Source organism: Cygnus olor, chromosome 4 (assembly GCF_009769625.2).
Source record: "Cygnus olor isolate bCygOlo1 chromosome 4, bCygOlo1.pri.v2, whole genome shotgun sequence".
Lineage (NCBI taxonomy): Eukaryota > Metazoa > Chordata > Aves > Anseriformes > Anatidae > Cygnus > Cygnus olor.
Window position 1 is genome coordinate 29,412,904 of NC_049172.1, and position 144,179 is coordinate 29,557,082.

Below are 144,179 nucleotides of genomic sequence, written 5' to 3' on the forward strand. Positions count from 1 at the left end.
GGAAAGGGAAGCTGCATTATTCCTGAGTGCAACTGTTGCTTTCTTAGCCAAAATGGTTTGAAAGGATACTGGAAAGATTAAAGGTTAAGAAATGCAGACATGTCAAAGAAAGTTAGGTCTACTACAAAGTAGTGGCCATTACTGCTGTTTTCCAACATACGAAAACTAAACATTCTCATCTTTCTTGTATTATCATGATAATGAATAATCTAGACTGTGTTTTGTGTTGTGCTTTTCTCTTAAAAGTCTGTTGTTACTATAGGCATGTGTGTGCCCATACATGTGCACATATTCACACAGCTGCAATTTGTCATTGTTGAAATCCCATAAATTTGAAGAGTAAAATTTAAGGCACTGGCTTGAAGTCACAGTCTGCCAGTGCAGCTGATGAAACAGCAGCCTCTTGCAGTAACACAAAGGAGAAATGGGAGGTAAATCCTCGTGATGTGTGGCAAAGCCTTTTGTTTGCAGAGTAACACCAAACTTTCTGATCTTCTTGTAGCTCAGGTGCAACGATTATCAAACAAAGGCAAACACAGGTTGCCTAATAGTTTCCAAAGGGAGTAAGATTCATTTGCTCATAGACTGGGATGACCTTTTAATTCCCAAGTGTGAATGTTAATAGGCTTCCTCATTAATGAACCTCATTAATGTCAAAATCCCACTGAAAATCATTAACTATGATATGATAATGCTGAGGAGAAAAACTCATAGAGAAACAGTAAATTTATTTTGAATGTCCTCTTAATCATCTGAGATTAGCAAGTTGCCTCAAACCTCCAATGACAGCAATAACATATTCAATGCTCTACAAATAGAGTAGCATTAAAAAAAGAAAAGAACACTTTGATATGCCTTCCTTTTGCAGTGGTCTTTTTGGAGGATTCTTTCACTCCTGCTCACCTGGATTTTTTCACTATAGATTTTTAGGCATATTGTGGTTTTGTTTGCATCAGCTGTTTTACTAGTTTCATATATTGCAACAGGCAAGGTGTAACAGTGTGGTGATGCATTACAAAAATGTGTGACAAGAAGTCCAAGGTATAGAACACATAGAATAAGAGAAAAGTGAGAAAAAAGAAAACAAGGAATATTTGGCTTTGTTAAAGGCTGGCTACCAACTGAACCAATAAATTTATCATAGGTAAATTTGGTTTTGCTCTTTTATTCATCCTTTGAAATTGTTCTGATGTAAAGCTTTGTTACCTCCCTTTTCTTCTGGGTGTCCTACCTCTCCAGTTACTTGATTTCCTCAAAGGAAGGTCTTGAGTCCCATCAGGGTATACAGCTTCCCTCTGTGGCCCTGATTTAGGTAGTTCATTCATGCTACTCAGTTCTGTGGAATATGATAAGCCTTTGAATCAGGGAAACCTCTTTCCTAGAGAGAAGTGTGGACTTTGGAAGTGGCAATTGGTTGCCTGTGAGATCAGGCAAGGTGTTCCTTGTCATGAGTCATAGTACAGTGTCTGGGATGTATGGGCACGCAAAACATTCAGGTTTAGCATATCTTTCTCTACTCACGTGCAAATCCAGTCATACTGTGGTCTACACTCTGCATTACAAAAATCAACCTTAATTAAGATTAAATAATCTTTTATTGCAGCTAATGTTAATTCACTGCCCAGTGCAGATAGGAGATAAATCATGGCTGCAGTAGGCACATCAGTTGTACTAGTGGAGGTGGAACATGGGTTGTTAGCCAGGATGGTGCTCCACTTACCTGAAACAACAGACTTACTGCCAAGCAGAGAAAAAATGAATAAGCTTTACAGTGGAAGTTTCAGTACTTTTAAATAAACATGGCTCCCCCCACCCCCCAGTGGGAAGCAATGTATTTAAGAGCTCTGGCAAAAATGTCTGGTCATCTGTTTCTTTGGGACAGTTATAGGCTTTGTATCAGCACATGCTGGCTGACAAATCGCTACTGCCTGGATGAATGAAGGGAAAAAAATACCATACTCCTTTTCTGCTAAAGAAGACAGCATGATTTGGTGCCAGAATCTTACCATACTATTTTATATATAATCAGTTATCCTTTACACTGTACAACAGATGGAGAGAAAGTGTTTTGAGGTGGTGTGTTGGAAAAGACTCTGGCTACTTATGTGTACCGTTATATAAGATTTTCTGCAGACTGACTTTTCAGTGCAATGAGATCACTTATGTACTTAGGATTAAATTCTTGATTAAAGACCTTGTTGGATTGAGATGTTGGACCTTTCATTGAGGATAAGCAGTGGTTTCTTGCTTGCCACATAAAGAATTCTATTTCCCTACTGCTAAAATAATTATTAAAGAAAACTTGCTGTGACTGCTGTTATATTTTCTAATCCTGGTGGCTGCATTAGAAATTGACAACAGTAAGTCCTGCATTAGAAATGGTCCCCATACTGAGTTACCATGCTGCTCACTAAAATAGTTTAATCTTCTGCCACAGCAGTTTTTGTAAGAGTCTTATTGTGGCTTAGCTCATAAATTAGATGCAGAGTTCTCTTATACTTTTGTGGTTCATAATATGCCCCTCTCTGGGACATAATTGACATTGCTGTATTTTCAAACCAAGGAACAAAAAGCTTTTATTTGTTCCAAGTGGTTATTTCTCGAACTTTATTCAATCAACTCTTTAAAAAATATACAAACAATAAGGGAAACCAGGAAGCTTGTAACAACAATTTAAGTTCTATTCAAAAGAAACATTCTGTGCAGATAACTAAAGGGATAATAGGGCTCATTTTCTTTTGAGCCTGCCCAGAGAATCAAAGGGCCATTTATTCAGAAAACAGTCCTTCTGTAAGCTCATTTGAAATTGTCAGAAGACTCACAAGTCTATTACTGCTGCAAATGTAGTTCATGCATGTTCAGCTTGCTAACACAGATGAGAAAATTATTATAAAGATGCAAATCGAATGAAAATCAGGGAAGGGATCAGTTGATCAGAGCCACTTAAGAAAGCGACCATTACTCTGATAATACTCTTTTTTTTTTTTTTTTTTCAGAGATAATATAAACATCACAGAGGTTACGATGTCTGTATTTTCTGAAGAGGACTCTTTCTCTTCCAAGGCTTTTTTCATTTAATGGCAATGGGAGCTGAAAGTAAATGCTGTTGTCATTTACACTGTTGCAGTTGAACGTAGTATTTGGCCCACACAGAACTGAAATCTATCTTGTGCAATGTTATTGCATTTGGTCTTCAGATACAGGCTAATCTACAATAAGTCCTCAGATGTTTTTGGAGCTGTAAAACTCTTAGGGCAGTTGAATCCTAAACAAGCCACATCTCCTTCTCAAAAGGAATAAATAGCAGTTACTCAAAGTTCTCCTGCTGATTTCAAGACACCGCAGAAATATGAGAGAAGGAAGAATTTGGCCCATGGAAAGAGCTGTAGTATGGATGAATGCATTTAATACATTTTTCAAAGGTTTATCCTAGTGCAGTAGCATATCTTTAATATAACTCTTGAAATTTAAAGAGCAATTAAAACACAGAATAATCAAAGCTAGGGGGGGATGACTCCTATTAGATCACTGAGTTCATCTCCTGTCACTGCACAAGTGTTCTCTATTGTGCATCTTGTAATGTTTTGTCCAGAATTTTCTTAAATCATAAGCAACAGGGCTTCCACCACTTGAAAAGGATTAAGATTTTGTGGCTAATCTCCCTCAGGACATTTTTCAGATATAGTCTTTCTTTTTCTTTTATAATTTAACTCATGTTGTTCTGATCTTTTGAGGAAACAGTAGGAGGTGTAATAAATAACCTTTATTGCCTGCTTTCTACTGATAGTCCATGAGGAATTGGTAGCTATAAGCTCTGGAACAATGTAGTTTTTCCTAATCCAGCTGGGCTGCAGTGAAAATTCAGCCCCACCCTCAGAGACACTCAACACAATCTAGTCCAAATCTTTCCCAGCAGAGTCATACCCTCTGTTTTGCTTTCTGGTTGTACTGCTACCTCTAGAAGCTCTTTTAGCTTCTCTCTTTCTTTCACAGGCAGAAGCATTCATTTTCTTTCTTGCTTTTTTTGTGAAGATGTCAAACCAAATAGTGAAGAACTCTCTCTAGTATGTTCCATAGCCAGACATTCCTGAGCTTTTTGTTTCTTTGCTCCTTCTCACACAGATAAATTTCATTCGCTGTCACTTTTCTTTCCCCAAGAGTAAGGAATGCTATCTGGGTCTTACTTGGATAAGAGATAACCGTTGAGATACTGGATTAGAAGGTATCTGTTTAAATGAGTTGCTTTTTCTTTCAGACATTAGCATTGACATTGACGTTAGCGTTGACTAACTTGGGTGGTTGGTTCTTAATTGGTTTTGTAGTTTTTTTTTCAGATTTTTACACACTTCATAAATGGAATCCAGAAACTTAGCAATGGGTCTTGGGGATTACATTATGTTCTGGAGAGCAAGTCACTTAAAAATGAGTTCTGCCATATTTCTTACTGTGATATATAAATTAGTTGTAAATCTATACTTAGTTACTGCAAAGTTAACAGTGATAAAAATTCTGAGCAGAACAGATGGGGGCAAATCCTGTAACAAGGTGGGGAAAAAGAGTTCAGAAAGTTAATGGCTGGGACAAGAACCCAAAAGTTGTGGTACATAAAGACTGGAATATATTGATGCGTGGAGATGTCCAAAAATTGATTGGCTAAAGTTTGGAAGAATGCCTGAAATGGTGAATTTAAGAAAGTGTGTTTATTCTGACAAAAATATGTTGTGTGTCTTGGTCAATGAAGTCTTGATCTCTGAAGGTGTTGATGTTGAGTGATTTGTTCCAGTCTTCCCTATAGTACTTTGTTTCATATTTACTTGTCAGCCAAGTTCTGATATCAGAGACCATCATTTTTATGATATCTGTTCTTTCTGTATTTTCCAAAACTATGATTGTATTTTCCCAAACAAATTATGTTTTTCCAAAACAATGATTGTTATTTTAAATAAAAGGACTAAAAGGAGGGAAAGAAATGGTTAATTCATGTTTAACATATCAAGAAAAAGTACCCTTTTTTCTGAAGAATAAATAGAGGAATACTCCATTTTCTGTCATTATACTGTATTTCTTTGCATATAGTATGCTGCAGATTGTCATGTAGCTAAGTCTCAGAGTAAGACACAGATTTTGTTACCAGCTTTCTAAAAACTATTATTAGGTAAAATATAAACAAATGTAAATTTATGCTTTATAAATAAACATCCAAATATGCTGAAATGACCCCATAATCAGTTAGTGCAAGAATAAATACAGGTACAAAAGTTTGGCAACTGCAACGGACAACATGAAAAACACAGAGAAACTAATTACTTCCAACTTACATGACATAAGAAATGATTTTATCTGATCAGAGAATATGAATATACAAGCTGATAGACACTTCATTAGACATGCATTAGGCAAAACCTGGTTAAATCCGGAATAATTCTATTACTATGCAGCACTTGGCTCACAGGGTATCAGGGCTCCAAGGCACCCTCAAGCACTTATTGCCTCAGTGCACCCACGTATCCTCTGCCCTTTGGTTCAGGATCTTTCTTTAAGCTCAGGTCCTTGCCTGAGCTATGGAGTATGTAACCCTGTGCCCATCCCAGTCCTTTGCTAGCCCCCATGTTTTTGCTGGACTTGAAGGTTGACCTCAGCCCTGACTGTCTGTCACCTCACAACTTTCTGATGATCACTGGGCTGAACCTGTTAAATCACCAGTCCTGCTTGCTCTGCGGGGCTGCACCCTTGTTGGTAATGAACATCTTACAGTGAATTTGCTGGGTAGTCATATCTGGCATTTATAAGTTATTTCAACAGCTAGATCAGTAAATCTGGCAGATGCGAGTAGATAAAAGAAAGTTCTTTGTATTTTTTGCTTTATTTGATAGCACAACCAGATGCCCCACAGAGGTCAAGGAGGTTCTGACGAGTGGTTCTCTGAGGACCATACATAAATGTGAATGACTAACCATATCTCTGAAGATAGACTCCTGGCAAAGGTACTGTTTAAAATAATATTACATGAAGTATTAATTAAACACTAGAAAAAGGCAGACTGCCTAATCTCCTCCAAAGGATACATCTGAGAATAGTTTAGACCAGTGAATGTGGATGGCAGGTTGTACTCTGAGCTTTTAAGTCTATGTGGTTTTAGTTCATTACCTGTTGCCAGTTTGAATTCCGCTTGAATCCAGCCAGAAACATTGTTTCCAGAAATCTGAATTTTGTGTCTTGGATCAGGTTTCATTTGTTGAATGGACTTTAGATGGTTGGTAATCTCGTATGTGCCTTATCACATGAAACACATGGAAAAACAAAACTAATATGAACTTTTTGTTCTGTAGGTGACTCACTGATACTTTAAATTTTGGGGGGAAGAAAAAAAAAAGAAAAGGAAAAAAAATATATTTTTTTTCAAGTAAATAAATAAAAAAAGAATTAAAAGAGAAAACACATTTGAATAGCATCCAAATTCCTCCTTCCCTCCTATCATTTTCCTATTTTTGTTTTTCATCTGAAATGCTATGCATCCAATGAAATCAAATGCAGAGGGGAAAAAAGAATGCTGTTATTTTTGTTGCAGTTGTCTGTTCTTGTGTATGTGCAGACTCAGGATATGAAAAAGTGTTTCCTGCTCTGTTACCTTTCACAATTTGGTGTAGTTAAAAATATCCTGTTTACTTTCAGGAGAGGCATATATGTTATCTTTGTAGGTGTCATTTGTAGGAATGATTGGTGGGAGAACTGACCTGAAGCACAACTACATATCGAAGTGATTACAAATCAAGTAAAAGGAAAATTTAGCAGTCATGTAGACAATTAGATTAATTAGCCAGCCAAATAGTTGAGTCATTGCTGAGGAACCATTCTTCAAGGAATAGATGTGCATAAAGCAAGCTGCTTTTAAAAACAGAATGAGTTTTATTATTTTATCCATTTCATTTTATTTTAAAACCAGTTAAGCTACATGACTTTACTTTATCCATATATACAGAGTAATTTACTGTTTCATTTATCAGGTCATAAGGAGTTTGTGTGTGTGTGTTTCTTTTTTCAGAATTTAGACAGGCAGACAACAAAGGGTAGTTATAATTAAAGCCTGCAGAGTGCTATGGACATGCCCAAAGTGATAGAAATGTGAAAAAAAAGAGATATTAAGGTATTGATTGAGATGACTCAGGAGTTTTGATTAAAGCATCCATGTAAGTGCTTTTCTGGATGTGTGCCAGTGCACTTAGCTGTTCCTTTACTGAGAGCTCTCTAGTAAAGCGGATCTCTCAGACTACAGTTGACACAAATCCTTGCTATAGTTAATCCTGGCAACTAGAGCTGGGACTAAACCAAAGTTGTTGTTTCAAATATCAGTGAATCTGTGGAGAATTCAAAACTGGAGTAAAATTTGAACTTTGCTATTTAGCTCATCTCTAATCCTGAGAGAACTGCTGTGAGCCTCTGATGGATAGGTTCCAGGCAGTGCCTGTTGGCACCATCCAAATGGTGCAGAACAGCATGTGTTTCTTTGTCTTAGTGGAAGTGTAGAGTTTGGTTACATGCAAGGTCAAGGTCCTGCACCCAGACACAAATACAGATCTGGTGAAGAATGGATTGAGAGCAGCTCTGAGGAGAAGGACCTGGGGGTGTTGCTTGATGAGAAGCTCAATATGAGCCAGCAATCTATGCTTGCAGCACAGAAAGTCAATGGTATCCCAGGCTGCATCAAAAGCATGGCCAGCAGGTTGAAGGAGGTGATTCTCTCTCTCTACTCTGCTCTCATGAGAGCCCACCTGGAGTACTGCGTTCAGCTCTGGGGCCCCCAGCACAAGAAGGACATGGACCTGTTAGAACAAGTCCAGAGGAAGGGCGCAAAGATGATCAGGGGGCTGGAGCACCTCTCCTATGTAGAGAAGCTGAGGGAGTTGGGGTTGTTCAGCCTGGAGAAGAGAAGGCTCTAGGAAAACCATATAGCGGCCTTCCAGTACCTAAAAGGGGCCTACAAGAAAGCAAGAGGAGGACTTTTTGTCAGGGAGTGTAGTGATAGGAGAAGGAGGAATGGCTTTAAAGTAAAAGAAGGGAGATTTAGATTAGATATTAGGGCAAAATTCTTTATTCAGAGGGTGGTGAGGCACTGGAACATGTTGCCCAGAGAAGCTGTGGATGCCCCATCCCTGGCAGTATTCAAGTCCAGGTTGGATGGGGCCTTGGGCAACCTGGGTTGGTGGGAGGTGTCCTTGCCCATGGCAGGGGGGACGGGTGCTGAATGGAAGGGATCTTTAAGGTCCCTTCTAAACTAAGCTATTCTATGCTTCTATGATATTTCAATGATTTTTATTTTACTTATGGTAAAATGCTCACCTTTACCTATAATACTTTCCCATTTATTTACCTATCTATTTATTTATTTATTTTATGGCATGTAGATTTTCATTTAGGCAGTTAAGAAATTCATGAAAGTGTTAAAGTCTGTGTACTTCACTTTTGTTCAATTAAATGTGAAAAAGTAATAACAGTTTTTCATCAGAAACATTAAAAAAAGTTGCATTCAATATTATTTAAGGTAACAATGTTTTTTTCTTAAAGAAAGGTTCTTGAACTTAAACAACGGAGCTTGAGTAGAAGCTTTAAAGATTGAAGCTGTGAGAGCTTTCTAAGGAACTGAGAAAACTCTTAAACACTTGTTAAATGAAACAGACTACTCAACTGCAAGTATGACTGAAAGATTTTAGAGCTGATCTTTTCCTAAGATGAGAGTTGGGACTGTATATATGAGAATTATTTTGTTTTTCATCATCACCATCTAATCAGGAACCAGTAAGATATTTTCCATAACTGTGCAAGGTTAGATACATTATTTTCTACAAACTTAATAATGTATGCTTGTCTACTTTACTTTCACTTCATCTGTGTTACTTTTTCTGTGGTAGACTAAATTTAACATTCTTTATAAATTAGCAGATTACCAGAATTTTAATCATAGCCATAGAAATTCTATACAACATATCCGTAAGTGATTTAGAGAAAAATGCTACTTGAAGAAACAGAAACATTTTCAATATTGAGTACCAAAATTATATAAAACACTGGTTTTAAATGAAGCACACAGAAATGTGAATCATGGTAATAAATTATCTGTATTAGAAAACACAAGTTTTTTTTTAAATAGCTATAAAATTCTCTTGTTTCTATCAACAGTTTCTGTATGACCATGGAAAGAGGAAAAAATATATTTCTTATTAAGAATGTTTTTTGATTTAAAATATATTGTTATAACTTACACAATCAGTAACATTTTACTGAATTTAAATCTACTTGTTTTGTGGTAGGTTTTTTTGTTTGTTTTAGACAAGTCAGAAATTAGATCCATTGCTCCCGAATGTTGCAAAAACTTTTTTAACATATTGCATATATTAAATTTCCAAAGCATCTTTGAGTTGTATCATTTCCTAGGAAGTTATTCAATTAATCTGTATAGCTTATAGGTGAGATCACTGTTCCAGTATACCCAAGATAGTAGAAGCAATGAATCATTCATTCATTTTTAAATAATTTGCAAATTAGTATTGGAGAAGTGTAAAACCTTAACAAGATTTTTCCTTGTCTAAAGCTTGCTTCTTATTCTGAAAGACACTATTTTCTTTAGCTGATATACAGTATAATTATTGTTGGAATTAATACAATTTTAACAGGATATAATATTCCTAAACCATCTTGAAATAAATATGCATATTCTGGTCTAGCCTGAATGTTATGAAATATTCAAGATGTGACAGTAAATGCTTCAAAAGGTAGTTGTGTTCTGGCACTCTAGTAATTGGGTTCATGAATTGCTTCCAATAGAAATTTGAAAGTTGCTTTTCCTCTCCACAACTAATTTCACCAGTGCTCATGGAAAAAAATGATATCTTCTAAAGATTGTTTAGGAAAATTAATCTGCTCATACAGAAGTGAAATACTGAATTTTTGATGTTTTTTTCTTTTCAATGAATAAGACAGGTATCTAGTGACATATGTAATTTTGCAATATTAATCTAACAATATGTGCAGCATTTTAGAGCAAATGGGAATACTCAGAGATATAGTACCAGTATTTGTCAAGAGAACTCCCATAACTATGTCTTTCTTCATCTATGGTAAAAAGAACTTGAGAATTTCTTGTCGGAGAAGTGGAGAAGATGCACAGGGAATGATGCTGTCACTTGTTTTCTCCTGCAAATAAAATTGTCTTTGCGTAATTAGTGAGAACAATAGCACTATTTACTAGTGAATGACTATTAAATGCATCCTCTGGAAATATTCATGGTTTTGAGGAAAGTAATACTAATTTCTTAGATGTTAAAGATGAGATACTACTGGGGTGTGAAGTATCAAAACCAGTTCTGTTACCAAATTATGAATTAAACAGCAGAATTTTCCAAACACAATCCCAGAGATTCATTAAAATGAGCTTCAGTGTTAGAAAATATTTTACCTATTCTTGAAAGAGGGACATAGGAGATCCTAGAAATCACATATCTTCGGTACATAACTTGGTTGAAATAACAATTTAAAAGTCAAATTATGAAGTATGATATTACAAAGAGATTAGTTTCTATAAGGGAAAAAAATGTGCCTCTAATTTAATGTAGTAGGGTTCCCTGAAGATGTCAATAAAACAGAGTGAAGGAGATAGATAGACATGTCTAAGCTTTCAAAAACGCATTTTGCAAAGTCTTTCACGAGAAGTCATTGAAATGAACAGCTGTAAGTGGAGAGCTAAAATTCTGTCACAGGTCAGAAGTGGGATGAAACATGGAAAACAAAGAGCCTGAATAAGTCATCATCTTTGAAGAGGGTGAAATGTTAACAGTGGTATGTTTGAATATAGTAAGAGAACCACTCTGGTTTAATGTACTCTTAGCGTTAATGATCTGGAAGAGAGACAAAATGAGCAAACTACTGGCCATGGCAGAACAGTTCCCAGTGCTGGCAATATTCTAAATATTCTTAAATATCTTTGGATCTATAATTAAGATATCCCTTCACTAAAGAACTAAAGAAAACAAAACTCTCATGTGTTTCTCAGTATCAGCTAAAAAAATAAAAAAATGTAGCTGTGTTTCAGAATACAAATGCACTGTTCAAAGAGAGTACCATGAAGTTACTTTAGGCTGACTCCTAAATTTAATGGTAGGCTTTGCAGCTGATAAATATATACATGCAACATATATTAGTTGCAAAATTAGAGATCACCATGTCAGAAGCGTTTAGAAAACCGATTGACATTCATTAGTAACACACTAGTAATAATTTGAGTTAACAATTAGTTCTTACACATTATCAATCTTAATTATTGCTTATTTAAAGAAGTCAGTCCTCAACATTTCTGCCTTAAATTAGTATACAAACCACAAAGCTGATATTACATGGTTAGTGCAGATGGCAATGGCCATTGATGCTTATAGCCATCAATGTGGCCAGGCTTTAGAGCTCTTCTGTGAGTGTAGCTGGAACCAAACCAGGCATCTGCTTTTTCCTCCCCCAACACTTCGATCTTTTCCTTTTATAAGGCAACTGAATTCATAGAGAGTTTCCAGCTCTTGGGCTCAGTCCCTGGGTTACACATTTTTGGGGATGTTGCTTTGTCATGGCATGTTCTTTATTCTGTTGCTCAGCTGTTATTTCACATGTTGAGCTGCTGCAGCTTAAAGTAATATCTGTCCTGCCAGCTCTCAACATTGCACTTGAGGTTCAGAAAAAATTAATGATAAGCTCTTCTCAGCCTGCTTAGTGCATTTCCACTTCTATAGGAGAAACAGGCTTCTGCTTTAGCTGCATGGGATCCAGATTTGCTAAAGAACTTAGGTATTATTTTAAAGGTGAAGTCATACCCTAGGTCTGGGCTCAGGTTCCTGTTAGAAGAAGCAATTATGCATTTTTTGTGACAAGGCCATTAAGACAAATATATAAACCACTCTGACATTACAAACTATTAATAAATTAATGAAAAAAGTCTTACCTCGGGATGTATGGTGATTACAAAAGTGATAGGGACTAAGACCTACTGTGAAAGATGGAGCTTTCAGAAAGTTAATTTTTCTCCAAATCATCTGGTCCTGACTATAACATATTGAACTCTGATGTGACCGTTTCTATGTTCTTACAGAGGTCTGTTTCACAAATAGTTATTGATATCATTTTCTATGCTACTTTTCACTGCTTTCACTTTGCTGTCACATTCATTTTACCATTTAAATAAATTCAGACCACATCCTATCAATTAGAGTTTAAGCCTCTATTAAATACTAAACCTCTTTTGACAAATATGAATTTTGTCAGAAACACGGAAAAATTATTATAATTTTTGTTTATTTTATTTACATTTGTTATTTATTTACCATTTTATTTACTTATTTTAAAATGAATCATATTTATTACAAAATCTTAAATTTCTCCTGTAAAAATCACATAGGTATCTGTCTTGAAATCAATGGTCATTTGGTGAATTCAATTTTTAGTCTTCCTGTGAAGAATGTTTAACTTCATCTTTTTTGCGGGCAGGAAAAATGCACAACCAACACGAACATGTAAAAATAGGAGGAGGACAAGGCATGCAAAAATCTTTCAGTTCATGTGATTTCTGTATAGTGTCATAGGAACAATCTCAAGAAGAACACCCATGGAATAGTTGTTTCGAAAACTCACTGGAGTTTCAATTAAACTAATAAAAGTTATTTTCAGATTCCAAGTTAACTTTAAGCATATTTAAATGAAATATTACTAGATCTATAGCTGTATGGCATGGTGCGAGAAAATCATTCAGTGTATTAATGTAATCCAGGAACTAAATGCAATATAAACAAAGTAGCAAAGTATATTCAATATGCAAAGCTGAAAATTACTGTTTACGTAGTGCTGGATGCAAACCCACTTGCATTCAGTTAGCATCGTGTTTTGCAGATAGATCACTGAGTGATAGTTTGATACTAAACTCTATGAAAAACAGTGGACAGTCTCCTCAACATCTGTAATGTCATCTGGGGGGAAGGCTTACCTCCTTATTCACCTGTAGGCAGCAGAGATGCAGTGATGTCTGCAGAGATCCTGCCAGCAGGAGAAAAGAAAACAGCAACATCAGAATTTGTTTCTTCTGTTTGTAGGAAGAAAAAAATATATTTTTTTTCTTAAAAGTATTTTAGTTTCTCCAAACAGGACTTTTTGCAGTGAAGGATATAGGAGTTTAAACTTAATAGGTGAAATCCAACTCTTCTTTTTTTTCCCCCTGTTTAAATCTGTACTTTTAAAATGATTTCTGGTCTCTGTGTTTTTGTATCCATAAACATGTGTATGATAATCATAGAGATGTTATACACATTTATGTTTGCATGGAAAATCATAGTTATATTATTTTGTAATTAAATAAGATACATGTTTAATAGCTGTATAAAGTAAGCAACTTCATTGTGAATGCTTGGTATGTTTTAGCTGACAAGGAAAAGATGGAGGTCATATCTTTTAATCACTAAATCAAGATTATTTATTTATTTGTTTACTTTTGTAAACAGAGAAAGAGCTCTGCTGGTGTATATGATCAGCTTTCTCTCTTCTGGGCTCTTTCCTGTGCCCCAGATTCTCCTGCTGTTGGGACTACCTTCTCAGAGGTGGGTTTATTCCAGAAGTGGTATGTGCAGCTGATGAGCAGTACACAACAAAATACTGCAAATCATATCTTTCTGGGACAATGAAACCATACACTTGCCATCATGCACACAGATGAGTAAGAGCAGGTAAGAAATGCTGAAAAATTCTGGACTGGAAGTTGTGTTATTTTTAACTTGCCTTCAGGAAACTACAAGGGAGATTTTTTGTTTGTTTGTTTTTGTGGTTAAAGTGTTTTAACTCTTTTCCTCTAGTTTATTTTGACTTCAGCCTCTTGTGTTGCTCTGTGGTAACCTTGATGTTTCCTCTTATTTAAAATAAATGTATTCTATTTAAAGAGGGTATTTTTCTCATTTCTGAGAGTGGGGGCTTTTTCATTATTATTTATTGAGTAAACTGTTTACAGTAGTAGATACGGTATTTCTAAGAAGTGCAAGACATCTAACAAGTAACACTTCCATATTGACAGGTGTTGATCTCTGAATGCTGAAAAGACATGCTCTGCAGCTATTTCAGTGTACACATACAAGCATATTTATAAGGATTTAGCAATGTGTCATCACAATATCCTGAAACAGACAAAATTTTTCAGCCAGAAGATTAGTGTTTTGCCTCTAGCAAACACCAAAGTAAACAATATAGGTATAGACATAAAACTAATCAATAACTCCCACCCCTCTAGTTCCACAGCCAAAAGGAAAATAGAGAGGACATAATACGTAGTTTGCCTCTTTCTCTAGCATCTGTTTATGGTGACATTTTGACTAATGCCTAATGCATGAGTAATACTAAAGTTAGAGATCCAGCAGTTCACATCATTGGTGCAGCCAGTGTGCACAGGAACGAGAAAAGAGACACAAACAGAAAAAAATCCAAGTCAAGATAATTTGGATGTTATAACATTTCTCAGGCTGTTTCCAGGAACTCAGACATCTTAGGTGACATTTTGAGAACAGTCCCCAGTTTTTTCGAACTGAAAGGATTCTGACATTTTGTCTAACTGAAAGGAGGAGCAATTTTTTTTTTCTTAATTAAATTTTTGTTTCTGTTAAAGTGCAGCTTTGATTGAACTGATGTAAAAAGAAGAACCATAGTACCCTGCTTGCTCATGCTGAACTCAGCCATTTTAGAGCAGAGAAAGATTTAACGGAGGCCTAAATGCCTTCAAAATTATTAGAGCTGAAAGAAGGCTAGCATTTCTCTCAATTAAACTTTTTCTTTTATTAAACCCTGACACTTTGATCATTTTTTCTGTTCATTCGCAAAATAAGAAGAGCTCTTATTTTTTGGTTCTCCCTCAGGATCTGCCCTTTCCTCTCATGAAATAATGACAGAGCTGTTTCACCCCTTTCCACTTGTGAAATATTCCTAACAGGAGGATTTTTTAACAGAGATGTTTCTGCCTATTTGAAGAATAATTTAAAGACCAGAGAATTCTGTCATTTTTATCCCAACATCTGATGAGAAACATTTTCATGCTTGAAAGGAAAATAGTAATTCTATTTACAATATTTCTTCTAGTAACACTTCCAGCAAATAATAAGTTGTAACTCAGTAATTCTGATCAGCTGTTTTTAGAAGAGGTAGAGCTATCTATGTATTACCTCATAAGAAACAAAACTAAACAATTGCTTTTGGGAGTTTTTCTCTTTTTTTAAAAAATTTATTTTTTTATTTTATTCAAATGATTTTACCTTACCTTCCACAGTCTTTTCCTTTGCAAAGGACATTAACAGTAAAATTTAGCTGTGTGTCTCTTCTTCAGTATCTCTCTAATGAAGAAATATCATTGCAGTGAACTTCTTATCTGAAAGTAAAAAGCTTTATTGTCAGCTATGTACAACATTGTATGTACTAAATGACAGCTTTTCCTATGTTCTCCCCCTTCCTCTAGTTGTCCATTAGAACTGTTTGTACTGATATTTTAATACAATATTCTATTAAGATCTTCCTAGTTATGATGCCATGATTAGGCAATTCTATCTAGTTTTCCCTCAGGGACTTCAGTTAGTATCTCTCATACATTATAAATAGGGAATATTTTAGCAGATAGTTGTTACTTGTCCCCCACAGCAGATTATCATTTATTCTCTAAGATGATAAAAGACAAATTGCACTGCAATATAAAAGTTAATTAAAGCAAACATTTTGATAACTCTTACGCAAGTCATAATCACGTTACTGTTCCAAACCCACAAAACTGAGTTTGGTCTACCACATATGTAGTAGATAGAATGAGGAAAAATAATTAGTTTTATGGCATGTGCTTTCAAAAATGTACTTAGTATTAGAACTTTTCTTGTGCTCTTGTCTTCTAAATTGCAATAGTGAATTCCTGTGAGATTGACAATTTGCAGTGGTTAAAGCTAATAGAGCTATATCTCTATACACCCTTTCAGATATAATTCTGTGTGTTACATTCAGCCCGTATACTCATATGACAAACTGTTTCAATTTCTTAAAACCTTGGGATTTTCTTTATTTCAGTTCTCTTTAGCCTTCTGAATTGTTTTTTTCTTTTGTTAGTTCCACCCATTTCTTCAGTGGAGCAACTTCTGTCTTACTACTGTTGATTCCTTTGCGGGGACTTGAGAGTTAAGTTGTTTAATACCAGTGTAAGCATCTTCTCTTATCTGTGTTATGGGTCCCAACTGTTCTGCCCTGTCTACAGCTATGGAAGGAGTTAAATCTTCTCAGTGGGTACTGTCTCTGTACAGCAAGACTCTTCTAAACAGTAATAAAAGCTGATGTAGACCAACATTTATCATAACTAAATTTCTGTATGTTAAGAATCAGTCATGCAGTTCCCAGTCATACTAATCGTAACCATTGGGATCTTTTTTACTATACTTGCTTCATTTAATCATTTCTTGAAAAAAGCCTTTGCGGATGTGATAGATATCCTGTAGCATGTCATAGAAAATTGCATTACATCTCATGTAATACTCAAAAAGCTTCTAGAGTATGCTTTTTTTATACATCTTAGATTTTTGTACCTATTTCTATAGATTCATATTACAGACCTATGGCAAATAGTTTCAGTTGTACTAAATTTTAAGAGACCTTTTAACAAGGTGTGTTTAAAGGATTAGCATTGATATTATGTATTATCTAGTCTCTTGAGGTTTATAATAAGGGAGTATGGATTAGGAAATATTCCAGGAGTAAGTAAACTGTTCTGCACTAAGACTGTGCAAGCTCACTGTGCACTAGTTTCCCTCTATAAAAGGTGTCCAAGAGTGTGTTGCCCTCATCTGGAGCGTAGGTTTAAACCTGAAGGGCATTACTTTGAAGTATGTTATCATGCATCCATGTGATCCCTTCACTTTCTGAAACAGGAAGCAATCAACCAATTACATCAAAGTTATGAGCATTTATTATATGTCTGTCTTTCTCTGAAGTACTGATATGGTCTGTTTCATCGAAAAATGCACTCGTGATGCTTTAGTCAAGGCAGTGGCCAACCACCATGTTTTGTTTTGAGATATGCTTTCATACAATTTAAAGAGCAGTGGTAATTAAAGACACAACTCAATGAAGAAAGAAAAGCAATGCAGTCTATCTTCTTTAGCAGAACCAATTAAATTGGAGAAACTACATAGCTGTTTTGTCCAAGCTTTGGGGCATTTCTTCAAGGTTTATTGCACCAGCTTATGGTTCTTTCTGTGTAAGTTTTGTTCACCTCTCTAAATTACCTTTAAAAAAGGATTGAAGACTAATGTCTTCATCTTGCTCAAGCCTGAGGAGAGGTGGTGTAGGTACGTGTCACATATGATGAAGGATAAAAGTGGAAAAGAAGTAATGCCCTGAATAAGCTACATTTGCCCTGGGATTACAGTTTTACTAACTTAGCATTTCCAATCAATCATGAACAAAGAATTTAGGCAGTCCTCTGTTTCTTTCTGAGATGACCACTATAATTGCCTATAGTATCTAAAGTCCTGCTACCCTTGTTGGCATTAGTATTTGATGAGTGGTCTTGTTTATATGGACCATGATTACAAATGTTTTTGTCATTTTGAGTGTTATCTTGTTTTTCATGGCACATACCTGTTTTTGTTTGTTTCTTTGATTCAGAATAACACATTGAGTGCTGGCTGCCTGAGAAGTGAATGACTTTGCCAATTGATTCAAAAGTAAAGCTGACTGGCAGTGATTGTAATAGAATAAATTAGACAAATATATTATTGCTCTCCTTCCTCAGATTTTATTTTGTATTTATTTTTTAATGTTTTCCATGTGTTCAAGGTGTTCTAATCTATTTGGCCAGTAGTTTGACAGTGTATTTTTTATATGGCCAGACTTAATCCATTAGTTTTGCTTTTTGAGAGTGAAGCTCTGTTAAACTAGTATACTCAGTTGAGAGATTTCTTTTCACCCATGGTTATGGAAACATTTAAAATGGAATGCATTTTTGGATACTGCAATTCTCAGTCTGTATTCTTTATTTCTATAAGCACAGACTAAAATAAACAAACAAAAATTTAATTGATCTTTGCCAGAAAGAGGCATATTAAGGAGCCAGTGGGTATGTTTGAGAAGAGTCCCTATGTTTGAAATACATTGTGAAAATCTGATATTTAAATATGAACACAGACATCATTAATATGTGCTACATTTTTAGAGTATTTCTCATTTCTTTATACTTGCAGCTGAATAACAAAAATAGATCAACCTTCTGTTTCAGGGTGTGTTTCTCAGTGTTAGCGTTCTGTTATCACTGAGTTTCAGTGAAAAAGCTCTTCTAAAAACTTGAGGGGGTACAGCATGATCTAAAATAATGACATGACCAAATTACCAGAAAAACAGTGAACTATTTTGCTTTTATTCAGCTCCCTTTATGCTGCATTTGCCTTTATATGATGCTTTGTTCCAGAGTAAAATACAATGTGAGCTGCTGACATAGTGAATCCCAAAGTCAAGATCAAAGTCAACGTTTGCAACCAAGATGAACGTGTAAGTTTTACAATGCAGAGGTATGTCTTTTGGGCATTGTATTTCTGTAGCTTCATCAGAATGGAAACTCTGACAACGAGTAAAGGTAGAAGAGGCTTGGCTTCTGCACAGATGCGTTAAGCTGTGTAGTAAAAGTGTGCACTGTCTAAATGTAAGTGGGATATATAAGAATTCCCCTGCGTTTCAGTTTTCCAAAGAAAATGAGAAAAAAAGAGTAAAAAAGAGAGTAAAGCCCTCTCACATTATTATTCATGACTGTCTTCCAAACACCTGCCTTACACAAAATTAAATGGACACAGTTCCCGCTTCTTCCTTTGCTATAGTAAGTAGGTATCCAATTAAGAGCTCATGGAGTCAATTAAAAAAGATGAAGAACCCATTGTGAGAAAAATTGTATGAAATAAATATTTTTCTCTCCCTCAATTTAAAAAAATATATATTTATTAAAGTTATATTTATTATATATATAGGTTTTATGACAACTGCTTAAAAATATAAAAGCTCAAGATTTTTGGCTTAAAAATGTAGAAAAGTTTGTAAAAGAACAATTTTGACATGAGAATCTAAGAATTTTAAGAAAATAAATTTCAAATGTAAAGTTTGAAATATCTGTGTTTATAAATTTGCTTTTTTATGGCTGAGTGTTTTAGCTTACAGTTTTTGTCTATTAGTGTGCTTACAGTTAGATTATTTATGGTTTCTGTCTTCATTTTCTGAGATAATGATGTAGCATCTTGAGTTTTCAGATCTACTTAAAATGTTGTATAACTGACCATAATGGGGGATTATTAAGTTTCTTCAAGTGTAAGGGCACAGAAAGTCTGAATAGGGTCTTTATACTGATACAAAAGGGTACTTACCTAAGTGAAGAACATATCTAGGCTCCTATATACCAGTCTTTCACTTTAAGTTGGAACCATGTAAAATTAAAGCACTCAGAAATGGTGACCAGCTAAGATAGCTTTTGCTTGCAAGCCTACATGACTAAAACCAGTATTGTTATTATTCTTAATACCAGTAACTTTCAATTGAAACATTCTAAAAATTAATACCCACTTGTGTCCTTTCAGTCCCCAAATTGTGTTAAACAACAAGATCTTTAGATGTTTGATCTTAGTATTATGAGTGCATGTTTATGTACTTTCTTTCCATATTGTAAATGTGAACACATACAACCAGAAAACATTTCTAATAGTAATTACATTGTCATTATTATGTGGGGAAAATATAAAGGACTGATGGTGTTTTATAGGTTACTGAGGTAACTTTTATTTTTAAACATAAATAAAAAATGACCAATTTATGGCCAAATCTTTTCTGAAACCATTTTCTAGCATGAAGTGGCAATTTATTATTTTTTTAGTTTTTTTTAAATTTTTGTATTTGTTTGTATTTTTCCCATGTCTGAGAAAATTCTGTCCCTTTTTTATGGTTTTCCTCTTTCCCAGCACTTATAACTGCCCAATTAGAATAATGTTTTACATTCCCATAACGGCTGTGCAGAAGATCTGCATTCAATTCTGTGTTTCTCAAACACAATTAGCACTTGTCTTTAGTATTAAATATTCATAATTCTGACCTGAAACAACTGGTGGCTCTTAACTAGCAGAAAGATTGATAACAATCCTTACTTTAGTAAACTGTTTTCTGTATAGTGATATAGGTGCATCCAGCAACTTCAATGTACTGAAAAAATGTAAATCCAGTTCTTTTGTTTCTTGTTCAATTATCATTTTATTATACTGAAGTATTTTTTTCATAAAACAGAGAAAAGAAACATAACTTCCTATAAATATTTCTAATATATAAGCTTTCATAAGAGAGCAAAATTACTCTGAGTGATACATAATTGTATGGTTGGATAGCATAATTGGTTTTGGCCATTCTTTGCTAGAACAGTCCTTGCCATCAGAGTTACTTGATTACCATATATTAAAATGGCTACTGTTCAAATGTTAATTTCTCAGTCCTGAAGTCCTATTTTTTATTATAAAATGTAGTAAGTAGCAATAAATCTAGAGAATGTAGTGATCTTCACCAGTTTTTGAAAATGTACATGAGAGACTTAATTTTCTTTTAAAATCCACCTTATCTGTGCCAATCAGGAACTGTTAAGGGTTTGTGAACCAACTTCTTCTACTCATTCATATTAAAATGTGGTTACAGACATTGCTTTCCATGTGCTGAGAGTTTTTGGAAAATATTCTCTCTCTCATCATTACTGTACTGTGCTAGGAAGACAGACTGAGGAAGCAGAGTGGGTTAGCGGTATAAAAAGGCCAGATTCAGATAACTAGGAGTTTCAGCTGGAGAAAGTCCCCTATGCTTTTTATAAACTCACATTATTTAATTTTGGTAGTGGCACTTGAACTATTGATGGAGCAGGGAACGATCAAAATGTTTCCTGGGTATATTCTGTGTTCTCATCACAGCACTGAAAGAAATGAGTCTGTAATTTTGGGATGCAAGCATTAGAGGGCAAGGCAAAATATATCCTTAGTTTCTTTCTGAATTATTTTTGAGACATTTTGATGTTGTGTTATTTATGAGATTTTACCTATATAGGAAGAGACTGGGACTTTTGAACACTATGCCAAAAATCTCCCTATGCCAACCAATAGTGAAACTAAATAACCAAGTAGTTAGATAATAACAGTTATGTCATGATTATGCCTTCAGGGCTTTACAAAGATCTTTTTTTCAAGAAGACATTGCTAATTTTTTACTGTTTATTTTATTAACTACTTCAGGTAGATATTGATATTGTTTAGCAGTCATGAATACAGGAGGAAAAACAATGCTAGATAAAGGCAAACAAGCTAAATTTGTGAACTAAAATGCCTTTCTGAAGTTAGCATACAGAACGTGTGGTAAAGAAATAATTCCCATTTCATGTAGTTTCTTGCTAATCAGTAAAAATCAGAAGAGGCAGAGGATAACAGGAAACTTTCTTAAGATATTACCTGGTTGAATAAAAGATGCTGAAATGTCTTGGGGTTCAGGAACTTCATGATTGAGTGACTCTAGGTGTGAACATCCCCATTAACAGCATATTGAATGTGTTGGCATTCTACTGGACAAAGTCTCTTCGCTGCCAAGACAGCAGTCATGCAAACAGATGTTCCTGAAATCATGACTGCTACAGTTCTTTACCAGAAGAAAAGGCCCAGAGACAAAAAGTGTATGGCTCTATCCTTTTTCAGTACAGCTGAATAAGGAGTGAATGTGCCAAAGAAAAAATGCTTAGATGGCAAGCAAAGACTCTTTCACAGCTAGTGTTCTCTTGACACAATGCATATTCTATTTTCTCTCTGATTGCCTAACAGGTCGTATCTATCAAAACAGTTTTCTGTGAAGGTGAATCAAAATCCTGATTAATACATGCTATAGACAAGGGACAGCTAATTATTTAGGCTAAGGCCACTGAGTTGGTTTTCCTTTTTTCTTAATTCTGGGAAGGGAGAATATATTGCATTATCTGAGTCTTTGAAAGGTTTTAGATTCTATACATTAGTTAAGATACAGTAGGAACTACACTCTATTTATATTAAAATAATGGTGAGCCAGTGCCCTTCAATAAATAAAGAACCAGGCTGAAACATAATATTGCAAAAGAAAACTGACGTCCAACAAGACCTTTGCTTTACTAATAAACAGTAGCTGTACTGTAGTATATTTCCAACCTCAAGACCACTCAAATCCTTATTTATTTATTTATTTATTGTATCACATTGGAATCATCAGGGAAGCCAGGGAACATTTTGTTTATGCTTCCTTTTATTTGAGCTGAAAAACACAGTAAAACAAATATGCTTGCACCAATGTTTTTCCTATTAATATTATTACATACTTTGAGAATGTATTCTGAACATTTAGGATTTTTTCACCCTTTCTTAGCCTTACAATGTTATACAAATTTATATATATATATATCAATGGTTTTCGTTTTTACTTATTTTACTTAGGAGTATATTTGCAAATTAAGAAAAAACAAACTGACAAATAATAATCTTCTCTTTTTCTGACCATAATTATTTCTCTGACATCTTTTTAATCTTCCTGTACTTTCAAAAGTACAGGAATTTTGCAACATTCAAAGGTTCTATGTAGTATTTCTAGTTGATAGAAGGAAAGAACAAGGTAGTTGAGAGGAAATGAGAAGATTCCTCTCTCCTTTTTTGATGTTTTTTAGATTCCTAAGAAACTGAAGAATCAGTGGGAAACCACAGATGTGTTAGGTACATATATATATATACTTGCACACATACATGTGTGCACCTATACATGTATACAAAAATCATGCCGTATAACTTAATCGCTATGAATGACATAAATATTAAGGGATCTACACTACAGAGAAAAGCCTAAACACAAAGGTGATATGTGTTCAGATGCTCTATTATTTCCATGGTAGTCACTTATCCTGACAAGTGTCCAAACAAGGAATTATAGTTGAAGAAATTGTCACTTTTATATTGCAATTTTTCAAATTGTAATCAATCAAGAACATGCTAGATTACTTATTCACAGCCTATAAATGCAATTTGTAGAAGCTAAATCTTGTCAGCTCATTTCTCATTCTTGACATAGATGTTAAATTTAAGCTCAGCAAGGTAGCTTGGCATCGGTGTCAGGACTGAGTGTATAGATTGCTGAAAGAAGCCTTCAGGTATCCAGAGAAGACTCATTTTTGTGTTCTCTGTAACTGGGAAAGATGCTCATTTTACCTTTCCAAGATGTGAACTTGACATTTCAGAAAACATGTAGACTGTAGCATGCATTTTCTTCCAAGCCTACAGTACTGTTATTATTTAACATTTTGATCCTGCTATTATGCATGGTTGTTCTTCCTATGCCTCAATTTTAGGGAAGATGCTTTTTAGTTACTTTTGAGGTTACGTCACCAGCTCTGCTGTTTTGGTTCATGCTCTCTATGATCTCTTTAAAGTGGTAAATTATGGTTTCCGTTTCAGGACACACATAGCTCTTTGGTTTATTCCCTTTCACTTATTCTTTGTCTAGCAACAGCAGAAGTTTAAGCTTTAATTCTTGATAGCATTAATGATTCTCTGTAGAACTATTTAGTGTGGTATACGTCATTTTTGATATATAAATGATATTACAAACTAAATACACAGTTTTTAAAGGCTTTTACATTAGTAAATGGCTGTAGGATATAATTTTGCTCTTGACGTCTTAAAAATAAGCATGAACAAAGAGAGTTAGTGTAGGGCTAGGAGGTGTAAACCTGTGACATTTTAACTGTACTTCTGACACTGATACCCCTTTGCCCCAAGTTAAAGATGCCATTACTACATCTCAGAATCTCCTATTATGAAATATTGAAGACATTTAACCTTTTGCAAACTACCTTATATATAGAATTATTAACAATGAATGTTATAAGATGCATCTTAGCTTTGCTCAGGCAGTTTGTGTAAGATTGAGTTCTTTTGGGTTTTGAAAGGAGGGGAGTGACTTAAGTCTTCCCTTTAGTGTTTAGTCCTTTTTTGGAAACCAATTTTGTCAAAATAGGAGGACCTATTGATGAATGGCATATTTGCTTACTATTTGTTTACTTCTTGATTTTTTTATTGCTTAGTATACATGTGATGAAAAATAATTTGGTGCTGTCAATTGTTAGTTTTGATGGTTATTTCAGTATGGGTAGTGAAATCTTTTAGGAAATTATTTAAAATTTGGAATTAGAGAGTAGAGAGAGTCTCAGAATATTGTTCTATCCAACTATATTAGACTAATATTAAAGTCATATTTTGAAGTCTTGTACTGTGAATGCGTTCTTACCACTTCTAAACTCATCTGCAGACAGCTCAAAGATTGTATGTACATCTGAAAAAAGTAGAATGTATATGTAGCAGTTAAATTTCTGTTTCATTTGTATGTAAAGAGATGGGACAAAAAGTTTCAGAAATATATATCCATACACATTAAAGGCCACTATAATATTTTAAAAAGGAAATCTCCATTATTTTAAGCATACACAATGTTTGGCAGCCTGTGTGTTGCAGAAAGTTCTGAAAAGAAAGGAAGTGTTTAGGAGAACTAGATTAATTCAAGTCTGAACCAGGTAAAAACGAGGACTACGTTCAGTGATTTAGTCCATGTTTTAATTAATTGTATACCATAAAACATTATGGTTTTAAAATGTTAGTGCTGAAGTACAAGATAAAGGAAAAATAAATTCTACAGGTGAATCTGGTTTTAGTCAGCTCATTGTACCATATGAATCAATATAAAGAAAATCAGGATCACAAACATATGGGTGAATATTGCAACTCATATATTTAGGATGGATGTCCAATTTTTGGAAGCATTCTTAGGCATCCCAATGGCTGGAAAATTAGAGAACACCTGAGGAATGCAATGGTTAGAAAGTAGCTTATATGATTCTTGAATAAACAGTAAAATACTTGAAGCAGAATAGTCGATAATTTGCAATTCTATTGTCATGCTATATCATGGATGTTTTGATTTCCACAGTTAAAACAAAAAAAAAAAGAAAGAAAAAAGAAAAGATTGGAAAAATATTCTAGAGTTCTTCTACAATGACCAACTTTAGCTTATTAAAATTAAATTTAAGATAATGTTATAATCAACTGTCATTTACATTTAAAATCCATTTTTGTTAGAATGAAATGTCTTTACCCAGGCAAAGACATTCCAGAATCTGTTCCTCAGAAGCTGATGCTGGATACATTCAGGAAAAAGAAAAAAAAAAAAAAAAGCAAATATTAATGCTAATATTATGATTTAATGTTAATAACAGAATAGAATCATTAAAAAGAACAACTAATAGATTCTCAATAACCAGATAAAATATCATAAATTAAAATTAAATATATATCTGAATACATGTTCTATTTCAGATAGAGTTATTGCCAGATATATACTGTTCAATGGCCCACATTATGTAATGCTTTAAAAGAGTTCTTTGTAATTCTTTGCAATCCTAGGGAATTATTAATCTTGTTTTACTATCCAAGCCTTGATATTTATTTTCATATTTTATTTTTACACACACCAGTGTCATAATTCAACACAGAATGAAAATCTGGAGGACACTACCAAGACTATTTTGTATCACAGTCAATGTCACTGAACACTGAAACCCTTGAAACTCCTAGCTAAAAGTTTTAGTGTTATTAATTAACAATGGAGATTTTGCAAGTGGACTAAAATGCAATGTTTTTCTTAAAGTTACACTATCAGATTTATGCTTATTGAAAACTAACTTAACCAAATACTTTACTTCTGTGAAAATTATTTTCATTGTAACATGCTGTCATCTAATTGCATAAAAGTAAAAAAATCAACACCAATATCCTGTATTTCTCTTATAGGTCACAGTATAGTCGTTATTTGATTTGAGCATTCAATTTCTTTGTTAACATCCTCATATTTAGCACATAAAATATATCTGTTAGAGCTATCGACTTGAGAGAAATTTTTGTTTCCCTATGTGAAAAGGAAATTCCATTCCCAGTCACTAGTTTTCTCAGATTTTCCACATAATTGAAAGTTGTTTACAAGAATGTGATCACTGTTGAGGGAGAAGTCTGAATAGTTAATGCCACAGCTGATGGTTTTCTGAACTAACCAGTTGCAGTAATGGGTTTGAAAGTATTCTCCTTATGTTACTTCAAAAATGCACTGATATTTACCAAAGCAGAATTAGAAAGACCTGAAAACTGCAATGTATAGATACAGCAGTATTAGGTATATTAGAACATCTAACAAAGACCTATCAGGTAGGTAGCTTTTTTTTTTTTGGTCTGTTTGTTTTGTTTTGTTTAGTATCATCACCTAGAAACATCTATCATGGAGATGCAGTTCAATCTACCATTTCAACCATTTACAGATCCCAAGATACAAACATTAGTCCCTACTAACTTTTGAACATTTGTAAGGTAAATCAAGTAATATGTCTTAAGATTTTGTGGTTGGTTGGTTTTGTTTGCTAATGTATATGGTAGATATATTTTCTGTAGTTTTCAGTTTATTGTAACTTACCATAGCAAGTCACTTTGTTTAGAAGTAGGTGTTCTTGTACCATTGTGGATGAAAAGTATTCATTTTGACATTTAAAATACTAAAACCACGTATTTCCAGAAAAGAGGTCCAAAGCTGTGCAGAGCAAACAGGTTTCATGTGTGCATGTGTGACTATTATAGGTTTCCTTCTTTAGAAAAGGTATAATAGGTATGAAGATAGATGTAGACAGAACTGAATATTCAAAGGTCTGTATTGCTAGTGCCTTTTTTTTTCTGTGCCTGTGTGGTTGGCAAATAATATAGCCCTATAAAATCTTTTTTTCTCTAAGTGATAAAAGCTTATGATTTATAGTTTTCTAAACTGAAATAATGTTGTAGATGTACAACAAGAACATGAAACAAGTTCCCAAAAAAGATTTTGTTGCAGAATATAGTTTGACAAACCAAAAATATTTCATCAGAGGCCATGGTTTGAAATATTTTCTAGTCCATATATTTGGGTCATAATACTGACTCAAATCCTAGGCCCCAGAAATATCACATCTCTATTTCAGAATAGTGGTGGTTGTTTTTCTTTGAATTTCCTGTTATAGGAAGTTTGAAGGTTCTGTCCTGGGACAGATTAAAAATGATATGTACATATACATATATTATTGCTGTCAAAAATTCATTATGTTAAGCCAAAATTATTTATATCAGCAAACATCAGGTTCATTTAGTAGCATTGTGGTAGATTCACTGAGATGAGCTCCTGTATATTTCAGCTAAGTATTTTCATCTATGCTTTATTTTCAGATTTGGAACAGCAACTTCAGGCTATACCTGCAGTAGCAATACAGAATATTCAAGTAGATAAATTGATATATTTTTATTAGCTGTTGTACCAGCTAAACTTCTTTCCTGATGGTAGGAATTAATTTGTGATCAGAAGAACAATAGTTTTCATATTCACAGTATCATTTTGAAAGAAGTCATGCATGGGCTTGTCAAGGAAGGACAGAAAAGCAGGATATGAGAAAACAGACACAGCCATCCTTGTCACCAGTGCTTTAGTAGTTAAATAGATCTAGCCTCCCTGAATAACTGAGGTCTTGAATTATTGAAGTATCTTCTTATTTTCCTTCAGGAGAAGATATGAGACTTACTCTGAAAAAGAGAGATTAAATTCTAAGTGATAGGTCTTAACATCTTTTGTTCAATACATGAATATTATTTAGCGAGTATCTATTCTTCCTACTATAGAACGTTACCTTGCTTAAACTATATAGAAAAAATATTGCCCAAGTTAACAAACATTCAGATTTTCAAAACCCTCTTATTTCTGTGGTCTTCACATCTGCCACGCTTCATCTGTACTTAGGGAAGTGGAAAGCCTTTACCAGAGGGTGATTTTTTGCTCCAATTTGTCTTTTAAAAGAACATCTCTCATTCTGTTACTAGTAGAAAAAGCCTCAGGAAGCGGAGTTAAAATTATCCTTTGTGAATAACCCATCCCAGCCCCAAAACAGACTATCAAAGGAACTCAGACAATTAACAGACTGATTTCAGTCAAATTTAGTTACTGAACTGCTTTTAAAGATCTTATAAGTCTTTCGCATGTTAACAGGAAATATTCTTGAATGGAGCAGCTAGTGAAACTAAGAGTTTCTTTTAACCACTGTTTCACTCAACTTGGAAATTGACCTGAGAAATGAGTTTGCTAGAATAAAAATAAAAACTGCCAGACTTTATTATTCCAAGAAAGGCATCTTCTGCAACTTTCACTTTTGTATATTCACAGAATGTCAGTTCTATTGTCTTGGTATTGTACTGTTTAAGATTATTTTAATCTCTCCAAGACATGCTACAAAAGAGAATAAACAAAGAAAACAGTGAAAGCACATATTTCTTAACAATTAATGTGAGCTAAGCTTTTCTTACATCCTGAGGTTAGTATTTGAATATAGAGTTTACAGTTTTGGCCTTGCTCTCATACCTATGGAAAAACATAAGTGACTTCTGTTGGAAATGAGTAATAAAAAATAAAGAAAGAAAACCCTAGGAACAGTCTGTGCTGCTTCTTTGACAGCAAGCAATGAGCTGAATAAGAAATAACTTCCCATCTCTAAAGCAAGCAAGAGATTTAAAAATACATGAATAACATAGTGAATGTATATGCAACATAGTGAATATGTAGCTATCAATAAATATTACCCCATAGCAAACATCTGAAGCTAATATAACATATTCTAATATTGTATTTCCCATTAAAGAATGTCAAATTCTTACCCAGCAAAATATAGAGAATTAAACCAAGTATATCTGTGTCTCGTGAATCAAAAATTGTATGAAACCATTGAACATAGACACCAGAGTCATAGTTTAATGTATTTCCTCATATATCGGAACATACTGTAATTAAAATATTTTTTATAGGTTTTAAATCTCAACAGAAGTAGTTTGACAGCTGCAGTATATACTTTTGGATCAATTTCTTTAAAAAATTGAAAACAGAAAAAAAGCTACAACAGATGAAATGTATCAAGAGATGTGACTGCAAAATTTATTGACATGTTCTGTATTTATGTAGGACATGTCTGCATTCAATGGCATTACCACAGTAAGGGCTCATAGCAATTTTCTTACTGGAAAAAATACTGAGTTATTTTGCTCCTTAAAGTAACTTATACTGACACAGATGGTGATTACTAATAGACATGAACAACAGAGGCCAGCCAGAGAAAAGAGTGGACCACAGAAAGGATCATGTCTTTGCACTTTTTCGTTCATGTCTATTGCAGACAGCACCTGTTCCTGAAGGTGCTGTTCCTTCATCACTTACTGTTCCTGCAGTTCCTTCATCATTTACAATAATGTAGTCAGGAGAGGACTTCCCTGATATTACTGGGTTGTGCTGGTTTAAACATTGTGCAAGTGGTGAATGTCTTTGTATGTCATTGAACAGGATTATAATTCTGAATATCTGAACAGTTAGAACATACAGATATGTATAATGATATGTAAGTATAGATCAAATACATCTTAAGCCAAGTGACCTCTCTTCGGCAGCAAACAACAGCCGGTTATGTATGTCTAGAACAGGGAACAAAAACAGGCTAAATGTGAAGTGATACTTCCCAGGAATTCTAACCTAGCTTCCAAAGTTCAGGGTATTTCTCAGCAAGAAGTGGTATTTATATGTTTAATAATCACTGATCTATCTTTTCTCCAGGTATTTGTCCTGTTACTTTTTCAGGCCATGTAAATTTCAGTATCCAGAACATCCTGTAGCAAAAATCACTCCATAGTTAAGTTAGGTATCTACCTTCCCTTAGATTGCTTTGAACTTTCTGCCTGATGGCTTCACTTGCTCTTTCTCCTTTTTTTTAAGAGAAGAGAGAATGAGCATGTATTCCTTATTAATCCCTGCTAGGAAAATACAATCAATAGAGAAAAATGGTGTAGTAGGTTAAATGCTTGGGTCCAAAATCTTAATTGTAAGAGAACAGTTAGGGAAATCAGATGTAACTTTTATTTGGGGGCATATACAGAAATTGAAATATCACAGTTCTCATTCTTGACAATATAGATATTCCTGTGCAAAGTATAATTGTGGATGCAATTTTCTAAGAATGAGCCTGAAAATGAATTTAATTGAACTCAGGTTAAACTATTTCAACTAAGATAAGATGAATGTTGATTAACAGAATCAAATGCCAACTCAATTAAGGTAATTCAACATTAACAAGGCAGCATTTGTGACATATTTATTGATATGAAGTCTCTTGAAGCAAGATTGCACATATTAGCTTCGACGATACTGAAGCTCAGGTATGTTTAGGACATTATGTGAACAGGAACTGTGCTTCCTTTCATGTTCGTGAACTTAGAATTCAAAATGGAAGTTGTAGTTATAAAGCAACCAGGTTAAATTGCCTAGGCTGGCATCCTCAAATTTTTAATGTGAAAATGGAATTGCAAATATTGAAGACCATAGGGTCATTCTGCCAAAAGAATGTTTTTGTTGTTTTATTGGATCTTAAAAGCAATAACAACAGCATTTTTTGAAGATTATTGAATCAAAGCATTTGTATTAGTTCCTCAGATTGTCAAAACACGGCTCACCCTGTAATAAAAATAGAAGCTATCATTACAATATCATGCAAAAAAAAAAAAAAAAAAAAGAACAGCATGGTTGCACTTTACTATGGAGCCCTAACAAATGGAGCCCTAACAAATAAACTACTCAGTGTACTCAGTGGATACATTTGAGTTCTAAAAAGTAGAATATACTCATTTCAACTCCATCCTTATATTAAAGAAGTTATGGAACACCATCACTATATAACAAAACGAAAAAGCATGAAAGCCTTGTTTGTAGGAATGACAGTTTTTTAGAAAAAATAAGGCTGCCAAATTGCATTTTTACCAAGGTTCTTCAAAACAACCACAATTAAAAAAAAGGAGGGGGGGAGGGGAGGGGAGGAAGTGAAATTATAGTCTGAATTCTATGGGCTGCAAAAAATATCTATTTTTAGATTTTTATTTATTTATTTTGCCAGTGTACTGGAGGTATATGTTAGGCTGATTAATTTGCCTTCTTATTCCTTCAGCTGTCAGCAGTGGAATCGCATTTAAATACTGAGGAACAGACTAAGGAAGAGTGTTTAAAAGTTATGTCTCCAGCTGATGAAGTAGATTCTCTGGTCAGCAAAAGGAGAAATAAATTAAAATGGAGGACGGGGGCACTCACTGCATATTACTGCTAGAGCAAATAATGAATCCTCATTCAGTATTTGATGGATAAAAGAATCAGTTTGATTCAAATATGTTTTAGGGAAAGGTGACAAAAAAAGTGTGTTTGAATAGTGTAGAGACTGGATGTTCTTAGTCTCAGAAATTCAAAACAGCTGGTTTGTGAAATCAACAGTTAGTAGCAGGAGTTTGTAATGAAACTGCTGAGTTGGCATAGCATCATATCACAGGAAAATATAGTACCTAGCTTATAAAAAAGCAACTGCAGGCTGATTAGCCTATTCTCGATAGTATTCAACACTTATGAATAAATACCTGAAGTAAGTATTTGGGACAAGGTTGTAAATGAATAACTGTTGAAAATACTGCATCAGTTTATCAAAAGTAGATCGTGTCAGACTAACCTTGTACATGCCTTTGATAAAACAACTGATTGATTGTCTAGACAGGGAAATTCAATAGCTTTAATCTAATTTCAGCAAAGCATTTGATATAATACCATAAGGAGAAAGACAGCAACACAAGATGGTTAAGGATGTTATGTTGGCTAGACAATTGTTGGATTTTTAGGAGGATGGTAGTGAAATTCAAGCATAAGTATTAGCACAAATCCTGTTTAATATTTTTCATTGATGCATTGTAATGCTTGGGCAGTGGAAATTTGCTGATGCGATAAAGCTGATAGTACAGAGGAGGACTGAGATACAATAAGACAGATTTCTTAAGCATTAAGGTAATAGAAACAGAATAAAATTCAGTAGTTCAGAGTTCAAAATGTACATTTAGCAACAGTTTGTGTTACACAATGGAGAGGCTACAAGTAGAAATGAAAAAAATGTTTCAGTTCTCTAAGTTAGTCACAGGTTACTTGAAGTCACAGATGTAAATCACTTGTAAAAAAAAAAAAAATGAAGCGGGGATTATGCAGCCTTTGGAAGGATTGGTCAGTTAGCATTGTTCTGTGAAATACTGGATCATCCATTTTAAAAAGTGAGTAGTCTAAATTTGGTCTAACTGTAAGGAAGAGATATCTTTACCTTCAAGATCAACATGGAAATGAGTAATGTATTTACTAACAGGAATCTGTAAAAGCTTGGCTAACAGTATTGTTAAACAAAAGCTGGATGGTCTATAAATATATCATAGTGGAAGAAGGAGATGATAGTTAAGAGTAGTGAGGGGAAAAACAGCTAAGAAAATATAGATACCAGAACAGAGGGATACAAACGTCCTACTATTTAAGTTAGCCTGAAAAAGAAAATGCAGTTTGTTATCAGAATATGAGGAATGAAAGAAAAATCTTGCCTGGTTTTATAACAGAGTTTAATTGTTTTGGAAAGGATTTAGTAGAATTGGTGACTAATTAAAGAAGCGTCTTTGGGACTGTGTTCTTTGAAGAGCCTTTATCTTCCTTAAACATTAAAAAAAAAAATCTTTTTTGTTATTTCTGTGTTGGTATAAGCTCAGAAATTTTTATGCAAGTCTGTATACGAAAACAGGGAAAACCAAGATAGGGATCTGTACTGAAATACACTGATCAGGGAAAAAAAAAAAAGTGTGTTCTTTCAGGATCAGTCAATGTGATTTGAATTATGAAATTTTAGGTCTTCCTACTTCATGTTCAACATTTTCAAAATGATGATAATTATTGCCATCACATATTCCCTATTTAATGTCAAATGATTCCAAGTGTTTTACTCATAAATAAAGGAATTAGGAGATTAGGAAGTATATTTTGGCAAGCAGGGGTAAGATTTGTAAAGGCTTACTTATGAACAACTTTGAAGTCATTTGAGGATCTGCATGTAAATATGGTTATACCTGTGAGGAAGTCTGTCGAGGTTCACACATTAATTTAAGATTTTGCTTAGTGTCAATCATTATAATCTGCATATAGGTCTTAATAAGGATTCTTAGTTAATTACCTTGAAAGCACTTTGTGAGTCATCTGTAATTGACTTTTTTTTGAGATTCTTAGATCAAAAGTAGGCTGAAGTCAAACAGACAACTACAGTGTACAAAATTGGAAACTAAAGTAGAAAGACAAGCTATATCAGACTGTAAAGTTAATTATAATTTATGTTCTTCAATGAACCAAGTCTTTTCACACACTATTGTATTATGCTAGGTACATGTAGAATTTCATGAAAGATGAGGGGAAATTTTTGCATTTGGGGATAAGAATACTCTATTTACGACAAATAAGTGGAAGAGGGCAATTTGAAAGTCTGAGACAATACTGAGCTTGAGCACAAATTTAAATGATATCTCCTACAAAATTTGTCATCTTTAAACTTCCTTAAAAGGCCATATAAGGCTAATTATGTCTTTGAGATTGATTATATTAATAGTAAAAATTGCTGTCTGTTAATGTATGATCAGTGGTAGAATTTGTCAGAATATTCACAATTCACAAAAGAAAAGCCAAGAATAATACATGGGATTTCTGTCAGTTTTGTGGGTGCCATCTTTGATCTCCAGTGCATCAATAGGTATACAGCAGTCCATTTCATAAGTTTGGTGTAAACATACATTCATATCATATCATAGAACAAAGCGAGAAAAATCTTTCTTTTTGTTATTCATAATAAAGAAATAATTCATGATTTCAAGGAGGAGATTACCTTCTTGTACATAGAAATAAAGTGCAGATTCATTCCCTTGTTTTACATAGTGTAAATTGACATCAAACCATCAGAGCTGACAACTGAGCTTAGGGGAAAGAATAGTCATTTCTTCCATCTGTAGAAAAGAAGAAGGAAAAAAAGCCCAAACTGTTAGAAACTTTTGTTTACACTTAGGACTCCTTTGTCTAGAGGATTAGAGATATCAAACTGAGATAGTAGACTTTCTTACAACCCACCCAAATATTAACAAATTGCTCTCCAGGTATCTAGTGCTGTGTGGGTTTTGTGAATTTCTATTTCATCTTTTCAGCAATGCAAGATTATCTTAGTATTGTTCGTAAATGCTTTCTTGTGCAATGTTCTCAAAAAGTTGCCAATAGTTAAATGAAAAAAATCATAAAATGACCGGAGTCCTGTCTTATGAGCATCAATGTCTATGAACATCAAAGGAAGAATGAACCCATTTCAAAACTACCTTTATTGCACCAAAGTATTACAGACATCATTTTATAATGATAATCAACAATTATAAATATCAGTATTTTAGAAAAACAACAACAAAAACACAAACAAAAACACAAATTGGACCATATGAACAGCTGAGATTCACTTTCTTCAGCTGGTTGCCTGATTGGAATATATTACATTAATGTAAGTTGATCTGTATGTGTTAATTACCAATGCAAAATAGAGTTCGTATAGAGCAGAGACATTGATCAAATGCTATACTTTCTCATTGATAATACTCATTAGATGTTTGTAGTTGAGCCATTTTCTCTGTGGTCTAATATTATTTAAAAGTTATCTGTTCATGGGAATTATGTAGACCAATCTTCACATAGAAAAAAATCCTGCCTGGTTTCTAAACTCTGAAGTTTTCCAGGTTTAAAAAAATAAAAAAAAATAATAAAAAAAAAAACAGGAATAAATTTAATTCTACTTTTAGTATACTTTGCTATCTCTTTCTTATAAACAACAACAAAAATGTAGCTTTTCTGAATACCTAAAATCAAAGGAAAGTAGTTTCAGTGTCTGTATGAAGTATTTTGATATAGTTTTATAATTATCTACTGTTTGATAGCATACACAAATTTGTCCTTCATCAAAGGGCAGCAGAATAAATCTTATTCTAAAGATTCAACTTCCTTTTTTTTTTACCATTTTTTTTAGATGTTGTGGCCTAGAATATTGTTTCTAAGTATAGTTTAAGGAAGGCAAAATATCCCTTGGGAATTCTGTCTATATGAATCTCAGTACAGTATCTGATTGTGCTTTCTCAAAATGCTATAACAAATCTATGCACAGTGAGGGCACAAACTGTTGTGGTCTGAGATTTTTAGTCCATCTTAAATTTGCCAAGGGCTTGGGTGTATAAAGGGACTTTTTTTGTTGAACCCCTATTCAGCAAAAGACCTGAGTGCATGTCAGGGTTAATCCCTATCAATTTATAGGGCAGAAAAATCAGGACAGTATTCTCAAATACTTACTCCAGAACAAGGGAATGGTCTTGTGAAATGCAACAAGAAAAAGAAATATCAGAATGTTTCCACCTGTCCAAGTTTTTCAGGAGCCCAGCAGCATCTCCTGGAGTTGCTGATATACTATCCATAAGGCTATTTTTGTGACACCATGGAAGAGACTAGAAGAAAATGGTGCCTTTTTATGAGGCACAAAAAAGCACCATATGACAAATGATAAAGGTTCTGTTTAAGCAGTCAGATAGTGTTATATCTACACTACAGAGCAGTATAGTGTGCCCTACTGACAGAAAACAAACTGAAAGGCTTCATGTGAAAAGCAACAAAGTATATGATTTGCAAAGACGGGTAAAATTTCAAAGTGACTAAACCCATCACTGGGCTAACTTCCCATTAAGTTTGCTTATCTAGTCTATAATAAAAGGGAATACAATAGCATTCTCCAGGTTAAAAAGTGAAGTTAAGCTGAATAAAAGAACACAACATTCCTAACTCCTGACAGGCATGCTGGCAAGGACTAGCATTTCCCCAAATGCCTCTTTAGATACTGAGAACACCAGTATTGTGGCTTCTTGTGCTTCAGAGATGTCTAAACTCAATGTGACAGAAAACACTTGTAGGTCTTCTCTCAGGCAGAATTTCACTAGAAGGATAGAAAGGTAAGTCAGGTGTCTTGCAGAGAATAATTACTTCTTTTAAACAAATGATAGAGAAGATTGAATAGGCTGTCAACAACATGTTAATCTCCTTCAATTCTGTTGCCAGTAACTGTTCCCTATGGACCATAAGAGAGATTCTGATTTGACTTTTAGATGCCTGACCATCTGTTTCCTAAGCATCTTGTATTAATTGTCTAAAGGAGTAGAAATTTGGCAAGCACATACAGCTTAACCTGTCCATTCATTCATGTGAGCTTCATCGTTAATGGTATACTATCAGTAGTCCACAGTTGTCTCTCCCTTTTACAAGTCCAAGGTAATTATGGATGTGTAATGTGTAGCCTGTCACACCAGGAAAGCCAATTGTTCATACTGTCTCATATTTATGTAACCTGTCTGTCATGACAAAAGGGGACAGAATTAATGCATGTAAGGTCTCTCTTGACAAATAATGAAACTAAGTGAAACCCTCCTCCCTGTCCTACAAAATCTTACATGATGGTTATGTTTTTCCATGCTTAGGTAGTCTTGTATTCCACATAGCTGGCTTTGAAGATGGAAAAAATACAGCTGTTACCATTGCTGCAGTTAGCTCAAAGCTGTGGGGTCCTGGATGTTGACGTCATATCCTAGACCAGATTGTAGCAGCAACAATCAAGAACTAGAGCAGTCCCCTTTGACTGTTTCAGGTGAGTTTCATGCTACAGTTAGATGTGACAATGTCAAACTAAAATGAAGATAGTCTATTGTTTTTGTTAGGATTTTTTTTTCTTTTTTAACTAAAATAACTTCTCTAAATAGTTTTGTGGATCACAAAAGCCTTATATATCTGTTGAACAAAGTTTTTACTTTGTTTACTTTTAGAAAGGGAAGAAAAAAAGTTTAACTTTCAAGCCTTGAAATGTCACCACCCACAATTATATTTGGTAAATTTCATGCCATGTGGTCATTTTATAATCATCATTAGAACTAATTTAACTCTTCTTCCTGGAGAGGACCAATACTAGAAGATCTGCAAAGCACTATTGCAAGTAGAGAAGTCTGGAAACAGAATTCTTGCTAGCATTATAACCAGATACGGCTAAAATAAAATGTAAAGAAAAAGATCAATGAATTATGTTTCACAAATGTGACCTAAGAATTGAGGCATAACAATAGAATTGTAGATCATGAACAGGCTTTAAGAAGGTAGGATTGTCTTAATTCTTAAGAAACAGAGGATTGCTTCAATACTTTTCTTATTATCAATGAACATGTAAGATTTGAAAGATCATAGCAAAGGAAAAAAAAGGAAAAAAAATCCAAGAAGTACATTTGTACATTTAAAAAAAGTAAAATACACTGCAAATGAAAACCAGAGAAAATATAATCTCTCTCTCTCTTTATCATATGTTTGGTTATTAGTAACTGTCTGAAAAATATTTTCTGCAATTTCCTTTGTGTTTTGTTTTGTATTTATTATTTTTTTTTAGTTTGAGGACAAACCTTCCTTAAAACGCATGAAAAGGAAACAGTAATTATTCTAGTTTCATAGATGGTGACGTACATCTGTTACTTAATGTCATATAAAAAGCTTATGAAAAGAGTTCTGGTTTCCCTACTGGTAGTTCTGTGCATTAGCAATAAACTTCTCTGTCCTTCTTGTCACCTTCTGTGAGCAAGCTGTTACTGACTGGATTGACCTAAGTGTGGTGTGTAACATTCAGCATGAAAATCTCTAATCACTACTAACAATTGATATGAAGACTATTGTGAGTTTTGACCTGACAAAATGTTTAATGATATATACATCTCTTCTCCAGATATATCTAGGAGGTTTAAAATTATATTGCATTTTTCTTCTTACATGTATGATTTGGCTTTCGGTGAATGATTTGCTAGTCTCAGCAACTGAGGTTTAGAAAGTGAGCAAGAGAAGAGGACAAAAAGTTTTGATATGACTGCAACCTTCATAAAAAGCGTTACCCTTTTTGTTTCTGATTTACAAATTCAATTCCCATATAGTTTTCAATTACTTGGATTGATGTAGAATGGTTTATAATGGAGGCAAAGGAGACAGGGAACATGGAACAAGAGTAGCAGATTAGTGTAAAATATGCCTCCCTTAGGCTGTAAAAGGTGTGGATGCTTGCAGAAGCAAGGTAGCATTTACTTCTGGTGATTGTCTTCCTGGAGTGAGCTCATATCAGGCATAGCTTAAAATTAGCAAAGAACAAGCATACTGAAAAATAGAAATCCAAAACTGTGTAGGGTAATGGCAGAAGCATAGTGGCAGAAACACACAGTCTATAGGAACGCATCCATATCGAGTTTAATGTGGGAAAACTCATCTCACATCTCAGTGAAACTACTTACTCATTAGGACCAGAAAATCATTTGCAAAGGCTAAATGACTCATAGAAACATTTTGCCTGCGGATTAAAAGCACTCCAGCAAAAAAAGAACTAAAAATGACCCTGCAAACCAGAAATGTAAACAAAGCTCAAACATGTCAGAAATACTAATTTCAGAAAGCATAAACTTTTAATTATAAACTAAGAAAATACAATCCTACAGAGAATAAGAATAACAAAGTTATTCTGAATCCAGTTTGTTTCTGCAGCCATGTGGTTTGAGTTCCATTAAAGGCCAGTAAAACAGTGGGATTAATGTAAAGCATGCATGTGTAAGTACTTTTTGAATTGAGATGTTTGTGTGTTGTTGTTTTTTTCCTTATCTGCCTCCCACCTTACAGTTCTTACTTCATAAGGACAACATAGGCATAATTTTTAAGACATGACCTATAACCTCCCATATTTCCATCATTTGAGAGCTGGAAGCCATTCTCAATAGCTGCTAATTCTTCTATTCATGTCAAGTATAGACAGCCACTCAGCATATCTAGGGTGAACCTCCCAAGTCCCTTGCAGAGTTTGATCCTGATATACAAAAATCATTACACAAAAAAAAAAAGCAGATAAAAGTACTATAACAGTAACAACAAATAAAAATGTCCCCTTGCTCCAATATGTGCTAAAAAGAATATTCTTTGCCTTCAGAAAATTACAGCAAGTGTTTAAGATTATCAGTTAGGAAAAAAAGATATAGTAACTATGGATTTTTCGAGAGTTTTCATGTGTGTTTGTTGTTGTTTTTGTTTTTGATAAGGGAGCACTGATTGTTCACTTTGTTCATGAAAACTGTGAAGAAAAGTTATCAACTTCCTTGTGTTTTGGTGAAAGTGGAGGAATGTATGAAAAAAATCTCAGGAAAATGAAAAGAAGAAACTGGAGGGAAAAGGTATTTAAAGTCCATCTTAGATTTTACTTAAGTGTGATTGTCTTACTCAGCTTTGATGTTTAGATTAAATGTCTTAATGCTTCTAATTTCTGTCATATGAATCAGCACTAATCTCTTTATTTTTTTAATCTTTTTTTTTCAGGATACTTTATTTAGTTTTTCACAAATAATAGTGTGATAGGCAAGTCTGTGTGTGATACTAAATTGGAAGTAAGGTCACATTCTTTCCTCTCTCAGCCAGCTCCGGAGAGAAGGAGCCACGTGCATCCTTCACTCCACTGAATGTGGCTATATGTTATATGTAAATTAAAGACCCTAAGTTTAACTAGTAATCTTAACATTTCAAAACTGCAGGGTCTGTGAGCTATCCCAGGAGTCTTTTGGGGAGTGGGGAGGAGGCGGTGCCTTTTTTGTGTGTGGACGTTAGGGAGGGCAGTTTTATTTTTTTTCCCACTTACTGCATTATCTGTGGTCATGTTTGGAGTTGGAAAGGAAAAGAGGAAATTATTAGAAGGCATTAAACATGGATGTGCAGCTATCTGCTTTGTTGTCTCTCTCAATGAAAAATTCATACTGAAGGTGGACAGCGTACAAATCCTGATTGTCAGGAAGCAACCTGAGATAGTCTGACTCATCTCACTGCAGGTCATATTTTGGCTGGGTTTGATGTTTAGGCTATCCAGTCTGATAACCTGCACTGAAGTTTTGCCTTTGGAAAAGAGATTCTGTTTCAGGATTCCTTTACTTTTTCAATAATTCATGTTTCATACATTGCAGTGTCATGTCTTATAGTACAAGTCTGAGGTGCACTTTTGTTGCCATGAAAAGTTGCAGACGAAAGCACTCTCTTTCATGAGTGTGATAAAGACAAAATACTGCAGGGCAGGTTATCAAGGTATTGAAAGGATTAAATGAGGTTAGAGATAGCTTTGGGGTTTTACTTTGTGTAGGAAAAAAACCCTTTTGTGAAGAAAATGGACTAATAACTTGTATCACCTGAAAGTGAGCACGTTTTTTTTCAGTCTGTTAAGGTTATCATAGAAACAATAAAGGTAGAGAAAAAATATTATTGATTTAGATGTAAAGGGAAGCATAAGTCTTGAAAATATTTTATATCAAATTTTCAGAAAAAAAAATGTTACTACCAAAAATTTTAAGACATTGGAAATATATTTCATTACTGATGTTTTTATTTTCTGTTTTTAAATTTTCATAAAATTCCTATGGTTTGGTTGGCCAGCAAAACAAATACATTGGTTTGTGCTGTTTTTAGTAAACATTTCTCTTTCAAATGATTTGCAAACTGTAAATAATAAACTTAAAAAAAAAAAAAAAAACATTTTGTTATGGAAAGATATTATTTGTTGTTGGCTTTGGGGTTAATCAGCCCCAGGACTGGGGTTAAAGCAAGAGCTTAAGGAGGAGCCTGCTTTCAGAAAAAACTAAATATAGGTCACATACAAAGGAGCAGAAGTAAAACTCTAGTAATAAAATTCAAACTAAGTTACTCTTTGTATTACCAGTATATTTATTTAATTTGTTACTAACGCATTGCAGAAAATCTACTCTCCAAGTTCATGTTTGTCCAAATGGGTATAATGTGAGGTAGCTAGTTTCATGTGAATTTGAGGTGTCTTTCTAGGAAGAAATCTTGGATAAGAATATTGTTGCATGCCATTTTATGAAACAAGCAGAAAGCACTCCAATTGCATTTAGATACTAGTGTTCAGATTTAAGAATGCATTAGGCATAAAAAATGCACCTGGGCATAAAAATGTTGACCCAGAAAGGTGTATGGTCATCTGATCTTGCAAGATGTGTTTAATATTTTTCCTACCTTTCATCTCTTGTTGCATCAATACATTTTATTTTTAACCAACCACATTTCTAAAAAATCTCAGTGTTTAATACTCCTCAGAAGTCCAGAAAATTAGCATTCTCCAACTTCAGCACATCAGTGTTGCCTGTGAAAATACGTAATCCTAAATGACTCTTTCTCATTGTCATATATTGTCTTCTTTGCTCTCTGCTCTATGCAATATGTGAATATATGGTTCTTTGCATGGGAAACTCCTGTCACTAGTTTCAAAGATGTCTGTGTTGTTTTGTATAAGAAAAGATGAACTGTTTCGCAGTTGATAGCAGATTTTCTTTACTGAATACCTCCTGCTATGTCTTACTTTAATCTGAGCTACAGTGCAGCAGGGGTTATCAACATAATGTTGACATTTCTTTAATTGTAAAAGAACAATCTTATTTGAAAGACTCAGATCTCAATTATGAGTGATTTTTAAGTAAGTTTAGTAGAGTTCTTGCCATTGATCTTTCTCAAGGAAAATTTCTTACACTTGTATGCATATCTTTATAAGTACATCCTCAACTCTTCATTTTTAAATTATTCAAGAAGATATTAAATCAAAATGGAAATTGTTCACAAAATAGAAATTCAATTCTGGTGGAGTCAATTGAATGGAACGTAAAGGAAGGCAATCTACACAGGCATAATTAGTTTCAATGAAATTTCATAGAAGAGCAATCTAATTTACCTAACAAATAATGTAAAAATGTCCAAGTTTCAGTGTAGGTTTACTCCAGATTCCTCTATTCTCTCCTTATCACTTCATTACCATTGCTAGGTACATACTGTCATGTGACACAAGGTCATATGCAGGACTCATCACTCCAAAATTTAGTACAAAGAAACTACCTTCGCAAGGACAGTCAACACTGACAGAATATTTAGTCATTTAAGAGAAGCAAAATTATCTGAAGATTCATCTTGCATTTAAAAAAAAAAAAAAAAGGAAATTTTGAATGAGAATGAATTAAAGGACTGTAGGAAGCCTGAAATCAGCAGTCCTACCACACTGAAAAGATGCTTTGACCAATAGTGGTCTAACTACAGCAATGATATTACTTAAATATTAGCTGTGAAAGTAGTTGAAAATCAGTGAAAAAAGAAATAAAAGTTAAGAAGCCATTTTGGCTGGAGTAAAAAAACCTTTTCTACAGCAAAGGTTCTCGAAGAATAGTGTGAGGGCAGTTGACACCGTGCAACCTGGTACACAAGAACATCTTGGTGTGCAACAACATGAGTTCTGCTGTTTTCAGTTGCTGTATCCTCTAAGGCAGCTAAAAATACTTTTCTACTATCATTTTCTGTTGTAAACAACTTCTGTAATGGATAGCAATAACAACTTAATTAGGAACATCCATGAGAAATTTTCTATTTAGCATGTAATATACCTCACTGATAAATATACCAGCTTCTGCTGCTCTAAGTTAGTTTTCTTTGTTATATGCTTATATGTCTTGAGAGGCTAAGTCCAGTTTCATGTGTATATTTTGTCCTATAGATTTTGCGAGAAAAATCAACTTTGACTTATTTCTTCAGATTTTCAGTGAACAAGTTGCATTACGCTATGTCAGTAGAGGTTTTACTTGCAGAAAGAGGAAAAATAAGTTAAGTAATCAGCATGTATTTATTGTGTTTAGCTCTCTATGCTTCAGGCAATCAAAAATAACATCAAATACTGTAAGAATTTTCTCTCTTTTCAGTGCTTCTCTTGTCTTCTTATAATTACAAATAACTTTTATACAGGAATTTTTGCTTTTACTCTATCTGAAATATTGGAAGCATGTAGTCTTGCCTGAAAAATGCTGACAGATGTAATAGCTATATAGGTATAATAGCAATAGGTATAAGAAAGTAAGACTTTCTTATAATGTGCTGTTCTTTTTATTTTTTTTCTAGCTAATTGCTCCAGTCTAGTAGTCTTTGATATTATCACTAGGCTTGGGATATTTTATTAGTGCAAAATAATAGCTGCTGAAGTGGGGGGCTCAATATGTATTCTAATGCTTTGATTTAAGCATATTATTTAAATGAAGAAAATTATACAATTTCTTTTGTTTACCTTAAGATATTGTTTCACAATTAAATTATTTACAATGTCATTTTTGTTTGTTTTTTTTTTGGTTTTGTTTGTTTTGTTTTTGTTTTGACCTTTATTTTTATTGGCTAAACTTGTCAGTGTTCCTGCTTCCCTGGACCAATTAACATCTTCCTTTCACTTATTTAGTGAAAGATTTACATCCTTCAGTAGCAGGTTGTTATTTTCCTAAGCCATTCATTTGTAATTTCTATTTTAACCAAGGTATATGTGCCTTCCTTTTTCTCTGTTTCAAAAACTACTTTCATATGTTCACTTGGTGTTGCCATTTTTTGAGTTCTTTGAATTGTTAACAGCTTCTTAGCAAGACAATTGTAGGGCTACACATGGGATCTCTGCCATGCCATATATGCAATTACTGTCATGGTATGCAGCTTGATATTAAAATCTAAGAGATTTATTTGCTGGCTATTTCACTTAAGAAGTTCATTGCTAGTTCTATTACAAGTCTTTAAGTACCTTCTTTCCGTTAAATACCAATTTGTGTTAGTTTTATATCATGGATCAATTCTTATGATATTGTAGAATTAATGACTAATGGAGTGGGCCTTGTGAAAAATAATTTATTCATGTTTCACAGGAAACACAGTGTATTTCTTGGTGCGTAAGATATTTTAAAATAAAATTAATAATAAATATTAGGAAATTACCACAGAATATTTTCAAGGTTTGTGAAATTTCCCTGATGGTATAGTCACCTGTTTTTGTTTACACTCACACCACTGGAATTTTGATTTCCTGAGAATAATTCTTAGAGGCTAGAATCAGGTGCTTTATTTTAGTCATTTAGTGTATATTAATAACTTTATTTTCCTAATTAGCATGCACAGTAGGATAGGCAAAAGAATAATAAATATTTATACTATTCACGACCTATTTCTCCCTGTTCCATAGGTATTCAAATATTTATTGAATCATTTAATGAAAGTTTTGAACTACATTACAACTGTCAGTATTTGAGATTTTTTATTTTATTTTTTTTTTTACTTTTTTATTTTAAAATAAAAGCCAAGCAATGAGAACTTCAGCACCTGCCTCACTTCAAGTACTACAAGTACTGTTCGGTTCCTCTGACTTCATTGTATGTTCTTGATTTAGGGAAGTATTTATACTCTTTATAAGACTGGCTCACTTGCTTTAAAAAAATATATATTTTTTAAAATTTTTTTTTCCATGGTGCACTAACAGTTTACACAAATAATAGCATCTGGTTCCATATGTATTTATTCCTCAGAAAATATATTTTCTTACAACTGTTCTAAAGGAATAACATCCTTAGGCTAAGCTTCAGGCTGAGGGTTTCTTTGAAAAATCATTTTTGAAAAAAACGTTTATGGATTTTCTGTGAGGTTAACTCTACTCTTTGGGTGGAACTCTGTAGAATAGTTGAATCTGTGCATTAGTGGAATTTAGGGAAGAGCTAAAAAGATTTTTTTGTTATCAATTTTGAAGGAGAATTTTCATGATAGTCTGTGAACCAAGGCTATAATGTCCTTCCTAATGGTCCTGTTCTGCTTGAAAACACTGAAGGTATTTAAATCAAAGAAAAGTTTAGCTTCTCTCAGGATTGTGATATCAAGAAAAGGAGTGCCTAATGCCATGGACTGATTGGGAAATCCGAGCATTTCTGGAAAATATGAACTTCAGAATCATTGCATAATCTTGATCTTCTTGCAGTGCTCAGTAGACGAGGCAGCAATTTTCTGTCTTTGTTAAAACAACTAAAATTACTTCTGTTCTATTTACAAAGCAGCACCAGAGTGAATGGATGTTGGCTTTGGACCAACCCCCTATTTTCTTAAAACTCTGACATTTTTAATATGATAGGGAAGACCTTTATTTCTGCATCTTCCTGCCCCTCGACATATCCAACTTTCACCCATTTGGTCTTCCCAACCCTAGTTGTTCACCACTTGACACACTTTCTATAAAATTTGAGATTATGGTAACTTCTTATTCACCGAAGCTAAACCTCTGTTCCTGTCTACTCTTCTGTAATGAGCTGTTGTACTCAAATACTGTCAAAGGTTATGGCTTTTTTTTTCCTGTCTAGAAGCAATCTTTGTCACTGATAAAAATAAATAGACAACTTGTGTGGCAACAGAGCATAAATTCAGAAATTCATTGTGGTCTCTGAGCACAAAATCCCAATGGAATCAAAGTGGGCCTGGAGACTACCAGATCAGTGAACTAAGGTAGGAAGCATTAGTGTGTTAAGCAATTATTTAAACTTTCTCTTTCTAATTTTAACACTCAGAGATTTACATTAAAATAATTTTTTTTAAAAAAAAAAAAGGAAAACCAAAGCATTTTACACTCGGCAGATCTGAGTTTGAATCATTTCACTGGTGTAGTGGATGGTTTTTTTAATTTTTTTTTAAAGTCAATACAAGAATAAAAGGTATCTTTGTTATCTTATCTGCATTTAGCTATTGTAACTTATCTTCATTTAGCATCTGTAACTCATCTGCGTTTAGCTATTGTTTCTGTATTTTAAAGGACAAAAAATGAATTGAATTGAAAGCAAGAACATGTTTCTGGAAAGAAGAAAAAAAAAGACTGGAATGATTCCATGGAGTTAAATGTAGGACCAAATCATTATGGAAGATATTCCGTGATGATCACACCACTGGCATTTGGGAATAGAGAGATCAGAGGTGTGATCAAATAGATCTATGCGTTCAGGCCTATAAAAGTGTTATGATATTCACATACTCTTAAAAAGACTTTTTATTGTTTTTAAAAGACTTTTATTATTTTGGAGGAAATTTATTCTCTGTGCTACAACATAATGATATTCTTATTTTATATGATTTCACAGAAGCTCTTTGCTTCATCAGCTCTCACATTTCTCAAGCTTATCAGTCAATCAAGTACTCTAAGGTAAGCAGTTTTGTCATATATCTTAAAGTCCATTTACCTAAGTGGTCGTATTTATGCTGAGATACTCTTCAAGTGTAAGCACGCTTTACATTCACTGTTTATTTGTTATCTGATTTCCCATGTTTGTTTTATCTTATGAGAATCTCATAACCCCTCATTTTCTACTTGGATAGTTCTAGGCACTGGTTTTGGCTGGGATGGTTGTGTTTTGATTAAACAATAATTGACACTGGTATTTGTATCAGCAACATTCTTTAGCGTTTTGAAGTTTTCTGGTACTATTTCCTCCCTAGTGGTAATTGATAAGAAATCACAGAATCGTCTAGATTGGAAGAGACCTCCAAGATCACCTAGTCCAACCTCTGACCTAACACTAACAAGTGCTCCACTAAACCACATCACTAAGCTCAACATCTAAACGTCTTTTAAAGACCTCCAGGGATGGTGACTCAACCACTTCCCTGGGCAGCCCATTCCAATGCCTAACAACCCTTTCGGTAAAGTAGTTTTTCCTAATATCCAACCTAAACCTCACCTGGCGCAACTTTAGCCCATTCCCCCTCATCCTGTCACCAGGCACGTGGGAGAATAGACCAACCCCCACCTCGCTACAGCCTCCTTTAATAATGTACCTATAGAGAGCGATAAGGTCTCCCCTGAGCCTCCTCTTCTCCAGGCTGAACAATCCCAGCTCCCTCAGCCGCTCCTCGTAAGACTTGTTCTCCAGACCCCTCACCAGCTTCGTTGCCCTTCTCTGGACTCTCTCGAGCACCTCCTTGTCCTTCTTGTAGTGCTCATGCTCATAAATGCTCATGTTAGATTATGGCATTTCAGACTGGCAAAGTAATGCACACTATTATGCACCGTTTACCACAACACCATGTAGAAAAGGCTTGGGGAGACAGAACATCTGTGAGTGTTCATAATATATCTATGTCTGCTTACTTCATGCATACGTGTACAGGGGTTTGTATATGGCAGTGAAAATATTTCAGGACCCCATCAGCCACTGAATCATTTTAGTTTTAAGCTGGTATATAACATCACTGTCATAGAAACTACAAAAGCATACAACTGGTGTAAAACAATGGCAATCAATATTCGAGGAATTGTATATAATGTGAGAAAAAAAGGTGGATTTCAAATCAGTGCAGTCAGCTGTCTTGGTTTTTGCACTTGTGCAATTACTATTCTATCCTTTAAGGAGAGGAGATTTCAAAGCAACTTTATATAGCCTTTCTTATTATTTATTTATTTTATTTAAATCACCTTCTCGATCATTCTTCTGCCTTTCTACTCCATGTTAAGATCTGGAAATATATGTGATTTCCTCCTCTTGATGAATTCTCTCTAGTAGTAGAAGAGATTTTCTTAAACTTCCCCAAATCTGTAAAACTGCTCAGAATCTACAAGAATTTCAGGTAATCCACTCAATATATGTTGAGTGAGAGATCCTATACTTCAGTGTTTGTCCCAAATGCCTGGTACTGGTAGTGCTGCTGCCTCTGAAGGAAAGCTAAAGAAAATAATATACATTAAGCCAAACATGGAGGTTTTGCAGCTTGTTTTATGAGAAATGTACAGCTTGTGAGTCACAGAAGAAGCCTACTGTAGATAGAGCTTTCCTCTTGCACAGCTTCCTGTTGTGCTGCTCTGTGCTAGTCAAATCCTGTACACTTGTTTTGATGGCACCACTTCACCTGGTACACTGAAGCAGGCAGTCTTCCAGGGAGTGGAACTAATGCAACACAGCTGGAAATTTGCTTTGAGCTTGTTCTTATACTATTTTGGGGGTTCTCTCTTCAGCCATTTGCCCTGTATTAACTGGTCATAGGAAAGTTATGAGCAGCCTGTTCACACCGCCTATCAGTTACCATAGCTGGGAATGTCCTGAGACTCTAGTGGCAGGATCTTTTCCAGCACCTTATGAAAAGTAGGGTCTCAAGTCATATCATGTGGAACTAAGTGAGATGCTTTTTGTGGGGGCTTGGTGGTGATGACTGTGCATGTGGAAGAGCCAGTTTATCCTTTACAATTTGAACAGAAGTGCTGGTAGAACAGGCTATGCTGTAAGCAAACTGGACAATTGCTGTGGGTGCCAGCACTGAAGGAGCATCATTTCAAGAGCTAACTACAGATAAGCACCTTTGAATGGTGAACACTTTAGGTATAAATGTTGGAAATCAGACAGAAGTATTTAGTTTTGCTGGGCAATAGCCCATTTTCCATACTGTAGCTTCTCTTAGTTCCAGTAATTATAACTTGCACAATTATAAGTTATTAGTTGCGGAATATAAGTTTTCTTCTTAGATTGTACAGTTCAAATTTAAGATATAGAAACTATACAAAAATATGATCACTGAGTGCTAAGAAAAAAATACATTCCTCAACAGTGCTACTTCTCATCTTTTTCCACAGATCTCTTTGAAGAATTTCAATGAAGTATCTATATCCATATGACATGTTAGCATTAGACATAACTTGGAATACTTTAAACTGCTGAGGAAACTATGTATATTTAGAATTTCATTGTTTTTCCAATATGAAGGACCATACAGAGAAAGAAGAATATTATGACTGAAACAACAATAAAAAATGCTGCTAAGCTTCTTTGAAACAAAAGTAGTAGGGTTCCTCTGTAGAATAGATTTAAGACAAATTAAAAATCTCTTTTTAAACTCAGATGATTTTTTTCAGTTTGTTCAACTCGCTGATAATAGACTCACCTGTATCCTATTCATTTCCTCTATTAAATCCCTGCTTTCATTATTTTTTAATAAAAAGTAGATTCTCATTAGAAACTCAATTACTCAGAATAACATAAGAAAAGCTCACAAAACACATTTTAAAATTAACTATTTAATATCACATTTGTACAACTGATTTATCTGCAAGTATTTTATTTATTTTTTTGTATGTGTCCAAGATATAACCTTCTACCTTATAACATCTCTGTGCGACACATTTAGTTCTTGTTTTCTTAGGAAAACCATGGTGGAATTTGAGCTCTACTTTTTTCATCCTTCTTTTATTCTTATGTTTAGAGCCTTCCCCAGTGCATTCCTTCCACTCGCCTGCTCTGTACTTGTATCTCTTAATGCCCTTTACCAGTGAGGTTGTTAAATACACTTCTCTCCCTCTCTTTTTCAGTTGTGTAACTTACAAATTTGACTCTCGTTGACTGTTAGTATAATTAGAAGAAGTTGACAGTTAATGGAATCTCAAATTACAGTTTAGTATTTTGAAACTACAGTTTAGTTGCATGTCAAGTATTGCTACAGTAGGTTTTCTGAAATGTTATTGTGGAGATATCTAAAATATTATTATCAAGAAAGTGGAAAAAAGGTAGATCTCAGTATGCATGATTTATATTGTTACTTTTTTGTTTTATTACTGTTGCAGAAGTTTATAGTTTAGGTAAGATTGTTTACTTTTGTTCTTTGAGTTTTGTTAGTAATAATAAAATTAGTTACTTCCTGAATTAGACTTTTACCCCAATTTCCATTAATACAAAATCAGTGTCTGTATTGACATTAAGGGGACTTTCTTTTAAATCCAGCTGCACCTGTAATCTAGAGTGTAAACCTTAAGATTAATCTAGAAATTAAAACATTTGACTGAGTTGGATAAAGCAAGCCATATACATTTACATCCACTTGTAAATATGGAAGAAGAGTTAAATAAAGTCACTCAGGAAGAAAGCTTTGTTTGAGTAAACATATAGCCATTTGATTGGGGATAAATTATTCTAGGATCAAGAAAACAAGAGAAAAATAGAAGTATATGACTAAGCATGAAGCTTACTGATTTTCGATTGATATTTTTTCTGTATTTGCCATGTCTCTACATCAAAAAGTTGTGGTGCAACACACCATCTTTCTGGTTTTTGTACTGCATCTAATAAAACAAAGGTGTGATTCCTGTGTTCTCTGATGGCGACTGATAATACTTCCTACGGCTCAAATCAAATAGGAAGTTAATAATCTTAATATATACATTATTTGCAAAAAGAATCAGTGGTCAAAGTAGTCTTGTTGAGGGGAAAAAGTAAGCATATGTCAGCATAATCTTTTTAGATTATATAAAGTGGAAAGTTTTATTTTACACAGTTATGGAAGTTTTTCATTTCCACAGAAAAGGTGCAATGTCGAATACCAAAAGACTACCCAGCTATAACAGCTAATCAGAGAAGACTTGATTTTGAATTTAGAATAGACTTTTCCTGAAAATTTGAAAAGAAATAGTGAAGCAAACAGGGGGAGATTTTTCTGCACAAGTCAAAAATTTTATACTTTTATAAAAGAAGTTACTTCTTCAGAAAGAAAAATTAAAGTATTTTCCAGAATACTCTCACAAGAACTGGTATGAATCTCAGTTGACATACACAGGTTTAAATTTTTTTTTTGAAAGAAGGATAAGGAATTTGGAGTGATATGATATTAAAGCAGACTGAAATAAAGAACAATTATGTACCACTGTAGCAAGTGACTTCCTGATGATGTGTTTTATTTAGGTCTTTGATGTTAAACCAAAATCTAGATTTCTTCTGTTGATGCAGAGAAAGGAGACAGAGGAAAAAATGGTACCGTGTTTGTTGTTGAAGGCAAGGGGATGAAGAAATACAGCAGAAAATGGATGGATAAAAATGATTCTTACTGTAGGGAAAAACAACAGATGTAAAAGAGGTATGATCAGTGTTTACCAACTTCATTGCAAATGACATGAAGTTATTATAGAGGATGGAAAGGAAAATAATGGAAATGTCAACAATAAAGAAAGTGAGGTTAGCAAGACAGAAAAATAACATCAAAGGCATAAAAAATATAAGAAAATATCTGTTCAAAAACCTGAAATCCATTAGTAAGTTATTAAAGGGACCAATATTACAGGACCTAATTCAGTAATACTTGCAAAAAATACTTGCAAGCCAGTGAAATTGCTAACAGTGCTACTCCCATTATAAAGAGCAGAAAAGCATTTCAAGTGGTGTGTCAGCCAAACCCAAACTAATACAATTGAGACAGAAACAAATGAAGAGAAGAGTAAGCTGATTTTTACTCTGCCACCTCCTTTTAGGACATGTGAAGGTGAAATTGCCATTTTGCCTGAACTTCTTATCACTTACAGAAATATTCTGCTAATAGCCATCTTTGTCATCACCATTTCATAAGGGTGCACAGTCCCCCCCTTTTTTAATCCTTTGTGAGCACACTGCCATAACAGTAGTCTTTCTCTGCATCTGTGCATACATAAAAATGTGATAGTGATTTAGCCACTGCTGCAGAATATGTTTAAAATTCCACTTGGAGAAACTCCCCCAAAAGACAAAAAGGCATAAGGTTCAAATTAACCTAAATTGTATTTTAAAATGTAAAAAAGATCTATTCAAATTTCAAAATAAAGAGAACTCAAAACAGCAACAAAAAGGATAAAAAATAAAATGATTAAGACATTACTCTCCTGCCACCCATTGTGTCCGCTTAGACTGGAGCAGGAGCTCCAGCCTTGGCACTGGGTTTCTCTTGTCAGTTCTCCAGCCAATCCCACTGATACTCCCTTGATGATACTCAGCGGTTCCTTGGAGACATAAGTGGCCTTCTCCCTATCCAGATTTCTCTGCTGGAGCCAACCTCTCTTTGGGTGAGTTCAGATACACATAAACACTAAACACATAATTTGGAATGTAGAAGTTGTGAGGAAAAGGTTACAGAATGAAAGTGGTCACAGTGAGCAAGTACAGTTGTCTACTGCATGCTGTTGGATATTCCTGTTGGATATTTATTCTTATTTATTTTTATTTTTTATTGCTTTAAAATTGTATTAGCTTTGCTAGCAAATCATGGACAAGGCCTGATTTGAAGCATTGGGAGGCTATGTGCTATTAGTAAATTGTAGGTAATTAAATGACACAAATCCATTTTTTAGCTTCTGGCTAAAGTGAGCCTCATTTTATGGTGGTGCTATTTCTGCCTACAGTAGAATTAAAATTCTACGTCTTACTGGAAATAATTTCCATGAGATATATCAGACAATCGAGACTAGGCTATTTTTCTAATGATTCATTAACTCAGTACACTTTTACTTTTTTGTCTCGCTCTTACATTTGTATCCTTTTCTCATGCTATTTGGTATGTTTTTATCAAATGCAACAATGGTAAAACCCTTTCAAAATGTCCTTCATAGTTTTGAGTGCTTATTTTGTACTCTTGCAGTTTCTGTTCTTACAATTTAAACCAGTTACATAAAAGTGGTCAATAGCAATACCTATTGATGGTGGGAGCACTCAAAAAAAAAAAAAAAAAGCGCATTTTATAAAGCTCAAAAGCTCAGTTGAGAATCTAATTTCGCTGTTGAAAACAAGACAAAGCAAAACAAACTAAAGAATCAACAGTCATCTCCACAAACCAACACTACTCTAGACAGATACATTACTAATGCACTGAGAACAGTAATTTTGATATAAATTCATAAATTACATTTTTAATAGTTTTCCTTTTTGCATTTTTTAATCTGTCCCTAGAAATTATTCTCGACATAAATTCATGGAATTGTAAATATTTGGCTCTAGTTGCCCCACCTCATACTTCTTCACAAAGGTTTAGTTGAATGTTGAAAGAAAACTTTAATTGCTGCATGGAACAATTTCCATGTAAAATGACTGAAAGAGCATACTTGTAGAAGACAAGTAAAAGAGGAAGAAAAAACTGACTTGAATTGCTACTGCTGTTAAAACTGTTGCAGAGAACACTTCCTAGAAAAATCAAAACTTTTCAAAATATTCCATTGTATGTTAAGATACAGTTCAATGATAACTACCAAAGGATCTCAGGAGTATGCTTTAACGGATCCATTTTTTGTGGAATGAATCATTCTCCAAATCTAAGAGCAATTATAAATCTGTCCAAGAAATACATTTTGTATTTTGTAGAACAGAAAATGCTATTTGGCTGGATGACTTCAGCACTAACTAAGCTATAAATAATAAGGTAAAAGAAAAGCAGTGAAGAAAGAAAAGAAAATAATAAATAGGGGATATTCGTCATTTTCCCTTCTAATCCTGAGTTAGGTTTAGTGTCTCTGCAGGAGTCATGCTGCTCTAGTTCTCTTGGAGCAAGAGAGGAAATTGACAATAGTAAACAATGTGAGTGCTTTTGTATCAGAAGTGAGGGAACAGTAGCATCCCTTGTGACTGCTGTCTAAACCATCAAACAGGTTTGGAATAGAGCAGGCAAGGAACAACTCTTGCCTTTTGCATCTTCTCTGTGTGACTGTATCACTTTCATTTAACATATTCATTCATGATATTCTATACTCAGGTTTTTGTTTCTTTGTTTGTTTTCATTTCATTTTGAGAAGACTCAACTTTATAAAGAATGTCTTATGTTTTCTTTTGTCTTTTTTTCTTTTTTCTTTTTTTCTTCTTTTCCATGTTGGTGTTGTTTTCTTTCTCTAGGGAGTGATTTTTAGAGTGTGGTTGTTCTCTGCTCTTATTGTTAACAGTGATGGAGAAATTTCAGTGATGTCATACAATTTATTCCTCTTACTCACCTTCATAGATAAACAGCCAAAGGCTCCAGTCTGGCCTACAGCACTACAGACTTTCTGCAGAAGTTTTTACACATAGAAAAATCTAGTGTTGTTTCCAAATTCTAATATGAAACACAGATCACATCCCAATGCTAATTAATAGTGTTTAAAGAGTTGGACTGTTTATTTGGAGAGAATCAAGTGAATGAAATGGAAATAACTTGGACTAGTTCACTTTCTCTTTCCCATTTTCCACTTCTTTCTAAAACAGCTTTTCCTGGATGTTTGGAGAAGTTAATGATATTCAAATTTGAGTTACTGGACTTGATTCAGCAAGAAAAGAATGTTGTGTGCTTTCTGTGAATTGGATTCAGACAATGAGAGTTGCAGGAAATATATTTTCACCTCTCTAACTGATTTAACATTGTACTTTGTTTTTTACCCTGCTTGTAGTTTTGTTCCCTGCTATTAGACAAAAACTAAAATTCAGGGAACAATAAAAATTTTACCACATAAGCAGAACTACAACTTACACTTCTGCACAATATTAGGCTATTTTATGATACTTAGAAGGTAGACTTTTATTATAACCATAATGATACGACTGAGTAGGTCTTGAGATAAAATGGGAAAAAATGAAGATCAAACTTGTTTTGCAAGTTATAATGCAAGTTTATCATGAGATTTTATAAAATGCTGCTACTATGCTTTACTTAGTTCAATTCTTAAGAAAAATCAGTGATTTGGAAAACTCTCCCCCTACAGTATAAGCATAATCAGTTTTCTTCTAAGCAGAAGCAGTAAGAGCTCTGAAATATGTTGCCAATGCATAATTTTGATTTTTAATAGTGAAAGTATGTTGAGAAATTATGCTTTTCTGCCTCTAAGATAAGTTTATGACATTTGAATGTTGGATATTGCTATTGCTGGAACACAGAGATTTTCAGTTTTCTGTAGTATCATTTGTAACAAGCATTAATATTGTGTTTCCAGCTTATGCTGATTAACAGAGTGTAGCCTTTTTTCTTTCTACAGCTAATGTGACTACAAAAAGAAAATTAATGAAAACAAGCACCATTTTGAAAAGAAAAAATATTTAACTTTTGCATATTATTTTCCTACTGAAAATTTTGCTTGTTACGTTTGGACAAGCCATGGAACATTGTTCTCTCTCTATGTAAATTTATATCTCTAAGAATTCTTTACTGCAATATTATTTTCTGTAACATAAGATTACATGTACAGAAAATAGAAAAACATTCTTCACAACTAAAACATTATCTTTCGTGTTCCCAGACTTTCTCCCTTTATTCAGTCATGCATTTGAGATGGCATCTATACAGCATATTATAGCAGCATCAGGTAGTGTAAACGGTACAAACACACAGCAAAAATATTCTACTGAGCTACATATGCAGTCCTCTTGCCTGTTTTACCTGCTCTTAACTTGAAAATTATGACTATGCATATATATGCATATGTATGTATATGTGTATATGTATATGTATATATATGTGTATATATATATGTATATATATGTATATATATGTATATGTATATATATATATGTATATGTATATATGTATATACCATGAATATGCATAGTAGCAGCATTTTATAAAATCTCATGATAAACTTGCATTATAACTTGCAAAACAAGTTTGATCTTCATTTTTTCCCATTTTATCTCAAGACCTACTCAGTCGTATCATTATGGTTATAATAAAAGTGAAGGATTATTAATGCAGACTTAATGTAAATGAAAAGCATATCTACATCTAGAAAATATGAAAGTAGATAAATGGCTGTGGATGTCTGGAGGGAGTGAAAGGACAGTTGCCTCTTACAAGCTATGACATGTCTTCTGAACTCTCCCAGGAGGACATTTAAGTGTGTTCAAGCTGCTGTACATAGGAGGGTAATTTTCTATTAAAGTATCTTCTGATTCTGTTCACTTATAATAAGATGTTCTTTTCTCTCCTCTAGCACATCTTGGATCAGGGACATAGAGGAAAAAGGTGAAGATTGTACCTGTGGGTAAAATGTAATGTCCGGTTCCATGCTGTAATGCTGAGGTAGTTAGCTGTTACTCAGTGGCAACTTGTAAATGCGGTGGCCTCCCCAGTTTGTCCCAGGTAGCTCAGGAAGTCTGTGGAACAGCCATATCCAAATCTTCATGTACAGGACCTTTAAAAAAGAGTAGCTTCCTTTACAGCAAGACTGCTTCCCTTATCCTCACTTATTTCTGAAAAGTTGATGATACAGTTTGATATAGTGTGAAATATTGGTTAATGGGCAGTTATACAAAAGTAGGATGAATGTTTTCAAGAAAAATGAGAAATTGCGGAATATAAGATGTACCATTGTATGTGGTTTCAGATCCTGTGTAAATTAAAGAAACAAAATGCCTCCCTTAGAAAACAAACAAGTACATAGAAGCCACGAATTGTGATTCTTAATTAGAAAAGTAAATTCAGCATTTGGAATACTTGACAGCACTTTTGAAATTGAGAGTTTCTTAATCCAAAGACAAGTTCAGCTAGAAACCATGATACACTTAAACAGCACATAAAAACTGATATAATCTTGCTCCTACAAATCTTGCAGTTATGGTTCTATAGCAAAACTGTTAGTCTGTTTTTATTCAAAGAGTGACACATCTGCACTTCATTGTATCCTCAGGCTTAAAGATATTATGCTTTGACTACCATTACACAGGCTCTTTCATCCTATGCCAGACATTTCACTTCAATTTTATTTTGTTTTATTGAATGCTTATTTTATGATAGGCTTTTATTCTTTGTGGTTTGGTTTGGTTTGGTTTGATTTGGTTGGTTGTGGGTTTTTATTTTTGGAGGAATGGGAGGAGGGTGATATTCTTACCTGCATTAAGACTGTCTAATTCCTTTCCTAATGTGAAGATATTTTCCTTTTAAGGAAACATTGTGTTTCAACTACAAATATACACTATACTCCAGGAACAAAAGAATATTTCAACTAAGATGATAAAAGAATATTTGTGGTGGTGAACTGCCTTAGGATAAAGTATTTCTGTCTTTTGTTATAAATCTTCTGTGTGACTACTTAAAAACTTATGCGTTCGTTATAATACTACATACAAAGGCACCCACTTTTTTACACAGAAATTGCCAAATATATGTGTCAACAAACGCACTCATGCATCCATCCACACACACACGCAAAAAAAAAAAAAAAACCTCATACATTCACACATTTAAAATGAATGCTTATATAATCCTTTGGTTTGTTAAACACACAGAAATATATAGAAAGCCCAGAAGAATTATTATTTATTTATTTAAACTGATAATTGTATATTAGCCCAAAACCATATATAGTACGCAGTACAGGGGCTATTGTTAATAAAACATTGTTATATATGCCTTTAATAGTTGGGGAAGATTTAAACCTAAGGATACTCATCAGTGAAGACTGAAAATGAATATTTTCATTTTAATTACAGGTTTTTTAGCATCTTGTAAATGTTTTCAGACATCATTCTAACAGGTACTGCCTCTTGGGAAATTAAAAAAAAAAAGAATTTTGCTTATTTTCTAATACTGTTAATTTATCAACATATTGAGTTGGATGCAATGTACAAGGACTCTAGCCAGTATTTACGAATTGTATGGTTCTTATAGTTTGGTTCTTACAGTAGTATAAATACAGTTGGAACAGTTTTTCATTATGATTATTTGTGTTGAAATGTAAAATTACACAAAGAGCTTTCAGATAAGAATGTTGACAATCTCTGCCACAGCATCTAGCAATTCATATGCTGTACTGCTAAAGTCATTGATGCAAATAATATTTACCAGAAATCAAAGTTCCTATATCCAATCATAATTGTCCAAAAATCCTAGGTACCACTGCGTATGAGCATGGTATCAAACCTGAGCAATACAACTGATCTTCAAAGATCATTTTTGCTCTGCATAAGATCTTTCTTGATTCCAGGGTTATATGCAAAGATTAGATCATGAGCAAAATTTGCTTTACCAATACACCATACATATATAATTTGAATAGCTTCTGTCTTGAAATGAACTGCAAAGGGATTGTACTGGTCGTTCAAATATATTGAAAAGAAGTGCTGTAACTTTATGTACTTCTCTAGTTTCTATCTATACAGTATACTGTGTGAGATAACTGTTCTTGATTTATTCACCACGTTTGTAAACACAGTAAATTTTAAGATTAAGTTGTAAAAAAAAAAAAAAAAAGTCTAACTTAGCCAAAACTTTTATAACTCCTCCTATTATTTTGGGTAAGAAATATTAATATCTTTGGGGGGGGGGGGGGGGGGGTGGGGTCGTGGGGGTACAAAGTTCCTATTATTTTGATATTTTCTTTAAGCTATCAGTCAAATGAAAATGGAGATATACTGTAATTAAACTTGCTTTACTCCAGCTGAGGTGGGTTCAAAGGATGCATAGCCAACCAGTCAAAGTGAGTTTTTAATTTGATAAGTATATATTATAGCTAAAAAGAAACTATAGCAACAATTTTTTGTCCAGGAGATAATGCTAGAAATTTTACTTATTTGCAGTACAAATGCCTCTAAACTAGAAGATGAAATATGCACTAAATGCTGAAAAAACTCTCCATGTGCTTTTTCCTTGAAGGCAACAGGTATGTTGAATAAGAAAGAAATAAATTCACCCCTAAAGTGTAGGATAGCAGATTGCAGCAGGTTTTGCAGTAGTGCTATTACTGTTTCTATTGAAACCAAACTTTTTATATAAGTTTATATATAATTATGTGAATCTTTCCAAAAATGTTCAACTTAATATTTCTCTTTGATTGTACCCGCCTAATTTCTTGTGTAGACTTGAGATTGGCTGTATTCATGATACTTTCAACATGACTAGAAGAAACGTACTGAACAAGTCCTTCTAAAGATTTAGTCCTCTTTTGCAGAAGTAAAAGAATCAGTTAAGGTGAAAATAAGTATCAGTGAATTGGAATGCTTATTTTTTTATTTAATTGTCTTATGTTACAACTCAATCTACTTGTTTTTCCAGTCTGTTATCTATTATTAAGAGGAATTCTCTGCTTTCCATGCAGATTGAAATGAAGGGATGTATTGGAAAACATACCATAGGAGAAAGAGAAAATAAGAGAAAAGAAAGAATAACGTATATATTTAAAAATAATAATGTCTCTTAGCTGTAAAATCATCGCACCTACATGCCACCTGTACCACCCACATCGTAGCATTAAAGCCTTCTGTCAATGATTCAAGTTTTCTGGTTGAAATGATAAATTAAGGTATGAAACAGCGTTTTCCTTCAGACTGCTGCTTGGAAAAATTTTTATTGTATTATTATAAGTAGTTTGCTGAATTTTCTCCCTATGCTAATTCAAATGTTATATTTCTCTCCATGCTGCTACAGTACATGGAGCAGCATACATTTTAAATGATTGAAATGAATTTCAGTGTGACGAAGCCAAGGGGAAAATAAAACTAGAAGAAAAATTAGTTTAAAGTAGAATGCAAACAGAATAGGGGAGATGCTAAAGATTTACAAAGGATACAGCTAAATGAAAAATGGCTGAATTGGGAACAGGTAATGTTTTCTCAAGCATTCTGCTTAGACAAATGTATACATATAAAACACATGCTGTTGAAATAAAATGATTGATGGTTATAATTTCTTTTTCACCATACGACAGAATACTTAACTTTTAATAAGTTTCTAATTAAAATAATAAAGATTGAAAAATATTCCATATTTATTAGTACATTAAACCTATTTTACATTGTTTTTTTCTTCACGTTGCTATTTCAAAGGGAGTTCTGTGAATGAAGTAAGGATACACTTAGTTGCTTTAAAAGGAGGAGACTTTCTCATTTAAACAATCCAGAAAAAAAAAAATTGTAAACCATTACCTTTTCATCTTGATTTATTTAACTGGGAAATTTCTTGTAATCTCAGACAGTATTCATGCACCACAGAAGATCCCATGTCAGTGAAACCTGTTAAATAGTTAGTCTGGTTTTACTCCTCTATTTGGAGGTTATTGACACCACCACTTGCTTGGAAGAACAGTTTATGAACATTCATTATCTGCTTTCATGCAAAGTTGGCTGAATTGATTCAAAACATTTTTAGTGTCTTTTCATACTAATTCCATTCACCTTTAACTTAGGTATTAACAGAGCATTTCTGCACCTTCGGACAACAGACTATGAATAGGATGGTGAAAGACAATCTCTTAAAATGTCACAGCTGTTTTTACCGTCTGTCTCATTAAATTTGGTCACCTTCTACAAAGCATGGTAACATTTGATGTAGAAATTCCTAAGCAGAGCATTAATATTTCTATTTATATCGTTCTTTGCAGCAGTCTATAAACTAGTTTTTCTCAGCCCATACTCAATCTAATTTCACATGGGTCTTCCTTACAAAAAGTAACCCTATTTCTGTATTATGTAGTTCTCAAACATTTAAGTCCTTCCTCAAAATGTCCAGTAAAATGTAGTTGTCAAACTCAATTTTATTTTGCCTCTCTATAATTTCTTTTTGGATTTACATGCCCAATTTATTTGCAGTCCTAGAGAGATGTTACAGTTATGATAATACGTCATTAAAATAACAATGTCCCTAAAAATAGTGACATTTTGAAGAAAATAATGTCATTCTTACTTCCATGTATGTGTGATGTTCAAAACTCAGCTCTGAAATCCTGCTATATTCATATTATGTGTTGTTCAGGTCAGAAGGACTTAATGTAAGAGTTCATATATTTGCAGATGTCTGTGAGTTTTAAAGGTAGATTTCATGATTATTTAAGGCTTTTTCAGGCACGTGGAAATAAGTCAGTTATGACGTTCTGAATGATGATAAATTAATCACACCTATGGCCATCAGCCTGCAGATGTGATTACAGTCGAGCACCATGTAAAGACCGTTAACTTTCCTGTCCACTTCAGTGGAGTAGGCTGGTCAAAGAAGGAATATTCTAGAAAGGAGAGAATATATTTCAAACGTTTTGCCTATTTATTAGGTATTAATGTGTATTGATTTCATTCTAAGTAATTTAAACATGGCTAACACTTGAAATAAGACTGAAAAAAAGTAGTAATTAACAGTTTGGGAGGCCAAATGAGAATGGTTTATGCAAGACACAAGTTATCCAAAGCGCCTCAGGTCACTGTTCTAGTCAGAAGCAGATTAAGTTAAATGAAATAAATAAAATTGATTCTTTTGTTACCAGTCTGACTGTTGACTATTACTGTTAAATTCTGCCTTCTGCGTTTAAGACTCTTTGCCAGGTATTCGGTGTGACAGTTTTAATGTCACCAAGGAAGTCTTCACTTATTTGTGGAAAGCAGATAAACTTACCAAAACAACCAAACAAACAAAATCATAAGTAGCAGCATATGTGATGGGTGATATTGTATTCTGTCTTTCACAAACAGATGAGCAGCTCCAGAAGCTACAGTACATACTATGTGGCATGTAACAATTTGCCCCATACTTAGAACAAAACTGGGAACTTTTCCATTGTTTTTTGTTTGTTTGTTTGTGTTGTTGTTTTTTTTCAAAGTTAAAGAAAATAAATCTTTTTGAATCTTTTTGTAGGGAAGGGGGTAAGATCAGGGATTCAGATAAGAGTTTCATCACAGCGACTACTGCACCACCACCACATAAAAGGTCAATTAATATAAACCTGGAGATTAGGATGGAATGGCATAGCATAACTTTTTTTTCTGTTCCCCTCAATGGAGTATAAATGCCTTCAGTTGCCACAGGTAGATATTTTTTTCTCAAAAAGCATGAAGATGGGCAAGAGAGTTATGAAATGTTTTTATTATTTGTCCTCTAGCAAAATACAGAGAAGCAGAATATGTTCGTCAGTCTTTGCCCATGTGATGGTATCTGGGTGACTTGATTTGCTCTCTCCTGCATATGTTAATGGGAGTCCTGATATGTGTTATTTCTGAGCTCTACAGATTTTGACAACTTTATGAAAGCTTTTATATTATAGAGTAGGTTTTGAATGAACTTGGTTTAAAGCTTTTGTTGCCTGGAAGATCAAGACAAAAGTTTAATCCAAGGTGGTAGGCTTTTATCCAAGACTGGAATTTTAGCCTTCAGATAAAGAATGTGCTTATTTTGGGTATTTTGAAGAGTTGTCTTGAAAGAATTATGTCATCTTGCACCCTTACTGTACTGTTTCTGCTGTGTCTTGGATTTATTTATAGTGGTGACAGTTGAAGTACACTTTTAAATATTGATGGAAAGCTTAATCTGCATAATAACAAATTAAAATATATTTTAGCATGGGTACAGTGAACACAAATTAATTAAAAGTTCTTTAATGCTGATAAATGCAAATATAGCTGATGTGTTCTGGTAGTCTATTCATTTGAATAGATGATTTATTACAGTAGCTGAATGGACACACTTCAGTCTTAAAAGCATCCTACTCATAGTGAAGGGTACAGCTGTATCTTAATCAGCATTGCTTTCTGCAGTAGCTGATACTTCTAGTAAATCAGCCAGTAGCCAGCAGAACATTTCTGCATGTAGACTAAAACATGAGAATCCTGGATTTTCAATATATTTAAAAGTGACTCTTTTGTATTTGTGATCATTGTAATAAGTTTTACCAGAATTTTACATGTGTATACCTGGTTCCATCCTCCTTGCCTTTGTTGCTGGCTTTTTAGTGATTGTTTCCGACAGCTCTGAACCAAGGTTGTTGATATAAGCATAAGGTGATTTTTGTCTAGCCAGTTTCACTTTTTCAAAGTTTTACATAGAAATTAAAGTGTTAAACATAACTTTTCTCATGCTTTCAGTAAAATAAAATAAATTACAGTAGTTAAACTGATAAAAAGTGGTGCTCAGAACAAATATTTTAAGATACAGAAGTTTCAGTTTGGCAAGAAGTTTGGAATAGGTCAGAGGTATAGCAGCAGCAATCTGGTGATTGCAGTGTTTCATTTCTAACTTTATGCAATCTCTTTTTCTAAGCTCTTGTTTTACTGAAGTGCATCTGACCTATCTCTTCCTCTAAGTGCAGAAAGTAATTCTCTGTAGAAAGCCACCAGCTATACTAGTACATGAAACAGAATGTAAATCAAGTGTTCTCGGTGGCCCTGTGAGGAAAAATAAAATAATTAATAGCTTTCCAGTCCTAGAAATCAGTAATAATGTTAGTTATGAAACTTAAAGTAAATATTGAGTATAAACAGTGTGTTTAAAAATTTAGGTTTACTGAAATTATAGGATTTTATATGTAAAGTCTCACTATGCACTGTCACTGTACACATGAAAAAAGAAGTGAAGGCACAGTTATAAAAATGATTTACGAGGGTTCAGAACTAAAATGAACTATCTTCAAGCTGTGTTATATCTTCTCTGGACAGATTAGAAATCTAAGTGAAAAAATACCCTGTCAAAAATTTTCCGTTTTCATTTCCAGAAAAAAAAAAAAATAATAAAATAAACAACAACAACAAAAAACTCCCCTTCCCTAGATTCTAACAGTTTTGAGGAAAGAAAAGACTATTTTAAGGAATATTTGTTCCCTATCTTTTTATTTATCCCATTTATGCTATGGCATACTGAAAATTCTTTGTGTTCAGATTTATATAGAGACAGCAGCAATGGCTGATTTTTTATTTTATTATTATTTTCTTAGTTATTTTTAACAGCTATTTCACTCAGGAGGATTGACAGTGCTGTGGACACCTGCTGTGACCAAGGAAACCTTCAATGAAATGGGTAAGGTTACATTCTTGCAACCTCACAAGATGGATTACATGATGCAGGTGGGAGAATTTTTACAAGTATGTTAAGCAAATTATTCCTATGCTTCTTATGGCATGCATATCCTTGGGATGTCCATAATCAGTCATATGATGAAGCCATTGTCAGTCAGCTCTAAGTGGTTAAGTGTTATGGGTATACTTCAGTGGAATAATATGGATTTAAGTATCAGCACCTAACATACATTTATGCATTTTAAGGGATAGATGTAGCTTACTGAAAAGTTATTTATTGATACCATATGGCATTCCACCAAATGATGGCCTAATTAAGCATAATTAATTTCCATTTAAATTTAGAAAAAAAAAAAAGGAAAATAATTGTCAACAAAAAGAACTTCAGGACTGAAAATACTGCTCATTATAGTCTGTTGTTGTTTTTAGGTTTGTTCCATTTCTTTCTTTTATAAGTTGTTTTCAGCACATCATTTAAGTTGTGTGATGCTACTGTAAGGAAATAAAGTTGAGGAATGACTTTTTCTAGGGTATTCCTGTGTTCATTTCAATGCTGTTATTTTAATACCTCTTGCAGTTTGGTTTGAAGGCTTTTCTCCTCTAAAATCTCAATCTCCAGAGGTCCATTATTGATATATAGTAGATATCTAGGTATCTGTTAGAGATCTAGAAGTTAGACAGAATGTATGTGCCATCAACTTTGTGATTTGGTAAAACAATCTAGTAAGATGTTCTTCAGCTTATCCAGATAAAGCAAATTAAGAGTAAATCTCCTTTAAAAGCAGGCTATCTCCACAACGTCTCTATGATATAAGATTAAAAGAAAATGTATTTGAAGTTATAACTGAAAACAAGTGTAGAAATTTAGAGGAAGGATTGCTTTTGAAATATTTAGGCATGTCCTCTACAAATATACTAGAAAATCAGATAAGTAATGTAAAAAGTACACAAAGTCCTATGCTAATTTATTACTGTATTGAATGTTGTATCTGTGTATTGGAATTGAGTGTGTGTTGTATACTGCTTTTCTGTTGTGCTGGATGGTTAATCAAAGCAAGAAGTGGAATTTGATGCAGAATAACTGCCTACTTTTTATGCATAATGCAATTGCTGTTTCTTCCATAAACTACTACTAAATATGACCTACTGTACTGAATTTATGTTGATCATTATGAGATAGTGTTTTTATTGCTAACTGAAGGTTATATAAACTCACAAAATTACATGAAATACCTCATTTCTGTTTCTCCCATGATGTCCTAATGAGAGAAAGAGCAACAATCTGAAAAACATGAACTCCTAAACTAATAACCATGACAACAAACATCTAAAAGTAATAAAAATAATACATTTTAACAATTATCTATTATTTATTTTCATTGCCATAATTTTATATCAATGAAACTACTAGAAGGGTTAAAACTGTGATTGCCATTATTGATTTCACTTGCTAATAAACAATATTCTAAGTAACGAAAGAAAGAGGAAACTTAGAAGTCTATTTCTAAAACAAGTATATGTGAAAAAAAGTTTTTGTGAAGGTTAGTGCGCTTAATATCATCAAAAATACACTAGAACAGTGTAATTTAAAAAAAATCAGAAATATATTTAGGTACACTTCTCAAATGAATATCAAGACACATACAGTCAATGTTTCTAGAAAGTACATAACATTAAAAACCTAAAATGAAGAAACAAAAATGCAAATTTCATTCCGAATCTTTTTTTTTCCTTATCTAGAGCAAGCTGCAGGGGAATATTCTGTTTTACCTGATATGACACATATGAGCCTTGCTTAGGGAGATTAACTATCTTACAACTCAAGGACAGTGCATACCAATATCTGTTATATATATCTAGGTCTATTAGGCAATTCTGCCATGCTGCCAAATAACAAATCTGCATTACGATACATGGTACACATGTAGTATACTTCAGGAATGGGTTTTTCTAAATGTTTGCATAATAACTATTTAACGTAGCTAAGCATATTATTTAATATGTATCTTTTGTTTAGATTGTGGATGGGTTATAAAGAGATGACTATTTCTGAGTAATTAATTATTTATATTTTGAAAGGAGTACTGGGGTACTATGTTTCATTTTGTTTTCTATTCTCTATGCTTTTGTCAGCTATTAAGGGGGTTGTTTTTCCAAATATAGTCCTAGATCTTGCCGTTCCTGATCTGAAGCTCACTGGAATGTAATTTAGACGTATAAAGTCAAGGAAGGGAAGACAGCCTAGCTGGTAAAAGGGATGGGAGGCATGTCCTATAAGGAGAGGCTGAGGACACTTGGGTTGTCTAGTTTGGAGAAAAGGAGGCCAAGAGGTGACTTCACTGCTCTCTGCAACTTCCTGTGGAGGGGAAGTGCAGAGAGAGGTGCCAGTATCCTCTCCCTGGTCCCAGTGACGGGAAGGATGGGAACAGCATGAAGATGTTCCATGGGAGAGTCAGACTGGACACCAGGAAACATTCCTCACTGTAGAGCGTGTTCAAACACTGCAACTGGCTTCCTAGAGAGGTGGTTGATGCCCCATGCCTGTTTGTGTTCAAGAGGCATTTGGATAATGCCCTCAATATAACATGCTTTAATTTTTGGTTATCCTTAAAGTGATAAGGCAGTTGAACTACATGATCTTTGTAGGTCCCTTCCAATTGAACTATTCTATTCTACCTCCTCTTTAACAAGAGATGCTGTAGAAAGCCTATGTTTACAGAGGGGAAAAAAATAAAAAGGCTTTCTTAGGAAAGATAACACAGCTTCGCGTTCTCAGACAGAAATGGAAAGAAGGAAGTCTAGCTGATAGCTACTTATGATTAATATGTTTGGATAAAGATTTTAGGAGAATTAGCCAGGATACAGACAGCATAGAGTGATTTACAAAGAGCCAGGCACAAAGCCTAGAAGGGTTTGGAAAAAAGGGGAAGCTGTGGACAAGCTAAGGATGGACTGGAAGAATAAGTGAAAACAGCTGATGCCAGGGTTTCCAACATATAATTTCACCCTTTCAGCACAAAAACAAAAAAGTGAACCTCTGTTTTGATGGGGGCAATGTTACACAAATTCTGTAGAGGAAGAATAGCCAAGGAGAAGCAAAAAGAATTCTGTTTCAGTTCTAAACATCATTAATGAGGGAAATGTATTTAGTTTGGCCAAACTCTTGGATAGTCTCTAGACTATCTTCCTTGATAGGAGAGACTCTCCCGAAGTAGAGACTGAAGCAGTATCCAGAGGATTTAGTTAGCCTTCTCTATCACAGAATGATTAAATGATCAGATCATGTTATTCTTTCTGGACCAAGAGGGTGCTGCAGTGAAAAATAAATGCCGTGGGAAAAAAATTATGATTTATGATGTATGGCCCAGATATGTGAGATCCAAAGCAAAGTAATATTTTTTTTTCTGTAGTTGTAATTTTAACACATTGCTTGTATTAAAGTTTGCTTAAAATACTCCAATTCCACAGAACCATCTGCCACCTAATTTTAGTAGTTATTAGATACATCCTCTGCAAGAAAACTGAAATTCTTCTATGTGAAAAGGTTTAAGCTTATGAATTAAAAACAAACTAACAAAAAAAAAAAAAGAGAAAAGAAAGGTTTGAAGTTACAAAACCAATAAATAGTCATTAATATGAACTCAAGCAGACTGATGTACTTCAGTAAGTTTGAGAGGACTGGTAATTTGAAAGGCCAAGAGATGTGGTCATGCAAGCAACAGAGAAGTAAATTTTAAAGGTGTATTGGAAAAGGTTAAGTGCGTTAAGAAATGTGAAATCTGAATACATTCTGAAAGAAAGAAAAAAAAATAATGTCCAGAGAGAAAAGAAATGGAAGTCTAAGTACAAGCAGTTGATGAGAAATTATGGACTTCTTCATACTACTGTGTTTTTACAAAGAAAGACTTAGTCCTCAATTGCAGCCACAGCTGGTAGAATGTGACTTACATTGTGACATTATAATTAAGCTTTGCAGTCTAAAAACCTGCTCTGGATATGATGTATATATAAAAAAAAAAATAATCCAAGTAAATTTGTCTTTTTTTTTAATAATTTCAGTTCAGTCATTAATGGGGTTCTGCAGGGCTCCATTTTAGGGCTGTTTCTCTAATGTTTTCATAAATTACTTGGATGCAGGTCTCAAACATATACTAAGTAAGTTTGTAGACAACACTAAATTAGGAGGAGCTGTTGACTCCATCCAGGGCAGAGATGCCATGCAGAGAGAGCTTGACAAATTAGAGGGCTGCCACTGTATAAGAAGGACATAAAATGATTAAGGTGTGTCCAAAGAAGGGCTAAGAAAATGAAGGGTCTAGAGGGGAAGACACATGAGGAGTGGCTGAAGTCCTTTCGTTTGTTCAGCCCAGAGCAGAGGAGGCTGAGGGGAGGCCTCGTGGCGGCCTGCAGCTTCCTCATGAGGGGAGCGGAGGGGCAGGCACTGAGCTCTCCTTTCTGGGGACAGCGACAGGACCCGAGGGAATGGCATGGAGCTGGGACAGGGGAGAAATCATATTCCATTATGATGGAATTTTTGTTCTGGTTCTGAGAGAAGCAAGAGTTGGGAGTTACCTGATTCTCAGTGTTTTCGGAAAAGTAGTAGAAAAAAAAAAAAGTTTCAGAGGAAGGCCTTCCTGTATCATTGGAAGGCACTGTTCTGTAATGTTTGAAAATTGACAAAGAAATTAAATAAATTCAAGAATATTAAAGAAGATATTTTTCTAAGGTGGAAACAAAATGTGTTTGAAAGCAGATAAGCTATTTGGAGTCAGCTATTCTCTCAATATGCTAATTGTTGGTGTCTATGAAGAAAATTCAATTACATTATTATTGCCAGGCTTACTTTGTGTTACATTTTACTGTCTTCACATTGCACTATTTTCTGCATTTTTAATAATATTGCCAAAGTTAGGATAGCACATTTTATCCCAGAATTCCAAGAGTCATATAATTATGAATGCTCATTGTTTGCCCCTTAGATTTTGAAAAGGACACATTTTTGATCTCCCCCATCATTGCCTGTTGCAATTAGAAAAATGATGCAGAGCCCCCACTTTAATTTTCTCCATCTAGCATGTGTAGGCTTCAACAAGGGACTTGCTCACTGACAATGTGCCTGGTAAGACCACCTTATCTGTCATAGTTAGTTATTCCCTGATTGAGCCTGTCTGATCACCACATAAAAGATTTTCTCTAGAGTGGTGACCTTCACTCTCAGAATTTCTTCTGCCTGACAGTTGGACTTTGGCTGTGTACTTAGTTGGGGAATTGATTGTAATTGGAGGTGGAAAATGCTCAGGAGACTTTACTGCTGACCTTAGACCTACCTGTAATGCGTGTTTCCAAAGCTGAGCACTCTGGTGGTATGATTAGAGAATCATATAGACATTATCAATAAAACTGTATTAATATTGTGCATAACAGGGAGAGTGGATAGGAAAGAGGAGCATTTTGAAAGGATGCTGAAGATTAGATTAGGCAGATGAAACTGGATAAGGGTGAGAAAATCAAACAGGAAAATTAAATACACTGTAAGCTTAGATATACCTTACTTATAGATTTGTCGTATAGACAAAGTATTGAAAGCATAGTGGAAAAAAAAGAGGCATTCTACAGAGAAAATGTGGTAGTTTTAAGGTTCTCTTCTTTAACTTACCAAACAGGACACTTGTTTGCTAGTCATTATAATTAGAACAGCCATAGTGAAGTATTTATACAACAATAAGAAATAGAAAACCATAGGATAACGATGCTGATTAAAGCAGCATTCTCTGTACCTTCAAAAGTAAAGGAAGACAAAACAGAACAAAATTGAACCACAGGATCTGCCATTTAGAGCACAGTCTTCTACCCACTGTTGTTCTGAAGTCCCCCAAAAGACATATCATGATGCTAGAATAAATTTATCTAAAATGAATGGGAGCTACCTCATGGTCAACCTCATTTACCTACTTGCTTTAGGTAGCTTCCTGTTGTAAATATGAAGAGCTGACCTAAGCCCCAGACAATCTTGCTGTACGTTATTACATATATATATGCATAAAAAACACATTTTAATAGTAAAAATTACCAATCACATCATGGTGCTTTTTCTTTGTTCTGTCTTTACAATGTATTACTAAAACGTAATCTGTTAGATGAGTCCCTAGTAATGTTCCTTGAGACAGAATCTGTTTGAATGTACTACTGTCAACCCTGATAAAGAAATGCCTTTCTGACACTGTAAATGTGTACATATGGATAACACAAAGTAACACTAGTTTTTCCTAAGGTACTGTCATAGCTTTTATAATTCAGGATGAAGGTTTAAAAAACTTGCATTCTTACAAAGTCTTTCTGTAATGCTATTCCTATGACTGGAATGACATTTTCAAACTATTTCCTACTTTTTTCACCACATTTGACGTGTCTGAAGCTGTAGTAACTACCACCAGGCTGCATGCAATGAACTGAGGTTTTGACACTTCACAGAGATACATACCAGAAAAAGAATTATATTATTTTCTTAACCTACTTAGTTAAAATATTGTAAGTCCTATAATGAACAAGAGTTTAATCATGCATATGAATAAAAATACTTAATAACTACTAGATAAATACTTTTCTCTTTTTCCAATCCTTAAAGGGCATAAGAAAGCTTGAAATCAAATTCTGTATTCTTCTTTAACGAAACCATATATTTTGCTTTCGTTTTTCTGCAGGAGATTGAATTTAATACAATAATGCAGTATGGATGACTCATCTGACAACAGTTCTGCAGGAGTACTGTTGGGTGGTCTCAGCAATAGCTCATAGATTATACACCAAAGAAGGGGAAGAACAAAGGATACTGTCTGTCCTAAAGAGTTAATAATATAAAGATGGACAGAAAGAATCATTGACTAAAACAGACGTATGGAGGGGAACAAAAAAGCAACAGGAGTGCACTGATAAACACAAAACCAAGTGGTTTTTGAACAGACTGCAACCTCTATGCTGTCACAGCTAAGAATTTCAGACCCTTTTTCTAGAGTCTTCCCCCTACTGTCATAAGAAACTGTTTAGATGAGTAATTGAAAATGAACACAAAGCAGACATGAGTTGAAACAAGATGAATGTCTTCAGAATTTGATAGGTTGTATACTGACAATATGTTATAACATGCTTCTAGATCAAGTCCTTCTAGTTGTAAATGTGCATTTTAAAATCATCATGATAGACAAGTCTGTGTTTCTGGAGAGGAAAGCAACTAATACAGACAAAAGCTGAGCAAGAACTGAATAAAATGATGACTGTGCAAGTACTTCTCTCCTGTAGCATCAAGCAGACAAACACACAGGCGCTTTGGCATGGCACATCTGAAATTGCTGTAAGTTTCTCCCTTGAAGTGTTAACTGAAAATACATATTATAATGTTTAAGCTGTAGAAATGCAATGACAGTGAAATCAACTACAGCACTCAATATGCCTGTAACTGCTGACCTAAAAAAAAAAAAAAAAGCCTTAATGTAATAACTCTCAGGTACTGAGTATATCTGTTCTCAGTGTCAAACCTTCCAAAAGATCAAAAGTCTGCGTTGATTCTATGGAATCATTGTAGAACATTATCACTATATAAAATGAAAATTCTTTGCTTATCTTTGCTTAGAGAGGCAGTATTTTATTAAGGTGATGCAATATAGTGCAATATTCATTTTCAGATGAGTCTAAGCGAAGTCTAATAAATCTATCAAAGGCTTTTCAATTTGATTCGTACTGCTTGTTGTTTTTTGTGGTGTTTTTCTTCAGACCTCAGGAAGGACATGCATGTATGTTAGAGTTGGGTGAGTTTGGTTTTTTGTTTGTTTGTAGCTTGTGCCTTTTTTTTTTTTTTAAACTGCATTACTTCCTGTATACTATGACACTTCTTTTCTGGATCTGCTTATAAAGTTTTTAAGCTGTTTTACTTTAAAGCAACATATTTCAAGCATTAGTAACATTTAGAATGGAGAAGCTGAATGTCTCCCTCTCAGCAAAATCTCAGGAAGGAGATAAAAGGAAAACAGCTCCAAGTCAACCCAGGGAAGGGAGAATTATGGCACAGATTTCTCCCGCCTGCTAATTTTGGTGCGTTTCCATATTTATTTCCGTTTCTGTCTTGTGCAGATTATGAAAGCTTTAGATTTTGATTTTACTCAGCGCTTCAGAACTTTAGTGAATATAAGCCAAAATGCCTCAAGTCAGAGATATAATTAGGAATTGGTCTTTCAGCCAAATAAAATCTTAAAAAGCTGCCCTCTTATTGACAGTCTTAAGCATCTGTTCAGAAAATACTATAATCTGAACAACCTATTCATTAGTGTGGGTACATAAAGATCCTCAACTTACTCATAATTTCTGTTCAAAACCACTAAATCAGTGTTCCAATTATTTCAGTAGCATAGACATCATAAGCTTATTGTTCTTGAGGCTGCACATAAACTACATCATTCCTCCCTACAAATTTGTCAAACAGCTAAGTCATCTGGTAGGAGCTCAAGTTGTGTTGGCTGCAAATGTCAAGCAGCCACTTTGGTGCTTCAGCTTTATTTAGGCTGATCCTAAGCAGAAAGTTAAAGGTAATTTCATTTTTGTAATTTTGATACCTAAATTATTATTAGTAGTAGTAGTAGTAAATTCTTTGTAAGTAGCTGCAGCTTCCTGATTTGCTGAAAATTATGTTGATATTTCTTTGAAGACTTCTAGGTACTCTGCCATACAACTTCAAAAACTAATCTCAGTCCAGTGTGTATCACCCCTTCTTCAGCTCTAAACATTGCCTAAGGAAAAAGAATTAGGTAATTGTCTGCCATTGTGAAAACTAGTCATGGCAGATCAGTTGCTTTGTGATAGAAATCAATCATGTTCCGATGATATCAGTAGCTAACACCGAATTTGACTGTTGCAAAGTTCACTTCTATGGTGTATTTATCTCTTGGTTAATATGAGATCAGTCCTGGAGCTCTCTAAAGGAGTTTCCAATACAAGAAGGGATTAACAAGAAACAAGAAAGAACTTGACATATAGCATATAGGACTCGACCTTTTTTTTTTTTTTTCCAAACTGTAGTGTCTCATTTTAGTGAAGAGTTAGACACTCTTAGACCTTACATTTTTAAGCATAGTAAAGGGCCCTTCAGGTTCAGAATAACTGAATAACTCAGGTCATTTTTAAGTAAGCAAACCTGAAAGGCAATTTGATTGCCCAGAAAGAGGTTAAAAATGGAGATTTTCTGGAAACTAAATTGCAGTATTCACTTTAAAGACAGCTGAAGGATCTTCTGAACTTTGATAGACGTTAATTATGAACCTGGCTATACAAAACATATAGCTATAGTCTCTACCCTGCCTTTTTTTCTTCTGTGAATAAATAGCACATACATTGTCATTAATGTTTCTATGTTCCTTTTCAAAAGATATGTAATCATTGAAAGGATAATACAAATACCAGAACAGATTTTCTACATTATAATAGAAACCCATAAAGGGTTCTGTTATTTCATTTGTTTTGCATTTATATAGAAGAAATACTAAAATACTTTTTACCATATTCATGTGTTTTTTTCCTGTCTTGTGCCTCACCACAAAGAATTTGTTAGCCTTATTCAATGCCTTTCTTTGCTTTAACAGACTTTACCTGCATTCCGTTTCCCTTAGTATGAGGGAAAAAAAAAAAAGTAATGATGTAAACTGTATATTACAGCCTTCCAAACTGAATTTTTATTCTTTCTAAAGGAATGTGACTGTCACAGGAGAAAACTACTCAGTTAACATAGCTTCAGCGAAATCATGATTGAAGCAGTTTATTTATTTGTTAATGATGTATCATTAGACAACAATCAATGGACTATACATTCGAAACCTGTATTAGTGCAACAGATAAACAATAACACTAAGTTGTTATGAAATGTTGAGAAACAACAACAAATTTCTAAATGCTGTTCTGTAGCTAACCTCAAGGTATTGTAATCACACAAACACAGGTATTCGTGCACACATGCATGTGTGCACAGATTCCTACAACTTCATGCACTCATAGGCCCCTAGTGTGATCCATTTCTCCAATATTTGTCCTTGCTATCATAGCTCCCTTTACTTTAGGTACTCGCAGATGCACCTGCTTGTTCTTTTTCTCATATTTTACTGAAAAGATTATTCTAGAACTAGCTTAATCTTATATTTTAATCACCCACAGTCAGTGACAAAGCAAGGACCTATTTCCCTGGATTTTCAAAACACAAGTGTGTGTTTAGATTCACGAGTTAGAGCTGGAGATTCATAAACTTCAGCATGAGTCAAGGTTTACAGATCTACCCGAGATCAAATCTTACCAGGAGTTAAATTAATTTCAACTTGCTAGCAGGATCACAGATGGATTTTCTCTGAACAAAGACCTGAGCTTGAGGAGGCACTTCGTATGTTGGGGCAGTGCTGTTTTGATCTTCATTTTGATCTTCATCTTCATTGGATGGGGTGGTTTGGGTTGTTTTCTGTTAGACTTCTTTTTAGCAGATACTACTGTGTAAAAGATATGCCATAGATGAGAATATAGAATTAGTGAAACTTATTTGTCCTCCCTTAAAATGGATTACAGCTTCCTTAGAAAGAAATGGACTATATATTGAACTATATATATGGACTTAATATTTGATGATTTTTTTTTCTGTTGTTGTTCTTTGTGTTTTGTTGTTGTTGTTATCTGTAATATAAAAAATCAAGTCTGGTTCCAAGAAGCTGGTGTTTCTCAGGCACAAGCAAACTAACCTAGTTAGCACAGTTGACAGAGTCAGCCAGTCTTCTTGGTTCCAGTGGTGTTTGATCGCATTGATATCAGACTCTATTACTGTGGCTGAGTAGAGACGTGTCGTTTCAGCATAGCTCTGCTGAAGCACTTCCAGCTAGTATCAGTGGCAATTTGTCTTTTGGGCATCCAGAAATTTCTATGGTTCCCCGAGGAATCATGCTGACCCAAATGTTTCTGAAGTTACTGTAGGCTGTTTCTTGAATAGCTCTATTAGAGGCTTAGGCTGGTGTACAACTGTTAGAAAGGTGTTCTCTAACTATATATCTTAAGCTCTTTAACAATTGTAGGAGATGGTACACCCCTCAGCCTTTAAACTGTAAAAATCCCATAAGAGCTTTTTATAGGACTGATGCTTTGAGTTACAACCTCTCCAGCAGATAGATTACATCGTCCTAGTTTTCAGCACAAAAAAGTCAATTCTGGGTAATAATAGTATTAGAGAAATACATTTCATTTAAATATTGCTTATATAAAAATATTGTAACACTTCACTAAAAGAACTGTCAGAACATTGTTTCAAAGTTAGAAAACTGGAATTTGCCAGTGAACCTTGAGACAGCCTTTGTGCAAATGCATTGATCGACAGAAAATGAGACACAATAGGTATATATACAGAGCTGTACGTTGTTTGCTGTGCACTTTGAGCAAATACAGCATTCTCTTCCTACCTTGCAGTCCACCCTAGTCTGTGTTTAACCCTCCTATCATCCTACACAGTTAGCTTGTGTGTTGAAGGTTCCAGCACAGAGCACCAGAGTCCAGTCTTTTTTCCATATATGCATAGCACTTGTCAAACCGCCAAGAATTGTCGTAGGACTCTTTGTTATTTTAAGTATTATATATTACAATCTCTCCTAATACAAATATGTATTGCAATGTTCTTTCTTCAGGCTGCTCGTTCCAGATCCCATTTACCCAGTCCCCATTAGGGCGCTCTCCTCCTCAGCTTCCTAGTTTGGTAACCTTTCCTTTCTAGTGCGTCTCTGCCAGTATCCTTCCTTCCTCAGAAAGAATAATTTGTCTGCTTCCTGTTTCTCACCAAGTCATTTTCTCTTTTCTCTACCCAATCTGGAAACAACCCATCTCATGCCAGGGTTTTCCCTGTTTAGCCCACAATATCATTTGTTTGGTCACAGTTCTTTATTCACAGTCCATGTCCGTGTAACCTGTGTCTCTTTGTTTCCCCTCCTTATGGATCAATCTGTCTCACAGCTGAATTAATGCTAGCCACATTAGTTAACATTTTATTTCTGTCTTACCCTTTCCCCTCTTCTGTAATAGGATTTGGTCAGGAATACCTTACTTATCAAATTTTGGATATCTTTCTCATAACACAATAAGACACATGATGAAATAACGCATTTCATCAAAGAAATTCTTAGAATCACTTAGCACCATTAAAAGTTACTTTTCCTTACCTAGCAATGACTAGCAAAAACTTTGAAGTCTTCCAAAATTTAGCCCAAGTAAAAGCATACTAGACGTAATTCCACAGAAAATGACTTTTTAATTGCTGTTCCATTCTATGAATGAAAATTCTATTTTCATTCCTACATACCACAGTTGAACAACCTTGCAAATAGGTGATGCTATAGACCATTGATAATATAAACAACATTTGCTGTTATATTTAAAGACCTTGTGATTTCCATAACCCCTCTATTGTACTCTAAAAAGAAACATGGAACAGACAATTATCAAGCAGTAAAAGGAAATTGCTTACAGAGCCTTAGAAATGAGATATCAAGTTTAGAGCCTTTTGTTCTTGCTTTGACAGATTTTTATTTTTATTGAACATATTTTGTCTTTTTAACATGATTTGTGAAGCATGTGCTTGCAGTAATAGTAACAATAAACATAATCAGAAGCAGATTTTTGAAACACTAATAATAAAAACAAAATTTTTAAAAATAACTTTGCTAAAAATATTCTATAACTAAAAAAGCATATGAAGATTTCAGTAAATCAACATATGGATGCCAATGTGCTAACATCGGTATAGTTCAATTGTGTCCCTACCTTATTCCTCAACAAATACTACCATTTCAATTCTTTAGCCGAATTCCATTTTTGAAAAAGCCAGGTTATTTTAAGAGTTCTATCTATATAAAATTCAGGTGAAAGTTCTAGAAAAATGAGATGATAAAAAAAATCCTCTGGAAAGAATTTATCATTAAAAGTAATATCTATCCAACTTCACTGTAATACTATTAGAAGAAAAAGCATTCTCATGAATCTTAGTGCTCTTTGTTTTGTAGCACTTGATTCTATTTCTTTACACAAATGTTAAATGAAGTGCTGCAAAAGCAAAAGGTAGCATATGCCAAATACATAGTAGGAAAGAAGCAAGAAATAAATCCCTTCAACTCTTTTCAAGTCAATAAATTATCAATAACAGTGAAGGAAGAGCCTGCAGAGAAATTAATGCTTATGAGAGGGAGAAAAAAGTGCATACAAGATTGGAAAAAGAAAGGGAAAAAGAAAAAGAAACTTTGGAAAGCTTCAGCTTTCCAGAAAAGAGTTTAAGAATGGCTATCCTGCTAACTATATAAAAGTTAGGCATGTTGTGTTAAGCGATTTACCTAGTCAATGGACAAAGACAAAACTCCTGAGGAGTGTCTAAAATATGGATATTAAGAACAACTGCAACTACGTACTTATCTCGCAAAGGGAGCTATGTGGGCAAGGATAAATTTAGGACAAAAGAATCACATACTAGTTGAATAATAAGAGACAACATGCTTAAAAACTAGTACAGAGTTGAACCTTAAACTGTAAGATTAAAAAAGGTCATGGTTAACTTAAATGTTCCCCGTTTCAAGACTGCTATGTTGCAAGTAATAAAATAAAGTAAGTTAAAAATCTTCAAAAGGCCCATTACCAGAAGTGTTCATAAGAGGAAAAAACAGCTATTTTTGGTGAAAAGGGCTTAAGTATAGAGCATTGAGCCAACTTTGAAAACAGTCTTGCTCTGTGATACTTTATACAGATGATGTAAGCAGTGTCATATCATGCACATGCAGTGATGAGTCTGTATGAAACACTCCTCTGTGGAGAGGTGAGAAGTCACATGTGTGAACCAGCCACAAGACTTTCTCTAAGTACGGCTCTGCTGCCTTCACTTCACATGTCACAGCTGGTTAGGCTAGCACATACCCTCTCTATAAACAGTATGTGATAAAATTAAGTCTTCAGAATAAAGGGGGTGAAAACAGTGGTTAGACTGACTTGTAATAACACATGTAAAAATCAAGCCATTAAATTTGCAATCTTATTTGACATTGATACAGATAATTATATTGTGTTAAATCATATTTTTAAAAGCTGTTTCTAATCATTTCAGCTGATCATCCAGATCATTTCACCTGGGTGTGTTGTGGGTGAAACCTGGCAGGCAGCTCAGCCGTACATGGCTGCTCACTCACACTCAGCAGTGATGAAAAGCATTGGGAAGATAAAAATGTGAGAACTTGTGGTCTGAGATAAGCAGTGTAATAGATAAAGCAAAAGCTGTGCACACAAGGAAAACAAAACTAGGAATTCATTCACTACTTCCCATCAGCAGGCAGATGTTCAGCCATTTTCTTGAAAGCAGGGCTCATCACATGTAGCAGTGACTTGGGAATACAAATGCCAAATCCAAAACATATCATTGTACAAGATACTATGAAGAAATTTATTAAGTGTCCTAGCAAAAAACAGTACATGATGGAAACTGGTGCAGACAACCAGAGACAATTTGAACACTGATAATTTTATACCTAATTTTGTAACATAACAACAGTTGTAACAACTTGTATTGCCTTCAGAAGTTAGGGGTGAGGAAGGATTAAGATGGTATGTTTCCTGTCTGAAAGTCGATTTTATCTCTTTGGTATGTTTTTCATCAGCTTATTTTTCTCCTGTGTTCTAGGGGAACAGGGTCTGAGACAATTAATTTTTAGATAGCTAACATAAGCTAAAGCCTTTGGTCAAGTCTTCTAAAAGAAGCAAAATATATAAAACTCTACTTTGAGGTGAAATACATTTCAAGGAATTGATTTTTTTCTGTCCCGTTTTTCTTCCATACTTTTCTACCCAAAATGATTTTTTCTATCATTGCCACATCCTTTTAAGCATTGGAAGATCTGTCTTATATCCATCTTAGTCCACTATGGAAACACAAGATAATTCAGCTTTTCTTTTTGAAAGTGACATCATTTTAAATAGCCTAGCTATTAAACACCAAAATATATTTTCTTCAAATGGCCTTACAATGCTAAAGCAGCATCTTTATCCCAATTGCATTCTGCTGAAACCATTCTTCAGATATGGTACCATTAAAGCAATCTCTATGTTTGGCTATTGTTTAAAGATTATTTCTGGCATTCAGTAATACCTGGTTCTCATCATACCATATTTTTATTCATTTCAAATTGTTTCTCATGTTGTACATTCAAATAGAACACCAACAGAGATTATCAACCCATTATTGTAACCTATATAATGATTTTAATTTTAATTCTTAGGCAAAATTAATGACTTGAAAACAAAGATCCAAATATCTCTCATTACTCCTTATTTTTTATTTTCAATAAATAATTAAATAAAAGTTCTGTTTTCTGGAGGGGGGATCTATGTCCCAAAGAACAGCAATAGTTTTTAAAGTCTCAAAAATTTTAATAAGCAATTAGCAATTACCTTAATGAATGAAGACACTTTGAAGTGAAAAATGTGAAACAGATTCTCAAACTTTAAATTGTTCAAATGTTTTCTAAGATCTCCACTTTCTTTTTGTATAACATTAATGTCCACATTTTTTTATATATTTCTTCTTTTGAAAAAAACTTATTTTTGTCATTGTGTCCTAACAATAGCTCCTCATGATTTGGTTTTATCCCTCCTCATTGAAAACTGTTATTGTCACCTTCAAATATGAGCTCTGATTAAAAAAGCCTTACTGAGAAACAAATCCTATTAAGATATATGACAAAACTAAATTAATTCACTCTTTAGGGAAGGAGGAGAGAGGTAATTTTAAAACTAATGTCAAAGACACAGTTCACTGTAATTAAGATTATGTTTTCTTTTGGTAACTCAAGACTACCATTGTAACCACCTTTCTGAAGTACTGTTCTAATTCTGCTATTATGTTTCCTGGTATAAGGTTATGAATTTTGGTTATATTCTAAGCAGATGTAAGTGGGAACATTTTTCAGGCTGTATTAAAAAGTTATGTTCTGCCTACCACAGTGAGAGTCAGTAGCCACTTGTTACTAAGAATAAATTGACTTCAACATCCCTTTTTTTTGTTTGTTTATATTTCTTATATAGAAATACTTTTACTGTCTGCAAAGAATCCATCATTGGCTATTACTCTTCACACGTAGAAATTGACCCTATCCCAAGCCAAAATTGCTAAGCTAATGCCTTGACAAGGACTCTTTGGATGATATAGATTTCCTGGAGAACAATTCTTTGGTTGAGATCCTCATTGGTACTCCCTTTCCATACCATTTGCTCTCCATGCTTCCTGTTGTTCCAGATGTTATTTATACTTATAACCACTTTGCATCCCTCTGTTTCTTTCTTGGTTCTCTTCCATGGTCATTTTCAGTGCTATGACTCCCTATTTAACCGATCATCTGTCTGGCCTCTAACCATGCTCTTGCCTTTGGCTCTCTGTTTTATAGTTCCTGAATTTCCTAACATATCCTGGCTTGCTTTGAATCACAAAAGTGGTCTTTAAGTTAGTCCTTCCCTTTTGTTTGTGGTTTAGACATTAGCTTATCTCATTTCCTATAGCTGACATTGTCTTCAAACCAAACCCAGTATAGACGTAAACACTCAAGATGACCTACAGGCACCCAAGCATATTCTCAGAGTACATCTCACAGGTCATTTCCCATATAAAAATGTAGCAAAAGTGGTGATCTCTTTTTCACAACATTCATGTGATTACCACAGGAATTTGGGTTCATTTTTTCTTTCTACCTGACAGGGCTCAATTCTCCACTAACTATTTACAATTCATGTTATTGGGAAAAACAAACAAACAACCCTAAGAACAACAACCATTTTTTTAATGCATAAGCTTTATTTCATAAATTGGATATCACTTTCCTTTCAAAAAATAACATCCTTTTAATACTCTGTGTAATAGGAACAAGCATTACTATTCTTGAATAAATGTTGGATATAGCAAAATGTATATATATATTTACGCAAGAGAAAAACATAGTGGTAAATATTTTGGCAAACTTGTCTTACGTTAGTCAGATGAAAGAACATCAGATGCAGTCCTCTGTAAGCTAATGTGTGAGTCTGCGTTGTAAACTTCACAGTTTCAGGTGTCATGATTAAAGTGATACATGTCACAAAGCTTGACAACACTAACATAGGCAAGGGTCAACTTCCACCTTTCACATATTCATACTGATAAAGGAATCAAGGGCTTTGATAACTGAAAATCAGAAGTATAAACTAAAAGGTTGAAGACACATCCACTTTACATCTACATCCTTTGCTCAGAAGTGCTTTCCAGACTTGCCCCAAATAGGTGAAATAGATTGCATATCGTCTCCTACTACTTCATTGAAAAATTCAGTGAACTAGTATGTTGCCTCTGAGAGCTGTTTACATGACATTTTTTATTTTTTTTTTGTATTGGTAGGTGATTCAAAGGAGAGAAAGCTTTCTTAATTGCTAACTGCTTACTATTAGAATAAAGCTAAATACATTTCACAAATGCATTCTCCCTTTCTCTGTATGCTAGAAACAGGAATGTAAAACACTGAATATAAAACACTGATTTGTTTTCCAGATCCCAGTACATAGATTAGATACTGATTTTCAGATACTTTAATAGCTGATTCCTAACCAACCTTTATATCATGCAAAGTGTCAGCCTAGAAATGGTTGCCAGTGATTCCCATCAGTCTTAAATAGATTATTTTCAGCCACATATTTCAATTAATAACCCTCATTTCTAACAGATATAAATGGAATATGCTTGCTTGGTAGTTTTTCTTTCACATTAGTACAGATTTTAAAACTGTAAGGGTTCTCTTTGAAATGTTTCTCTGTGTAAACAGTGTTATATCCCATCCAGAAAATCTGCACTGGCTGCAATTGGCCACAACCTGCTTGGAATAAAAAGAAACCAATCAGAAAACTCATTCTCATATCTACAATAAATAAAGCTGTTTGCATACATTCAAAGTGGATATGCTCCACCTGTTTGCTCAATAACATGCCCTAGATTTAAGTGGCAATTAAAACTCATGACTCTCATCTGAACATCAGCTGCCAGGAAATGCCCCACCCAGATGAAATTTTTGCTTAATTAACAATGGAAAAAATATTCTCTGAGTGCTTAACACATGGTTACTTTTCACTGAGTGTTTCATATTTCCTTTTTATGGGGATGAAACCATTCAATTTTATGATTTTCTTCACTTATGAAGCACTCATAAATATGAACTTGATCTTGTAAGATGCTGAGCATCTGGCACTGGTCCAGAAAAGCACTTCAGTGCATCTTTAAGTATGAAACTAATTTTAGGGTTTAACTGACAGATATCCTAACTGCCTGTGCGCTTTTATGGATTGGTAGGGGTGGACAGGAAGGACAAAGAAATGGAAAATAAAGTTTTGTCTGTTTGTGCTAGGTAGTACCTGCTGAAAGAGTTCATTGCAGGGTTAGTAGAAGTCTGAGCCTTTCCATTACCTGGCAGACCACTCTTTGCCTTATCACCTTTCTCTTACCTTCAGCAGAGGAACCTTGGGCTTATTACTGACTGTGGTCCGGTACATGTTGTCAGCTACAACAACAAATGGTGTCAATCCAGGTGGTTCCTGGAATAACTGAGGAATACAGCAGAGCATAGTGATTGCATGGTGGCAAATATAACAGAAGTAATGAAGGTTCTAGTTTCCTGTGGGTCTAGTCATATTTCATGTTTCAGTGCAAAACTATGGCAGTTGCATAGTCCCTATCACACAGCAAGGAATTCTTGCAGAATGCTTTGTCCAGATTAAGAGCTGTCCTACTGTTTCATAAACAGTTTGATGAGAATACTTAGGTGCATAATTGAGTACAAACTTAAGGATGCCCATCCACAGAAGAATGCATCTTTTTGCCAGTGCAGGACTTGATTTACATTGTCCACACTCAATCAAAGTTGATGGCTTTTATAGGCTTTGATCTGGTGAAAGAATATGAGAATGACTTCACTGGTCCAAACCGAGTCAGTCTAACCCAGCATTCTATTGCCAATATTGAACCTAAGCAGATGCCTAGGGAAGACTAGAAGCAGGGCAAATAGATTTACCCATATCCTGCAATATCATCTGAACTTCAAACTATTGTCAAATGAAAGGATTCTCAGGCCCAGCATGGTAGGCCTATTTAGCAACCCACATTGGCTGCCCCTCTCAGCCTTTTCCAAAGTTTCCCTGAGCCCCTCTTAACTTCTTAAATCCAGAATGTATTTTAGCAAAAATCTGTTGTAAGGAAAGATACCTTTTTCATGTTTTGAACATGGATCCTACTGACTGGCAGTTTTATGAGTTTCCCTGGATCTTATAAGTGTCATCTTGGCAGAGAAGTGACGATTTTATCTCAATCCACCCTCTTCATTCCAAAAATCTCATTATCTTGAAGATCTCTTTCATAATCCCCTAATGTTCTCTTTTTTTCCAGGGTGCCTGTACAGCTTTTGATCACCCCATTCCTATTGCAATACACTTTTTTTTTTTGGAGGATAGGGAGGGATTCATGATTTCCCTGGTGAGGATTTCAGTTGACTAGTATTCTGAAGAGTTTATTCATTCAAATTGCCATACTTTGGCCTAATTAGTATGTCATAATTTACCTTTAGTGACTGATAATGCCAAGGCTTTATACTAAAGGCTATCTGTTCCAATAGTTTGAAACCCTCATCTTCCCTCACTTCATTGTTTTCACAGAACTGTTGTATTAATTGTCATTCCAAAAGTGGGGGGGGGGGGATGGGAGGGGGGGGGGACAAAGACGGAAAAAGACAATGGTAAAAGGACATACTGGATATTAATAACAGCATGAATTATAAAACTCTGTTGGTTCTAGCTGCTCATTGTTAGTTCTCTATTTATGGGCTTGATTTTAGAGGTATATTCATCTGGTTTGAATAACTGCTAATAACATAGACTTTGACTGAACAAGCTGTCTGAAAAGAATACGTTTCACTGCATTGGAAAGACAAAGCCCAACTTTGGTTTGGCCTTTTTAAAGTTTCCACCTTCCCTTCCCTTCCCTTCCCTTCCCTTCCCTTCCCTTCCCTTCCCTTCCCTTCCCTTCCCTTCCCTTCCCTTCCCTTCCCTTCCCTTCCCTTCCCTTCCCTTCCCTTCCCTTCCCTTCCCTTCCCTTCCCTTCCCTTCCCTTCCCTTCTTTTCAAGGTGAGAAAGGGACACAGATGACATCTAATATCTAATGTGTCAAGGTTGCCAAGTAACAGGCTATAGATGTGTCAGTGAAGTCTGTTTCCATGACAGGAATTCAGTAGTATACAGTTAGAAATAAACTCATTCTTGTCTCTCTTCTCCTTCCCCCTCCTTTTTGATGAAAAATCTTCTGTGCTTCAACCTATTAAGAGTAATGCAGTAAAACAAAGGATACAGTACATGCTTATGAGAAAAGTATAAAAATGGGTACCTATGCTAATTGTTTGTGTTCTAAGTCTTCAAAATACTGGAATAATTAATGTAACATGCCCAGTGTCAGCTTCCAGAAATAAATGTCTGACAGAATAAGCACTTAAACATGTCATCATTTCCGGTGAAGTCACTTAAATTAAAGAGGTGCCATAAGTGAAGTGCAAGCTTAATTGCTGAATCAATTTTAGAAGAGCAGAGTTTGATTTGTTAGAATAACAAGATGCTAAGAAATGGCCAGTGGGAATTTATGAGGAAGAAGTTAAGTCAAACCAGCGTTTTTTTTTTGTTTGTTTGTTTATATGTTTTTGTTTGTTTGTTGATTTGTTTTTTGTTTGTTTGTTTGTTTTGTTTTTTTCCTTTCAGTGTGAGAACTCACTTGGTCAACAGTGGAGAAAGTTGTAGCTATGATATTTTAAGAATCACTACTTTTTTGACACTCTGACATTATTGATTCATGATTTACTCTCAGGCTACATCAGGGGAGTACAGTAGCAGTCTGTACAGGACAAGAAAGTGATCAATATCTCCATTAATGATTTTCATTATGGAATAAAGGGTCTCCTTATAAAATCCAATGGAAATGTTTGCAAGCACTTTGGAGGACAGGATTAGAATTTGCAATGTTCTTGATAGACCGGAGAAACAGTCTGAAATCAGTAAGATAAAATTCAATAAGGACTAAAGACAAGCATAAAGTACTACGTCCTGGAAAATAGAATCAAATCTCCCCCCAACAAAAATACTTAAGTACAGAAATAAAGAGATTTTATATACATATTGAATCATAAAATTAGGCAGTAGGTCCTTCCCAAGGATCATTTGCTTGCTTTGCATTAATTTGTGTATCCTTCTGCTGATTCTTATGATGAACAGTCTTTCTGATCAAGGCAGTTCCAAGGAAAGGCAAAGTGCATTTGGCTGAACACTTTGTTGACAGGTCTGTAACTATCAATAAAGAGTCACCTTATGTCTGGCCAATATTACTAGAGAAGTTTTAGATCCACCCAAGCTTGAAGTGTGTGGAGAGACCTTAAGTTAGATATGTTAATGAGTGTGCCAGAACCAAACACCTATGTTTTATTCATGAAGCAGCTAAATTGGGCAACCTGGATCTTTGCAAAGAATGTGCTCTGGCCAAGAATGTGCTCTGTATACAAAGATGACATTCAGACGAGTGCAGGCCTAAATTTTCATGAGATTTGAATTTATTTTATATCAAACCACATTTCAATCTACTAATAGTTTTCCTAGGCTTTACGAAAAAAGTGGTGCCCATGATCTGAAACATGCAGTAGAACATGTATTATGGAAGGCTGGTTACAAGCTCATTTCAATGCATCTTGTGAATGCATGTCAGTCTACTGTAAAGAGTATCACCAAGGGGATAGGACAAAAAGACAAAACCAGAAATAATATCCACAGAAGTTTAACTGAAATCTAGTGTATTCAATGAATGCTACCCTTACAAGAGGCTGCATACATACCTCTAACATCTTTTCTTTTTATTTTCTTTTGTTTCCCCTGGCAGTATTCCTCATTAGCATCTTGTTAAAAATGAGGATCATTAATTATTTTTTTTGGAGTGTTGTAAATTGCACTTGCTGCTAAAAGCGTTAAAATTGTATAAATTCTTAAAAAAATATATTTAGGAAAAAGATAGTGTTATCAAAAAAATTTTTTGATGAAATCAAAGCCTTCCAGATTTTTTCCTCCATTTAAAAAAATGAGAATGACTATAGTAAAACATACCGTAGCCTGGTTCAGTCCTTTTATTCATTTGTGAGTTATGTACATTCAAGTCCCAATTTGCCTTATTCAGAGAGATGATATTTACTTGAATCTTTCCTGTTTTAGAGGATTTCTTTTGCTTTACTTTTGTGTTGTTGTGGTTTTCATCATTCTACTACTACTTCCTTTTTTTCAATGTGTATCTATGCAAACCAGGATAGCTATCATAAATAATAATAATAACTGAAAAGCTCTGTAAGTTTGTATAATGTTTGGTCTGCTAAATCAACATTTTCTCACTGTTGAGAGAGGGGAGGAGGCAAAAAACAAGTTTTATTTCTTCTGCTTACCTAAGGGATCATTTTCCTTCAGTCTTAGAATCTAATATTAAATAAAATATAATATTAAACAAATGGTATAAAATGAACTGATCTAGAACAGGGTTAGTATTACGTAATGCAAAATAAATAACTAGGAGTTGTCATAGCAGCAAGTACAACCCAATCATTTCTTGCCTCTTACTTGGAGAAGCCTCTGTTACACCTACTGTTGTTCCTGGTGGACTTCTGAGAAATATTCCAATAAGTTGGCAGTGTCAACATGGGAGAGTCTTCTTCTACTGTCTCCTAGTTCTGCTTGCCATTAGTAAACCTTGGTTTTCACCTAAGCCCCCAGCCCTCAACCCTCGTTTTGCTGAATCTCTACCATTCTTAGCTAATACACATCTCTAACATCAGCTTTCGAAACTCCACCAAAATAAAACTACAAAAAAAAAATCTTTTCATTCCTTGTTCATATCTGCAGCTCAACTAAAGCCTTATTAACTTGTTCAGTTACAATGTCTTAATTTAAAACAATAACTCCAACATAGAATACAATATATGTATGAAAAGAATTACTGATAATGAAGATAAGGCTAATATCTGAAAGAAACTACTGTTTTGATTTGAACTACTGATTTGATTTGAGGATGCAATGTCTTCTGTTATTAATTGTGCAAACTGGATTCACCTCTCATTGCAGTGGTGTGAGCAGAGATCATTTGCTGAAGGCAGTCTGCTTAGAAATGGGATAAGGAGGGTAGGGAATGGAGAGAGAGCTTTTCTTTGCTAGTACACCCTCATCACAGGTGGCTATTCTCTTTCTGACTCAGCCACCAGAATTTCCAGGAGTCAGTAACTGCTAGTTGTAAAGCTGTTATTTTAAAAAGCTACTCAAAACACTCTTTATACATATATATGCAGTTATACTTGATCATTTCAGCTGTCATTGCTTAGCTTTTGCTTCCTGTGGTTATCTAAAGGCAAGTTTGCCGATTCTCTTTTCTGATTCCTGTAGCAATTAACTGCTTAAAAAAAATGTGAATACAGTTTTAAAACTGGAGATAATTAATTACCATTCTACCAAAATCAATTATTTCCCGCCTAATATAGTATATTTTTGTCTTCTATGGTACAAAAGACCCGCAACACTGCTTACGCACCCTTCTGTATCAAGCCAAGTCTTTATATTCATAGGGGCTCTGAGATACACAGCAAATAAAACAGCATTTACTATTCTGGAAGACATACCACCATAAACCTTGAGAAGACTGTCAGTATATGGTACAATAAAATGTAATGACAAGCAAAACAACTCATTAGCATTTTCTTTTCACATTTAATGTATTCCCTTTCAAATAATTATAATGTGTAGCAGTTGCATATCACAGCTGGACTTTCAAGTCAGCCATTACAAAATCAGCAAGTGATTTGAAAACCATGGCTACCCATGCCCAGCCCGTATTCTCAGTTGTGTTTGTATTAATTTTCATGGTGTTTTAAGTACAGTATTTAGTCTCAGAAAATATTCTCTAATCAGTCACCCCTTATGGCTCTTCAGAGCCTGAGGTGTGTATAACCTCCCTGAATAAAGATGAGCACAACTACTGTCCAGATGGCTGCTCTGTGTCCTGGGAGGAGGATCTATAAGTTCCCTCCTATCATATCTATGCTGCCCTCAGGGCCTTCAGTCTTCACACTCTGACTAGCATTAGTATCATACTGGAGAACAATGAAAAAACTTCAGATGACACAGGGACTCATTCCCTCTCTCTCCATGCAGCCTTTTCTCTCCCAAATTGGTCTGTATCGTTGATCCTATCAATAGCAAGGTAGAACTTCAGATCAGATGAATGGTGCATTCTGTAACCTGATTATCTGCAGATGATATAAACAAACAAACAAAACAAAACAAAATATGTACAGTATTTTCTGATAACTCCCATGCTAGGAACATTCTGCAGGGCCTGTTCCCCAGCATTACCTGTTAGGAAGAGCAACCTCAAGGTATCACCAAGCAGCCTGCACATCAGCAGTGCAGTTCTTACTTCAGTCTTTGCTATTTCAATTATTTTAATAAACACAATAAAAAGAGAAATCATAACTAACATGAAAATGTCCTCTAGCAAATATATTGAGAAGTATGCTGCAGGTGAGTTGTTATTTGTCAGCATTCCCTCAGCATTCTCTTACCTTTTCATCTGACGCCCTTAATCATCTACTTGTGCATTTCCAGTTTTTATATCTTACTGTTTTCAGTTGCTGTTTTTCTTAGTCTTCTAGTTTCTTACCCAACTGCTATTATTTTTTCTCTTGTAAATTGCTTTTTTTTTTTCTTTAATATAAACTCCATTATTTCGTGACTAGATCTTTCATTTGTAAAAGTCATAATGTGGTTTATCCTCATATACATACTTATGTAAAACTCAAAACATTCATTATTAAACTGTCCTCAAGTAAATTCAAGAAAGTTCTAACATTCTCCTCATTCAAAGAGAGCTATGTGAAGGGGTTGGGGGGAGGAGAAGAGGAGGAAGGATAAGAATGGATGGCAGCTCCATGCCTACTTTTTTAAAAGCAGGCGATGAAATGCTCCAGTATAAGTTTTAATGAGAATGTGTTCTCTTATTAAATCCCTGTAGTGGCAAAACAGGAAGACATCAATTCCAGTCAATAGCCAATAAGGAGAAATTACTGTAAACTAAACTAAATTACAAACAAGTACATCTCCAAGACACTTTCCTACCAATAATCCATGTGTGCTATGACTTTCATTTTGGTAGAACCTTGAAGTGTAACACTGGTGTTTTTGAAACCAGCAATAAATGACAGAAGTTATGCTCTTTTAGTTCAGATACCTGAGAGATTTTTATCTGAAAAATTTCTCTTTGGTGTATTTTGTGCGTGTGTGTTTTTACTTGTTGTTTGTTTTGGAGGCTTCAAATAATGGCCATGATAGCACATAAATACTTTTTTCCAGTAAAAAGAAAACTCTTCAACAATTAGAAATAACATTGTAAAAAAAAAAAAAAAAAGAAAAAAAAAGATAGTGGATAGCAATTCAATTTAATTCCACATTGATTAGTGAAGTTCAAAGTGGTCTTGTAGTAAGGAAAATCACCCTTAAGAGGAACGACAATATGTCAATATTTATTCAAAAATAAACATAATAAAAGTATGTGCTAGATTAATCTTTGCTAATATCTCTATTAGGAGCATTATTTTTGCTGTACTACTTTTAAGAAGAGAAGCATTCTCTTGCATTGTAATTGTATTTAAAATAAAAGCTTAAAGAAAAAATACTAAATTATACTAGGAAAATATAGGATAATATATAATATATATGTATAATAGGAAAAGCTATTGTAAAAAGAACATTTTTATGTTTTCCTTACTCTTTCTCATATTTAAGCCTTGTCTCTAGTAGCAGCTTTTTAACTGTTTGGGATATTATTAAACAGACTGCATTGCAAACAGCATAGAATTCTTTTCCACTGTTTTTCCACTACAGCTTTTCTTAGACGTTAAGAAGCGATTAAACAAATATCTCTCAGGAACAGTTTTGTTTTAGTGGATCATATCCTTTGACCAAGAAACAGCTTAGATAGAATCTTGAGTTTCCTTCTAGTTCTATTTCCTAGTTCTGTGATGTCCCAAACTGATGCTCTAGAACTAAATTGGAATCAGCCTCTCTTGCATACTCTGTTTTTTACTTTTTCTTAATATTGTTTGTTAAGGAACTTAAACCTTGTTCTGTTTTGGCAGTCTATGATTGACACATCTCTTTTAAGCTATGAAGTGGTACATACTTCATGTATAAAAAATCATTTCTTTCATATATTTGCCTCTTTTCAAAAAAAAAAAATCTCTGTGAAGTTACCACAGGTCACCCTTGATTATCATTTCTTTTTTTTCCCCCACCCCCTGCAGTTTTTCAAGATACCACATAAAGAATCAACCAAACCAGTTTTATCACCATTTGTGTCCCACATGCCCTATTTAGAATTTCAGGTTTTTATTGTGTTTTATTTATATATTTCCTTTTTATTCTGTTTGAAATGCACTGTATTTTAAATATTTTCTGGTATTCTAATACATCGTTTTCACCAGCAATAATGGAGGTGGGTGTTCTTTCATCTTTAGGTGTATGAGGATGACACTTCTATAAATAAAACACAAGCTCATCTATATTTTACACAAACATGTACAGGGCAATTTAATACTGTTTCTAGTAATCTCGGGGGGGGGGGGGCGGGAAGGGGCGGGGCGGGACCTGTTCATCAATTCTTTTGAGCTGATGTACTGTGTTCCTCCTAGAGCATTCAGATGCACATCGGTAGCTCTAGCAATGGCATTCAGTCATTGAAGTACTGAAAAAAGTGTACCTATAGAAGGCTGTCTCCCACACAGTAATTCTCTTGTCATTTTTTTTTTCAGTATATCATTATCATTTTAAATATAGCATTAAAAAATTACACTTTTGCCACTGTGTAGCAAAAGTAACAGAATCTAAAGCAACAGAAATAAGCTTTCATGGAGTCCCCTAGGAGTTCAATCATATGTGTGCAGAAAAGGTAAGAGAAATCCTAAGATGGAATATTTGTCAGATGCAGAAAGAAATCTTTCAAATGTTATTTTTCAGTGACAGAAAGGAAAGAAAAAAAATAGAAAATAGATCACAAATGTGCTGTACAAATCCAAGTGATTTAATGGCCTGGAAGATGAGGTTCTAAATAACTTTAATTTGACCAACAATTTTTTAGTCATACGTGATTTATAATTAACAGCTAGAATTTTTTTTATATGCTAATATGGACCAGTTCTGAGCCTCAAACCTAAGACTTTACATAGTTTTCCTTTGAATAGGAAGCAAGAACTCATTCAGTTACGCATTAGGAGTCTGCTAAGGGATACAAGATCCAAAAGAGCACCAGGAGAGATTCCAGGAGCCAGCTACCGCCCCTTTGTATGGCCGTGGGCACGAAGTTCACATGTTGGCCTGCTGTGTTTTAGGCATACCAGCACATTACTCTGACCATACAATCATCCTTTTCAGGCCTGGATTACAGAATAGGTTTGGCATTTATACTCTGTGTCAAAGGGACTTTCTAATAAAGCACTTCAGTGCCATGGACAAAAAATGTTTTGTCTAAGTAAAAGCATGTTTTTTGTTTGGTTTAGTTTGGTTTGGTTTGTTTTCCCATAGTATGAAGGGGTAGTAAAAGGGATTGTGCTATTAGTTTCTTATATGTGTTATATAAATGTGTGTAGTATTCCTTAGCAATAAGTCTGTCCTAAAAGGACTTAAAAGTAACAATCAACTTTAAGCAGACAACCTAATGGAAGAGTATCATAAACCAGTTCCTAGTGTTGTTATGTTTCCTTGCACTAAAGGGACACCGTCATTCCTCTATAACAGTTTTATACAACTTTTTATCTCAATTTTGAAAAATAAAACAGCTGTTTTATTCAGTAATAGAACTGTAACACAAGAGAAAGTTCCATTAACTCTTTCTGTAGCCCATGCAGCTTCTTCTCCCTAGTCTGCTTTAGCATTGTGATGAATTTTTCATGTGGCCTCTTTTAAGACAGAGTCTGCTTAACTTCTCTAGTTCCAAAGAACATCAAATGGTATTGGAATTCAACTTTCTCAGAAATATTTTTCACTTTTTCTGATTTGTGTCTTTGCGTCTTCTTAAGCATCCTTATTCTTCCTGAAGATTTAAATTTTTAGAAAACAAGAATTATTATCTGAATGAGACATTATAAAAGATGATCAGATTTCTTAGAATAATATAATGCATATATTATTCTGGCAAAAAGATTAAGACTGCAGTTCAAAAAAGTACTGAAACATTCTCTCAAACTTCTTGATAAATTTGGCCTTAAGGCTTGTTTAAATGTTACCTTATAGTTTAACATTTCAAACTGACACCTCACACATTAAGTGTGGCTCAGTTCTGTGAAATGATGTCTTCTGAGTATTTTGTATTTAAATATGTGCATGATGACTTTGCAACACCTCTGAAACACATGAAATTAAAATGTTAATGAAACAGCTGAAAATAAATAAAGAATTAGGCTGTTGTTAGGAAATCTTTCCTCACTCTTTCAAGACAAAGCTTTCAGTAAAACCTGTTAACATGGGACAATTAGTCCCAGGTACCGATATGCATTCAATGGATTTGAATGAATTACTGAAAAGATTAATGATTTACTTTTCTGTAAGCCTTTTAACTACGATATTAATGTTTCCACTGCACTGATATTAACTAGTCAGTTTGGTGGTCCTAATTCTAGGCATATTGGTGTCTAGAGATATAGTCTTTATGAAGCCCTTACTTACAAAGAGACTGTGAATATTACAGGCTTATAGAGGGAGAAATATTCTTTTAAAAAATATTATTATTTTAAATACTGTCCTATCCAAACAATGTTCAATGCTGTATACAGTAGCATGAGTATGCACACGGGTTGCTTATACCACTAACACAGTTTGGTTTTGTTGTCTTTGCAAGGGTTCTTACATACTCAACTTTTGATTTTATATTGTGATGTGACTACATGTATTTCTAGATATCTAATGCAGTCCAAATGTAAATGTATAAAACTTGCATAAAGACATTTAACAAAAGTTAATGAGTCTATAATTCTTAACTTTTCACCTGGTTACTTTTCAGGTTTGAAAGATACCTAACATTTGAAAAAAGTTTGAAGAAATTTTTTGACCCTACCTTGCTTTTCTCCATCTTCACGTAGTAGTTAGTGTTATTCTTCATCACTGTCTAAAATTGGAATTTTTTTTGAGACAAAAGAAATTGCAATTACATATCCTGGACTATATTCAGTGGGCAATTTAGTCTTTGAAAGGTTTGGAGCTGCTCTTTGGAAAGTAAAAAATGTTTCAACCTGTAAAGCCAATAATATTACACTAAATTAAACAAAGCAGTATAAACAGGTTTCCTCTAGAGGGGTCTGTTCTGACCCATTGGGTATGTTGTTTTTGGAGGGTAGGTTGTAAAAAATCTCCACAGGATAAAAAAAAAAAGGGGGAGGAAAGCTACAGAAAAGAACAACAAATCAAAAAAAGCAAAGGCAGTCAAAGAACAGAGGGCTAACGTATAGGAACAAGAACTTGCAGCAGAACATCACAGGTATGTGATAACAATGAACAGTTTTCTGTTTGGTGGTGGTTTATATAGCCTCCAAGAACAATGCACTCTCGTCAGAAGTAGTAGTGGTAAAGTGCAAAATCCTCAATCATCCTATTCCTTACCTACTTCTTATGTTGATGCAGTTCTCCATTGCATGGCCGGATGCTGTCAGACTCCAGCTGACAACTGGAACTATATCTACAAAATATCATAAGTATTCACTTATAATATAAGTGGTCAACTATTGTCTTATTCTCATTTCATTTCAATGATATAAGTTCAGCAGAAACTTCTTTCAAGTCCCTCCAGCACAGAGAGCTGAGGTGCAGCTTTCAAATTGTTGCTAAGGTATAGACCACAACAGTGACAAAGGGGAAAAGGAATGATAGATTCTGACCAGCAGTGAGGTTTAGTTATGGGTATGTATGGTTGTCACTTTCAGCACTGCAGAAGCCTTTCAGATAGTCATGTACTGACAAGCATGAAAGCAGACTGACGTGAAAGGATTCCTTAAGAGAGAAAGTGAAAAAGGAACCCTATGAGTTTTAATGTATTTTATTCATATTTTTTAAAATATAAAACTATTAAACATCAAGGAAAATGGACGATATGCAAAGTCTCAAGGCACCACTGTATTAAACAGACTTACACAGACTTATCAGTTTAGAATATCTTATTTTTCCTCCTCGGACTGTAATTTGCTTATGCCTCTCACAGATGCATTTTACAGTGAATCTTCTGATTGTTCTAGGTGTCATAGTTTCTGACCTAATTTTTCTTTCTTTTTAAATCTGTTTGAAGCAAACTGAAAATAAAATATTTTGAATTTTCTAGCAAAATAGTTTTGTCTGGTTTACATATCTTACATATACATCCCTGAATGATATCCTATCTAGACAAAAGGTAACATTTTCCCCCAAATTGACAAATAATTTCAAACCTAATGGCAATGCAAAGGTGAAGATTACACATCAAACTTGGCTACAGTATCGCAGCTTTCAGGCAAGCAACTTCTCAAATAAACAATATATTAATGGCACTCTACAGCAGCATGTAATGTGATGAGTCCTTGAGTCACAAAGTGTGTAATTGTATCTTCTGTACTGGGAGCAGGATGATGCCCAGTGCATTGCAGCAGCCTGTGAGATACCATTACTGCAGCTCCTCATCAGGTGCAGCTAGACAGGTTGGCACACACCATGTGAAATGACCAAAATTTACAGCCTCAAAACACCCAGCAAATCTTAGGAGTGCCTACATTTCTGCTGCTGGGGATGAAGAGAAATGCCTATAGTAAAGCTGCCTTTTGTCTATGCTGTATCTCACTGACAGTAGGATTCACAGATTAGACCTTCAGGGCCTGATCTCACAGGCGTGCTCTGCGCAATCTGAATTCCCTGAAAAGGAAAAAAAAAAAATGTGGAGAAGTGTCCACTCCTGCCACAGAGCACAGCTGCAAGCTGACAGGGTGCTCAGCTGGGACTCAGTTAATGTCTCTTCCTTCTCTGATTGCATTTTGATGAAAGTATTTTACTTCTCAGCAGAGCGCCCTAATTGCAATGTTACCAGATAGTTTGGGACAGATCTCTCTTGCTCTGAATTTTTTTCAGCTGAAGGTATTTAATTAATTTTTTCTACAAGAGAATAATGAAATAGTCACTGGAACAAAGAGAAAGCAGAGCGAAGAAATGCAAACTTGGTTCATGTGTGAGGTCTAGTACTTGCTCCAATGAACACTGAAACTGCTTAATTGAAAGTGGGCATTTTCCAAAGGGGGGAAATTCACCCTGGAATACAGGCCTGCCCAATGATTAAATTATTTGGTCAAGTATTAACACAGACTTGAGCTGTGCTGAATTACTTGAGACTATAACTGGTCTAGGCAGTTACTCGGTGGACAGGGGAGGTATGGGGGAAGCTCTTTTCTACCTATCCATGTCCATATATTCTTCCGGTTCCCTGTAAGCCCAAATGTATTGTTTGTTACTGAGAACTTACTTAAACTGGTAATAGAACTTTGACCAGCAGTCATTGCAGTGCTTAAGTCTTTCTGTCAAATATAGTCCTCTATGCATTTCAGGAATGTAGGATTTTTTAAGTAGTGGGAATGTGGAGCTACCTGCAATGTTTTCCTGCTTACTTTGCCTCTGCTGTAGACAGTGCATCTACTTATTCAACTTCTTGAAAGTGTAATTTTGGACCAATACAAAAAAGTATCAGCAATACAAAGTAATTTGGAATGAAAGAAGTATAACTTTGAAATGAGGGCATTACAACATCCTGGCTTGTATAAGAAACAGCGTGGCCAGCAGGTCTAGGGAAGTGATTGTCCCCCTGTACTCAGCTCTGGTGAGGCCGCACCTCGACTACTGTGTTCAGTTTTGGGCCCCTTGCTACAAGAAGGACATCGAGGTGCTCGAGAGAGTCCAGAGTAGGGCGACGAGGCTGGTGAGGGGTCTGGAGAACAAGTCTTACGAGGAGAGGCTGAGGGAGCTGGGATTGTTCAGCCTGGAGAAGAGGAGGCTCAGGGGAGACCTTACCGATTTCTATATGTACCTTAAAGGAGGCTGTAGCAAGGTGGGGATTGGTCTATTCTCCCACGTGCCTGGTGACAGGACAAGGGGGAATGGGCTAAAGTTGTGCCAGGGGAGGTTTAGGTTGGATATTAGGAAGAACTTTACCGAAAGGGTTGTTAGGCATTGGAATGGGCTGCCCAGGGAAGTGGTTGAGTCACCATCCCTGGAGGTCTTTAAGAGACGTTTAGATGTAGCCCTTAGTGATATGGTTTAGTGGAGGACTTGTTAGTGTTAGGACAGAGGTTGGACTAGGTGATCTTGGAGGTCTCTTCCAACCTAGATGATTCTGTGATTCTGTGATATAGTGTAAACAAAAGCTGAATAAAAGCAGTGTTAAGGCAGTGAAATAATTAACTGGATGTCAGCATTATCTCCCAGTTGTCATGGTTTTGTATAATTAGACTTAATATTGTTTATAAACAAGTCTCTGCAACTCAGTAATGAATATAATGTACATGATCAGGATTCAGTAGGCAGTCAAAAAATGCACATTTTTTAATGTCTTATTGGCTTTATATGATATTTCTTCTATTTTTCAGTCTGAAGACTATATTGGACTGTAGTTCAAGTGAGTTCAAATGTGGTCTCTCAGTTACATCTTCAAATGTTGCAAATCATCCCACAGTTCAGTGGAGTTGTGTCAACACATACCTATTTTTGTTCTGCTGAAATCATTCACAAAGAGTAATAATTGTGTGAAAGTACTTTCACTTACAAACAAAATGCAATGTGAGATAATGTGTGAAAACCCTAGATGAACCAATTTTATACATGTAATTTTTTCAACTGCAAATGTGGCAGATCGCAAAACAAATAGCTTTGAAATTAGTGTTTACCCACAGAATAAAAGACACGGTTAAATAAAAAGACAATCTTATTTTTTTTTTTTACCAAGAAAAAATAATTTTTACGTGTTACATACTAAGATGTACTTGCTTCTCAGAAGCATTGTTGATCGTCAAAAACTCTCTTTCTTACTGTGAACGAATATCTCATATAAAATCAGACTGTTGTGACTATACGAGGGATTCATAACACTGTCAGTAATGACAAAAGCAGGTCATGACTATTGATTACATAAAAAAATATCGGTATGGGATGAAGGAAAGGTCATGGGAGGTTTTGTCAGAATGTATAGATACACACCTGGGAAAAATAGAGAACACAAAGTCCTCTACATTTATTGACTTGTACCACAGAAAGGTTTCTATGTAACATGTTCTTTGACATGTCAGCAATAAGGCAGGCAAGTGAAATAGTCTTCAAAAGTCTCCAAAAGTGTCAAATTCATTTCATGACTGTTAGCAGATGTAGAAAATAAATCATTTTAATTTTCAAAGTCCTGTATGAAGATACCAACATAATTCAAGTTCCTCTTTAAACCTAAAGCTATTAGCTATAGTTACCATTTAAATATAATCAGAGTATCCTTGTCCTTCAAAGCATAAGACAAAAAATGATATTACTTAATAATTTAAAAAGACAGGAAAAAGAATCAAAATTTAAAAAAAAAAAAAAGTTGCAATATTATCCATACTAAAACATGCTCAACTTAGAATGCAGTCAATAGAAAATTAATAATATGAGGATTTTTGTTGTTAAAAATGTCTGTAAAACCAGTAATAGGAACAATATTAGGAACAATTGCTTGAACTAAATGTTACCATTCACATTCCAGTTGCTGTGTCACACCACCTTTCTGAGACTGGAGCTCCCAGCATGACAGTATTAATGCTTATCCACACACTAACACTTGTGTAATTTATGAAAGCACTGTAGATGCTATTGAATAAGGGATAGAGGGAGTATAAGAATGCCATTTTAGGTGCTTTTTTCTTGCTTGCTTTTTTCTACATTTCTTTCTATATATATGAAAGTAGACATTTATCCATCAACATGTATATTGTGATTTGTGATTATTCAATTCTCAGGATCATCCTCCTGAGATCACTTGTAGTTTCATGCAACCTAAAGCATCCAATATCTTCCCAGATTTGCATCAGGACCACACTTCCTGATTTGAAAAAAAATCACATTTTCCAGACTTGGTTTGGTTAGTGACTGATTCAGTGCAACTGCAGTGCCCTTTGTTTTCTTTCCTGCTAATCTTCTCACTCAGCCTAAGAAAATGCATTTATTTGTCACCTACAGAAGCTTCAGTAGCCTATTGACATCTAGTTGATTTCAAATGCTACCTTTCAATCACCTAAATGTTGCTGGGACTATTTGTTTCTTTACAATCTCTTATGTCTGTAGATCAGACAATAATCACATTTCTAGTACCATACTAGCCTTTCATCTACACTTTTTCTAGGATAATCAGCCTACTTATGTCTCCTAATGTACATATATCACATATTTCTTCAGTCTCCTCCAAATACATTTATTTTCTCAATTACTCCTATCTCTATAATATCTGATTTTATCCATTAGTTTGCACTTGTACATGGTTTTTCCTAGAGCTGCTTGAGTAATGCAAATCGATGATATGTGAATGAGAACAATGACTTCGGCTCCTACTTGTTTGTTAAAGTCTTCCCATTAATGATTTCTTTTTTGTTCACTGGTTACATTTTGATGCTCTGACAATTCAAATGGGGCACAGAGTACCAATTATTTCTGTTGTTAAATCGTTTTTTGAAATATTTCACTCATGCGTATCAGAATTAATATGGCATGACTCAGGGGAATGGTTCTCCACAAAGGGTGAAATAACACCATCATCCAAAACATTGCTTTAGTCTGTAAATACTTATGTAAGTAGCAAATGAATTATTAAAAAATAGGGTTGATTAATGAAGGATTTTCACATGTGAAAGCTAAGTTTTTTATCACTGTTATTTGAAATAAAAAGCCTAATCAAATCTACAAGAATGCAACTGGGATCTGCATAATAGATGCTATGCTAGCAGAGGGTCAGTTGATTTTCCACTGAAGACAATATTCTACTTGTTCTAATGTGAATAGCCTCAGATATTAAAGACATTTCATTGGGTGCTTGCATAATATCTGCCCTCATGCTGCAGGCTTTAGAAAGAGATAAAAAACTACTCGTTTAATAATATGCTAGTTTGTATACTTACTTAAAAATAAATTATTTAACCTCAGTTACTACACAAAATTCTCACTCTGTTTAATATCTGACAGGTAGCATTAACAAAAGTAAGCAATAAAATATTTCTCTGATTTCATTTTCTTGGCTTCTGAAATTCAAAGGAAATCTTTGGAATGTTATAACGACAGACAGAGAAGCAATTATTTATATGTCACATTCATACTATCCTAAAAAGGTGGAAAAAAAGTGGAAAGCTGGTAGAGAATTTAGTTGCCTGAAAGAACCTTTTTTTTTTTTTTTTTTTTTTCCCTGTATCTGATGTCTAGGAAGCTCCTAAAGAGCTGGGAACAATTGCACTGAGCAGGAAATAGTCAGCCAGCGAAAAATTTTAAGTAAGTACAACAGTGTCTGAATCCCATCTCACAACTTAATGATGTCTTTAGAGGTACTGGCGGCTATTCAGCTACTTCTTAGATGCCTTAATACATTAGGGTAGCTTCTGAAATGGTGAGCAGAACAAACTTTATCCTTTAAAATCTAATACTGTGTTGGATGCTAATAAATATCTAGTAGCCTTTCAAACAGTGAGAGACCTGGGCCCTTTTCAGACTAAAGCTTAAATTGAATTTTTATTTTGTTAGTATCTGAAGATAGAAACAAAGATGATAAAACCCACTTGTTTTATCTTATAAAAACAAGATGGTACAGTTCGTTCCACAAGAGCTTATATTCTAAACATAATAATAATAAAAAAAATCTTTAAATCCTTACAAGCTTAAAAGATCTTTGAGGTGGAAGGAGGTGAGGTCCCTATTACTACACAAGTTAAATGGCTATTCACCTTTATGGTTGTGAGTCACCTGACAGATTTATTCCCCCTTTTATTTCATATAATTTACGTAGAAGTGTGTGTTTGTTCATGAATACACATTTATAAAGCAAATAGTTAAGGCTGGAATAACAGACAAGAGCCATCCTTCACTCTTTATAGATACTCTAAGTGCTAAATAAAGAAGCTTAGCTTAAAATGCTGTTTACCATATCCGGTATACCACATGCACTCTGCATCTGAAGGTTGAATAAAATCCATAGCTTCTTAATGAACTCCTCTCTTTTCCCCCCTTCCAAAATACCTGTGATTCAATAACTAGATTGATGGCAGGTACAAAACTCACAACTAAGAAATTAAACAGCTCTTGGGCACAAACAGTTATGTATCAACTCAGTTTCACATCTTTCTGGCATGTTTATGTTTATGGAAAACATTCATTTCTCTTTGAATGTAAATCAGAAATGCATTTTATTATTTCTACTATTTTTCCCCTTGCAATCTCATTTCTTCCAGGAAATCATATGATGTATAGTGCAAGATTTTCCCCTTATAAAGTAACATGTAAGCAATTAATTGGCAGATTTTTGATCCACTTGAAAAAGGAAAGAATCAGATCTTAAACTCATGCTAAAGTCATTAAAAAGGTATTGTATGTGTGTGAGATAGGACTATCAAGTCCTTGGCCTGAACAAGAGCTGAGTACAATACAAACAGACTTTTGAGCCTTGGCTTGAGCCATGAATCCAGAACTAACAGGAGAAAAATACTTGAGCCTGCTAGAAAGATATACAATGGGCTTATCATGGGGCTATGATGCCACCTGGCCATAGAGGCTCACACACACAGGGCTGGGAGCCTCTGCTTCTGAGAAGTGGTGGAGACTGCTACAACTGCTTATTTGCACACTAAAGCAAGTTTTACCTATCAATGTCAAAAATAAGCGTTGTAGTTACCTGTTTGATCCATGCTCTGTTGACTGATCGTGTTCCCAGCATATGAGTCCATGAGAAGGGAGTCACAGAATCACAGAATCACAGAATCATCTAGGTTGGAAGAGACCTCCAAGATCACCTAGTCCAACCTCTGACCTAACACTAACAAGTCCTCCACTAAACCATATGACTAGAATTCCTATACATCAGCCCTCACCATGCAAATAAGGAAATCATTGCCAGAAGCAGTCCTAGGATAGCATACCATGTTTTAGTATATAACTGAAAAGTACTAATATTTACTAAGATTCAGAAAGTTGTTTGTTGTGTTTTTTTTTTGTCTTTTTTTTTTTTACATGGCAGGAGAAAAAAGCAAAATTTACTGCTTATTAATATAAAAGCTTTACTTCTTCATATCCTAAGGCTTTGGAAATTCAGAAGTCTAATATTGATTTTTTGAGATTATTTGCTGTAAATTATTCACATGAAACAACTGACAGTAAATTTAATGAATGGGCACTAATAGGATGTTCAGTACAGTTCTGTAATGTAAAAAACAACTGAAAAAGGATCTATTTTAAAATGACTTTTAAGTTAACAGAGAAGAACCTACCTGGGTCATAACTAACATACATCCCAATCTCAGTCTGCTGTCATTAAGTCAGTCTTATTACATCATTCAGGTAAAATATGACAGTAAATTCTCACTTTATTAGTGAAAATTAGGTCTCTGGTCCTCTAGCAGCTGAATTATATACCAGGAGCTACAATTTAAAGTATAATCAGGAGCTACAATTTAAAGTATAATCAGTCAAACATAATTAATACAATGCCATTGCTACCGTTTAAACTGCATCAGAATTTTGTCTTAAAAAAGAAAATAAAAAAAAGCATTTTGTGAAGATAACTTATCCATATTTACTGCCAGGCTCAGCAGTGTGTATGATGGTGGCCACAGGGCAGAAGATGGCTGTTTCCCAAGACTTTCCCATTCATCTTTCAAAGGGGAAGTGCTGCATGAGGACAGTGTTAATCCAAGAAAGGAGGAGCATCTGGAACAGGAGCCACTGCAAGACAACTAAGAATTGCATGCCTCCTTTGCAATTTGGAGCATGTAGAGCAACTATTCCAAGTCACATGGGATCAGCCATGTTGGGGCCTGGCCTTCCAGCAAACCAGCTCAAGCCTCTTGAGTATAACCATGGCACTGTAGCTCTCCACCACACAGCAGGCCATCTGGATTTAAGTGCCAAAGGAGGTCTGCTGAATCAAATTGTCTGTGCACCTGGGACAAATTTCCTCAAATAAAGGCCAGGATTACTATCCTCTCCTCATGTTCCTTTGCCATTGATGCCAGATCCCTGGAACAACCTGAGAAAAATTACTAGAGGGAAGTTCCACAACTGCCAGAAGTGTTTTTGTTTGGTTGGTTTTCTTTTGTTTTTCTTTGTTTTATAATAGGACACCAAAATGTACGTCCGGAGTGGTGAAATCATGAGCAAAGTAGTGTGTGGGGAATCAGCCTACACTGAAATCTTTGTATGGAACAGAAAGGTAGCATGGCAAAGTGATACAGTGCTGGCCATACAGCTCAATCATTCTCTACCCCATGCTATCAAAACAACAGGAATTATTTGTTCCTGCTAGTGCCAACATCTATTCTAAAAATGCGACAGAATAAACATTTACATTCTGGGTGCATAGCATGGCCTTATTTCATATACTAGGGTAAAGTATCCTTTTCTCTGAAACATTACCTTGAATTTTAAACATGTACTTTATAAGTGTATTCCTCCATGACATAAAATACACTGAGGCCACACAATGACCTGCAAAACAATAAAAAAGAGAACACCTTTGGTGATATACACGGAAAAATTATCTGTGAGGGAATATGGGATTTCCTATGATTTGCATATATACATAAGTGTCAAGGTCTGCTAGACCATCTGAATTAGGTTTATGTTTCCAAGATGACTAGATCCTCTATATTTAACACTCTCTGTGTCAAATAGAAGGTATTGTGCACAACTCATATAGATTTGTACAACTATTCTTTCATCTGAATATCACTATTTCCCCTTCTAAACTAGTAGTTTATCCTCCCTCTATTTTATAACTTACTTTTCTGCTGTGTTAAAGCCAAAATTATTCAAATGTTATAAATTCTTTCCTGAGTACAAATGTGTAATTGAACTAGGACTGAACAATGATAAGAACACGGTGCATAAACATTAAAAAAATAATAATAATAAAATCAAGTATTTAAAAAACATAATTGCTTCAAGTTTATATAAAGTGTTGGTTGCTTGCCATTCATGTTAGTCAGTCAATTGTTAGTTGCTTTCATCATAGTTTAGCAGATTGTATGAGGACCACCACTCCTTTCTTCCAATCAAAACATTAGAAAATATGAACATCTTATTAGGACGTAAATCTGACTTTTTTTATATGTGTAAGAAGTTATACTTTTGTTGAGCAGCTTGCTTATAAGAGGATTGTGCCCAGCAAAAAGTCATGTCTAGTGCAGCCTTTTTTTTTTTTTTTTTTTTCCCTAACAGCTAGAGGGCCTTTGCTGACTTACCCTGTAATGTTTCAGCTATGTAAAAACTCCCAACTAAGAGACATAGTTTATAGCACAGAGACTATGATATTTTGTGGATACTTATTGCCAGAGTAAATCAAAAGACATATCTGACAAATTCATTGTCGTTGCAGTCATTGGCAAGGCAGGGCCAGTTTCAAGCAACAGAAATAAAGAATACAAGACACTCATCTAACTGGCAAGTATGACAAATGGAGACTAGTCAATTCTAAATTATTATTATTATTATTACTATTATATTATTATTATTATTATTATTATTATTATTATTATTATTATTATTTGCCAGAATTATTTCTTCTTTAGCATGCTTACTTATCCACGTTGATATGAAATGTGTCACAAAATTACAGAATCACTGAGGTTGGAGGGGAGATTATCTAGTCTAACCCTCTGCTTAAAAGCGGGTTGCTCAGAACCATGTTGTCAGGTTTTGACTGTCTCCAAGGATGGAGACTACAGAAACAGGCTGGATACACTGTTCCAGTGGTCAAACACCTTTACAGTAAATAAGTTTTTTCTTTTGTTTAAATGAAATTTCCTCTATTTCAGTTTATGCCCACTGTCTGTTGTCCTTTCACTGGGCCTCAATGAGAAGAGTCTAGCTCTGTCTTCTGTACTTTCCCCATCTGATATTTGTACACACTGTACACACTTCTCCTCTTCAGGCTAAACAGTCCCAGATCTCTCACCCTCTCCTTGTATAAAAGATGCTTCAGTTCCCTAATCACCTTTCTATAATTACATGAATATGAGTATTTTAAATAATATTATATATGTTTACTCCTCTGGCAAATAAGAAGCTGTCATAATTTATAGCTGAATGTATTTTTTCCTCTGGTCTTTAGCATGTTGACCCAGATTCTGACATAGCTGTTTCCTGAAGGCTTTTTGTTTGTTTGTTTCATAAATCATGCCTCTAAAGCTACTTAGAATCCTTTCTTCTTCCCCTCCATCACCCCAAAAGATGCAGTTTTTCATGCTCTGTTAAGCAACTACTTTGGAGCTCTTACTAGAAAGGAACAGTCCCACTTGATTCTGTTTCTGTTGTTGGAAAAAATGTAACAATGGAAAAAAATAACAGACTAATACCTTTTCCTCTTAGACTTCAAGTTCATGCTTGATCCAGTAGCTCTAGTCATCTTCAAAGACTTGGTCATTACTTGTTGAATTCATTTTTTGTGTTTATTTTATTTTATTTTATTTTATTTATTTTATTAATTTATTTTTATTTTATTTTCATACATCCCAGTGTCCCAGAGTCCCAGTGGCACAAGTACATTTACACATACCCTTTGAAGGATATTTCCTTCAAACTTGTGCATGTATGTGCATGCATGTATGTATCCATATTTTTTTTGTTTTGTTTTAGGTACTTAAAAATCATTTCTATTCCATCTAAACTCAACTCCTAGTCATTGCTAAGTACTGACATTTTTAAGCACAAGGTCCTTTAAACAAATGATGGCCAGTGAATATGAAATTCTTATTCTAATTTTCACCCATTCTTTAAATATGTTTCTTGTTTAAAATTTGGTTTTAAAAGCTTATTTTACTTTGCAGCTTGTGTTTGACTCTGTGTAAAGTGCTTTCTTATATTGGGATGATGATATAAAAACAACTGAATCATATTCCGTCTATGAAACTCTCTTTGTAACTCAGCATGCTGCACTGAGAGGTGCAAAGGCAGCTTAATTTCCTTCTTTCTTCCTTTCTTTCTTTCTTTCTTTCCTTCTTTGTCAGTTTAAGCTAGATCCAAAGTTATTTAAACACATCTGTAGTCTTATTTTTTGCTTAACATCACGATTGGTATTTCAAATGACTAAAAAAATAAAAAATAAAATAAAATAAACCCTTTACACAGATTTACAGTGCTCGTTGATATTCTTTGACTGTTCTGTTGAAAATGTAAAAGATCAGTATTCTGCATACTGTGCAATATATGCATATCTATTGCTAAATATTTTTTTGGCATCCTAAGAAGTTGGCATGATTCTTGTGCTTCCTTATTAATGCAAGGAGGGAGTCATGGAGAATGGGAAAATTCTACCTATATCTTATGATAAACACCAATGTCATTTCCTTAAAATTCAAGCTGAAAGCATTCTTCCATGGGTATGTGTTTATTTATTCATGAGTTTTAACTCCCACAGAACAGTTTTCAAGGAATATCAAGCAATAAAAATAGTAGAAAGTACTAACAGTTACCACTGTTAACCCATCTATCTGTTCTGGGAATTTACCTGATCACTGTCATCATTACCATGAGCTTCAAAAACTGGCCTTTTAAAATTTAAGAATTTCCTTGGCTGATGTAATTTGTATGTAGATTCAGTGACAGGTGAAAATTTTTTTCTTTTAAATTCCCTCAGGAAATATACAGACAAATAGACGTTTTAGATCAAATTCTGGTAAAGGAATCTGGAGGCTATATTTGGACTAAGCACCATTTGCACAACTTCAACACTGATTGTGGCAATAAACCTCCCCTAAAAACACCATCCTAACTACCTGTCGATTATTTCGACATATAAAAGCACCATCAGTTTAAAAAACAGCTCACATCTTCCAAAGTAACAATTTTGTGCAGTTACAGTTGGTGGTATTTCTTTGTTCTCCATCTCAAAATGTTAACTTTTAATATACATCAAATTACATTATCATTTTATAAAAGATATTAAATTGAGACTAGCAGATAGCTACCAAATATTATTCCTAAGTTTTGCAACTTTACTTAAACATAGGACTGTACATCAATCAAGAGATTAAATCAGTTAGTTATGTATGTGACCCATTCACAGACCTTTGTATATCAAACCTGAATTCTTAGCTCTGTCTTTAGAAACCAATGAACAAATAACAGAAAAAAAAAAAATCTAAATGTAATCTTCCATCTTCCACATAACTTTAAGATAAGTTATTGTGTCCAAGTCATTATGAGGAGAATTCATTTAAAACATTGTGAATAATAATGTTACCTTTCAGGTCTAACCTTCAGTACTTAAATTTCCATGTCAGTTTTCAGTGATAACATAAACAGATGATAAAGACATTAAAATCCAGCATTTAGTCTAATCTCTAGTCTTGGAAAAAGATCTGTGCTACCTGCATCGAGGACTGTGATTGTGCTCATGCAACGGATGGTGGCTGACAGTGAAGATGGGGATCAAGCTTTTTTTTATGATGTAATATATTTGAACCTTATGTGGTTCGTGTTTAACATGGTTAAACAGTGTTAAACAATGGGAAGACTTATTGGTAGTATAGCACTTTTTTTTTTTTTTTAACTTTTGTATAAATATATATGTATATATATAAACTGTTGCAATTATTAATCTACTTTAATGTGCTTTAGCACTGAGGGAAAATTATTAACCTTTGCTGGAAATTCTTCTGATTTGGAAGTTCATACCTGCTCAGCTCCACTGACTTTTACGAATACCAGCAATAAAAGCCTTATTTAAGTACATGGTCTGACATTAACATTCTTAATGTTCTGTTCCATTTATAAGTACTGGGAAAAAAAAAAGGAAAATAAGATGTTGAATGTTAGCTTAAATGATTATATGTTACCCTGAATGCTCATATGGTAATATGCCACCATTTTCCCTTAATATATGTTACTTGTTCCACTTATTTTTCCTCTTATTGGTTACTGAAATACTAATTTTAATTGTTAATACTGAAGCATTTCTACTTCTAAGTTATAAGATATATGGGAGAATTTTTTTAAAATATTCATTTTCAATTGGAACAAACATCTATTTATCCTTGATGTGATTTTTATGGCATATTGTCAGCTAATGGTGCATCATTTTTAGCATGTATGTTTTTATTGGAAGAAGAAATTAATTCCAATATGAGTAATATTTAGAACTACTACATAATAGCAACTAACATGTTAGAAAGATATTATATTGTAGTATGACAGAAGGCAGATTTTTAAGTAGATACTTCATAATTCAGATAAAGTTTTACATTATTTAAATATATTCTCAGTGCCATTATCATAGGCATGAGCTAACAGATTATATACAGTATAATTATATACAGAATGATTACATCTGCTTCTGCTTATTTTTACTTCAGGTGTTCATGTATTATTTTACTAACATTTTAATAGTATTTCCATAGTCAAACATCTGCAAAAGTACCTCAAACATACCTCTCCTGTTCAGGATACATACAGATATTAATTCAAATAGCCTCTAATCATGTGTACAGATCGAAGAGCAGGGAAAAAGATAGATGTAATTAATTTACTTAGAAATGACATAAAACTCAGTGGTGTATAAAGAAATTAAACAGCAATAAATATATAAACATCACTTAATTCCATTAAAAATTATGAAATGACAGAAGTAGTGATGAATTGTTATGTAGGATGAAGTTTATTCTTGGTAATCAAATGTTTTTATTAGCTAGGTCAACTTCATGGGATTCAAGATTGCATATTTATTTAAGAAATGTATATTGGATCATATTCATCATCAATTAAAATTTGAAAGATCCATTAATAATCAAATTAAAATAGCTGTAAAATAATATTTAACCATGGTCTAAGCTTAAATGAATTATTTATAATGGAGTATAAACATGAGGAGAAGAATTCCAGTATTTTATTATAAATTGTGTTCTTATTCTACATACCCCTCTACAAACAAAAACAATATAAAACCTCAAAATCCTCATCATGTTTGATATATTTGTTCTTACACAGAAAATACTGACTCATGTAAGATTGTTAAAGCAATAGAACTTCTTCTTTGTAAAATGTAATCAAGCTGAACAGAAAAAGAACTGTAGATGAGTGAAACTCACAGGCTTTGAAATTACCAAAGAAAAAAACTATTCTGGAAGAACATCTTGAAAAATAAACAATAATAAAAATAGATAAAATGTTATGCAATGGTAAGTTTGTTTCACTTAATTTAATTTTAGTTCTTAAATATTTCATCCTGTGCATGTCAATAAGGCAGTATAATCATAAATAAAAGTATGATCACAGATTAGAGACTATCACAAAATGTAGCACAGAAAATTTCTCTTATGCAGAGGTCCACTCCGTGCAGTCTTTCGGATGAGCAGATGAGTTGACCCTCTGCAATACTTCCCAGGCTTTTTCCAACGACTTTGTGTTAAGCTAAAAAATAACTCTCTATGCCTTCTTTCACATCACGCTGGAACTTGCAGGATGAAAGAATACATTAGCTGAGGGGAGAGCTTTCCTAAAGAATAGTCACAACGGCCTTTTCCCAAATCCTAGTACAGTCCTCCTGCACAGCATGAAAATTGCAGTGAAAAGCAGTCTGCTATATTTGCTATGTCAAGGCAATCTGTAAAACTGTGTCACTGCAGATACATACCAAAATGCAAAAGAAAAAGATACCCATGGGACCACTTTAGAATTATAAATTGGTATAATTTATCAGAGTTCAGCTGCAATATGGAGAAGCCAACAGATGCAGAATTGAAACTGCCAGCATTAGCACAGTATCTGTATTTTCATTCCTGACCTTCTCACACCTTTCAGCAACAAATAAGTGCATTAAATCTAAAGCCCTCGATCTGAGCATTGGAAGTGTTCATGTTTTTGAAGGTAGAAATCCTTTATTAAAATTCAAGCTTACTTCAGAAAGGTTTAATATGTGATTATCCTGAACTGTCACAAAAATTGGTTGCACTTAGGAACAGTGAAAAATGATATATAGTTAGCAATTATAACAGCAGCACTTTCTTCTAAATAATTGGAAGAACTCTGAACTTATATTGACAATAGTTAACCACCATGAATGCACAATACAAAGTAAAGAAGGGGCTGACATTTACATGATGGATTTTCAGTACAGAATTAAATAACCAGAAATGCTTTTGTACAGGTTAAAATGAAAACAAAACAAACAAAACAAACAAATAAAAAACAAAACACAACAAATTAAAACAAACAAACAATAACAGTTGAATGAACTGTTATTTTTAAATTGTAACTTACTTCAAGCACTACACTGCACTTTTATTAATAAGATTGCCAGACACATTTTTAGGTCTTTTATAAGCCCTCCTTAAGCATTGACAAGCTGCAATGAGGCCTCCCCAGACCCTTCTCTTCTCCAGGCTGAACATCCCCAGCTCTCTCAGCCATTCTTCATAGAAGCAGTGTTCCAGCCCTCTGATCGTGGTCCTTCTTTTGACCTGCTCTAACAAGTCTACACCTTTCTTATGCTGGAGGTCTCAGACCTGGATGCAGGATTCCAAGTGGGGCCTCACAAAGCCAGAGCAGAGAGGTACAATTCCCTCCTGCAACCTGCTGGCCACTCCTCTGGTGATGCAGCTCAGGATGCAGGTGGCCTTCTGGGCTTCAAGCACACACTGCTGGCTCCTGTCAAGCTTTTTTTTTTTTTGCCTTTTTTTTTTTTTTTTTTTTTCCACCAGAACCTTCAAGTCCTTCTCCACAGGACTGCTCTCAATGAGTTCTTCTCCCAGTCTGTACTTATGTTTTGGATTGCCCTGACACAGGTGCAGCACCTTGCACTTGGACCTGTTGAAATTCAGTAGGTTCACTAACGAAGACCCACTTCAAGCTTGTCCACGTTGATTGATGCAGTTACTCCATCATAGATGGCCACCAGATCAGTCAGGCATTATTTGCCCTGGATGAAGCCATGCTGGCTTTCTCAGATTACCTCCTCCTCTTGCATGTGTTTTAACATTTCTTCCAAGAGAATCTGCTCTATGATCTTCCCACGTACAGAGATGAATCTGCAGTTCCCCATGTTATCTACAATCCATAAATCTTGGTTACTTCTTACTGAAACTGCGTCTAATACAGGATCATCTCTTATTTGTTATTATTTAGTGAATAAAAGAGGTAGGTAATAAAATGCAAAATAAATAAACAAATAAATAAACAAATATCCTGTCATCACTCTATCAGTCTTACAATTTGTTCTTTTTCAATTTGAGTTTGATCCAGGCCAATTACACTCCTTTTTTGTTTGTTTGTTTACAGACAAAAAGAATAACATTAGAAATCCTTTAAGATTCTAATTCTTTGATGGTACCATAATTTATCAAAGTCATTCTTGATACTGTAGCAGGAATCTGTCAAATGTCCTGTCAACAGCAGATTCTGCTGTGTTCCCCTGGGAATTTAATTCAGCCTCAGATAATATCTGCTGGTCTTTCTTGTTTCATATGACTTGGTATCTTGTCTCCTGCTTTCCTAAGTTGTAGTAGTTGTCCCCTATCATTCCCTTCTATGCTGTACTAGCTGCTATTTTCTTTTATTTTTCTTCTTTTTTTTTTTTTTCCTAAACCTGCCATCTAATATGACTTGTTTTTTCTCCAGCAGCAAATCTTTCTCTGAGCACTCTTCTCCATTTTCTAAGGTCACGAAGATTCTTCTCTTTTCCATAATCTTCTCAAAACTAAACTTCTTTTCATGCACCAACTCAGTAGCCGCCAGGACTTGACCATGTGACACTGCGATCTTTCACTAGGGCACTATTCAAGAATAAGGAAGAGACAGTAGCCTCTCATTTTGTCATCATTTCCTCCATTCTTCAGATTCTCTGCAGTTCTCTATCAGCATGTTCTTATTTACTTTACTTCCAACTCTAAAGAAAAAAAGCAATATCTAGCAATGTCTCTCAGATAACCACAGGATATAGGATGTAAGATATGAGATGGGGTATGACAGGGAAAATGAAAATGCTGAGACGAGTAAGGGACAAAAAGAAGACAAGCAGAATCTATGTCTGCTGCAGCACTTGAATCAATGTGAACTAACAGAAATAGTAGTTTATCTGAGAGAGTTCCGTGTGATTCATTCACAGTTTCCTGTTTTGGCTATAAATAAGATAGATGGAATATGATACCATTCATTATTAAGTATTTATTAAAACAAGGAAGTAGATTAAAAAGATTGTAAATTAACTATTTGAAAATTAAATCAGAAATAAGATTAACTGAACCAATTTGAATTCTCATCTGGTTTTGGTCGATTGACTTCATTAGATTTATGCTGATTTACATTTTCTGAGAACCTTGTCCAGGCCTGGTATATGGCATTAATTTACAAAATCTCTACCATTTTGGATAGGGAGGCCAGGAACATGAAATGCCTGGTGGAGTACCCTGAAACATTCATTGTTGCTAATGTGTAGTTATCACCATTTCCAGAATCACAGGCAGCATAATTTCTCTTCAGACAGGCATTGAGTCTGATGTCATTTATTTCTTTTTGTGAAATTCTGGAAAAAATACAATAGATTTATTATACTTTACACTGTAATTTAAAGGAATTTCAATTTATATGAAGATTCTAGAGAATGCTGCAATAAAGCATTATTCTAGGAAAAGTTTATTTAATTATATCTTTATTTTTTTAACTCAGATTCAAAAGGCCAACAAAAAAAAATTATGATGCTTCACATTTTCTTCTTTTTACCTGTATCCCTAACTATATATACTTAACTGTAGCTTTGTATTACCATTTACATTCTTTCTGTCTCTTTTCAGACTGGATATTGTGTTACATTCTTAGATAGACACAAAGTATTTACAGACATATCAATATGTATTATTCCAGCACATCAGTTTTGCTTTAGTAAGTCCAGGTTTACCTGGACTTCCTTTAAAAAAAATAAAACAAAACAAAACAAAACAAAAGCCAAAGCATTTCAAAGTATTTTTCAATTTGGATTCTCAGACTTTGGATTTGGATTTTCAGATATGGAATCTCTCAGATCTCCCTGATTTCAAAGAACAACACACCACAAGAAACATCTGAAGTTCAGAAGTAGATTCAGTTTATTTTCTTACAGATAATGGGGTAACACTTTGCTTCTAGTCTTTAAAAGGCAATATCATTATGATGTTCCTAGGTCAAACATCTGCATTAATATTAAACTCATGCTGTCCTTGAATGAGGGACGTAAAGATATAAGGAAAACTATTCTTCTGTAAGTAGGAAAAGCTCTTTGTATCTCTCTCCCCTTCTGACCCTTTCTTTTGCCCTCTCTCTTTCTCAATGTCTTCTACAGTTTAGGAAAGGGGTTAGCAAACTTTCAAGGTTACGTTCAGTCTTTGAAAAGATTTGTTTTTCTTTCCCAAATTATGTCTTAAAATACCTCACTCTAGGCTCTCATTTCCTAACTGTTTGACATTTAGGCAAATTCTGACCCTAAATGAGAAGACCCAAGTAAACACACAATAATAGCCAAAAAAAGGGATAGTAAGAGTTAAAAAATGCCCACAACTTTAATATACATTTTTGAATGGACTTACCAAAAGAGATCATAAAGTACATCTTAAAATAAAACTGCCTATTCATAAAACTAAAATATTAATCTCTTAAATAATTCAGCAAAAAAACATTATATTACGTTTCCCAGTTAAATGTAATTAATGCCTTAGAGTATCACAGACTGCTTGATAAATCAGAGATGTCAGAAACTCTAGCGATGTTCTTTTCTAGTAAATCTCTTCAGTAAATAATGATGGGTCAAACACAGCAACTTCTTCACATAAAGGGATTTGCATATTGTTTCCTGCAGAGTAACTATAAAATAGGCATCATTTTTCATGAACCAGGAGTTCATTTTGTATATGTTTCCTATGTTTCCTACATATATGCTGAAAAATATGTATTTCCATTTAGAGTATGTAGAAGATGCAAGCAAGAGTAAGGTAATAAAAGGAGATCTAGTGTTTTACCAGTTCGTGGGGAGTGAAGGCATTAGAATTGTTAGAAAAGGTTTGCTCTGTTATTCAGAGCTACCCAGAGATGCAAGGCTTGGTCTTCTGAAAGAGCCTTTCTTTTTCAGGATTCACTGTTTCTGTGCGTTACACTGAAGATACAGAAATTCTGCAGTATGATTACTGGCAAAACTCTTACTTTCCAGTTAGAACAGTACTGGCCCCATGCACTTTTTACTCTTAGTTAGAAGTCTGAATCTAGATCATTGTAAAGGACTTTCTATTGCACCACATGGTCTCTAGTCATGAATAATACTAACAATCATTCTGCTTATAAGGGTGTAAAAAATACAACTCACCGCTTTTGATAGACATTATGCTGTTCTTTCCAGTAGTACCTGCCATTCTCACTTATGATCATGCTGTTAGTCAGAACTTTAAAATTTTGCTGAGTGCATGATCATTAAAATGATAAAAGCATCCTCCTCCTACTGCTATTGATTTTTCCACTGAATTTTCAGCATGAACATTTTCTGCCCCTGAGAGCACTCCAGCTGTGCTGCACAACAGGATAAATAACACCCTTCTGTTTCCCTGAAAAGCTACTTTCTTCATCTTCTAACTTCCCAACTCCAGTTATTTTTCTCTACACAAACCAGTTAATGGATTAAATGAGAAAAAAAAATAGTAAGAAACAGTCAAATGAAAAGGAAATAAATGAAGAAATTATTCAGAAGTTGTTAAAGATCTTTCCAAGGTTAAATTGATACATACTCTAGATTTCACTTTTTATTTTAAAGGTTAAAGGGTGCATTTGCAGTCTGTGAGAAGCAGGGCTTTCTGTTTTGCAGTGATTCCAGCTGACTTCATAAGGAAGGCAAAGAAAGTAGGGTGGGGGAAAAAAAAAGTGAGGTGGACAGCTCTTTTACTTTGGCTTTAATGTGAAGATGTTTGAGGTTTCTTGGACTTAGTTTACAGTCAGATTGCGTATTTCACAACTAGCAGATACAGCTCTCCTAAATATGAAAGCACAATGTTGTCTGCTTTTTCTCTGAGCAGTTGGTCACAGAGGTTTTTGTTATTTCATGTATCATTCAAAATTTAGTCATTCTGTGAAGTGAGAATATACTACATTTTTCTTAGTACAGAGCAGGGAAAAAATAGTTGTTATGTTTGCTTTTCGGCAATACACTTGATTAGACATACATTTTGTTGCCATTATGCTGCAATGCCACGAGTTACTTCAATATATCCATGAATTAGAAAAGAAAACTAGTCTTTTCTTGATTTACCATGAATGTGTTCTTTGCTCTTCAGGAACACTAGGCCTGGATTTCTGGATTTGGCAACATCACAAGCACACCTAACTCAAATTGAGTAGGTTATGGTATTAAAAAATAAGAATAATGTCCCTGGAAGGATATAGAAATACTAGGGCATTAGTAGCTGTGTATGCTCTGTGTAGTCCATTTTACCTGAGTTGCTCGTGATAACGTTATCCATAATCATTATCATGATGTTAATAAATTTATGACACTGCAGACAAAAAGATGTATTTTTAATTGTAATTTTCAGTCTCTGTAGTTTACAGTGGTTTTCATAATCCCCAAATTTAAAGGTTGGTGTTGAAATATAATGCAATGCTTGGTCAGACATCTTAGTAGAAGCAATGTTTCTTGATTGCCTCTAAGTAGACTGCGCCATTATGTATCCATACTGAGCTGCAGTCAGCAGCAACGTCAAGATGAAAACAATGCTCTCGGAGAAAACCACAGCCTTCCGGAGCTTGGGTCAGACTCTCATGAGATTTCAGGTTACATGTTTTAATATTTAATCAAAATTAATATTTTTTGTAACATCTAAATGTTGCAAAAAAAAAAAAAATGCATTTTCATTCAATTAAGAAGGTGCAGTTCAATGTGTATTTCTTTGTAGCAAAACTGTGGGGACACAGTCAGAGTGGGAGGATAGAAACATCGCTAGTAGGATCACACAAATTATTATTTCATTTCTAGCTATGCTTTTGTTTTCCATGCCTTAAAAGTCCACTGTGCAGCAATGACAATGTTATAGAGATGGCATTATCTATATAACATTCGTATAGCATTCACACCACCTGACTTTGGGCACCCAAACTAAAAAGTTTAGTCAAGTACCCTTCATAGTTTTTTCCAGTCCTTTGACACAATTGTAAAAGTACTTTGAAGAAAATTATGCTGATTTCTTCTTTGGCTCACTGCCTAAAGGGTCCCTCCCTCTCTAGTTTGCCTGTAGGTTGAACGTAGGGAGACCAGGCACCTTCCTTAGCCTGGTAGTTGTGACATCTCCCAGGCTAGCCCAGAGATACAAAGCAAGAAAACAAAATACTGTACATCTTTGCACCTTCCTCTCTCAAAGTAGCTAGGAAACACCATGTCATTCTCCTGTTCTGCAAGCTGTTAATATTCTGAATAAAAATAATCTCTGGTGTTTCAGACAATATAAATGAAACAGAAAAAAAAAAAAAAAAAAAACCTTCAACTGTCATAATATATATTTGAGTGTGACAATCTGTGTTAATTCAAAAGTTCTGTATTTCATGCTTATATTCGTGACCTACTTAAGCCCACTTTCTGCTACAATAGACCCCATCAGAAACAACAGAACAGCTGCCAGTTGCAAATGTAAGAAACATCATTTTATAAACCTTTTGCAAAGTAGTAAGAATGCTTATTTTTCTTCTCAGTTCTTAAGATACCACAATGATTGCACAAGCTTTTTCCTTAACCTGCATATATTCAAGGCACAACAAACTGGATTTTTCTCCTTGTTAGTATCTAGTGAGTAGTTCTTGCTGAGCCCAGGATGTCTCGCACACAGATAAAACTTACAAAAATTACTTAGATTAAGAGTGCTGTGAAGGCAACTCCAGTCCCAAAACCCAAACTCAAAAAGGCTAATGACAAGCAAATATTTTATGGGAAGGTGAGAATAAGATTGATACTTAAAGCTATTAGGTGATTAATTTCAGTGCTTCTGCAAGCTATTGTCAAAAAGACTCCATGCCTTTTTGTGTATTGCTGTTTTTGTTCAATAAACTTTAGATTTTAATCTGCAGGAGAATTGATGTTGTTCTGCCAGAGAAGCAGCATGTACTCCAGAAAGTCTTCTGTTCTTGGCACAATGACACTAGCATTATTTACTTTTCGTGTTATGAAATTTATATCTTGCCTTGAAATTACAGACTATTTTACTTAGTCTAATTTTGTATGGAAATATGGCTAAATCAACACTTGAACTGTCCCAGAGCCAGAGTTCTAGGCCCCATTCCAACCTGCACTTCCCCTTTGTTCCTACGAAATAACATTTTTGCATGACTGGCCAACAGATACCCTGAAAATGTGCTCCTCTCTGCTCAGCTTAGTTATGATAAATGTGAGGGATGCTATGTGTTGCTTACCCTCTCTCTTCCCCATTTTTCTCACAGAAAGGTGAGTCTGTGTAAATATTTCACATGTAAGTATTGTTTACTTTTTAATGTACGGGCATGGATTTACATTTTTATATAATGATTATTTAATATATGTATTCAAATATTTACATGTAAAAATTTTTGCATGTTGTGTAGGTGTGTGGTGAAATCTAAGCTGTCAGTGTCCTGGGCTTAAAGCCAGCCCCTCCTACCTCTACATCCCTCTATTTTTTCTTCTATATTTTCTTGCTCTTTCCATTTGCCAAATCTATACTTCACCTTTCATTCCCTCAACCCTTCCTTCACTAGCCTGCTCAGTGTCACTTTTCTCTCTTTTTTTTTTTTTTTTTAATGCATGACACACAAGCTTTCATATCCACTCCTTAATAATACCTCATTACTCTGCGTGTAAGTGAAATCAAGTCTTCTGTGGGGTAACACAGTCAGTACACAGACACTAATAGTATCATTTAAAACATTTTAGAACAGTATTGCTGAAAACTATGCTTGGATGGCTAAAAAACACTGCTCTCGTTAACAGGATGCTTTTCCTGAGACAAGTGAGAGAAAAAGTCAGTGGATCTTTATAATGAAAGGTACAGAAACATTAGGAGGAAAACGTAACAACAAAAAAAGTCAGAATGCGTTTTGGCATTGTAAGTTGTCAGTGCTTTGCTCTGACAGCACTGAAGTCAATATCAATTTTGACATCAAATTTAGTGGGAAAAGCCTATGGTTCATCATGAAAAACTAATGTATATTTTTATTTGCTCTTCATTACAAACCTATGAAAATATATTACCCCCCATCTGGCCGCAGCATACATATGCTATTTACTTTAGAGTAGCTCCTCTTCAAATCCTGTACAATGCATATTCTGCAGTTTATGGCTTCAGCTTTGAGCAACGACATGAAGGTTCTTAAAGCACTGTATCCCTATGTGGGACACTTATTTTACAGTAACATAATTAAAAAACCTGCATAGCATTTTGAATCCAACACTTCTTTTTAAAATTTCAGTAGGATTCCAGCTGAACATGAGGAAAATATACTTGTCTAAACTACTATATCTTATCCTGAAAGCACAACATGACACCTAGAAGGCAGACTACCTGTGGTTAAATTAGAGGTGACATACATGAGTGCATTCACTTATTAAGAAACTAAAGGCGATATTATATCAAGTCCTTAGTTTCTTCACTGAAATAAACAAAGACATCCTAACCCTGCAGTTTCAGGAAAAAAAAAATAATTCATAATACTCTGTGATGACTCTTTTTTGACTCAAAGAGGTCCTCCAGATATTTTTCACTCTGTGCGCTCGGGATGCAATGAGAGGGAAAGCAAGACAACATACCCCACAAGCTTCCATGTGACCGTGACATTTGTCAAAGCTGTTATATTCAATGACAGCTGAAAGGTCTGCAGTCATCTGATTGTGCAGGCAAGTGAATCCTATTGTCATCACTCTGAAGTCTAAAAACTACTTGGACCTATGCCAGAAGCACTGCAGTTTTAGCAAATGCAGTGGTTTGATAAACCGATATTGCTAAGATCAAGCAACACTCAGGTTAATGACTGCTGTTCTGTGGTCTGCTTCCCGTTGCAACATTGTTTACAGATTGAAGAGTAAAGGTAATATTTAGACAGGTCATTTTGGGGTATTGCTGTTGGATGCTTGTTCATTTTTATTTATTTATTTATTTATTTCCCTCATTAAAGTAGCATGCAAGGAAACTGGTAGAATATACTTCTATATATCACAAAGAAATAAGAGATGTTACTCTTGGGACTTTTCAGACAATATTCACTCCTCTGAATCATAAAACATACGATTTTGCATTTAAGCTCCCTGAGAGTAAGGAAAGAGACTGTTTCCACTGGGATAACATTTAAACTATCCAAGTAAATGTTTAAGTGAGTGCTGTTGAGTTTCTTATCTAACTTGGATGGTGGTTGGAATAACTGTTGAATCCAAAGAAGACCAAAGACTTATTTTATCTTCAGCTTTGCCTCTGTGGGTGACCTTCTGTCTTGACTAAGTCAGGCACAAATCTCTCATTGACTGCAACAAAAACGGTATTTCATCCTGTTTGTATCACTAACATGCAGAAAAATACACTCAAGATTTGACAGACTCTTTACACAATTTATCTTCGTCTGGCCAATAACAGAACTGAACTTTTCAGGTACAAGATAAGACAAAATGTCTGCTTCTGTGGAAACCTTCATAATTTCATACAAATTAAAGCCAGAGGTATCATTAGACGTTCTCATATGTTAGGCAAGTACCACTGTCTTCCTAAGATGTGAATGCAGAATGATAAAGAAAAATCTGCAGAGTCTCAAGCAGCCCAGGGTATTGCAGCATACCCCACACAGGCAGCTGAAGGCCTCAAAAGCTTCTTTTCATGTCTAACCCCTGTTGTTTCTTTAGAAATTTCAATTACTATTTTGTCTGTCCTACTGTACATCAAAAGCCACCGGGTTTCACTTAGAGATGCTCTATCAGGTGGAAAAACTGTAGTTAGCAAAATATTTCAGTCTTCAGAAAAATTAAAGCACAAGCTACAGGTGAGTGCAGCAGACACTAAGGAACCACTGGTGCCTGAGGCCCCAAACAGATGGAGATTCTCCCCTACCATTCCTGCACTTCTCTCTGAACTTCTGCAACGCCAGGGGGGCTTCTCAGCTTTGACATCTTTTTCTTCTTCTGATCTACATCTCTTGCTGAATTCATATCTTATATGCCTCCAGGCAATAACCAGAACATCCTAATGGTACTTGGAGAACGGTATTACCCAGATATACTAACCCCCTACAAAAGGACCTTAAATAACAGGAGAAACAAGGAGTGGTAAGGACCTAATGGGAGTCTGGATTTTTAGTGCATATACAACCTTTTGGTAAGTAAGATACAGCAGAGTTGAAGATCCTGTCCTGAATCAGAACATGGAGTGTTTTTCTTTGCCATTGGCACACACTGATATCTGCTGTTGTTAGCCAGAAACAAATACTATACTGCCCTCATTATCACCAAATCTAATGCATATTTGTGTATGCATTTTTTTAATTGCTCCTTACCAAAGTAGCATGTGCTGCCTTAAGTATCTTCTATTCGCGATCTTGCAAGAGGGAGAGAAATATGACAGCCTAATTTAGTTGGAGTCCCTTACTGTTCATTCTTACTGAAAATAACCCTACCCAATACTGAGCCTTCATGTCTACCTGACAATTTTATCAAAAACTGAATAGAGCTTTTAAGTGAAAAAACTTCAACTCTAAAACTACCTCTGTAAACATAGCTTGCCAGTGATAATACAGCTTGCCAATAGCAATAATAGGATAATGAAAAGCAAGTAGAACATAAACAACTGAAAGATAAAGCTAAGCACCAATGCAAGATGGATATGAGTTAACTCATTAGTCACAATTTTGTAGTCTATGCAGATCACAAAGAAAGCATTAGTTACTAACATCAAGCTGTCACAAAACAAGTAAAAGTATACTTGGATGCATAAACAAACATGACATCTGTAAGACATCAGAGAAATTTCTCCTAATTTATTCAGCATATACAATGTTTCAGCTGGAATACCATATCAAAGTTTGGTCACTGTATTTCCAAAGAAATAAATTGATGGGGTTGAGAGGATGATAGGAAGTTACAAAACATGATGCCCAAGAAAACAAAGAGCTGAAATCATTTGGTTTGAGACGAGATTCATTTTGAAATATATGTTGATTTGAGCCCTGCCTGGTCTGAGGTGAATAAGTCTTATTTGTTTCAGAGAAGCATTTTCAGGGAAGCCTACGTGGAAATAGGACATGATGCTGTATCTCTTTGATGCTGATTTTGAAATATCTTAAATCTTTGAAATATCATTAGAGGGAAAAAAAAATGATTTTAAATAACCTTCACCAGTTTCAGCTTAGATTATATCTTCCAGGTATCTTTTTTTCTGAAGTTCCTTAAAAAAAAATAATCTTTAAGGAACTAATGATCATGATTCTCAGGTTATAGGAAGAATAGACACACATACATACAAAAAAGAGTAAGGGAAGGTCATCACCTACTCAGCCAAGTAGCTGAAACCTCTAGTACATTAAAGATACTTACGAAAAATATCAATTCAACATGTAAAGTAAGTTTTAAATATCTGTTTCTTTGAATTTTTGAATGACACTCATTTCTAGATCTTACTGGTATTTTTTATAATCAGAATAAGAAATAACACTTTTATTAAAGCATGTCTCAAATCATCATTGTGCATTTAACACATCGAAAAGTAGAATAGATGTGATTAAAATTGAATTTTGGTTTTGAACGACACCATCTGTTACATTCAAAATATGGGGTGCTATAAAAACTCTTTCTAGTGAAAGTACCTAATCTGTTTCATTCATGGACCTCTAGAGGAACAGTATTGCAAGAGCCAAAACAGCATCCATTGTTTCAGATCCAGTTCCACCTGGCCAAAGGGAATCATCTGGAACAGAAAATCAACTAGAGTTCTTGCTTTTAAAGAAAATTATTTAATACAGGATTAGAAAATAAAACATTGCCTACAGTTGAGCTTGTCAAATATAATTTATCAAACACACTACCCATTGATTTTTTCTTTTTTTCCTTGACTATTTTATTTAAACAAATACTTATGATATTGAACCAATACCGCAGCAGCCAAAATAATATTTGTCAAATAAATTATTTGATAAATAATGGCGGTATTATTTAAATTCCTTAGTCAACTATTTATTTATTTATTTGTTTGTTTATTTATTTATTTTCAGCTAGGTACAATTTGTGACATGGAATCAAGCTGCCTAAATACAAATTGATGATGCACACCAAATGATAATAGACAGTAGCGCTTAGGGGTAAGATTTTCTTCTATATGCCCAATCCAAGACAACGGGAGCTACCTGCATAGAAACAGTGAGCATTCATGACTGCATCCAGAGTCAAACAGAATCAGTCCTGAACATGTGCAACACTACAGAATTATTAACCTCTCCACAGAAAATTCAAAAGAAGAAAAAAAGGTCAGCAACTCAAGAGTAGATTTATAAAATTAAGCATGCAAAGTTCTCCCTTTCTTAAAAGGAGCTATCAATGCTTCACTCACTAGTACTTCAATGTTATAAAATACATTTGTATTATTTCATTTTGTATTATTTGTATTATTTCTAATGTACTTAAATATTGTTTAGTGAGCCTTCTGGGCTAGTTTAAGAAGAAATTGGTATTTCTTTGTTCAATGCATAACTCAGATATTGAACTTCAAAAAGGTTTTATGAACATTTATCAAATAAACAGGCTGAAAGCAAAGACTGAATAGTTGCTTATTGAGTGAGACAGTAACCTTTTGGCAATATACTGATTCTGTATTGAAAGAGTGAATATAGAGTATAACCAGTTCTGGATTTATTTTACTTTATTTTATTTTTGAGTGTTTGCATTGTATTACTTGGAGGAACAAGCATACAACATGGTACAGAAGGCTGAGCCTAGGGTGGAGTAGCCATAGCTAGGGTCCCACGAGTGTGGATGTCCTGTTCTCCCAGATCCTTGTTGTGGGTCTGAACTGGACATGAGGGTCTGGAGCCATCTGTTGCATGAATGTATGGTATGAGTGTCACATAATAGAAATTTTTAAATTTAAATTGCCATTCACCCACTACACTCATCCTGCTTAAAATAAATTCTAGGTTATATGCCTCTGACTAATGTAGCTTTGTTCTTGTGACCATCCCACCCAAAATTTGACCAAGTTTTTAACACTGAAGTCCCTCCATTCCTTGTGGGAATTGGCACTGAAAATTTAATAGTGGAACAAATACCTATTTTTTAAATTATTTTTAATAATTTAGACATGTACTTAATAATTTTATAATTAAGTGGCATAAAACTCCATTTAATATTATCAACAATTGTATTGATCCCTTTTTTAAAGTTAAATCAAACTAAGTATACATGGGGCTGCATCTTATTCAATATAGTTAATTATTCACTTCAAAGTTAAGGAAAATAATAGTTTAGATGTTAAAAATATGTAACTGCAAATGTAGCTGTAAGTATACTGCATCATCTCACAATCACAAGTTGAACTAAATGACTTGCTCTACTGTAAACAAATACAAATTTGTTTTGATTCATATTTTGTCTTGTACCTCTTTGGTGTTTGTTTATTGTTGTTTATTTCAAAAACAGAACAGATAAATAAGGCAAATATTTTATGTTATTTTCCATGCCCATATGATGATTATTCCTATATCTAAGAAAGTGGAACTTGAACTTGAAAATTAACTATTTTGCCCTTCTTTTCTTAACAAATAAATAAATAAATAAAAATAAACTTCAGATAGTGAGTCTTACCTAAAAATCTCATTGTCTCAGTTCTTACTGCTTTCATTTTGGGGCATATTTAGAAAGTTTCATTTCATAGTTGTTATTTCTAGTTGCAATGCAACTCCTAGAGGCTCAGGGGTACTAAATACAGGAATACTTGTCAAAGTGGTAGTTTACCTAACAGAAAATTTATGATATCTAACACTGTAAGTACCAAACAATAATATAAATCAGTCTTATAAGCTTTCCGTTCTGAGTGATTAGGGCTAACACTGGTCCTTACCTGCAGCAGTCCTTTTATTACGTTGTGTGAATTTATTTTAACACCACTCTCAGGACTGGATGTATGCCCAGATTTACCTCAGTTATTTTCTCTCTGAAGTTGTTTACTAACTATATGACTAGTCATTAGCTGTAGAAACCCAATCAAAAAGATGAAGCAAACAGAAGCAGAAGCCCTTCTTGCTTGATATGTTTGATTGATACAAAACAAAACAAAACAAAACAAAAAAAAAAACTCCATTTTACCTGTGTGCAAACTTTTGAATTTCAGATTCTGTGTGGCTAAGGCACAAACATTTCTGTGAGAAAGAACAAGACTTGCAACTATATATCTGAAATATGGAAACCCATACACTGATACTCTTACTGTAAAGTTATCTATATTTCCATAATTACAAAATGGATGACTGTGGCTGATAGCACAAATTCTGTCTCTATTGTATCACTAGTTTATTCTTCTATAATAATCATTCATACACATAGACATTACTATTCTGATCTCCAAACAAATCTACACAATATTTAGATATTTTGTTTGTTTGCTTCTTTACAATAAAAGCTTCACAGAAGTAATGAATAATATTTGCAAACACTGAAAGAATGGACTTTGGGATATGTTGTAGGGTGTCTCTTGAAAGCAAAGATGTTCTAAATGAAGCCAAGATTGTTTTAAATCTACTTGATCCACAACCTGAAAGATTTTTCCTACATGAGCAGGAAGGTGATCTCAGAAAGTTATCAGGCGTAGCATGCAGCTTTCTTCCTGCTTATAGTAGATGCAGTTTTGTCAGGAGAAATTGTATGCCTCTGCTTTCAGCTGATGGTGTCACTGACGAATAAAACTGCAGAGTTTACCTAAATATCTGAACCGCACACACAATTCATGATATTACTACTTCAGAGCTCTAAATGCGGTGTTACCTTGGGTGTCTAGCACAAATGATAAATTTTAGAAAGAAAAAAAAAAAAACATTGGAGAAGACTGTAAAGTGAAGGAACAGCTCTACTCAGTGCGCCAGAACAATGAGAGAAAGACCTGCAACCCTACACCACAGAAACACCAAGTCCCAAATTATCCCTAACTGACTCTGAGTGACCAAACTGAGAAATTGGCTCTCAATATTTGAAGGGCTACTAATGACTCAATTTTGGGTAACAGTGATCTCTGCCTAATGCTACAACTCACTTATCCATAAAAGTAGCAAATATCACAACTGTTAACTACATTAACTGAAAATAAACAGTTGTTTAACGAAACTGCTAATGACTGTTTTAACTTATTATATAGAATTTAGAAACCAAAGTAATCTATAGTATTAGCATGATTTATCTATATGGTTTCAATTACTTTGGATCACAGTTATACTGCAAATTCAAGAAGATAAAAGATTGCACGCTATAGTGAATTTCTTCTTTATGATTTGCTAATTTTTAGCTTAATGGAAAAAAACATATTAGAACTGCAATATGCCTGGCTGGCTTGTTTCAGGCAAGTGAGATAAAGAGCCATCTGTCTTTTTTCCCATCTTAGATATAGATGGCACATGGACCAGACGGAATTGATGTCTCAACCCCAGAGGTCCAAGGTGTACAGTAAGGGGTAGAAAACAACCACTGTAGTTTGGCTGTAGCTAGGGAGAAGGACTGTGCAGAGTAACAGTGCTGCACCACTACTGGGATCTACAGGTTCTACACACTGGCTTGTGGACAAAAGAGCTCCAGGAGGCATTTCTTTGTAAATAACCCAGTGGTGATCTGAAGGAGACACACAGTCTTGACTTGTTCTCACTCTGGTGTTCATATGCATATTTCTGTATTTTATACCCTTTGATCTGTAAGGCACATTATGACAGATTTAAAAAAAAAAAAAAAAAAAAAAAAAAAAAGATAACATCCAGCAATTAGAGCAAGAGAAAATTACAAAAATATATTCTAACTTCGTTGGTGAGATTTTGCTGTTTCAAACATATGGCAAATTAAGGGTCTCACTCCGCATGTTCAGAAGCACCCTGCATTGCAGCCTAAATAAATGCCTGAATTCTGCTACCTTACACTCATGTGAATCCATGGCAATTGCCCTGATAAATGAGATCTCTCCAAATTTACTTCAGTAAACAAAGACAGCAGAACTTAGCCCGTGGGGAGTTGAGGGTAGTCATCATCTTGTAAGAACAGAGCCAAAGTTTGGGCATTTCCACAGCTGAAGACGGTAGACAAAGCATATACTGCCACTTATGAACTAAATGTCACTCCTAAAACTGTCTTTACTGTAAGCTTGCTATTGCTTGTTTCGCCACAGTCCCTATAGTTCCACATAGTAACTATAAAAATTAGATTTCTACTCTAAATATTTAAATCCCGGTCAGACTTGTTAACATTTTTTGGAGAACAAACACAAAGGAGCCACATGATTACTCTGATTGTTCTGGGCCTCACAGGAAGGTTTTATCAGCTGTAAGTCCTTTTGTGTTTCCGGGTATAGAGATTTCTAAGTAATTTCAACTATAATGTGTTCTGGGATAATCTCATTGTTCCAAGAAAAGCTAGTTACAACACGTTAGTAAATTGCTGGGTACTGGAGTGTTATTTTTTTTTTTTTTTCCTGCAAATAATTGACAAGTTTATGAATTGAGGAGCATCAGGGAGTTAGACTTTTTCAAACATTTCCAGTGTTTGAGCTGACAGCAGTTTAGTTATTAGCACTAAAATCTCACAGTATGTTTTTTCTCAGTTATGATTAAAATTGAACATACAAACAAATACTATCCCAGGTCACTGGAATTCAGCAATTTCTGACAGACACTTACAATTATTTTGCAATTTATCTTACAAATGAATTCAGAGATTCTTATCCACATACCACCACCACTGCACTAGTACAAAAACATGTAAAGGCTTGATGTTTATCACAACAGCTTTATAGTCTAAATGGAATTAAATATGACCAGAAAAATAATTACCAAAAAATGCTAAGCAATCAAACAGAAAATACCGATCTGAATGTTTAGGTTAACAAGAAAATCACATCATTTTATGAATTAAATAGAGCCTAAATGGAACTTTCCAGAAAACATGAAATTGGTTTCCACTGTTGCTTTTTTATGCTAAAACAAGCAAAACAAAACAAAAACAGAAAAGTCTGTGGATTTATTGGGACAGGTGAATAAAGAACACTGCTAGTGCTAATAATAGTCTGATTATTTTCCTTCTCAGAAAATCTGCATATGTATTATTTACTTCATTTAATTTGTTGGCTTAGCAAAAAATTAAGAACATTGTTCTAAGTACTGTTATATTGATCTCAGACCAGTCTTATAGGCACTTGTGTCAGTTGATACAAAATCAATTTGATCTACTTTCATACTTGAAATCATATTTTATTAATAAGAAACACTTAGAAATAGAAAAAGAAAATACTTTTTGAAACAAAATCACTCTGATCCCTCTTTGGGAGGTCCATTAATTTATAATGCTATTTAGACCTAGAAAATTGTTCACTTTTATCCTTTCAATGAATAGGGATTTGTTCCTATGACTATCAAGAAAAATTTCTTCAGGCAAGTTTCCTGATACCTCATAGCACATCAGTCATTACAGAAAATAAAAACTTACTTTAAATGACCTCAGCATGGTTATAGCTGCAGGCACAATTTGGCCAACAGAAATTTAATACCTGTGGAAAACAAATAAATATCTTTGGTTGCTATTTGCATAAATGGCTGTAAAGGGGCCATATGGTTATTTAACACATATGTATAACTTTTATTAATTGAACCTAAATATTGGCAGTGTAAGTCCCTTGGAGCCATTACATACAAGTGCAAATCTTCTGTGCCAATATTTAAAAAAGAAGTGACTAAAAAACCTAATGCAATGTTTACATTAATTACACTATTTTTTGAAGATCACACCCAGAGAGCGGTGGTCAATGGCTCTGTGTCCAGGTGGACCTGGTGACGAGTAATGTCCCTCAGGGGTCTGTCCAGGGACTGGTAAGGTTTAATATCTTTCTCAACAACATAGACAATGTGATCAAATGCACCCTCAGCGAGTTTGTGGATGACTCTAAGCTGAGTGGTGCAGTTGATACAACAGAAGGAAGGGAAGCCATCTAAAGGGACCTGGACAAGTTTGAGAAGTGGTCTCACATGCACCTAACGAGGTTCAACAAGTTCAAGTGCAAGGTGCTACACCCGGGCAGGGGCAATCCCAGACATGAGTACAGACTGGAAGAAGAACTCATTGAGAGCAACTGTGCAGAGAGAGACTTGGGGGTTCTGGTGGACAAAAAGCTTGACATGATCCAGAGGTGTGCACTTGCAGCCCAGAAGATGAACTGCATCCTGGGCTGTATCAACAGAGGAGTGGGCAGCAGGTCATCGGAGGGGATTGTCCCCCTCTGCTATACCCTTGTGAGGCCCCACCTGCACTGCATCCAGGTCTGGGGCTCTACACATGTGGACCTGTTAGAGCAGCTCCAGAGGAAGGCCATGAGGATGATCAGAGGGCTGGAGCACCTCTCCTACGAAAAAAGGCTGAGAGGGTGGGGGCTGTTCAGCCCGAAGAAGAGAAGGCTCTGTGGTGCCCTCACAGCAGCTTTTCAATACTTAAAGGGGACTTATAAAAAAAAGATGGAGAGCAACTTTTTGTTCAGTCAGATAATGACAGGACAAGGAGGAATGGTTTTAAACTAAAAGAGGGGAGATTTAGATTAGAGGTTAGGAGGAAATCCTTCACTCAGAGAGTGGTGAGGCACAGGAGCAAGTGGCCCAGAGAAGCTGTGGATGCCCCATCCCTGGAAGTGTTCAAGACCAGGTTGGATGAGGTCCTGGGCAAACTGATCTAGTGGGTGGCATCCCGCTAGAACTATATGATCTTTAAGGTCCTTTCCAACCCAAGCCATTCTATGATTCTATAATTTTTGATGTCTTACTTGACAAAATACTGTTCTAAACTTAAACATTACCATAAAATACAAAGAGAGATGGTGTTCACTTAGCAACATAATGGAGAAGGGTGGAGGTGAAGTGTAAAATAAAAACTAGAGCAGTTAAGGCAGCTTTAAGCCCTCTCTTTGGCCTCCTAAGAGACCAATAACTTTGCAACAATAATGACAGCTACAAATGACACTTGTCTGATCTTTTAGCCCTTCCTCACTATGCCAAAAATATCTGCCTTGCTCAGGGCACCAAAATATCTGAGAAGTTTCCTATAGTACAGAACAGCATACATTTTCTCATTCAGTGGTGATCTCTCCAAATTCTCTCGTTTTGTCCCTACAAAATGCAGCAAAAAACATTTAAATCTGATGAACTGCTTGATCACTTGTAGTGCTTGAGTTTTGGAGAAGAAAGGAGAAAGGCAGATGCCAGCTTCCCTTTCTACTCTCATATATTTCTGTAACTGATTTGGCGCCAGGCACTCTAGTTTGAGTCCTTTTTTCCTTTTTTTTTTTTTTTTTTTTAAAAAAAAAGTATGCATTTGTCATAATTACTCCTTTAATTTATGGTTCATTTGCATGTTGTAAAATGCATCTGTAGAATTTCATTACAATTTATGTTTATTAAAATACTGTATTCACCCTGGAGTCTAGAGAATTGTGGTATGTTGGCCCCAGCTTGTAGCCAAATGCCCAGCCATGCCCTGGGCCCTTGGAGCCAGCTGGGGTTGTCTGCATCAGGTACAGGACAGCACCAGCCTTTCCTCCTGGAGGTCCTGCAGCCTTGCCTCCAGCACTTGTGCCCCAGCACCTGGTACCAGAGTCTTACACATTTCTCTCACAGGTCTTGAAATCTTTGGCTATATTCTGTGCACCATTTGAAACCAATGAAGGCTTTCCTTCTCAAATAAAGATATTCCCCTTCTTTTTCATTTTTTTCTCCCCTCAGAAAATGAATAAATCTCAAAAACCAAAACCAAAATAACTCATTGCCTGACATAACCTGACTTGTGTACTACATAAATCACTTATTTTCTGCTTGTTTCTCCATCCATCCAGAGGCTAATCTGTCCCTGTGTTTACATGTATTCTTCTAGCAAAACGTAAAGCTCTTGATGGCTGATGTAAAAGGGCTGTTTGTACTTGAGACCAGCAATAGTGCACTGTGCTGAATACAAGTTGTGCTATTTACAGAAGTCCCTCTGTGGGCCAGTGCCTGGAGTCAACGGAAGAACTATTCTCCCTCCACTCCACCTTGTGTGTACTGACATCTAAAATAAAGTAAATAATGAAGACTAAGGAGTAAAATGTCACTACCTGTTTGAGGCAGTTTGTTTGGTATATTACCAGACCATAATCCACGTTTGCAATTTACCTATATGTAGATCAGGACAGAGGCTTACACTCTGTGATAGATCGACATCAAAATTTTGTCATTTTGTTGGGTTCTTAGGAAAAAGGAAAGTGGAGATTAAGCATCTAAATAAATTTTAAAGCATGAAAAGGGCAAAAGAAGAGGAAAGTTTGTATCTCAAGACTTCTTTTTCTCACTAGGGTTCACTCATACTTGAAACCACCGGAAAATAAAACCAGGAGACAGTTTGAAGAAGCTATGGAGGATAACATAAGGACAAAGAAATACTCCAAAATGGCTGAGTGAGCACTTATGTTTCCATTAAGATAGAGTTTTTACCATACACAAAGAAAAGGAGCGAGAGCAAAATCTTTGGAGTTTCTCTCAAAAGCTGTTTGCTTGAATCAGAAACTATTGCTTTAAAAAAGGATTAAAGGATTAAATTTAAAAAAAAAAAAAAAAAAAAAAAAAAAAGCATAGATCAATTATATAAAAGCCCCAAGCTCGGACACTGTACATAAGTCAGAAAATTGATAATCAGAAATAATTTTGGTAATATTCTGGTTTGAGTGATTTGAGTTAGTAAGAAAGAGATAAGTTCTTTTTGAGGCTGTTTAGTGGACTGTGAGACACTTCTGGGGAACCATCTAGTATGTATTCAGTTTGCAGTGGACAGTACTCCACATGAGGCCTGCAGACAGCAATCTCTGTAGACCAGCTGAGGGTGGAGACAGTATGCCTCCCTGAAGTAGTTCTAGCACAGAGCAAGGGTGCCTGAAACAGCAGCACAGATCTATACAATTTCTGTGGGAGGGAAAAATGAAGCAATATTACTGGTAAATAAAGCAAAAAAACCTACAGCATGTATCCTTAAGTGTTGTCCAGATAAAATAGTTTCACATGCACCTGTACTGACAGAGGACTTTCTTTGTTCTTGAGAAATTATTTTTGGTCCATAGCAGTAGGATTCTGTAGGAATAAAGTACAAGCAGGGCAAAAGAAGGAACCTTAGTTTTTCTAAGCTTAGTGTTCATAAAACTGGTTTGATAATAACTGTAGATTCATAAATGAACTACAGTGAATTATAGTTAAGTTCTTACAGAGCTTTTGTTTTATAAAGATAGCAATTTAAAAGATTTTAAGAAATGCTTATACACAGAAGTCAAAGCAGTTATTTTCACTTGTGCTTTAAGAAAGCAGATCTGCCTGTGTGCTTTCAATCTTCTTACTAATAAGTAGTGCACACAGGGCAGGGGTAAAAGAAAGGGCAAGAATACGATTAATTTCAAAGCAGAACAAGAAAAACGAGCCAAACAAACAAAAATGTTCTTGTAACTAGTGGTACTTTTCAGTCTTTTCATCTTTAGCAGTGGGTAGGGAAAAAGAGAAGATATTGGCAAATCAGATAATTGTGGAAGAAAAGAACTACTGTCCCTGAAGCAGAAGTTGTTGAAAGTTGAATGAGAGTTGAATAAGAGGTGCTTACAGCATCTACTTATTTCTAAATATAACTGAACTAAAGAAGAGAAGTCATCCTTCCAAGGCCATTAACTCCAAATCTTCAGCTTGTATCGCATTAACTCCAAACAGATACATCTTTATGAGCATTCAGAAACAAACTCTTGTCCGAGTGGTTGTAAGGAGAACAGAAAGGCATCAACAAATTGAAATAGTATCGTTCTTCAATTTGGAAGTAGACTATTCTCATCATCTTTGTCACTATAAAAACAAAACATGCCAGAATGCTGGATATTTTGAGAAGGGTTTCTGGCATAGAAGAATATTATACTGAGGTGAATTACAAGTATGCAGGCAGGAAATCTCCCAAAGAGTTTAGACTGTGGGTTCATTAGCATCATGAAAGTATTCCATGAAGGAGTTTACAAGACTTTGCTGACATGGATGTACAACCAGATTGAAAGAGTGAGTGCAAAGAAAATTGAGCTAACCAAGTTAGTATACCAGAGAAAGTGTGTCATATAGTTCATAAAGAATCAGAAATACAGTATGCACACCCTAATGTTCACAGAGTTAAATATTGCAAATGGAAAGAGTGGAAGAAAGATCTAAAACTATGAGTCTTTGCCTATGATAATTTTTCCCCAACATTTCACTCAAGGGACTGCAAACATCAGAGATGACACTCAGAATATCTCCTCAGATTTCTCTTTTACAAATTCAGGACAGCAGTTTACCATGGAATATTCATGAGATAGAAATTGAAACAAAGTAGATGAAGATCCTGAGATATAAATTTTACATTTTTGAGTTCCAGCATCTGATCAAAATCAGAGGAAAAGATGTACTTAAATTTCTCTTTGCTCAAGAATATACACACAACCATTTTCAGATATAGAAAAGAGAAGAGGTCAGAAGAAGAAACGGAGGGGAAAGCAATAGCATGTTGGAGCTAAAAGTCAATTAGGGTTGAGTAGTCTCTGAGGTCACATGTGAGCTACACACATCATTACCATATAGAAATGCCACATTAAGCACTGAACATGTTGGCAAAGCACAGCCTTGTACTCTGTGGTCTTACTAACTTGGATCCCACAAAGAAGATAGACATGTTTTTTTATAGCAATGACACCAGGATAATTAATCTAACCCCTCAGCTGAGCTGTTACATTCACACTGATACACCAAAAAGGCTGTGCTACTTACTTTTTGAGGGCTGACTTGGATTTATTCAGAGGATTTCTGTATCTAGCTACAGTTATATTCTCTTACACCGTAATTTACAAAGCACCACAACTGTGGACCAGCCCATATCATTCATGTCCTCTGCTCCACTCCTTTAATATTGAAGTCATAAGAGTAAAATAACAATGATTCTTCCAAAATGTTGTGAAAATAAGATACTAAAAGTAAGGAGAAATTGTATTGATACCTGAGAATTATCACAATTGTTTCCATATATGAGAAATAGGAAAAGGTGGTGGCATTTTTTTTTAATTTATGTTTGTCTTCATAAAATATTTATATGTTCTCCATTTTGATACCACATACAAATATTGTACACTCATGTACACATTTATATTTTAAATTAAATTATATATTTATATTATAAATTAATTTTAAAGTTCAGGAATTTAGGGAATATAATGGCACCCTACAATGAGAGAGCTACCTGGAATTATTTGGAAGGCTATGTATGCTTTTATTGCACCTACAAGAAAGTCATGAAAAGGATCAAACGAATTTCAATATCCAGTACTTTGTATAAAGATGAAAAGATCTAGTATTTATTTGCCTCTGCTTCATGAAAAGATTTTCTAAAACCACTTAATGAATGGAAAAGTGAGGGGGGGGAAAAAAGAGCATCAAGATATGAGATGAGGCTAAGCAACAAGTGTTGTAGGAAGTGCATGCAGATGTTAGTGATTACTCTGCCTTTGCAAAATGGTTATATTTCCATTTGTTCTCAGTGTAACATTAAGAGCTTGTTTCATAATGCAAATATATTTTAGGGAAGCATAGAACAAGAAAGATTTTTTTTCCCAGTTATTTTTTCCAGAATATATGTATTTGCATATAAACCACACAAGATGCACATATACATAATTTTATATATATCCCACCTTTATGGAAATTGAAATTGCATTCTGCAAAGTAAAGCTTTTTGAAAAAATGGATGCATTCCTTCACAGTTCAGATTACTATGCAACTGCAGTAAATACACTAAGCAAATTATTGCAGCAGTGCGTTATTTACTGTTGAACAGTGGGTTTTAACTCTTTAACAATTACAGGAGAAAATAGAGCACCAAAAAGCAGCAACTCCAATTTTGGAGTTCTAGCAGTGGAACACACATGGTACTGTAACTTAAGAGTAATATTTTTGCTTGCTGGCTAGTCCATAGTGCCAAGAGAAAATTGATCAATCCCTAAAAGAAAATTCTATAGATTAACAGTACTGTGGAACTACTAAGAAACAACAGATTTTGTCTACCACTATTCAAGATGAAATGGTTCCCACAACCTGCTTCTGTCTATTTATGTCCCACACACCTGTTCAAAAGAGAAGAACCATGTCTAGGGAGTCAGACTTGTGCTTTCTGCTACAGATAGTTTTACTCACCATATGCTAACCATCTCAAACCATCATCCTTCTTAGTGTCGAGCCCTGGTATTAAATCCCATTTTCAAATAGCACTCTAGGAAGAAAATAAAAATAAAAATTTAAAACTGGGAAAATGTGAAACAGGTTACTTGAATATCTATTATCCAGGAAATTTTATTTGCGATAACTAATAGCTTCTTTTCAATAGCTTATGAATTCAAGAAAATACAATCTTTGTTCCTTAGATGCTGATATCTCTCTATATATACCTGTTATATTTGCTTCGTGGTATCCTGGAACTCTGAGAGCTGTTAATGAGAATGAATGGGTAAATAAATAGAGAAAGTAAGTGAAAATTCTGAGAAAACCTCTCTAGTTAGAGATGATTATTTCATATTTTTCAATATGTTGTTAGGAGCATAGAAGCATTTAGAGGAACAGTATTTACTTTTAGCTGTAGAATATGCTGTTTTCATTGGCTTCTGTTTTCTGGATCTGACTTCATTCATGGCATAAGCACAATGCAACCATGTAGGAATACAGACTTATCCTGTCCTGATGTGGGTCTTTTGAAAACTTTTGAACTGAAAGAAGTTCATGGTTATTAGAGTATTGCATTTTAACCTTCACATACGAATTAATAATCTCTAAGAAAAGGCATATAATAAATATAATTTTCTATGCCTGCTAAGACACATTTAAATATTAAGTATTATTAATATGAAAAATACACATTCATTAAATGGAAAACCTACTAATACTTATCTCTATGAAACAGAAAGTTCAACAGAAAAAGAAAACAATATTGAATACTGAGTTGGAATTCCAGACAGCAGTAATATACATTTTTTTCCATATCTACAACATATTTGATTGCAAAGGGCTACATATCACACCAAAAAAAAAAAAAAAAAAAAGAAAAAAAAATGAGGTTACCTTCATTACATGTAATAGAAAACTGACCATAGCAGTATCATGGTCATCATATTTCAGGCAATACACTCAGAACACAACATTAGTTCATACTTATGCTACATCAGAAGCCATCTCTTGACAGAAGTCAATAGGAGCTGGATAACTAATTGAGTTTAGAATACTGAGAAACTGAGTTCAACTAGATCAAGAGATGAAAGGGAGAACAATTTTATCTTTAGGCAATTAACATCTCAAATGGGCAGCAGAAAGTGTAGAGGAAATAGGAGACAGTGAGGAACAAGATATAAGTATCCCATAGTTTTAGTTGAAATTATAATGAATGTTTAGTTATTGAGCAGGTTTCCAGTAAGACAGGAGTTGTTTTTTTTTTTATCCTCTTGATTCAATTCAAATGCATGGTGTTGGGATATTTTCCATTCCTTAAGAAAAGTAGAGTGTTTTAATTTCAACAAGTGCAAATCATAAGGTCTTTCATAAAAACAAAGGAAGAAAGAAAGAAACATTGCTTTGCAGTCACTTTAGCAGCCATAGCAACTTCTCTCCATAGCAACCATTTCTTGATGCAGTGGTAAAAATTCTTACAGAATTATCAGCTCATTGAGCTCATCTTTCTGCTTGGTACATTAGGAAGATTCTGTTTCCTTTAGCATCCAAGCAGATAAAGAAAATCCTCCACTGGTATTTCAAGAGTTCCTTATGCTACACCAAGGGAAAAGTTTATTTTATTGTTTTCTATTTTAAAGATGACTGACTGGTGCGTGAAGTCAGTCCTTGTTAGGAGCTCAGTCATTAAAATGCTGAAGTTCTCTGATTGATCCCAAAAGGATTATATCTCCTTCAGTAAGAAAAAGAACAGATGTGGAAAGGAGAATATGATAGAAAAGGAATAAATCCCATTATATGGGTGTCTCACCAGCTGGAGTTCCATTGTTCCTGAGGCTACATCACTCACCACTCAACATCTCATCTTATAGTTCAGTCCGTATCTAGTAAACAGAGGTACCCCTTGAGAAAGTATCTATTCATGCTATGAGAAATACAGATGAGAAAATGAAAACCAGGTTCTAAACAAAACAAGCCAATACACGAGATGTTCTCAGGAATAACACTTATTGTACTAAAAGATATGTTCTTATAATAAATCCAGATAAAAAGAAATGCTGGAAGATAGTTGTGATTGTTAATGTTGTTTTCAATGTGCAAATCAAATTAGGAATTTTTGCTATCATATTTTCATACATGAGATGCAAAAATAGCATCTGCAAATTAAGTCAAAAATATCATATTTATCCCCAGAAAGATGAATGTAGTCCTACCTCACTTGAAGGAGGAACAGACCATGCTGACTCAGCCATCACCTCTTCACAGGATGCAGAAGTACCTCCTGATATGGTGAAAGCATATATTTTGTGAACTCTCACGGAAAATTTTCACCTTATGCCACATTTCCCAGGGCAAAATTGTAGCAGAAGGCTTGGCAGCTGATGGCGATCCATCAGAATATTTTAGCATGAGAAAGAAGAATAGTTGCTATGATTCTGATCCTGCTTCCTACCTATACAGCCCTGCACAGAAGAAAAGAGTTCAAGATATGGCTACCATATACACATGGCTGCAGACAGATCTGAGTTTCTTTATGTGTGTAGCAAGTAACCTGGGCATAAATTTGTTCTGGCCTGGAAAGTAAAGCAAAGATTGCTCTGTGTGGACTAAACCATTCCAAAACTCAGATGTCTGACTGAAAGAAAACTGGACTACTGTTTCATTAGGTGGGGCTTTGTCTCATGTGTCTCAAGAAAAATTTCATATCATATGATTATGTCTTCATTGTCTGTTCTACTTTTGTTAAAATACAGTGGCCTTACTATTGCTGTGATAATGTGACACTGAATTGTCCTGATGTGCTGGCATCACAGCTGTAGTTAGTTGGGCAAGCAAAAATTCTGTTCTTGAGTCATGAGTGTGAATTTGAGGAGTTGAAGAATGCAGAATACTGAGTAGAAGAATCAGTACTGAATCTTTTACATTGTTCATTTTTACATAAATTCTCCAGATTGAACAGTTAAAAGATTTTTAAACTAGTAATTGGAGATATTATGTAAAAAGCATTGGTCTTGGTGTAGTTATGAGACTGGCAGTAATAATTAAGAGAACTGACATTTACCCTATAACCTTAGGTTACAAAGCTAAACAGCTGAAGAGAACAGCAGACACCCTTAAATACCACATTTTGAACTCTCTGTAGATTTGGGAATGCAAGGTCAGCAAGATAGATAGCTTTTCTACTATTCTCATTTGCAAAATTCCTTTTATTTCATGAGAAATGTAGAAGCGATTTTTCATGGAGCACTTTTCCTCCTTAAAAAGCTAAATTCCGGAGCAAATCTTTCCAACAAGGGCTAGATCCTATATAATACACATGGCTGGAAATCAAATGGAAAGCTTAATTAATTAATGAGAGTTATGCTGGTAAGTTAAGAATAGATTTTATAGTGTACAAAAGACTGAAGTTAGAAATTTTTAGAGCACTGTGCAGCTGCTATTTTAACAAAATTAAAACTTTTGTTGTTGTTCTAGATATTTTAAAGAAGCAAGGTCTAATATCCAAAAAAATCCATTATAATCTTTGTACTTTAGAACCAAAATATCAGGTTAAATTCAGGCTCTCATTAGCATAAAATGCATGTATCATCAGTTACGGATGAAAATCATCAAATGAAGAAGTGTTCTTTACTTGTCAAATTATAATATAAAATGTCAAAACGCATTGATGAGTTTTATGAACTTGTACGTAGCTCAAATTTTCTGGTAGATTTATACCATCAATAATACAGAGCATTTTCAAATGTGTCCATAAATCCTTTCAAAGGTACAATGTTCTGTTGCTGAGTCGCAAGAGGTTTTTCCAAGTACTAATATAGAGCCCCAGGTTTCGTGAGAAGAGTTTTTTTTTTTTTTTTTTGTAATAGTGGCAAAGTACAGGCTGGATGATTAAACTGCTTTTAATCATTGTTTGATTTGAATCATTGTTGGGAAGCACAGTTTAGAACTGAAGATTGACTCTTAAACATCTCCATCCATGTCATCCGTGTTGCTGCAGAGCTTTAGCACTACTTCCACTGTTTTCATATGGAGGAGTATAACATTGTCCTATCAGGTGGAGACTGATGGGGTGTCAAAGCCTGCCTTCTGCCCTCCTCAGCCATCAAGGTCCTTGTATAGTGTTATCTCCATCCAGTAAGAAATGGTATAATTATTGCTGTTATCCAGTAGCCCATACCATCAGCAATCATCCCTTCTGAACTGATGAAACCAAAATAACAGAAATGCAAAAGAGAGGGACAAAACAGGTGGGAACAATACAAATGTAGATACAAAGTATAGATCAGACAGATTAGAAGATGAGGGCTGTATCATCTACTCTTTATATTTCTTTGACAAGATTTTATGTTATTTATATTTCAATAAGTAATTAGAGAGTCAAATGCTCTGAAATTCTAAAAAGCCAATCTTTGATTAATAAATAAGAAGGTGACAGGTGATTTTCTAGGTCTAATATATCCATTTAGTTGTTATACAGAAAGCTTGTGAACTTCGATAGGGGAAAGTCTTCAGGCTAGGAAAGCATCTATTTCCTCTCATCTCCCTGGTGGAAATGGTGCTTAGCTTTCTCTGAACTATAAACTCCTACAATTGCCCTTCTGTGCATGCATTCCTGGAAAAGCAGAGACTAATGCTGAATGCTTTAACTTGATGAGTAAGCGGCAACACAAAAACAGTGACACACCAATACACAGGGCACAGGAATTCCATTTCCCTCCCAGAAGCTAAGATCTTGTAAATTTAATTTAGTTCCACAAAACATTGGGGAAAACATATTCTTAGCCTTCCAACTGCTTTTCATTAAATGTAAATTTTAATAAATTACATAATCTTTACACAAAAGTAGCTTAACTGAGTGTTATCTTGGTTGAAAAGCTCAATTGTTAGGACATGACAGATTTACACTTCCTTAGACAATTGTAATTCCTTTGACATTGTGCTTGTGCAACACAACAGGATCTTCAGCTGCAAGACCACATATATTCACCACAGGGTGTTGTCTCTCTCAGAACTAAAGCTGCATAAGAAAATACAAATACAATCCTTCAAGTGTTGGTCTTTGCAAAATTAATCTTTCTGGACATTTTCTTGTCATGTTTTTTCAGTATTCCTTTATATATATGTTTTTGTAGTTAGCAGAAGAATATGTATATTATTTTTAGAATTTACACTCAGAATAAATTAAGCATTTTTGTTTTATTTGGTTTCACATGGTAATAACCTAGCATAAGCCTAGCAGCTCTGGGTCAAATTATTTTAATGTTTTTCTTAATGCCTCTAAAACTGTGCCTGCATACAATAGAGCATAATCAGACCTAAAACATAGTCAGTACTCTGCTTGTGTTCTCTAAAACATGGCTTTCTTGAAATTTAAAGGTCATTTGAAAGAACTGTAAGAAAATCTGCCTATACAAAAAAATCCACATGACAATTCATTTCCAGCTATTTCATACTGCTTTCCATAGATCCAACAAAAATGTAAATAGTTAAAAACAGAAACAAAACCAAAAACTTGTCAGTGCTCACCAGGTAAAAAAAATTAAAAAGATAAAATAGTTACAGTCACTAAGATGTTTTGATATTTCAGTGATGCTAGGGTCTTCCTTTAACAGAATTAGGGTACTCAACAAGAAACTCTTTCCTTCCCAAGATATTAGAGTTATTAAAAGGTGCACAGGCTTATTGTTTGAAAATTAACATTACTATGTCAGAATATTTTTAGCATTTTTCTTCTTTCTTTGGAAAGAGGATATGTATGGAAACGTCATGATCTAACAGACAGATGCCAGCAGGAGTACCAATGAGACCATTTACTATGAAATATCAAGATAACATTTACTTTCCTGAAGACTGTAGCAGAAAGCTGGGTCAAATTTGGGTCTGCTTCTGGGCATAATGAACTGCTGGTGCTATTATATTTTTTTCTGACTGATGCAATAAATTATTCTTAGGCATGTACTCTTACATTTGTCATTTGCATTCATTTTGGAAGGGTTTTGAACATTTATTATGCCCATAACCTAATCTCCCTAAGCTGTTCATTCCCTGTTCATCACCTGATGGGAATAAAGAGCCTGTGTAAAAGCAACAGAAGGAGGTCCTCTGTAAATGTACAGACTTTCAGCTGTACATCAACTGAGTTAGCTGTTTGCTTTATCTTCTCTATTTCCATAGCTTAAAGACTTTATGACTTAATCACTTTTAATCTTCTTTCAGTTTGCCATTTATATTTCTTCCCAGAGGTGTTATCTTTTTGATGTTGGGATTTTTAAATATCAGATAATGGCTTACTCCCCCCAAATTTTTCTTTTTTCTGAAATCCATTCCTGCAATTCAGGCCAAAATTCTTCAAATCAGACATGGCTTGTAATTACCTTGATTTTTGAGTGCCTGTTTATGATTTTCTGAAGCACAAAGTGTCATGACCCTGATACATGCAATAGATGTTGTGGCAGAATGGTGCTTATAGAAATCAGAGGCACACATGGCACTTAATCTTTATTGCAATGGACCTTCATCCAGGACTCACTGCAGTTGGTTATCTAAAGATAACAAAGTGTTAGTAAACACTTAGTTTATTAGTTTAAGATCAAGGTTTCATCAAGGTTTTCTCACACACACACATACACACTTTTCTGCTTGGAAAAAAGTGTATTTTCCTAGCTGGTTTAAGATCTATCTACACCATGGCAAACAGATTGTACTGCAGGTATTAAGCTATTTGTCTTCCAGAATATCTCTGTCCTTACTGGTACAGCCTTCTAGATCACACCCAGGATAAGTCACATGTGACTCTGTAACCAGCCATTGCCAGGTTAGCATTTGCTAGCTAGTTTTTTGTGCAACATTGAACGTTGCATTTCCCTTTCCCCTTCAAAGTGAGAAAGTAGCTTGAAGTTTTGCTTCATGCTAGCTGATTTTAAACATTTAGGTTTGGTCACTTTATCTTTTTTTTTTTTTTTTGTGCTTTTTTTTTTTCATTTGTTTTAAATCCCCATATACTGCATTCAGCTCTGTCTCCCTCAGCAACCTGTTTGTGCAAGTAGGACATGTCAAGCATCAGTGTTTCACTGTAGGCATCACAGAGAGGATGCAGAAGAGGGAGGGAGGATGCCAGCAATGGCAACTGGTTTCATCTATCACCCGTGTTAAATTAGGCATCTCAGAAAAAGATAAAAATGTCTTGCAATTCTACTACTAAGCATTTAAAAACAATTGTAGGGAGTTGCTGACAGAACAGAACTATGTATTTGCCTTGTGGAAGCTGCTGTTCTTGTAATTTGCTTATAATTAAAAAAGGTCTCTAGAGAAATTGAGATAATATAGAGCAATTTGTACCTATACCTCCTTTTCTCCTTTGGTGGCTCTTCATTTAGTGAAGTTCATCCTACAAGCAGAAGACAGATCTTTCCCCTTAAAATTCAGCGCTTTCCTTCATGGCCCATTTTGGGGAGGTCAGCCAATGATTCTGGGTACGTTCACTGTCTATGATATCAGGGCAGCCCAGAATAGCCCTGATGAATATAAAAATGAAAGAAGTAAACATTAACACCATAGAAAAAGACAAAAATATTACCAAATATAACAGAACCGATTAAAAAGAAAAAAAAAAACCTGCTTATGAACCACAAAACAATGCAAAACGGTTCAGTGTATTCCTCACTTGGAGGTTTGTAGGTCTGAAATGCTTCCGAATTAGGATTTCTTTGACAGCTGCAACAAATTTGTGTGAAAAATCTTGGTTCCAAATATCATAAGTATTCAAGAAAATGAACATTTAAAGTCACCCAGGCAACATCATTCTGACAAGAACAGTTTACAGGACAAATCAGAATATTATATTTTGTGCCAATAATGCATTACATTCTTCTTTGTAAAGCCTCTAAATGTTTTGCTGATGAGTAAGTCTATTACATATCCATTTGTGTTTGCTTGTTTTCTCTTTTTTTTTTTTTCCTAAGCAGAATTTGAAAACTTTTTGCATTGTCTGGTGTCTGTAGACATCTTGCAGTTTGTCCTGGTTGCTGGATTTCTGCAGATCCCAAATGAAAAGTGACATTAGAAGTGGATGTCACATCTACAGTAAAATAATGTTGATGCACTCAAGATCCTGTTGAATTATTACGAATGTGCTATCCAGATGTTCTGACTGCTCAGTAAATCAGACGTATTATATTCACTGTACTTAAATCACACCAGGTTTATACTTATTCTGTTCTGGAAATCCTCATCAGGAAAATGGAAACCATTATGTGCAAGGAGAGGCACAGTGTACAAATGTGCTCCCTGCTTCCCATCCTTTCACCTTCTGTGAACATGAGCAGTGATCCTGTTTCTCTGCTTTGGCTTGGTCAATATTACTATACAGGGACACATGGAGTACTTTTGACACATTAAGACTTGTTGAATATGAGAGGAACAATTACTAAAAGATTGCTTTTTTGTTTTGTTTTATTATTAATCTTTTCTAATAAATTACATTTCAATATGCTATATCAAATTCTCACAACAAATTGTATAGTCATTTCCTGTAGTCATACATGTTAGCCTCCCTCTACCCCCTAACCTGTAAAACACTGAATAAATATGAGGAAAGTGTTACCTGCTTCAGCAGAATTAAGTACAACTACTTATTTTCATCAGGTCAGTAACATTCAGAAAAGTGCAGACCACATTATTTGCTCTTTTTAAACGAAACTCTTCACTTTCAGATGCATAGATGTAAGTATCAATAATCATAACACCAGGATTTAATCTTATTGAAGCCTTGTCTTTCCATAACCAACCGGCTGAGATACACTTACCAAAATGTGTTCCAGAAACAAACTTTATTTAGAGAGCCAGAATATCTTCCAAAGGAATCTTGCAAGGTCTAAGAAGGTTAGGTATGCAGCAGTTGTTGAATTTTTATGGGAGCTGAATATCTTATATGAATATCTTATATCTTATGGATTTATTTAAGTTGCTGGGGATTTTTTTTTATTTGTTTTCCTAGGTAAAAATTTGCATTGTTTCTAGTATCTTGTGTGAAATCTTTTCTTTCCATTGTTTGTTTGTTTGCTTTTCCCAATTTGAGATTGAAAAAGCCATGTAAACTTGTTTTACAGTTTGTGAAGTAAACTCCTTTATGCTTCTGAGGCAATCTAGTTGTATTTTCCTTCTGCACAGAACAGTGACAAGGACAGATGAATCAGCAGTGGAGGCAAAGTACAGTGCAGCAAGCCACTTCTAGACATGAATGTACAATAGCATTCTTAACCATGTGCCTAGCACAAAAAGCAGCAGTAGAATCGTGTTTCTTTTCCGATTTCAGCATGTCAGTTTGCTTCAGGAAATGTGAAGGAAAGTTGCCATGGTGCAGGTGGGGAAGCATTTCTTCTTCCCTTCCATGCCATCAAACAGAGCCATATGACCTGATTTTAAATTTCTTCAAGATCCATCTTTGCATAAAGGAAAGATATATATGCAGTTATAATACTTTGGCCATCACAAATAAACACTCCAAATTCCAACATTGCTCCAAAACTAGTGGATATCTTTGTATCTGTGCACCACCAACGTGCAGAATGTGCCCTTCAAGAACATCAGAATCAATGGGAGATTGTCAGGAGTGTCTAACTGTTGCCCAAATTAATACAATTATAGTAGGACATAAGAACAAGACATCTTAGCTAGGTAATCTTGCCCTCCGTCCAGTGCCAGTCCGACCTGGACTTGAATTTATCAAGCTTAAGGCACTCCAACTGAGGAAAAAAAATGTGGTTTTGGTAGACAGTGATCGCATGAGAGGAACTCCTAGTAAATACTGAAGTATTAGTAAAGTCTGGGAAAACATACAAACAAGTAAACAAAGATCTTTTAGGAAACATGATAATTTTAAAATATATAAAAAACTACTGCAAAAGCAAGTAGCATTTTTCTTAGTCCCTGAGGACAGAAAGAGAAATACTATTGTCAGAAAGATTGTGAAATCATAAAGGATACACAGGGAAACACTTTCTAAAAAATATTGGGATAAACTCCAAAAGGAGCCTAAGCACTGGAGAACTTTAGTACATTGTCTGGAATCCTTCTGTCTGTCTATCTAACTGTCTGTCTGCCAGAACAGTAGATGTGTCAATGAGGGATTAACTAAAGCACTCTTCCTCTGACTCGGGGATTTGTCCATTTTAACAAAAAATTTATACGAAGAAACATTTTCAGTTCCTGCTGTCCCCACCTATCAAAGAGAAACCTTAGGTAACAACTGGCTGATCAGGAAGTCAATAGGACAATCAGAATAACAATCAACAGAGCTACATCAGAGCAAAAGCAGATCTGAAGATGAACACTAAGTTCTGAGTTTTGTCTTTTCTAATCATAACATAGTATGCCTTTACCCAAGGCTTTTGTTAAGATCAAATGAAGATATGAGACAATGAGCTTAAGAAAATCTTTCATATGCTCAACCTTTACCTACGGAGTTTACGCAACTGCAACGGAAATCGAAGGAAACACAAGTTTTAGACTACCTAACTGTAAGATTTAAGAAAACTTTCTTTGATTTCCTATTCCCATATTGCAACTGTTCATAAAAAGACTGAGTACTTACTCACAATTGCCAGACCTTAAATTAGGTCTGACTGTTTCATGTTCAGTGACTTTAATGTATCTACCTCGACTGGCATGAGACAGAAATACGTTCCTTTTGCTTTTACACAAGATTTGAAGTGATAAACTAATGATAAACTTCCTAGGTTAAATCAAATAGAAAATAACCATATTTTTTTTCATATTTCAAGTATTTTTTTTCTGCAATCTTTACTTACAATTTAACTACCATTAATTTCATCAAAGACC

The 144,179-nt window shown here is 34.6% G+C and overlaps 2 long non-coding RNA genes across 13 annotated transcripts in view; one reads left to right on the plus strand and one right to left on the minus strand.

Moving 5' to 3' along the window:
* Positions 1 to 4,119: 4,119 nt before the first annotated feature.
* Positions 4,120 to 71,206, plus strand: LOC121069595. Of its 12 annotated transcripts, XR_005819520.1 has the most exons (16): positions 4,120 to 4,222; positions 5,874 to 5,984; positions 8,563 to 8,820; positions 13,524 to 13,745; positions 18,494 to 18,573; positions 36,606 to 36,772; positions 39,231 to 39,362; positions 45,369 to 45,510; positions 46,137 to 46,198; positions 55,712 to 55,800; positions 58,296 to 58,378; positions 58,576 to 58,686; positions 58,814 to 59,017; positions 59,900 to 60,029; positions 63,404 to 63,486; positions 70,187 to 71,144. It is a non-coding gene; the product is annotated as an uncharacterized LOC121069595 (long non-coding RNA). The 12 variants fall into 12 exon arrangements; XR_005819515.1 differs by lacking the exon at positions 55,712 to 55,800 and having other exon boundaries at positions 42,719 to 45,510; XR_005819516.1 differs by lacking the exon at positions 55,712 to 55,800.
* A 69,478-nt stretch (positions 71,207 to 140,684) lies between these two features.
* LOC121069552 overlaps positions 140,685 to 144,179 on the minus strand; it is a 13,573-nt gene continuing 10,078 nt past the window's right edge. The window contains exon 3 of the long non-coding RNA XR_005819486.1: positions 140,685 to 140,854. This is a non-coding gene — a long non-coding RNA (uncharacterized LOC121069552). The remainder of the gene's footprint in view (positions 140,855 to 144,179) is intronic.